The following is a 144179-nucleotide window of genomic DNA, read 5'->3' on the forward strand; positions in this document are numbered from 1 at the left end:
AAAGTTATCTTTTGGTTGTGGAAAAAAGAGTGGAGGAATAATTGAAATATTGAAAATATATGAAGTTATATGAAGTTGTAATGTAAGATGTAAGCAATTGTAAATAATTTATATATTGTAAATACTGTAAATACTGTATATAATCTGTTATATTCAATAAAGAACCCCCTACTGTTTCTGAGGTGATCACTAGATGGCACCGGAAGGGTTTTTACTGGTGATAAGTGAATTTAAGATGGAGGTCGTGAGTGGAGATAAGCTGGAGAAGGAGAAAAAAGAAACTGTAATTCAGAAGGAAAAATATGTTTTGGAAGTGAATATTGTGGCATCGGGGGTCTCCATGTTTTTTATAACTTGTGTGTTGCTTAACTCCAGGTTCCCTTAATTTTGACCTGTTAATAACAGCCTGCATTTAAATTGGAACCTGTGCACTGAGAGAGAGCCTTACAAGACTATCTGCAAATATATAGAGCTGAATATATTTTTCTGTATTATTCTGTATTATAGAGCTAAATTGTTGCTTAGATATCTGCTGTCTTACTGTTCTGCAAATATACAGAGATCAGTATATATTTTTCTGGTTTTATAAATTTGCACTGTGATTCCTCACATCTCTGTTGAAACTGCCCCCCCCCCCACACATTTTCTGCCTTGTCTTCAGCTGATATAACCGGTTTTTATAGCTTGTGTGTTGCTTAACTCCAGGTTCCCTTAATTTTGACCTGTTAATAACAGCCTGCATTTAAATTGGAACCTGTGCACTGAGAGAGAGCCTTACAAGACTATCTGCAAATATATAGAGCTGAGTATATTTTTCTGTATTATTCTGTATTATAGAGCTAAATTGTTGCTTAGATATCTGTTGTCTTACTGTTCTGCAAATATATAGAGATCAGTATATATTTTTTTGGTTTTATAAATTTGCACTGTGATTCATCACATCTCTGTTGAAACTGTCTTCCCCACCCCCCTCCATGTTCTTGGTTGCAGTTTAAATTTGGTGGCTTTTGCAGTGTCAGCCCCACTGTAGATTTAATCTAGGACACTCCCTCAGTCCCATCTCTTTACCGCATTCTACCTAATAAACCCTTTCTGCACTTGCTTTTAGTCCTTTTTAATTTAATTACATTTTTTCAAACTGTGTGTGGACTAATATTGTTACATACTCAAGTGTGCCAGCTTGCACTGCATGTGAATTGTTTTTACTACTGTTTTTGCTACTTTTCTGAAAAAAAAATTGTAAGCTTGTTTCCTACCTTTCCTGTAATTAGTGTTCCAGATACAGATTTGCTGTATCCAGGACTGTTTGTAAGCTTCTGAGCCCCCCAAGCCTTTCTGTGTTGGAGGGAAGCCTTCTAGCTTATCAGTGGGAGTGGTAAGCATTAGGTAACCTGTCTACCACATAAGGAGTGGTTCTGGCCCAAAATTTGTAGTTATTGGCCATTTGGGCAGTCTTCCATCTCTCCCAACTTTCTGATTTGAAAGCCTGCATTTGTACTTGTTTCTATCGTGTAACTCCTGGGCCCATCTCATTTGCTCACTCAAAAAAAAAAATGTATCTGCTTTTACTGTATTTGTGTTTCTTCCTACTTTATTTTGTTTTTGCGTCATCTTAATAGTACTCAATTGTATTTATTACTGCTTGGTGTAACTCATTCTAAGCCTTTTAGTTTAAGCACTTGGGCTTCAAACCAGTTGTTTTACATTAAGAAGGTTTGTGGTTTGCACTGTAGTGGCAGAACAGGTAGCTTATATCCTTCTAAATTGGGAACTGCTGATTGAGAGCTCAGTGTCTGTTATTCTAAAAGTGTATTAATTCTGGTTTAAGCACTTGGGCTTCAGGCCAGTTATTTTACATTAAGTGGGTTCGTGGTCTGCACTCTTGTGGGAGGAGAGGCTGGACTCTGCCCTTCTGAGCTGGGAATTTCTGATTAAATGCTTATAGTGCCTGCATATTTGAACTGCTTCTTACTGAAATTGGTACACCTTGTTTGCTGTAGCATAGACTAGATCCAGGCCTGCTGAATCTAGCTTTGTTTGTATAACTTGAGCACTAATCCAGGCATTCTTTAAAGTATTCAATTGTATTTATTACTGCTTGGTAGTAACTTAATTAAAGTGTAGCTATCATTCTAAGTCTATTGGATTAAGCACTTGGGCTTCAGACCAGTTGTTTTACATTAGGAAGGTTTGTGGCCTGCACTGTGGTGGCAGGACAGGTAGTTTACATTCTTCTAAGTTGGGAACTGCTGATTGAGGGCTCAGTGTCTGTTATTCTAAAAGTATATTAGTTCTGGTTTAAGCACTTGGGCTTCAGGCCAGTTATTTTACATTAAGAAGGTTTGTGGTCTGCACTCTTGTGGGAGGAGATGCTGGACTCTGCCCTTCTGAGCTGTGAATTTCTGGTTAAAAGCTTATAGTGCCTGCATATTTGAACTGTTTCTTATTGAAATTGGTACACCTTGTTTGCTGTAGCATAGACTAGATCCAGGCCTGCTGAATCTAGCTTTGTTTGTATGCTTGTTGTTTGTTTGCTTGTTATTTCTCTGAAACGCTAATTCCACCTAAAACATGGCTTTTCAGTGCTTCTGTGGATCCCTAGTGATATCTGCATTGCTTACTGTACTTATTTCCTTGTTTCACTTGAAAGAAAGTTACTGTTTGTCGTTTTAGGTTACCTGTAACACATTGCATTTAAGTTACCTGGCACTTGCTCACTAAAGCAATTATATAAGTCAGCACTAAAAAATTAAAAGCACTACACCCTCACAAACTCCCCTTGAGTACCTTGTTCCCCATTGGCCCTTTTTTCAATTATAAAGGAATTCCCAATACTATTCTGGCATGTCCAAAGGTCAGTTGTCAATCTCCTCTCCAGTCCAGCTGGTGAATCTGGGAATCTTGAGGCAATGTTACAACTGCCTCATGTACACAGACAACCCACTCCTTCTCCCAACAAATTCCAACACATGTGAGAGATGCAACCATATAGCCAAACTGGAGGCTAAGCTCTCTCAACTCAGTACTGGCGTAACCAGTCAGGAGGAGAAGGAAACCACATTAACTACAATTCCAGTCTCACATAGACCTACCACGACAGCAAACCAAACACATAAATGCACAAAAACATACTCAGAGGCTCTAAATAAAAATCTGCCTAAGCAGCAGAGACCTCCAAAGTAGACACTCAAGCAACCGCTACCCCAAAACAAAACACGTGCAACACATAGCTCACAAAGCCAGTGTGCCGAACAGTCACAGCCCTTAAGGCTAAACAACACACTTGATAAACTTGTAATAGGTAACTCTATCGTCAGGCACACTGACGTCCCGCTCACCAGGCTGAACAAGGAGAAGGTCACAGTGAGCTGCCTGTCAGGTGCTAGGATCCGCCACATAACACAAGCACTCAGGTCACTCCAAGACAAGTACAAATATGACTCGGTCATTGTCCATGCTGGTGTAAATTACCTGAGACGTACCACCCTGGTCTACATGAAAAGAGACACAGAGGAGCTCTCTAAGCATGTAGCCCAGGCTGGTATGACCCTGACCTTGAGTAGCATCTTACCCTCACCAAGAATGATGCCACAATATGAAGACAAAATGATCAATTTCAACAATTGGCTTAAGTATTGGTGTCATTCAAAGGGGATCGAATGCCTGTCAGTCTGGGATGACATGCTCAACAAGCCACGATGCTTCGCTAGGGACAGCTTGCACCTGTCACCCCTGGGCTTTCGGATATTGGCAAAGGATCTTGCTTCCCCCATAGTGCCTTTTTTAGGCAAGGCTCAAAAGACAAACCCACCTCCATAGGTATCACAAGGGATAAGAAACTAAGAGTAATGCTACTCAATGCCAGAAGTCTAAACCTCAAGATGCACGCACTCGAAACTCTCCTTAGCATGGAGAAAATCGATATCTGTGCAGTAACAGAAACCTGGTTCAAGGCTCCCGAGAGCACCCCAGCACTACCAGGTTATTCCTCATACCATGCTTTTCGGCCCCAAAACTTGGACCGAACCACAAAAGGAGGTGGAGTATCAATATTCGTCAAAGATACCCACACCTCCAGGTTGGTGGCACAGCATGAAGCATCAGAGAGTATCCATGTGCAACTAACAGTGGGTAAAACTGCCTTCCAGTTTATAGCTTGCTACAGACCACCCTCCCAAACCCAGGAACCCCACTCGGCCTTCCTGAGAACACTGGAAAATATGAAGGTCTCTCCAAACACCATTATATTGGGCGACTTCAACTACCCAAACATAGACTGGGAGCATTACTCTAGCTCCAAAACCCTAGCCCAAAGGTTCCTAGAATTTATAAACTCAAATGCTATGGAACAACTTGTTACCACTCCCACAAGAGGGGAAAATATACTGGACCTGATCATCACCAACATGGGGACTCTATGCTCCAGACCAGAAGTGTATCCCTCACTGGTAAGATCAGACCATAAACTAATCTCACTGGATATTCACATCCCGACCCCACCCTCTGCCCAGAAAACCACAGTGAAAAACTTCTCTAAAGCAAATTTCACACTCCTCAAAACCGAGGTGGAATCCTTCAAAGCCCCCGAGCCTGTGGAAAATACATCCCAGACCACAGAATCCTTTATAAACGCATTCTATGAACACCTTCAGGAATGCGTGGATCATGCAATCCCAAATAAAACCAAGACCCAATCCTCCAAAGGCAGATGTCCTGTCTGGTGGACCCCAGCCATAAACAAACTATACAATAGAAGGAGGAAGCTACTACATGATAGAGCAACATCCCAAAAAGGGAAGGCATCTCTGATCAGTATTAGCAAAAAACTACGGGCACTCATAAAATCGTCTAAGGCCAGCTTCAAGAGAAAAATTGCACAGGACACTAAGGATAATCACAAGGCTTTCTTTAGTTATGTTAGGAACCTGGGTGGGAATTCCCAGATATGCTCAGAATTACTCCAAAATGACAAAAAATACATCGAACCCACAGACATTGCCAACATCCTAGCTGACAGGTTCAACGCAAACTTCTCCCCCCCCTCCCCACCAAGAGGGCAAATATCTATCCCAGCAGAGTGCTGCCCCTCTGACATCTCAGATGCTCAGGTAAGAGCCGCCCTCTCCAAAGCAAATAACACAGCATCAATGGGACCAGACGGTGTCCCAGGCTGCATCCTACATGAACTCCAAGAAGAGCTAAACCCAAACATAAAACTACTGTTCAATCTCAGCCTTACTACAGGATATGTACCCAAAGAGTGGCGTACAGCAACAGTGGTCTCTCACCACAAAGGTGGTGCCTCAACGGATCCTGGAACCTATCACCCCATAAGCCTGACTAGCTTGGTCTGCAAAGCTATGGAAAAGATCATCATGGACCTCATAAATAAAGATATTGGGGACCTACAGACACTGGATCCTACCCAGTTTGGCTTTGTTAAGGGCAGATCCTGCCTCTTAAACCTGGTGGATTTCTTTGAAACAGTCACCAAGGCCATTGACAAGGGGAAGGTGGTCCACAAAGCCTACCTGGACCTCACAAAAGCCTTCGATACAATACCCCACTCAGGCATTATAGATAAGCTCACCAGCTTAAATGTAAACCCCTATGTCACTAGATGGGTTGCAAACTGGCTCAAGGACAGAACACACATGGTTAGAATTGCTGGAGCCATGTCAGACTCCAAACCAGTTGCAAGTGGTGTCCCACAAGGCTCAGTCCTGGGACCTCTCTTGTTCGGTTTATATTTCTCGGAGGTACAGGCCAACACGGAAGGACTGTGGCTGACCAAGTTCACAGATGACTGCAAACTGGGCGCCATAATCGACTCTCCAGCTGACACAAGCATCCTCCAAAAGGGCCTCATAGAAACAGACAACTGGTGCCAGAGCCATGGCCTCAAGCTAAATGCCAAAAGTGTATAGTCATCCCCTTTGGCAAAACAAAGTGCCCACAAATTACCACATAGGTGGTAATCCATTAAGTACAGAAGAAGTAATTAGTGACCTGGGGACCCAAGTTGATAGCAATCTCTCATTTGACAACCACGTGGCCAAAGTGCTTAGAAAAACATTTTATATAGCCCACCTAATCATGAAGGGATTCACATCTAGATCAGGGGAGGTCATCGTGCCTCTTTACTCATCCCTCATCAGGCCCATAATTGAGTACAATGCCCCTTTGGGATGTACCTTACCAGACACCTGCAGCAACTGGAAAGACCCCAAAAGTACCTCACCAAGAGGATCAAAGGGCTTAAACAGATGCCATATGCTGCCCGGTTAAAGAAACTCCAGCTCTACTCAGTGGCATACTGCCTGCTCAGAGGCGATCTGTGCCTGACGTATAAAGCCATGTCCAACCCGGAATTAATGGACATGCTGCACCTCTGAAAATCCAAATCCCATCGAGCTACGCGCTCGAGAGACTTGAACCTCAGCACTGAAATAAATAGGACATGCTGGAGGGACAGATTCATAACCCAGAGGCTCCCTTCACTCTGGAATAAAATCCCAGTTCAGGTTAGGCAGAGTCCCTCATTGACTCTCTTCAAGAGGAATCTTGATGAGTGGATGGGAGATCATAGGTTTACCCCGGGTATCACTTTTGTGTCACTGTTAGACAGAGGCACAGTATACTAATCTCGAAAAAGGGCAGAGCAAAATTAATTTAAAATGGGTGGCGAAAGCCAAACACACTCTGGCTAGGCTTATAAATGCCCTAGGGCAGATAGCCTAGTATGAACCTATGAACCTATGAACCATGACTGTTTATAAAAATGATGGAAGACACAGAACCAAAAGAATTAGAGGCCATGAGTGGAGTGTGGAAATGGACAAAATATTTGGAAATGAGGAGATGATATAAAGACTAAGGGATGCTGCAAATGATGGAGTGGCTACTGAGAGGGCATGTCTGGCCAGTGGGATATTTGAATGTAAGTGCATGCTATATGCTGGGCGTCAGGAAGATGGAACAGAGAGCAATAAACAGAAAAAGACTGACAAAAGTGTTTCCAGAGCAAAGACTTATGCAGCATCAGTAGCAGGTTCCATTTAAAGACTGCAGAATGAAAAGTTTGTGCAGGTATAGAGGAGACATATTGGAGCTGTTGTTAGCAGGAGGAAAAAGCCTGTTGTGCAGGTGAAAACAACGTATGAACTGCAAATAAACATATACTATGTTATAGACAACATTGTTATGCCCTTAGGATTCCGTTTGTCTGAAATTAGGGCATTAATAGCGAGAGGAACTGAACCTTTCTGTGAAATAACTTTTTGGACTTTTGCATTAGCAGGTAAATATTTTAATGAATGAGAAGAAAAGTAACATATCTCCTTGGAAGGACACTTGTTTATCAACATTTAAATATACAGTTAAAAAGAAAACTGTTGTTGCAATTTAGAACAATTAAGCTAGAAGAAAATGAATTAAATGTTTTAACTAAGTTTATATAAGGATGTGCATGATATTAAAATGTTGTAGATAATAGAAAATGATGGACTGGAGGATGGGAAGTTTATGAAACTTTAAAAACTGAAAAGAAAAGTTACAGCATGCCCCTAATATGATAGCAATACATGGGAAAAAGGGAGTGTTAGGTATTGGGGCAACTAAAATCATGTATTTTTTTTCTTGTGGGGATGAATTACATTTAATCCAGGACTGCATAAAAAGGTGTAAGTAGTGTGAATAGGTTTTGTACATTCTAGAAAAACATGTAAACTATATTGTAGGAAATGTAGAAGTGAGGAGCATTTTTGTTTTCGTGGTCCAGGAATGAATGAAGACAGACTAAGTAGCGAAAATGAGGGGAAAAAAACAAGTTTTTATGCAAGGAAGAGTGAAAGTGAGTGATAAAGGGGAGTGGAGTGTGGAAATGAACAACATATTTGGAAATGAGGAAATTATATAAAGATGCTGCAAATGATGGAGTGGCTACCGAAAGGGCATGTCTGGCCAGTGGGATATTTGAATGTAAGTGCATGCTATATGCCGGGCATCAGGAAGATGGAACAGAGAGCAATAAACAGAAAAAGACTGACAACAGTGTTTCCAGAGCAAAGACTTATGCAGCATCGGTAGCAGGTTCCATTTAAAGACTGCAGAATGAAAATGTTGTGCAGGTCTAGAGGAGACATATTGGAGCTGTTGTTAGCTGGAGGAAAAAGCCTGTTGTGCAGGTGAAAACAACGTATGAACTGCAAATAAACATATACTGTGTTATAGACAACGTTGTTATGCCCTTAGGATTCCTTTTGTCTGAAATTAGGGCATTAATAACGAGAGGAACTGAACCTTTCTGTGAAATAACTTTTTTGACTTTTGCATTAGCAGGTAAATATTTTAATGAATGAGAAGAAAAGTAACATATCTCCTTGGAAGGACACTTGTTTATCAACATTTAAATATACAGTTAAAAAGAAAACTGTTGTTGCAATTTAGAACAATTAAGCTAGAAGAAAATGAATTAAATGTTTTAACTAAGTTTATGTAAGGATGTGCATGATATTAAAATGTTGTGGATAATAGAAAATGATGGACTGGAGGATGGGAAGTTTATGAAACTTTAAAAACTGAAAATAAAAGTTACAGCATGCCCCTAATATGATAGCAATACATGGGAAAAAGGGAGTGTTAGGTATTGGGGCAACTAAAATCATGTATTTATTTTCTTGTGGGGATGAATTACATTTAATCCAGGACTGCATAAAAAGGTGTAAGTAGTGTGAATAGGTTTTGTACATTCTAGAAAAACATGTAAACTATATTGTAGGAAATGTAGAAGTGAGGAGCATTTTTGTTTTCGTGGTCCAGGAATGAATGAAGACAGACTAAGTAGCGAAAATGAGGGGAACAAAACAAGTTTTTATGCAAGGAAGAGTGAAAGTGAGTGATAAAGGGGAGTGGAGTGTGGAAATGAACAACATATTTGGAAATGAGGAAATGATATAAAGATGCTGCAAATGATGGAGTGGCTACCGAAAGGGCATGTCTGGCCAGTGGGATATTTGAATGTAAGTGCATGCTATATGCCGGGCATCAGGAAGATGGAACAGAGAGCAATAAACAGAAAAAGACTGACAACAGTGTTTCCAGAGCAAAGACTTATGCAGCATCAGTAGCAGGTTCCATTTAAAGACTGCAGAATGAAAATGTTGTGCAGGTCTAGAGGAGACATATTGGAGCTGTTGTTAGCTGGAGGAAAAAGCCTGTTGTGCAGGTGAAAACAACGTATGAACTGCAAATAAACATATACTGTGTTATAGACAACGTTGTTATGCCCTTAGGATTCCTTTTGTCTGAAATTAGGGCATTAATAACGAGAGGAACTGAACCTTTCTGTGAAATAACTTTTTTGACTTTTGCATTAGCAGGTAAATATTTTAATGAATGAGAAGAAAAGTAACATATCTTCTTGGAAGGACACTTGTTTATCAACATTTAAATATACAGTTAAAAAGAAAACTGTTGTTGCAATTTAGAACAATTAAGCTAGAAGAAAATGAATTAAATGTTTTAACTAAGTTTATGTAAGGATGTGCATGATATTAAAATGTTGTGGATAATAGAAAATGATGGACTGGAGGATGGGAAGTTTATGAAACTTTAAAAACTGAAAATAAAAGTTACAGCATGCCCCTAATATGATAGCAATACATGGGAAAAAGGGAGTGTTAGGTATTGGGGCAACCAAAATCATGTATTTTTTTCTTGTGGGGATGAATTACATTTAATCCAGGATTGTATAAAAAGGTGTGAGTAGTGTGAATAGGTTTTGTACATTCTAGAAAAACATGTAAACTATATTGTAGGAAATGTAGAAGTGAGGAGCATTTTTGTTTTCGTGGTCCAGAAATGAATGAAGACAGACTAAGTGGTGAAAATGAGCGGGAAATAACAAGTTTTTATGCAAGGAAGAGTGAAAGTGATGAAGGGATGAGGGTGGGGATGAGGAAGAGGAAATACAAGATAAAAATGTAGAAAAAGATATGCTAGATGAAGCCCACAAACTAATAAATGAAAAAGAAACAAGGATAGAAAACAGGTTTGGGTATTAGAAACAGAGGAGGAAGAAGAGGTAGATATACTCTCTGAGTTAGAAAAAAAAAGCAGAAGGTTGTACTGGAGGAAGGGTGCGAAGGAGAAAAAGGAAGACAAAAGATGAACTAAAAAATAAAAATATAAAAAAAAAAAAAAAAAAGGGACAAGGTTAATGAAAGTTTTGCACCATTAAATGTCAATAGCATGAAAAGTGATGTTAAGAAGAATGAAAAACAGACATAAAGGTTATTTGTTTACGTGACATAAGATGTACAGATAAAAGGAAAATTATGGAATTAGAAATGATGCAGAAAATAAAAGTGGTGCAGACTACAGGGAATGATACCTGTTCAGCTACTGCAGTATTACTGAACATGAAGAGAGGTGTGGACTATAGGGAATGATACATGCTCAGCTATTGCAATATTACTGAACATGAAGAGAGGTGTGGGCTATAGGGAATGATACATGCTCAGCTATTGCAGTATTACTGAACATGAAGAGAGGTGTGGACTATAGGGAATGATACATGCTCAGCTACTGCAGTATTACTGAACATGAAGGTAGGTGTGGACTATAGGGAATGATACATGCTCAGCTACTGCATTATTACTGAACATGAAGAGAGGTGTGGGCTATAGGGAATGATACACACTCAGCTACTGCAGTATTACAGAACATGAAGGGAGGTGTGGGCTATGGGGAATGATACATGCTCAGCTATTGCAGTATTACTGAACATGAAGAGAGGTGTGGACTATAGGGAATGATACATGCTCAGCTATTGCAGTATTACTGAACATGAAGAGACATGTGGGCTATAGGGAATGATACCTGCTCAGCTATTGCAGTATTACTGAACATGAAGAGAGGTGTGGACTATAGGGAATGATACATGCTCAGCTATTGCAGTATTACTAAACATGAAGAGAGGTGTGGACTATAGGGAATGATACATGCTCAGCTACTGCAGTATTACCGAACATGAAGAGAGGTGTGGGCTATAGGGAATGATAAATGTTCAGCTATTCCAGTATTACTGAAAATGAAGAGAGGTGCAGGCTATAGGGAATGATACATGCTCAGCTACTGCAGTTTTACTGAACATGAAGGGAGGTGTGGACTATAGGGAATGACACATGCTCAGCTATTGCAGTATTACTAAACATGAAGAGCGGTGTGGGCTATAGGGAATGATAAATGTTCAGCTATTGCAGTATTAATGAACATGAAGAGAGGTGTGGACTATTGCAGTATTACTGAACATGAAGAGAGGTGTGGGCTATTGCAGTATTAATGAACATGAAGAGAGGTGTGGACTATTGCAGTATTACCGAACATGAAGAGAGGTGTGGACTATAGGGAATGATACATGCTCAGCTATTGCAGTATTAATGAACATGAAGAGAGGTGTGGACTATTGCAGTATTAATGAACATGAAGAGAGGTGTGGACTATTGCAGTATTACTGAACATGAAGAGAGGTGTGGACTATTGCAGTATTAATGAACATGAAGAGAGGTGTGGACTATTGCAGTATTAATGAACATGAAGAGAGGTGTGGACTATTGCAGTATTACTGAACATGAAGAGAGGTGTGAACTATAGGGAATGATACATAATCAGCTATTGCAGTATTACTGAACATGAAGAGAGGTGTGGGCTATAGGGAATGATAAATGCTCAGCTATTGCGGTATTACTGAACATGAAGAGAGGTGTGGGCTATAGGGAATGATACATGCGCAGCTATTGCAGTATTACTGAACATGAAGAGAGGTGTGGACTACTGCAGTATTAATGAACATGAAGAGAGATGTAGGCTATAGGGAATGATACATAATCAGCTATTGCAGTATTGCTGAACATGAAGAGAGGTGTGGGCTATAGGGAATGATACATGCTCAGCTATTGCAGTATTACTGAACATGAAGAGAGGTGTGGGCTATAGGGAATGATACATGCTCAGCTATTGCAGTATTACTGAATATGAAGAGAGGTGTGGGCTATAGGGAATGATAAATGTTCAGCTATTGCAGTATTACTGAACATGAAGAGAGGTGTGGGCTATTGCAGTATTAATGAACATGAAGAGAGGTGTGGACTATTGCAGTATTACTGAACATGAAGAGAGGTGTGGACTATTGCAGTATTACTGAACATGAAGAGAGGTGTGGGCTATTGCAGTATTAATGAACATGAAGAGAGGTGTGGACTATTGCAGTATTAATGAACATGAAGAGAGGTGTGGACTATTGCAGTATTACGATACCTCAGTGCCCCATCTTGCACTCCCTTTACCTCTCTACTCTACTGCTCTATGCTGATTACCTGTAATAACATGTAAGCTAACTTCAACTTAGAATCTAAAGAGATAAAAAAAAAAAATCTCTATGCTGTTTCTGATATATATATATATATATATATATATATATATATATATATATATATTTTTTTTTTTTTTTTCCTCTTTATTCTCGCATATGTTGTTTGTTCTCAGTATTTTATCTTAGCTTAATCCTACTATAAGAATCTATACTAGTCTCTGTCATGTACAATATGAATAATGTATTATATAACTCATGTTACTGTTGTATATATTGTATTATTTGTTACTGCCTATGCTTGGAGCTTTTCTCCCCGGGCCTCTACTGAAAATGGACATATACCCAGTTAGACTAGCCCGGTAAGCAAATGTAAAATAAATAAATGAAGAGAGGTGTGGCTATTGCAGTATTACTGAACATTAAGAGAAGTGTGGGCTATGGGGAATGATACATGCTCAGCTATTGCAGTATTACTGAACATGAAGAGAGGTATGGACTATAGGGAATGATACACGCTCAGCTATTGCAGTATTACTGAACATGAAGAGAGGTGTGGGCTATAGGGAATGATACATGCTCAGCTATTGCAGTATTACTGAACATGAAGAGAGGTGTGGGCTATAGGGAATGATAAATGCTCAGCTATTGCGGTATTACTGAACATGAAGAGAGGTGTGGGCTATAGGGAATGATACATGCGCAGCTATTGCAGTATTACTGAACATGAAGAGAGGTGTGGACTACTGCAGTATTAATGAACATGAAGAGAGATGTAGGCTATAGGGAATGATACATAATCAGCTATTGCAATATTGCTGAACATGAAGAGAGGTATGGGCAATAGAGAATGATACATGCGCAGCTATTGCAGTATTACTGAACATGAAGAGAGGTGTGGGCTATAGGGAATGATACATGCTCAGCTATTGCAGTATTACTGAACATGAAGAGAGGTGTGGGCTATAGGGAATGATAAATGCTCACCTATTGCGGTATTACTGAACATGAAGAGAGGTGTGGGCTATAGGGAATGATACATGCTCAGCTATTGCAGTATTACTGAACATGAAGAGAGGTATGGACTATAGGGAATGATACATGCTCAGCTATTGCAGTATTACTGAACATGAAGAGAGGTGTGGGCTATAGGGAATGATACATGCTCAGCTATTGCAGTATTACTGAACATGAAGAGAGGTGTGGGCTATAGGGAATGATAAATGCTCAGCTATTGCAGTATTACTGAACATGAAGAGAGGTGTGGGCTATAGGGAATGATACATGTTCAGCTATTGCAGTATTACTGAACATGAAGAGAGGTGTGGACTATAGGGAATGATACATGTTCAGCTATTGCAGTATTACTGAACATGAAGAGAGGTGTGGACTATAACGAATGATACACGTTCAGCTATTGCAGTATTACTGAACATGAGGAGAGGTGAGGGCTATAAGGAATGATACATGTTCAGCTATTGCAGTATTACTGAACATGAAGAGAGGTGTGGACTATAGGGAATGATACATAATCAGCTATTGCAGTATTACTGAACATGAAGAGAGGTGTGGGCTATAGGGAATGATACATGCTCAGCTATTGCAGTATTACTGAACATGAAGAGAGGTGTGGGCTATAGGGAATGATACATGTTCAGCTATTGCAGTATTACTGAACATGAAGAGAGGTGTGGGCTATAACGAATGACACATGTTTAGTTATTGCAGTATTACTGAACATGAAGGGAGGTGTGGACTATAGGGAATGATACATGCTCAGCTACTGCAGTATTACCGAACATGAAGAGAGGTGTGGACTATAGGGAATGATACATGCTCAGCTATTGCAGTATTAATGAACATGAAGAGAGGTGTGGACTATTGCAGTATTAATGAACATGAAGAGAGGTGTGGACTATTGCAGTATTACTGAACATGAAGAGAGGTGGCATTAATGAACATGAAGAGAGGTGTGGACTATTGCAGTATTAATGAACATGAAGAGAGGTGTGGACTATTGCAGTATTACTGAACATGAAGAGAGGTGTGGGCTATTGCAGTATTAATGAACATGAAGAGAGGTGTGGACTATTGCAGTATTAATGAACATGAAGAGAGGTGTGGACTATTGCAGTATTACGATACCTCAGTGCCCCATCTTGCACTCCCTTTACCTCTCTACTCTATTGCTCTATGCTGATTACCTGTAATAACATGTAAGCTAACTTCAACTTAGAATCTAAAGAGATAAAAAAAAAAAATCTCTATGCTGTTTCTTATATATTTTTTCCCTCTTTATTCTCACATATGTTGTTTGTTCTCAGTATTTTATCTTAGCTTAATCCTACTATAAGAATCTATACTAGCCTCTGTCATGTACAATCTGAATAATGTATTATAACTCATGTTACTATTGTATATATTGTATTATTTGTTACTGCCTATGCTTGGAGCTTTTCTCCCCGGGCCTCTACTGAAAATGGACATATATCCAGTTAGACTAACCCGGTAAGCAAATGTAAAATAAATAAATGAAGAGAGGTGTGGCTATTGCAGTATTACTGAGCATTAAGAGAAGTGTGGGCTATGGGGAATGATACATGCTCAGCTACTGCAGTATTACTGAACACGAAGAGAGGTGTAGGCTATAGGGAATGATAAATGTTCAGCTATTGCAGTATTACTGACATGAGGAGAGGTGTGGGCTATAGGGAATGATACATGTTTAGCTATTGCAGTATTATGAACATGAAGAGAGGTGTGGACTATAGGGAATTATACACGTTTAGCTATTGCAGTATTATGAACATGAAGAGAGGTGTGGGCTATAACGAATGATACATGTTTAGCTATTGCAGTGTTACTGAACATGAAGAGCTGTGTGGGCTATAGGGAATGATACATGCTCAGTTATTGCAGTATTACTGCAATACTGCAATAATACTGCAATAGCAGTATTACTTAACATGAAGGGAGGTGTGGACTATTGCAGTATTACTGAACATGAAGAGAGGTATGGACTATAGGGAATGATACATTTTAATTTATTTTATTTATTTATTTATTTATTTATTTAACATTTGTTGACCGGGAATGTCCGACTAGGTTCCACAGAGCCTGTTTTCAGCAGAGGCCCGGGGAGAAACGCTCCAGATGCATGTCTTTGGAATGTGGGAGGAAACTGGAGTACCCAGAGGAAACCCACACACAGGCTCCACAGAAGGCACCCCAGCCGAGAATAGAACCGGAGAACCTCTTGCTGTGAGGCGGCAACATTAACCGCTGCACCACTGTGCCGCCAACGCCATGCTCAGCTATTGCAGTATTACTGAACATGAAGAAAGGTATGGACTATAGGGAATGATACATGCTCAGCTATTGCAGTATTACTGAACATGAGGAGAGGTGTGAGCAATAGGGAATGATACATAATCAGCTATTCCAGTATTAGTGAACATGAAGAGAGGTGTGGACTATAGGGAATGATACATGTTCACCTATTGCAGTATTACTGAACATGAAGAGAGGTATGGTCTGTAGGGAATGTTAAACGTTCAGCTACTGCAGTATTACTGTATATGAAGAGAGGTGTGAGCTATAGGGAATGATACATGTTCAGCTGTTCTAGTATTACTGAACATGACGGCAGGTGCGGGTTATAGGGAATGATACACATTCAGCTATTGCAGTATTACTGAACTTGTAGAGAGCTTTGGCTATAGGCAATGTTACATGTTCAGCTATTGCAGTATTACTGAACATGAAGAGAGGTGTGGACTATATGGAATTATACATTGTCAGCTACTGCAGTATTACTGAAGATGAAGAGAGATGTGGGCTATAGGGAATGATAATCGTTCAGCTATTGCAGTATTACTGAACATGAAGAGAGGTGTGGACTATAGGGAATGATACACATTCAGCTATTGCAGTATTACTGAACATGAAGAGAGGTGTGGACCATAGGGAATGATAAATAATAAGCTACTGCAGTATTACTGAACAGGAAGAGAGGTGTGGGCTATAGGGAATCATAAATGTTCAGCTATTGCAGTATTAATGAACATGAAGGGAGGTGTGGACTATAGGGAATGATGCATGTTTAGGTATTGCAGTATTATTGAACATTATGAGAGGTGCGGACTATAGGGAATGATACATGTTTAGCTATTGCAGTATTAATGAACATGAAGGGAGGTGTGGACTATAGGGAATGATACACATTCAGCTATTACATTATTACTGAACATGAGGAGAGGTGTGGGCTATAGGGAATGACACATGCTCAGCTATTGCAGTATTACTGAACATGAAGAGAGGTGTGGAATAGGGAATGATACATCCTCAGCTATTGCAGTATTACTGAACATGAAGAGAGGTGTGGACTGTAGTGAATGATACACGTTCAGCTATTGCAGTATTACTGAACACGTGGAGAGGTGTGGGCTATAGGGAATGATACACGTTCACCTATTGCAGTGTTACTGAACTTGAAGAGAGGTATGGTCTATAGGGAATGTTACATGTTCAGCTATTGCAGTATTACTGAACACGAAGAAAGGTGTGGGCTATAGTGAATAATACATGTCCAGCTGTTCTAGTATTACTGAACATGAAGGGAGGTGTGGGCTATAGGTAATGATACACATTCAGCTATTGCAGTATTACTGTACATGAAGAGAGGTGTGGGCTGTAGGGAATGATACATAATCAGCTATTGCAGTGTTACTGAACAGGAAGAGAGGTGTGGGCTATAGGGAATGATAAATGTTAAGCTATTGCAGTATTACTAAACATGAAGGGAGATGTGGACTATTGCAGTATTACTGAACATGAAGAGATGTGTTGACTATAGGGAATGATACACATTCAGCTATTGCAGTGTTACTGAACATGAACAGAGGTGTGGACTATAGGGAATGATACATGCTCAGCTATTGCAGTATTACTGAACATAAATAGGAGGTGTGGACTATAGGGAATGATACATGTTCAGCTACTGCAGTATTACAGAACATCAAGACAGGAGTGGGCTACAGGGAATGGTACACATTCAGCTATTGCACTATTATTGAACATGAAGAGTGGTGTGGGCTATATGGAATGATACATGTTCAGCTATTGCAGTATTACTGAACATGAAGAGAGGTGTGGGTTATAGGGAATGATACATGTTCAGCTATTGCAGTATTACTGAACATGAAGAGAGGTGTGGACTATAGGGAATGATACATGCTCAGCTACTGCAGTATTACTGAACATGAAGAGAGGTGTGGGCTATAGGGAATGATAAATGTTCAGCTATTGCAGTATCACTGAACATGAAGAGAGGTGTGGACTATAGGGAATGATACATTCTCAGGTATTGCAGTATTACTGAACATGAAGAGAGGGGTGGACTATAGGGAATGATACATGTTCAGGTATTGCAGTATTACTGAACATGAAGAGAGGTGTGGACTATAGGGAATGATACACGTTTAGCTATTGCAGTATTATTGAACATTATGAGAGGTGTGGACTATAGGGAATGATACATGCTCAGCTATTGCAATGTTACTGAACTTGAAGAGAGGTATGGTCTATAGGGAATGTTACATGTTCAGCTATTGCAGTATTACTGAACATGAAGAAAGGTGTGGGCTATAGTGAATAATACATGTTCAGCTGTTCTAGTATTACTGAACATGAAGACAGGTGTGGGCTATAGGGAATGATACACATTCAGCTATTGCAGTATTACTAAACATGAAGAGAGCTTTGGCTATAGGGAATGATACATGCTCAGCTATTGCAGTATTACTGAACATGAGGAGAGGTGAGGGCTATAGGCAATGATACACATTCAGCTATTGCAGAATTACTGAACATGAATAGAGGTGTGGGGTATAGGGAATGATACATTGTCAGCTATTTCAGTATTACTGAACATGAAGAGAGGTGTGGACTTTAGGCAATGACATGTTCAGCTACTGCAGTATTACTAAACATGAAGAGAGGTGTGGGGTATAGGGAATGATACACATTCAGCTATTGCAGTATTACTAAACATGAAGAGAGCTTTGGCTATAGGGAATGATACATGCTCAGCTACTGCAGTATTACTGAACATGAAGAGAGGTGTGGGCTATAGGTAATGATACACATTCAGCTATTGCAGAATTACTGTACATGAAGAGAGGTGTGGGATATAGGGAATGATACACATTCAGCTATTGCAGTATTACTAAACATGAAGAGAGCTTTGGCTATAGGGAATGATACACATTCAGCTATTGCAGAATTACTGTACATGAAGAGAGGTGTGGGATATAGGGAATGATACATTGTCAGCTATTTCAGTATTACTGAACATGAATAGAGGTGTGGGGTATAGGGAATGATACATTGTCAGCTATTTCAGTATTACTGAACATGAAGAGAGGTGTGGACTTTAGGCAATGACATGTTCAGCTACTGCAGTATACTGAAGATGACGAGAGGTGTGGGCTATAGGGAATGATAAATGTTCAGCTATTGCAGTATAACTGAACATGAAGGGAGGTGTGGACTATTGCAGTATTACTGAACATGAAGTGAGGTGTGGACTATTGCAGTATTACTGAACATGAAGATAGGTGTGGACTGTAGGGAATGATACACATTCAGCTACTGCAGTATTACTGAACATGAAAAGAGGTGTGGACTATAGGGAATGATACACATTCAGCTATTGCAGTATTACTGAACATGAAGAGAGGTGTGGGCTGTAGGGAATGATACATAATCAGCTACTGCAGTGTTACTGAACAGGAAGAGAGTTGTGGGCTATAGGGAATGATAAATGTTAAGCTATTGCAGTATTACTTAACATGAAGGGAGGTGTGGACTATTGCAGTATTACTGAACATGAAGAGATGTGTTGACTATAGGGAATGATACACATTCAGCTATTGCAGTGTTACTGAACATGAACAGAGGTGTGGACTATAGGGAATGATACATGCTCAGCTATTGCAGTATTACTGAACATAAATAGAAGGTGTGGACTATAGAGAAAGATACATGTTCAGCTACTGCAGTATTACTGAACATCAAGAGAGGAGTGGGCTACAGGGAATGATACACATTCAGCTATTGCAGTATTACTGAACATGAAGACTGGTGTGATTTATATGGAATGATACATGTTCAGCTATTACAGTATTACTGAACATGAAGAGAGGTTTGGGTTATTGGGAATGATACATGTTCAGCTATTGCAGTATTACTGAACATGAAGAGAGGTGTGAGCTATAGGGAATGATAAATGTTCAGCTATTGCAGTATCACTGAACATGAAGAGAGGGGTGGACTATAGGGAATGATACATGTTCAGGTATTGCAGTATTACTGAACATGAAGAGAGGGGTGGACTATAGGGAATGATACATGTTCAGGTATTGCAGTATTACTGAACATGAAGAGAGGGGTGGACTATAGGGAATTATACACGTTTAGCTATTGCAGTATTATTGAACATTATGAGAGGTGCGGACTATAGGGAATGATACATGCTCAGCTATTGCAGTGTTACTGAACTTGAAGAGAGGTATGGTCTATAGGGAATGTTACATGTTCAGCTATTGCAGTATTACTGAACATGAAGAAAGGTGTGGGCTATAGTGAATAATACATGTTCAGCTGTTCAAGTATTACTGAACATGAAGACAGTTGTGGGCTATAGGGAATGATACACATTCAGCTATTGCAGTATTACTAAACATGAAGAGAGCTTTGGCTATAGGGAATGATACATGTTCAGCTATTGCAGTATTACTGAACATGAAGAGAGGTGTGGTCTATAGGCAATGATTCATGAACATGAAGAGAGGTGTGGACTATAGGGAATGATACACGTTCAGCTATTGCAGTATTTCTGAACATGAAGAGAGGTGTGGACTATAGGGAATGACACATGCTCAGCTATTGCAGTACTACTGAAGATGTAGAGAGGTGTGGGCTATAGGGAATGATAAATGTTCAACTAGTGCAGTATCACTGAACATGAAGAGAGGTGTGGACTATAGGGAATGATACATCCTCAGGTATTGCAGTATTACTGAACATGAAGAGTGGTGTGGTATATAATCAGAAGTATAAAAATATATTTAGAAGTGGAATGAAGAATAAAAAAGAAATAAGATGAAATATAAAGATCTTTAACAGAATTATGAGACAGAAATAAAAAATGAAGTGATAAAGTAAGGGGACTAGAAAAACAGTTGTGTGAAAAGGATAGGAAAAAGTAAAAATAATGTTACATAGGGGAAGATTTTTTTCTCTGAAAGGAAAGAAAGGTGAGGTTTCCCCTAAGTTAGGAAAATAAATAAAACTGAGAGATAAAAGGATGAATTCTATCATCAATGGCAAAGAAATACAACATTTAAACAAGGAGATATTATGGAAGTGGTAGAAACTTTTCTAGAGAACATGTATTAAAAAGAATAAATGGATGTGCAAGAAGAATGGAAAGTGAAAAAAACTGAAAAAGGATATTTTTTTTAGAATATGATATAACAATTGAAGCAACAGAGAAAGTATTAAAATGGTAAGCATGAATCAGTGCCTGGATTAGACAGTATAAGTTATGAGAATTATAAGGAAATGAATAAAGATGAAAAAGACATTTTAAATGAAATGATGACGGAAGGTAGAATGGAAGAAGACATATATAGTAGAGTGATAAAATTTATATGGAAAAAATATATAAAAAAATGGAGGCCCATAACACTAGGGAATACTGACTACAAATGTTTATGAAAATACTACAAAAAAGAATGGAAAAGGTATTGGATGAGGTAATAGGAGAATGGATGTATGATATAAAAGGAATAAAGGTGAAAGAAGGTTAACTATAGTAAAAGAAGGAGTAAAGATGATATTGAAAGAAAATAAAAAATTATGACTGATAAGATGGGATGTAGCTAAAGCATTTGATAAAGTGAGCCACGAATCAATATGGCAGATTTTAGAGGCTAATGACATAGGAAAAAAATATTAATGTAAGAAAGAAATGTTATGAAAATTCGTGGTACACATTATAATAAATGGATAAAATGGAAACATAATTATTTAGAGAGCAGTAAAACAGGGAAGCCCAAAGAGTGTGTGCAAATTTGTATTAGTAATGAAAGTAGTAGTACATGCATGTACGAAATGAGGGAAGCAAAACAACAAGGGATGGATAAAGGAGGCTGTAATAAAGATCAAAAAAGCTGTAAACTATTAAAAAGCTGGCCTGCAGTTAAACAAATTGAAATGTAAGGGATATGGTGAGACAATAAAAAAATAAACGGAATATATTTTATAAGTAAAGATCTTGGGAGTGACATTTGTAGGGTATGAAAGTACAATGAATCAATATTGAGAGATACTGGAACAAACAAAAAATTGTTAGCTCAGTGGGAAAGTTCTTATCATTTCAGAAACAGACATATATGCTGAATACTTGTGTATTAGGAAAAATAGCATAGTTATGAGGAATATATATATGTTTCCCACTCAAATGGAAAAAGGTGGTATTATTAGCTATTTATTAGTTTCATTTGGGGTTCAAGGCTGAATCTGGTGTGAACAGGGGTAAGTTATAATGAAAAAGATGAAGGTAGTTTGAATTTAAAAAATTCCAGTGGCACACTTAGCATCCATTCATTAATTCTAGGTAATGATAAAGTTAAAAGAAAGACAGACAAAAATGGTAAGAAGCCAGATGAAAAACGAAAAATGTTTGGTAAGAAAAAGGATTTTTTTGTGGAGAATTTTATTAGGCAAGTTATCAGTGAAAGTGAATAAGAATATAACATGATGGAGGCAAAAAATGTGTTGACTGTAGTGAAGAAGAAGAAACAGCAAAACATTGTTTTGAGATTTCAAAAAGAATAGAGAATTTTGGAAAAAAGTTTAAAAATGATTATAGGTGGGAAGGGTTTACATCTATGAATATGATATTATATGACAGGTATGTTAAAGTAAGGAAATGTTATATTGATAAACAGGATAAAGTATTGTTTGTGACAATATGGGTGCTATGGAAAAAGATGTGCGGATTTCTTATGTAACAAGAAAATGGAAGAAGATGATGTATGAGCTGAAATAAAAACAAAACTGTTTGTGGGAGAAAGGGCATGGCATGGAAGGTGAATATAAAAGAAAAAATAATGAAAGAAATAGAACTGTTTAGTTAAGGTATTTTGTGTTGATAACTTTTCCTTTTGAGTTGATAACTTTTGAATAATTTTAAGTATGAATCTAAAAAGAAAATATGTGTAAATAATTGATTTAATTTTTTATATGATATAAAATTAATGTAACTATTAATAAAACACCACTATTCCTTTTGATAAGTACAGTGGGATCTTTTACATCCACTTCAGCTACCACCAACTCAGATAGGGCCTTGGTTTAATGTCTCATCTAACAGAGAGCATACTCTGTAGTGTATCATGCCCCCCCCCCCCCAGCAATGCTGCACTTCAGTGTTAGTACTGGAAAATTAATCTAACTACCTATTATGGGAATAAAATCACAGCCGTCTGCATCAAATGCATGTGTGCTAACTATTGAGCTACTGAGACTGCTGCTACTTGGGTATTATTATTAACTGCTTTTGGCGATCTGTTTAATTTAAGTTGTCCTTAACTTCAATTGAAAAACAAAAATAAATAAACATTTTATTCATACCTTCTCATCCTTTTTAGGTAGGGGCAAACTTTGCAGATGTACTGAGCAACTGCAGACTGATTGACACCCGCAAGTGTGGCATGTTTCTCTCCCCCTTCTAGCCTCAATTCCCCTGCCTCCCCCTTAGATCCTCAACTTTTACCTTTCTGTACCACACTAACAAATCCCATTATCTGACCAACCTTTTAAACTTACACAACAGATTCAAAATCACCTAGCTTAGGCATTCTGACAAATGTTGCCCTCCACCCAGGGCACATAAGCTCAAGTCAAAGCACATCCTCAGACCTCTGAACATAACCTGCTGACCCACTAATATAAGATTTTCCACTTCTGTCTTACTCTAATACTCCTCACCATCCAATAGTCTACATTTTAAAATAGTCACTCTTCCCAACTCACATACCAGTAGTCTGAGAACATGAAAACGTATGTCTCTGTCAAGACTACACGTTTTCTCTCTTATACCTCACTTACTGCTTGCATTACTATTCTCTCACCATCCTATTTCTCTCCCTCTAGCAACAAAGGCATCACATTTAACACCTGTCAGGTTCAGAAGTGTACACACATTCCAAAGTCAGGCTCTCTGTCATGTGCACTGCTTAATATAAAAACATTAAAAAAAAGATTGACATCATAAACTCCTTTCTGGGTTCCCATTCCCCTGATATCCTTGCAATAACTTAGTCTTGTTTAAAGAATAGTCATCCTCATATAAATCAGTTCTTCCTTGGGTATACTTATTCATTTGATGCCTGACCATGCACCATACTGTTGGTGGTGTTATGCTGTTGCATAAAGGCTCCATTAACATCTTAGTTATTTGCTAATTGAAGGCATTTACTCTGATCTCATCTGGCTATTAACTAAACTTCCATTCAAGTCCTCACAGTACCTATACCTGGCCATTGACTATCTGCCACCTCCTGCTTCATTCCACAAATATAAATACATAATCTTCTATATACATTCTCATATCAGACCAAATAAATGTGTCAACATTCTGGGTGATTATCATAAACCTTTGGGGCCCAATAAAGCATGATGTAACTGAATTTCTTGCAGATCTCAGCCTACTCCAACTAGTAGACATCCCAACTCATCCAAATCTCAAATCTAATCACCATTCACTTCTTGACATCATTATTACAACCTATCCAGGTATTGTTATCAGTAAACTAACAAACCTAGTACATCAAGGCTACTGAAACTGAATGGCTCACCAAACAGCTTAAATCCCTAATGAAACCATGTGATAAAGCCTCAGAAGTGTGAAAACATGACCCCACTCCCACCATCCTTGACCATTACAAAATTCTGAGGAACATGACCAAACAGGCTATCTGTAGACTTAAAATTAAAAAAACTAAAATCTAATCAAAGCTCCCTTCTTTACTTCCCTAAACATTTCTGGCAGGAAGTCAACAAAATAAGGACATCATCTCCAAATCAATTATCCAGTTTAGGGTACATACCCTACGCATCTGGTAATCTTACACCTTCTGATTTCCTCAGAGAATTCTCAAGCTTTGCCACATCCTCACCTACACATCATGCAGTCACATAACAAAGACATCCTAACCTTCTCTGAATTCATTTCACATTTTTAATTCTCGAAAATTGCCTCTAATCAAATTGTAACCCTACATGAACAGATTTGTATGGACTCTCCATCTGGACCTGTGAATATCTGCCCTTGGTTATTGTCCCTCTGTAGAGATTTCATAACCACCCCTCTTAAGCACATTTACAGCCTTTGCCTCACCACTAATACTATGCCAAATATTTGAAAATCATCATTTGTTAGACCAGTACCAAATAAAGCAAAGTATTCTTCTTGAAGTCACTTCTACCCCATATCCCTCCTTCCCACCCTTGGTAAAATTCTTGAAAAAGTCATATGCAACCAACTTATGACTTACCTACAAAAATATCACCACCCTTTAGCCATCAAACAGCATGGATTCTAGGTTGGTAGGAGCACAATAACTGTTCTATGGATCCTGCCTGATAACATCTTATCTAATATGGATAAAATATGTCTTACTGGAGCTGTCTTCATTGACTTACCCATGTCTTTGAAATGGTCAAACATCTAATTTTATTTCTCCATCTGCAACGCATTGGGGTCAGCCCTAATGGCTCTGCATAGTTCAAAGACTTTTGTATCTAACCATTCATTCCAGGCAAATATAGAACCTAGTCTTTCCAACAGTTCCCTCATTCGTTCTGGAGTCCCACAGGGCACCATTCTAGTACCTGTTTTCTTCTCAATGTCCACTAAAAAAACTTGCACTAGACCTGTCCCATTTACCTTTACTTCTTTATACAGATGATATGGTCATCTACAGGTCTGATCTCTCACTTTACACAACTGAAAATCAACTTCAAAAGGACTTTCTTCAGCTACAGACTGGCTAACCTCCTAGAAAATATTGCTCAGTGGTACCCATAAATGATTATCCATATCCTTTCAATCCTTTAATATCTTTGTCTGTGATAATCTCACTGAAACCAGAATTTCCTATAGATATTTGTGGATCTGGTTAGACCACTCGCTAAACTTCTGTGAGAACATAGAAATGTTGAGAGCCAAGTTCAACAGTCTACCTCTCCGGGCTAACAAAATATCTCAGTTTCTCTCACATTCCAGCAAGGAAGACATTCTCCTTGATCAGTTTGAGTATAGTCTTCCCTTGTTTGTCTCTGTCAAAAAAACATTGCAACCCTTTAGATACTATCCATAAAGTATATTGGTTCATACCATGGAATGAACACCACTGTCATACTCCTTCAAAGGTTAATTGGTTTTTAGTACAGGCCAGGTTGAATTGTTATCATCTTAGTTCCTTACTCTTCAAAATATGCAAACTTGACACCTGCTCTCCCATCCCTTCCAAAGTTTTTAATGCCACTCAAACCGGTCACCTGAGATGGCAAGCCAGATCCAGTCCTTCCCTACAAGTGACTTCTCTCAGACATCGCTCTACTATCCATTGCTTCTCTGTACTGGCCCCAAAACTATGGTAGTCACTTCCTCTGGAATTAATTGACCACACAAAGTGCTCCCCTGGTAGGCCACAATTCAAACAATACTTACTAAAACAGTTTGATACAACTGTTCATCTAAAGGACATGTCACATAATCTGATATCTTCAATTGTGCTCTACCTTTACTTACCACATACACAGTCCACCTGATGAAGTCCCTCATCCTAAACCTTGATTTAGCTTACCACACCATTACTGCTCTAAACCCTTACACATAATCTAGTCCCCTCTTTCATCTTACTGGGCTCTTATCAAATTTCTTAACCTAGTTACAGTAGAGAGTTGATTATCCGAATACAGCATTCCAAAGTTTTCGGGTAGGAAAAATCATAAAGTCTGAATATGTAAACATTATATGTATTCACTTGTGAGTGTTTTTTAAGCTTATAGCCCACTTGTGTGTGAAAAATATTCTTTATTGTCCACTGGAATTGCTGAATGGTTGAAAAGTGTATCCCCTGTGCGCAGAAAATACAAGATATTAGAAGTTTATTATCCGGTTCAATGTATATAATTGGTCTGCTAAATCTTCTATGTATATATTGTTTGTCAGACTTTGTATGCTTGCTTATGAATGTAAACCATTGTTATTTGTATACTGCACATTGTGTTACATTATGATATAACCTGGACTGTGCCTGTAATTGGCCATTGCATGATTAGTGTTCTGTCCTGGTAAACAAATTTAAAATAAGTAAATGTAAATAAATATCCATTGTTTAATCCTGACTTCCCCCTTCGTGTGAAGTTCCATGTGCTCCCCATTTTGCATGATCTGTCTCATTGACTGGGTATATTAAGTCATTTGTACTCTATTTACCCCTATCATTGTGGCCCATCTCATTGCTGAAATTGGTCAATAGACTGGCCAACTTACCCAGGTGACACTGATAGATAAAATAAGATATCTATCCATTCGTGCATAATATAAAGCCAACATCTCAAATAATATGCAAGTGAGATTGTCAAATAAAACCACAATGCTGGCACCTTTGTGTACCCTGCCTTATCTTATCTCATGATATTTGAGAAATGGATCATATGTTTTTACCATGTGTTGCCATTAGAATATTAGGTGGATAAAAATGTATCCAGCAATGATTTAGATGTGCTCTGTTTCTGATACTTTTTGCATTCTTATGTGCAGGCTTGAGTCCATCTGCACTCCACCTGCCTCATGTAGTCAATCAATAACAATATTGTTATACATGTCAGTCAGTCAATAACAGTATTGTTATACATGGTACATGTTGATTATACTTGGAAGCTTTGTTATGATGAGGTTCGTCTGTAGTCTTATGCTTATAATGAAATTCTTATGTATGTACTGTGCTGTTGTAAGTAAGCAAATCTCTTGCTGTCACACAGATGGTGCATGCACCACAGAACTGCATGAATAATCTAATAATAACTTTGAGAGCTTTTAGACACTTTGTACTCATAAACATATGGCTGTCAGAAATGAAATGCAACTCTAATTGACCCAATGCTTTAAAAGGTGTTAGACACTTTGCACAGCAATACAAATGACAATCAGAAGCAAGGTGCATTTCTTATCAACCAACAATTTTAAATATTGCCACACATTTTTTTACTTGGTAGTACATCAGGAAAGAGAATTAGGATTATTTTGCTGATCATACCCATTAGTTATGTGTTCTTGCAATGGATTAAAGAAATGTGTCTATTGAGATTCACTGTGAAGTTCTATTTCTGCACTGCACTCTTGAATGTGTCATTCTTTGGATGTGATGTTAAACTGAAGTCCTAGCTGTAATACTTGGTGGTAGCTCAGGTGGATGGAAAAGGTCCAACAGCGCCTATTGTAAAGAGTAGGGATCCTTTATTTATATACAAAATGGCTCATATTTACAAAATATTTACATATTTACAAATATTTACAAGTGTACCATATATGCAAATCTGTTTACACAAAAATAAAGAGTATAGGTTTGTTATTTATGTATAAAAATAGCTCTTGTTTACAAAATATTTACATATTTACAAATATTTACATATGGACAAATATAGAAATATACAAATCTGTTTACACATATTCATAAGTTCCTTTGCAATCATGCAAAATTTTCATCCATATTATACCCCATTCCTTTTTCCATTACCACCATCTGATTTTACTTAACATTATTGCTAAAATCCATTTACCATTAAAGATTATTTAATTTATTATTTCATTCCATATAAGCCACATAACATAAAATAACATTTTTATCTATTATTTTAACATATTCTTTAGTTCTGTTATTAATATCCATATTTAATCATACCCTTGTTTATTTTATCCACTTCTTTTATATATATTCAAACAAAAATCTTCTTTACATAGTTTTCCATATAGCATTTTTACTCTTTTACATTTCAAAAACATATGTTTCATAGTTTCTTCTTCTCAACAATGTAAACATATTCTATCACTTTTCTTTTTATATGGCATAGTTCCTTTTACTGGCGGTTTAATTATTACCAGTCTCCACAAAAAATCTTCACATTCTACTTCCTGATTACATCATTTGTATCTTACTTTTATAGCTTTATTTATTTTTTATTTATTGGCATTTGATTACTGGGATAGTCGACTGGGCTGTAAGAGACTTTTTTCAGTGGAGCCCCAGGGAGAAATGCTCCCAAGTACATGTAGCAATCTTAAACAATTAAAATACATTTTACAGCCAAGTTATTCAGAGGTCCAAAATACATATGTTTGTGTGTATGTGTGTGTGTGTGTGTGTGTGTGTGTGTGTGTGTGTGTGTGTGTGTGTGTGTGTGTGTGTGTGTGTGTGTGTGTATATATATATATATATAGATATATATATATATATATATATATATATATATATATATATATATATATATATATATATAGTCTATATTAAATAAGCGAATGCTTATTCATCGACCCTAGTTCAGCGAATGCTGAAAATGCTGAATACTTGGAACAGCAATTTTTTTTCCCAGGGAAAAAAAAAATCACTGTTCCACAAAATAAATAAATAAATAAATAAATAAACTTAAAACAGTATTTAATGTGGGAGGCTGTGCCCCCCACAACCCCCTACTTAAATATACCAACTCCGAGATCGCACCACAGTGGAGGAAACGGCAAACTCCCGAAACTGGCCCAGTGATTTTTTTCCCTGAGAAAAAATTTGCTGTTCTGGGTGTTTGGGATTTTCAGCGTTTGCTGAAATAGGGTCGATGAATCAGCGTTCGCTTTTTTAAGTGTTTGCTGATTCAATATAGACCCTATATATATATATATATATATATATATATATATATATATATATATATATATGTATATATATATAGGTCTACTTCTGTTTGTCAAAAACCCCACTTCCGCGAAAGTGCACTTCAATGGAAGTGCACTTTCGCGAAAGCTGATTCACTGAATTGGCAAAATAAAAAAATTAAAGATTGTAAAAACAGTTTTGCAGGGGGCCAAGCCCCCCTGCACCCTCCATCCGCCACACCCCCACTACTTAAATATGCTAATTCTGAGATCACACTGCAGTGGGAATAGTTTAAAATCTTTATTTTATTTTATTTTGCTGATTTGGTCAATCATCAGCTTTTGCAAAAGTGCACTTTTGTTGAAGTGCACTTTCACAGAATTGGGGTCGTCCTTTTCTTTTTCGAGATTATGTAATTTTGATAAAGAAAAGTAGACCTATATATATATATATATATATATATATATATATATATATATATATATACACACAAACACACATACATATATGCAACATATATATATATATATATATATATATATATATATATATATATATACATGCAAAACTTACAAAAAAACCCCACAAAAAAACTAATAAAATTGTAAAGGTAAGTTAACTTAAGAGGTTCACTATACAAGCGATTGTGTATACATACATTCATACATATATACAAAACTTACTCAGCAAAGTTGAGTAATAATACATTTTGTGATGGGATAATAATAGTTGGTTGGGAAGTAGAGATAAAAGGGAATTTGTTGAAGAAGACATAAAAAGGAATATGTCTTTCCAGATGGTAAAGTGCAGATAAAGTGGTGTATATGATAGTCTGAGATATATAACAATTAGCAGCAAGTGAGTAGTAAGTAAGGGTGGATAAGGGGTAATGTGGAAGAAGAGGTTAAGACTTAAAAGGAGGAGGTGTAGAGCAGTTACAGCTCCAAATGGAAGAGAGATAGTTATGTAAGTTTTAAAAGGAGAGATATGTGAGTTGGAGATAATAGTTACAGAAAGAGAGTTCCAAAGTCTAGCTACAGCATAGGAGTTGGCCAGCAGATCATTTTGGTTTATGAATCTGTAGAAAATGTTGATTTTCAGATCTTAGGGATCTGTTGGGTAGGTAGTTGCTAAATATGGTGGTGAGGGCAGGACATACTGATTTTTGTGTACTACTTTGTGTGCTAAAATTAATTGGATGCAGGAGATAGTATGGTAGTTTGAGCCAATTTAGAGAGAGTAATGCAGTACAGTCATGGGCAGAGTAAGAGGCATTAGTAGCAAATCTAACAATTTTATTGTAGCAAATTTCTAATTTTGATTTTAGGATAGAGAGTAAGTTGGTGAGTAGAGAGTAAGTCGGTGAGTAATGTAGCACCATAGGTTAGAGAAGACAGAAGATAAGTGATGACTAAGGTCTTTTTGATAGTTGGGCTAAGAAAGTATTTGTGCTTATACAGCAAGTCCGGTTTTTGGTGAGTATTTTTAATGTTGTGTTGAATATGTAGATCAAATTTTAGTTTTTCATCTATAATAATCCCTATTAATTAAGTATGGGAAACTAATTCAATTGGTGTTTTGTTGTAAGAGAGTATAGTAAGCTGGTCTTTGTTTAAGAGGGTATGTTTTTTTTAAATTTTTTCATTTGTTAGATTTTTTTCATAGTTTTAAATAATAATGTTTTATCATTACATTCTTATACCATACTTTTTTTTCTATACCCTGAATTTTAATTTTCCACAAAAATATTTTTTCTTGGTAACATTTTATTTCTTCATGTATACACTCCTTTTCTCTTTGACTCTTTTTTACCATATCCCCAATTTATCATACTTATATTTATATTTATACAGTTTTACTAGTAAGCTCTCATCTTTTTAATTTATTCACTTTAACACTTTGTACAAATTTAATGAAGCAATGTATACCACTGGGTTAATTAACCCTATACCTCCTTCTTTATTTACCTACAAAACCTCCTCTTTTTACTGGATTTAATCTAGAACCCTATAGGAACGAAAAAAAAATATCTGCAATAATTCATTTTCAAACACTGTTGGCAACATAAATATACTTGCTAAGTGTGTTATTTTTCCCATCAGTACTGAATTTATCAAATATGCCATTTTCTCCATGATAATTTATATGTTCTCCAGAAAATACATGTTTGTTTTATTTCTCCTGTTGTTTTTCTCCATTGAATTCTACTTACATCTTTATTTCCAAAATTTATACCTAACACGGAAATGTCATTCATTGCAAAATATATAACCCTAATATTTATTACATTTATTTATTTATTAGGGAGTTATGGTAGTAAGGAAGGAAATAATAGAGATGATAGTGACAGAGAAAGACATAGGCTCATGTGGGATGATTACAGAGGCAAATCCTTGTGCTATTAAGCTACCTTTTGAATGTTTTCTTGAACTTGTGGATGTGGGAAATGTTTCTAAGGGTCATGAGGAGCTTGTTCCATGCAAGAGCAGGGAAGTAGCTATAGAGATTATGTCCAACAGATTTTTTACATCACCTAAACCTTTACTTTTCTCTTTATTTAAAGCCATCCCTATCATCCCTGGGCACTATTACTTCTTTTATCCAAATTTTGTTTATTGCAATTATACTTCATCTGCATATGTTAACAAAACTGGAATTTCACATACTATCACATTCATAACTAATGCAAAGAGTATACAACTCACTGGACATCCCTGCCTCACACTACTCTTCACACGTACCTCTTGGCTTAACCAACTATTTACAAGTATTTTTACTTTACTATTACTGTACACTGACATAATATTATATTCTCTCATTATTACACATACGATTTCATGTCCACCTGTGTAAAATCCCTTATTAAGATCTTCTATCATGATTTTCACTTATTTTCTGTTCATAATAATTCTTGACAACCCTTTTCCTTTATACTAGATATGCTATCTTCCATAATATTTTCCTTTTTAGTTTCAAATCTCTTTTGTATTATTTTCATAAAGATCTTATAATCATTATTATTCAGTACTATTGGTGTCCAGTTTTTAATTGCCTTCTATCTTCCTTCTTCCATATGAATTTAAGTATTCCACTACATAATTCTTTATACATAAAATCCTTCATTTAACCATTCATTCAAAATATTTAAAAATATATATTTTTTTGCCAGTCCCTTAGATTTTTAGACATTTCACACCCTATTCCATTTGGGCCTGCAGCTAAATCTATATTTACTTGTCCTACTACTTTATCTAGATCATTTAAAGAAATATCCTTTTCCAATGCTTTATTCTCTTTTTCTTTCATCTTTTTTACTTTCCATGTTTTTTTCTACTTTCTGTTTTTCATTAAACATTTTTGTACATATTGTGTATTAATAATCTTTTCCTGAGTTCTTTCTATTTCTCATTTATATTGTTTTATTTCTCTAATTACACTACCGTCTTACTTTACTAATCTGCTTAAGTAACTCAATATGTATTCTCTTTTTCCTTGTAAAAGATATCTTTGCTTATATAGCATTTCTTGTATTTTTTCTTGATATCTTTCATATAATTCTTTTTCTCTGTCAAAGTATTTTCTATCATTATGCTCTAATTCATTCAATGCATCATTATATGTTCTTTTTATATTTTTTCTTTCTCTACTTTTCTCACATCATCTTGCCACTGTAAAAAATATTTTTTTATATTTTTCATAAATATTATCCACCAGTTTGTATAAAATATTCTCATAGCAATATGATCTTTCTATAACTGTATTACTAATGTCTTTCCTTCCTCGTTTCATGCTTTCCTTTTTCTTCCTTTATCTATTTTTATATATCCTTTGTTTTCCTTTATCTCTAGCCATATTGCAACTTCCTCCCCTTCTCATATAACTAAAACTTCTGCTACTATAAAATAATCTGTTTCAGTTGGGACTATATTATTTCATCAAAGAATCATTTCAATGAAGCTGACTTCATTGACCCCAAATCAGACAACTGAATTTCCACAAATGTTCTCTACTACAAAAGACTTCATCAGGGAAAGGAAGCCAGTTGGCCAACAGCTATACTGCATTTTGCATTCCAACATGGTGTTGACCAGGTGATTACTTTCCCTGGTGAATTTTTTTTTGATGGGTTTGTTCACAGAAATTCGGTTCGCTGATTTGAGGTCGATGAGGTCAGCTTCGTAGAAATGACTTTTAGATGAAGTAATATAGAACCATTTCAGTTCTTTACATACCTGTTTTGTAAGTCCATGACTTTTTGTCCCAAAGTTTTATTTTACCACATCTTATAACATCTAACATTTTTTTATACCATTTCCTTTCTCTTTATGCTTGCTTCTTAAATCACAATTAAAGTCTCCTGCTATTATAATATTCATATTTAAAACTACATAGTCTGAAATCTAATGAAAGCTTTCCATTTCTTACATTAGTATAAGCATATAATGTTATAATTCTATATACTTGTTCTTTCCATTATAAATATACACTGGTTAATCTTCCCATTTTTGCTAAAGTTACATCTAATATCTTTACTGTATTTCTGCAGAATATGGCTATTCCAGAGCATCTCTCATTTCCAAACTCCAGATTATCTTTCCTCCCCATAGTTCTTTTTTGTTAAAAATCTTGTGTTTTCTAATATAATTACATCTACATCACATGTATTACATGACTCCAAAATTCCTATTCTTCTTACTGTATTCTTAATACTGCTCACATTTACAAAAAACTCTCTAAAATTTTCATTTTCATTTTTCCTTAGATTCATGGTTTCATAAGTTTACAGTTAATTACTAGGTTAGCTTTCTTAATTGGCAATTCCAAGCCTCACCAATTTCCTTCCCAAAGGTGAGAATCAAACACCTCACCTTGTGTCTGTGAGTCAAACAACTTTACCAGTATATCAAGCCCCATTCTTTAGCTGTATATCTTTATTTTCATCCATTTCCTTTCTTATTTCTTCTGTACTTATCCCTTTAAACTTTCTTTTTCTGACTTTTACCATTTTACCAATAGAATATTTTTCCCTTTTAGTACCTCCCAGTTTGCCTTCTTCATCACTTATTTCATAACCTTCTTCTATGACCTCTCTATTATTTTTCTCATATCTAATTTTTCTTTATACTACTACTAAAATGTCTTCTCTTCATTCATTTTCTTCTCTTGGTTTTTCTTCTTCCTTACTCTTATTTTCATTTTTGCAATCCATTCATAAATGTCTAATTTTGTCACATTTATATCATTTCAATTCACATTTTTTCATCATGTCCTATTTTCCACAAATATAGCATTTTCATTTGTTGCAGTTAATTATCATATGGCTTTTTCCACAAAAAAATGTTTTGGGTTGTCCCCAGTATATATAGTATAACACCCCTATTCCCCTCCACATTTATCAAGCTTGGTATATGTATACATTTTTCTTTCTAGCTTTTTATATAATATTACAATCCCTCCCATCAGTTCATAAACCCCTTTTGCAATAAACTTTTGCAATGTCCAGTACTCCTTTAAGAAAAGCTTTCAATGTCTCTCTTTCTACCTATGTTCAAAATTGTAGATCTCACTACTATTCTTCAGGGTTTTTTCTGCATCTTCCTTTTGTATTTTCTCCATAATGTTCCCCCAGGAAACATATCCTTCATTTTTGATTCACTTGGCACCACCATTTCTTTAAGTAAATCATCCTGCAATTATATATCTATCATTTGCTGACTTATCTCCATCAAGCAGGTTTCTTTGAAATATTTTCTCAGAGTACTGAACACATTTTCCAGTCTTGATATTTGATTTCTACTTCATTTCTTTCACCACTCCATCATCTCCTTTTCTCTCCATCTGCCTCCCTGTTGTGGGTCCCACTCACAAAAATTATGAGTAGGGGTTCTTTATTGTTTTTACAAATATATACATCTTATGTACAATTTCTAATGCGTATTTACATTATTTATAATATTTATAACACGATTCTTACACTTATATTACGTTTTCAATTTTTTAATCCCTTCCACTCTTTTCTCTACAACCAAAGTCTTATTTTCTTAAAAATCTCTGGTAATAACCACTTTCCATGGTATTTTACTTTCATTCCATATAATCCATATTATCCATATTATTCAAAAAAATTTAGCATCAAGTTTGTCTATGTCCTTTTGTTTTACATTTTTATGAGGTCTATATTCAATCATGTCCATATTAATACATTCAACGTTCTCTAATTCTTTTAAGTATACTTTGTCATGTATTTCCTTCCACAGTTTAAATGTCCTTTTACACTTTATAAAAACATATTCAGTTGTCTCTAATTTACCATGATGTAAACAAATCTTTTATTGTCTTATATGGCATGTTTGCTTTGCCAGGTACTTACTTATTGATAAACTTCACAAAAAATATGTACATGTTTTTGAACCTATTAATTCTCATTTTTACTGCTTTGATCTTCTCTTCACTTATGTTCCAAGGATAAACATAATAACAATTTTCCTTTATATTTTCATACAACACCCTTCTATTTTTTCTGTCTTTCCTATATCAATTTTCCATAGTAGTATTTTCTCTTGATATAATTTTGTGTCCATACAATAAACGGGTCTATATTAAATATGTGAACACTTAAAAAAGTGAATGCTTATTCATCGACTCTAGTTCAGCGAATGCTGAAAATGCCGAACACTCTGAACAGCGATTTTTTTCCCCAGGGAAATAAATTGCTGTTCCACAAAAAAAAAAAAAAAAAACTTAAAACAGTATTTAATGTGGGGGGGCTTTGCCCCCCCCAATGTGGGGGCTGTGCCCCCACACCCCTCTATTTAAATATACCAACTCTGAGATCACACCACAGTGGAGGAAATGGCAAACTCCCGAAACTGGCCCAGTGATTTTCCGGGTGTTCTGGATGTTTGGGATTTTCAGCATTCTCTGAAATATGATAGATGAATCAGCATTCGCTTTTTTAAGCATTCACTGATTTAATATAGACCCCAATAAACTTGTTCACTTCTTTTTAAATATTTCAGCCTTTCCCAAATTGTTTTATATTTCCTTCCTATGATTTTTGTTAGTAACTTTTTATCTTTCCTATTTACTAAGATGTTATACAAGTTTAATGAAAAAACATGTAGAATTGGGTGTAACAAGCTCAAACCTCCTTCTTTGTTACTAACATAAAGATTGCCTTTTTCACTGGGTTTAATCTTGACCCCCAAATGAATGTAAAAATTACATTTGTTAAATCCTTTTTTAATGCTAATGGACTTGTACATACATTAGCTAAATGTATAATTTTGCCTAATATTATGGAGTTATTTATATATGCCTTTTTCCCTGTATGACAGCATAAATGCTCTCCAAAATATGCAAAGACCTTGTATTCTATTACATCTCCCCATTGTTGTTCTCTTTCTTGTTCATTTCCAAACTTTATTCCTAAGATTTCAACCTCTTCTTCATTACATTTAATGTCTTGTATTTCTCCCAAAAAACCTAACCCTTTACTTTTTTCTTTATTAAGAGTCAATCCTAACATATTCAGTTCTTTATTGAGTATTTCTATGGCTGTTTTCATCCATTCTGTATTCTTAACTGCTAACACTAAATCATCTGCATATGCAAACATAACTGGACTCATAATTCCTTTTGGTGTCTGGTATGTAGCTTTTTCCAATATCCCAGTGACCACTACATTTATAATTAATGCAAATAAGATGCTGCTGGTTGGACATCCTTGTTTGATACCACTTCTTAGTCTTATAGTTTCACTTATCCAGCCATTGATTACCAATCTTACTTTGTTTTCCATATAAATTGACTTCAGAATATTTATTACTTTATTACTTATGTTATATTCCTCTAAAATTGTCCACAATGCTTTGTGTTAAATTTTGTTTACATCTCCTATTCTTCTTTTTCTTCTTTCGACTTTTCCCGGTTATGGGTCACTACAGCAGATCACCTGTCTGCTCATGATTGGCAGTGGAGTTTTTTACAGTATTGAGTCGCCAGCCCAGCGGCCAACCTTTCACAGAAGGCACATACATGTAGACACTCACATCTAGGGCCAATTTAGAGTGCCCAATCCACCTACAGCATGTCTTTGGGATGTGGGAGAAAACCAGAGCACTCAGAGGAAACCCACGCGACCACATGCAGACTCCACACAGAAGGCACCCCAGCCAAGGATTGAACCAGAGAACCTCTTGTTGTGAGGCAACAATGCTAACCGCTGCACCACCATGGCCACCCTATTTCTGTTTTTCTGTTTATGTCATCTACCAATTCTCTCATTAATATTAACAGTTCTCAATGTCATTTACTTCTAGCTCCAACGATTGTTTCAGATAATAATTTATTAACTTTGTTTGCTATTCTTGTCTCTATTATTTTCATGAAAATCTTATACTCTTTATTATTTAGTACTAATGGTCTCCAATTTCTTATTTTTTTCTCCCTTTTTCCATTTGAATTTCATTACCCCAAGCATATCTTTTCATCATGTATACCTTTTTCAAACCATTCATTCATTACTTCTAAGAAATATTCTTTTTGCCATTTTTTGCATGTTTTTGTACATTAAGTATTTAATTCCATTTATCCCTGTAGCTGATTCTACATTTACTGTCTTAAGTACTTTTCTATTTCTATTATTGTAATATTTTCCTCCATCCTTTTATTGTCTTCTTTAGTTAACTTGTTTAATTCCCATCTATCTTTTAATGTAATGTCACTTATTGAGAATGTCTCTACTATATATTATTTGATTGCTTTCATAATTTCTTCTTGTGTATTTGCAATGTTGTTTTTCCATCTTTTAATTATCTCATTATTCTTGTATTTTCTTTGACCATTTTAATTAAGTATGGTGCTACTTCTTATTTCTTTCCTTACAAAAAGTAACCTTGTTTAAACAATCTTCTTTATTTTTTTTCTTGATTCATTTCATACAGCTTTCTTTCTTTTTTTATAAACTCTTCACCTGCTATGTTTTTGAACATTTGGTTACTAATTTCCTTATATAAATCAAAATCCTGTACTGTTTCCAATTTTTGCCATTTTAATACCTCTTTTCTATATTTTTCTTCCAAATTGATCCACCAACTTGTCCAGTCTTTATAAAATTCTCTCATACTTATGTGATCTTACCATAATTGTAGTATTATGTCCTTTGCCTGTTCATTCAATCTTGACTTATTCATTCTTTGTATTCTTTTGTTTATCTTTATATAATTCCTTTTTCTTGTATCTTTATCCATATGGCTAAATGGTTCTTAAACTGCTTTGTTTGTATGTCCAGTTCTTATTTTCCCATAAGTACATTTTATTATATTTAATCGTATCTAGAATTACTTTAGCATCTGTTCCTTCTTCATGTCTGTGTTTTAAATCACAGTTAAAGTCCCTCATTATGATTACTTGTATGTTTAAATTTACATGATCCATTATTTTTCTAAACATTATTTCTCTTTCTTTCTGTAAGGTATATGCATAAAGTGTAATTACTCTATAAACTTGATTTATTACCTTATATCTAATATTGCTATTCTTCCATTGAATGATATTGTATAATCTAAAATATATATCCATTTTTTACACAGGATGACTATACCAGAACATTTTTCACTACCTAAATTACAAATTAATTTGCATTCCCATAAACCATTTATTTGTTCTATTTCTTCATCTATTGTTATTCTAATATCTATAAGTGCTATGCTATCCATATCTAATGTCATACACCATTATAATACTCCTAATTTATGATGAATATTCTTCATTATGTTGATGTTAATGGCTAAGACTCTCACTATAATGAATTAATTTTTATCTTCATCCTTTTCCTTTTTTTTTTGTTTTCCCCTATAGTTACATGTTTGAACTTAGATTTCCTATATTTTACTTTTTTACCTATGGAACCTGTTTTGTTTCTTGATTTTACCCATTTATTTTCTCCTTCATCACTTGACTTACTTATTTCTCCTTCCTCATTGCCTTCCTTATGTTTTATTTAATTCATACTCTTTTTCACATCCATTGCTACTTTAAATTCATTTACATGTTCATTTTGTAATTATTCTATATAGTGTCTAATACAATTTCTTCCTCCTCTTTTCCTGTACTAATGTTGTTTCTTGTGTATGTTTTTCTAGCTCTGTACAATCCATCCAAGAATGACCCAACTTTTCACATTTTATACATTTCTGTTCACATTTCTTTGTTTCATGTCCCATTTTTCCACATATAACACATTTTCTTTTATCGCAGTTATTAATTAAATGATCATCCTTACTACATTAAAAAATGTTTTAGACTCTCCCCAATATCTCATTATACCTTTGTTTTCTTCATTGTTAATTATATTAGGTAAATGCACAATTTCTTCATCTTGCACCACATTCCAAAACCCCATTCCATAAGCCTCTATTATCATATATTTTTGTGAAATGCAAAACATCTCTACATATAATCGTTAAATACTCTTTCAAATCAACTCTTTCAATTTCAGTTCTAAATTGCACAAACACTTTCTTTTTGGCTTCTGTTAAAAGCCTGTATTGCATATGAGTTCCATGGATTAATGTATTTTTCTGTTCTTTTATTATATTGCTCTATACATTTTTCCAAATGTTGAGCTCCTTCAAAGAAAATATCACATAATGTATTCTTATTAATACAAATAAAGGCTCTTACCTCCCTGGGTTCTATCCCCAGGGGTGCAATGACAGTGTCCCATACCTCATACTTGTCCAATTCCTTCTCCATCTTGTTGCTTATCCTTACACAAAATTTTCTTCTAATTTCTTTCTTTTCCGTCTTTTCTTTCACCCTCTCTCACTGTTTGTGTACAATCTCTTTTCTTTCTTCTCTTGTGTATTTTCATTCTCTTGAATTATTTCCATTATCTTGTCCCATGATGCTGCCTTTTCCCTTTCCAGCTCATTTTGATCTAGTAATTCTTTTAAGTAGACATCCTGCAACCCTCCCAATTGGAGGGTTATGATAGCACATTCTGTTGTAGAACTATCTGTTGTAAACACATCTTGTTGAAAAATATTGTTGGAATCTAGCATTGTGCCATCCTCTGCCCGTTTTTCCCCTCCTTTTGCCTTGTTTACATTATCACTGCCATTCTCCTTCTTCCTGGCCTCTTCTGACTCCTTTTCTTTCATGTTAACTTCAACAGCTGTTTGATTAACAGCATTTTCCTTCTCCATAGCAACTACCACAGTTTCCTTCTCCTCCATGCTTCCTGCTTCTCTGAGCTGCCTTTGCACTCAGAACAGAAGACAGGAAGTGCCACGCTGAATTGTGCCCCTGTACAATTGCTCGTGCGACAAGTAGGGGAGGTTTCCTGATGCCCTGCACAAATTCTTCCTAGTAATATAAATACCACCTCAGGTCTCCCATGAAAAGAGGCCACTAGCCTAGTGAGACTAACCCTGTCAACAAACAATAGGTAAAATAAAATTGATTTTATTTGTATTTACACTAAACATTATTAATGTTCAAAGAAGACAGTCATTCTGTCAATATCTTCTTATCAGTCATAAATTAAAGCTAGGAATATAAGTACTTTTACATTTAATCTCTGCCTAGTGGGTTAGCTATGTTTCTAACATTGTGCTCCTACAATATGGTCATGCCAAAATGTACTAGCTTGAAATCAGGCACTCATATTTTGGACATGCCTTGTTGCCTTTTAACAATTTATTAGTTGTTAGCACTGTTTTGTATTAATATTTGACAATTCATCAAATATTGATACACAACAGTGCTAACAATTACTAAAACTTTTATTTTATGAAATAGCCACAGTTACACTAAAGTATTTGAAGTAATTAACTTTTTAGGACTTGTGAGTGTGTGTGTGTGTGTGTGTGTGTGTGTGTGTGTGTGTGTGTGTGTGTGTGTGTGTGTTTATTTCTTGTGGTGGCAACTGACTGCTCAAGTCTGGTATTCTGATGCATATCAGGACAGGTTTAGGCAGCCTTGAAAGTGTTAATAGGATAAACTAGGTATAAGAAAATGGATGAGTAGATTTATTTAGGATGGTTTGTAGAACAGTTTTAACTACAACATACTGCAATCAATGCTTTATTGTTATCGCCACCAAACAACTAAGCAACTTCAGTTTATGAAGTTATGAACATTTTGAGTTGCATAGTGGTCCTGGACTTGTTGATAAGAACAGTAACAGTTGATTTTTTGGTAGGAAAGGTGTGTTAATGAAAAGGAAGTATAGTTTAATAGGCCAAAGCAAAAAGCTACATATGATGGGCATTTTACTGACTAGAATGTGACTCCTACCAGTTCCTTATATACTGTGCAACTTTGAGTAATTCTAATAACTAGACCCATGAGCTCACATCTTCCTTTTAAAATGGAGATTGTGCTCATGTGATTATACCCAGTACATATATAAACAGATACACAAGCAAATAAATAAATACAAGTTATGATAGAAATGACACTATTACCCATACTCTGGCAGTGCAGTACATCTGTCCAAAGTGTTTGGTGAAGGTTCAGTCATAGTCTTATGTAGGGAAGCTAACCTAAAGGGGTGGGAAGGGTAAATACTTCTGCAGTGATCCTTGGTCTCATGATGCAATGGAAGGCACAATTAATTCATTAGTGTATCATCACAAGCAAGTGGATACAATGTCAAAATTCCTTCCATGATAAGCATATTCATATCTTCATTTGGATTACCACATCATTTATACTGATCTGTGAAATTTCTTATGCTGTACATGTTACATGTCCGTACATAATGTTAACATAATCCAAAACCAACTGTTTATAGCGATGAGGATAACATGGCTACATAGTTTTATTTTTTGAATTTTTCCACATTATCTTGACCAATAGTAGTTTTTTTTTCCTTTGCTGTACAAATGATTACAGATGATTAAGAAAAGTACAAGTACTGTTAATCCCTTTTATTTTTGCTAATGCTAAGTTACTGTATGTCAAATTACAAGATGCTGAAAAAATTATAATCAAAAGATATACAAACTGCTCCTCAGTTACTGCCCCAAACTATTATAATAGCTGATTGATGCATTCCTTAATCATTCAGCAGTGATAATACTTCTAAGTAGGACACTTTTAAAATATGTCAGCCCAGATGTATGTAAAGTCAAATTGTTTAGAAGAATTATAAAGGTATAGATATATACTTGGAAGTTTATAAGCACCTTCTTCAGGATGATGCTTACTTTTGGTTCATAAAATGACCTGGGAAATAAATGACTCTTTGAGCTTGGGTTAAAAGTGCAGGGTGCATGTTCTTCTAAATTCTGATGCAATGTGCTGATCCACACAAAGACAGCTTGTGTTTCTGTAAGACTGCTGCAGCATATTTACTTTTTAAGATGCACAATTCTAGGAGCTACTTCTGCATTAGGGAATAAAGAAGATAAATTAATGCCAAGCCAAAATATGAATCAAAGATTAGATTTGCCTAAATGTATTCTCAGCCATTTGTACTTATCCCAGAAATTAGGACATGTAGTGTAATCCAGGCAAATATATTTGGGAAGTGATTCTGATAATGGCAAAGGAAATAATGTTGCATGTTTATACACTGGCAACAATTGCCTGATGCATTAATGACCTTGAAGAAGGCCAGCGATGCCCAAGTTCAATCAGTGAATACATCAGTATATACAGTCCAAGAATGGCCATTGAGATGAGTGAAGCACTGCACCATAGCTTGAATGTTAGACTAATGTCCTGGGAGTTGATCTCAATTACATGAGTTAGGAAATGTTATTGAGATGCATGGATTAGCATATACTATTTATAGCTTAGAGCTTCTTGTTTTGATGGGTGGTATGTGGTATTTCAGTGGGCATCTTTTCCTTCTCAACTTACTTGTGCATTTCTTTTAACTGAGTACCATTTAGCCATGGTAAATCATGGATCAAGCAGTATTATAAGTTCACTAAGTCTTGCAAAACTTGGGCATTGTAGTCTCACTCTAAACAACATGAACAATTCTCCGATCCGGTTTTGCAACATGAAATTTTATTTATTATTTTATTTACATTTGTTTACATTTGTTTACCGGGTAAACAATAAGTTTTAAAAGAGATTGTAGATTTTTTATGGCCAATTGTTTACAAAAATGAGGATATAGGCCATTTATTTCCTGATTATGTTTCTTTTTCGTATGGCAGGTATGCTAACCTAAAGGAAATTTTGAAACCCAAGTACTTGTCTTTTGATGTTGTTAGTTCCAATTCTGTTATTCCATATTATTGCATGTCTAAGTGTGGAAAATGTAAAATTTGTGTCAAAGTCAGAAATGTATCTGGCTGCAATATTAATGGGGTCAAATACATTGCTAGAAACAACTTTAATTGCAAGTCATGTGGTGTAGTGTACATTGTTGGTTGTGGATGTGTTCCACCAAAATATTACATAGGCCAAACCAAACGTCAACTGAAAATACGCATTTTGGAACACATGGGTGATGTCCGGAATGCTAGAATTGATAGCCCGATTTCTGAACATTTCCATGCAGTTCACAATGGTTTGATGGATTCTCTATTTTTTTGTGCTTTAGCTAAACCTAACTTGCATAATGTTGGCAATTTTTTGCAGAGTTTGTTAAATTTGGAGAGCAGATTTATTTTGAAGTTTGGTACTCTTAAGCCAAGGGGTTTGAATTTGGAAATGAATCTTAATATTTAGGTATCATTGTTATTCATTATATATGATTGTTTTTTAACATTTATGTAGTGAATAGTTTGGTATTTATACATTTTTTTATATTCATATATATATGCATTGCACCCTTAATTCTGTGGAGCTTATTCAATTAATTGTTTGTTATTGATTAATTGATTAATTTATTGCTGTGATGCACAGTATATAAGATGCAGCTTCTGTCTTTGTGATTATTCCTTTGAAGGCATTCTGCCGAGGTACCGGAATAAACTGTTGCAGCATCCCAGTTCCTGTGGTTTGTTTTTGATTTAGTATAAGTAAGTTTGGAAGTTCTATCTAGTTAAGCTGATGGAGGGCAATAAAGTGATGTGTTTTTTGAGGGTGGTTAGATGCAAACCTGGCGATCTTATTGTAGCAGTTTTCAAGGTTATTTATTTCTGTTTTGTGAAGGTTGGTAAATATCTGTGAACAATAAAATAGTGAAGAAAGCAGGTGAGCTCTAGCTAACGCCAGTCTGGCAGGATTGGTAAGATAGGGTTTGGCTCTGTATAGAGTACTGATTTTGATATGTACTTTTTTAATTGTCAGAGCTATGTGTTTATCAAACGTCAAAGCACTGTCAATAGTGACCCCAAGTAGTTTTGTGTGTTTGACAGGTTCTATTTTAGTACCATTGCAAGAAAGGATAGTAAGAGGAGGTTGATTGTTAAGAGTTGAAACATTTGAAAATACGATAAGTTTAGTTTTATTGGGATTTAATATTAGTTGATGGGCTGCAAGGTAGTTTTCTATGTTGTGAAGGGCGGTCTGAGTTTGCTCTTGAAGCAGGTTAATATTGGGAGCAGAGCAGATAAGGGTGGCATTATTTGCATATTGTATGATATTGGCTAGGCTAGAGGCTGAGTGGAGGTCATTAGTAAAAATAGTAAAGAGCAGAGGCTCAAGTATTGAGCCGTAGGGGCCTCCTACTGACACAGGAAGTTGAAGAGAGAGTTTGTTATCCCATAAGGTAGCCTGCTAATGATTTGAGATGTAGCTATGAAACCAGTTTAGTGCTTCATGGCAGAGATTATAAGAGGCCAGTTTATTTAATAAGATCTGATGAGATATGGTGTCAAAGGCTTTTGACATATCAAGGAAGGTTGCAGAAACAAAATGGCTATTGTTTTTCAGTTGATGGATAAAGTTGGTAAAAGTTATGAGGGCTGTATTAGTACTGTGCTTTGGCCGAAAGCCATGTTGTGTATACCCTTCTCTAGCATCTTAGCTAGGGGTGAGAGAATAGCTATTGGTCTATAGTTAGAAATATCTTTGGAAGGTCCTCCTTTATGAAGTGGGATGATAGAGAATATTTTCCAGTGGGGTACAAATTGTTCAGATATAGAACAATTGATTAAAATGGATATAGAGTAGGCGATGGAAGGGGCAGCTAGTTTCAAAAAGTCTCCAGGTAGCTGATCAGCAGCAAGAGTGCATGGTTTAACCTTTGTAAGTAGGTTTTGTATGAAGCTTGTTTGGATGAGCTCAAATACAAGATGGGGGGTTGCTGGTTAGATGAGGTGGATATAGAAAGAGGAGAGCTAGTAGCATTGTTTAGAAGAGAGGTTATTGAAGTAATGAAGTGGGTATTGAATTTAGTGATGATACATTCTGTAGTACTAGTTGTAGATGGGACTGGCATAATGGGCTTTCCTGGTTTAAGAAGGTGGTTAACTGATTGCCAAAATTTTGGGGGTTTGTTTGGTATTTTAGTTGACAAAATTGAAAGTATTTTTTTTTAATTAGTTTGATTTGTCTCTTGGCCTGATTTCGGAGTTGTCGGTAAGATGCTAGATGTGCATTGCTTCTGTTAGAGCGATAACACGACCGTGCTCTGTCTCTTTCCTTGAGTAATTGAAGTGTTTCTTTTGCTAACCAGGGGAGTAATTTGTTTTTTGAATGAATTTTCCTAAGTGGGGCAAGTGCATTCAATGTATGAAGAAAAATATTGTTAAAGTATTGTACTACAAGGACTACTTGTAAGGTTTTTAGAGTTGCCCAGTTATGCTGGTGTAAGATAGTATTGAAAATGGATGGGGAATATTGTTTTTTGTTCCGAATATAGCTGAATGTAATATCACTACAGTTATTTGAATTTTTTCTAATTAGATAAGTTGGGAAATGGTCACTTAAAGTATCATGTAGACAGCCAGCTTCATATTTAATATTAGATTTAATTGTTAGTACCCAATCAAGGGTGGATTGTCTATTTGTGTGCTTGTCAATGCATGTTGGGTGGAAAATATTTTGATGAAAGTTATATAGGTTCATAAAGTTAATTGGTGCTTTAGAGGAGCAAGTGAGCCAGTTGAAGTTAAAGTCACCAAGTATTATTGTTTCCTGACTGAAGTTAGAGGAGGCACTGCTAAGCTGAATCTCACAAAGCAGTAGAGATTTTGCATATGTGTGCATAGTTCACTGCTAAAATGAGGATACCAGCTACAAAATCAGATTAATTTGGTCTTTACTCTCATTCGATTTAAAATCAAAACATTTGTGAAGGGACATTATTTTATGTGTTAATAACAGACTCTGCTACTACATAGTAGTCTTTCAGAAATGTACAGTACTCTGTATATGCAGGTATGTCGGTTTACTATCAAAAGACTGAAATTCACATGGTCGACAGTCATAACATGCAAAGTCATTACACCGAACGTTCAAAATACTGAAAATAAATGTCAAAGTTTAAATGATCGCAAAACACCTGCAGCACTGACAGTAGTGTTTTTGCAGGGGAGGCAAGGCCCCCTGCACCCCCAAGTGGGGGGCTGTGCCCCCCCGCTATTATATATTACAACTCTGAGATCAAACTACAGTGCTGACAAGGGTATATCCTTGCCCTGTTGTCAACATTATGTCGACAGGTAATTTGCATGCACTTCCTGTCGACCAAATGAACCACTTAATATTAATGCGTTGATCATATGGGTCGATCAAATGAACATTAGATCATATGAATTTTAACCATTTGATAGTAAACCCAGATATGACTCTCATTTTGCTGGCCTGTACTTCTTATCAATATATTCTGCAGTCAGGTGGGCTCATTTGGCAGAGAGGGATGAAGCCCTGACTGTGACTCTGATGACGGAGGAGTGACCCGGACAATGGAAAATCTGACATGGGTGAATGGGAGTGGCTAGCTGGGAGGAATGAGATAATTGCACCCCATACTCTGCTGACACCCAGTGGTGGCTGGTTATGTGGCACAAATGCCAAGAGCATTTAAGCCATGACTGGGTATACATGTCAAACAGGGCACACTGTAACTGGAATCAGGCATATGTGGTACTGCACATTTACAGAAGGCTATTTTTCTGGACAAGAATCATTTGGTTCTCATGCAGGATCACAGTTAGGGCAATAAAGAAGAGGTTGTCTGCATGATAGCCTCTCAGATTGGTTTTCAAACTGCAGGGAATGAATTTGCAAGTTGTGTCATGAGCGGTCTGATGGTTTGCAAGCAGTGGGGAGAAATACTACCAAATTATCTATTATATAGTCAACCTTAGAGAGCTAAATCAAGGTATCCTTATGAATCACTGCAAACAATACAGTGGAACATTACTGGACCAGCAATGAGTCAGAAGGACTGAGGCGTTCTCTCTCTCTATATAGATATATATATATATATATATATATATATATATATATATATATATATATATAAAACTTTTTTAAACCTTCTTTAAATTTCTCTAAGCAGCTGCAGTCCCTGGTGTTGTGAACTCCCATTGTCTGTACATCGCTACTACATAGTGGGTCCGGTTTTTCTCCTTCCCCATACTTGAGAGCATGGACACTCCAAAACTTGGAAACTTCAGAAAACTTGACTGCTAGTTTATCATTTCCACAGCCTCTCCGCTTCTATCCAGTGTCTGTACATTGCAACTACATAGTGGGTACGGTTTGTCCCCCTCCCCATACTTGAGAGCACAGACACTCCAAAACTTAGAAACTTCAGATAACTTGACTGCTAGTTGATCACCTCCACAGCCTGTCTGCTTCTATCCAGGTGCTTACAACTGTTATTTTCAGCTACACACCACAGAATTTTGTCCTGTAATCCTTCAGTAGCACTAGCTATTGCTTTAAGCAAATGAGTATTTGTAGTGCCATTGGTTGAGCTCTGCATCGGTACTGGCAGCTGCACTGTATCCCCCCATGATTTCCATGTTATTCTTACCTTTTTTCTCTCCTCCCCTACCATAGTGCATGTAAACTTATTTTAACTCCCCCTCCCCATTTTGTTACACTCCTTCCTTGTTAAATGTCTATCTAGTAGAGTATCTCCCTAGTCTAAATTCTCCTGATTTCTGCCTGCTTCTTTTGACTTTTGTATTTCTCCTAATTTCTGCCTGTTCCTTTTGACTGTAGGACTCACTCATATTTTATTTACCTATCCTTCTGTTCCCAGGTCTCTGATTGCTTTTGTAGACTTTTTTATTGCTTTGTCTGGATACTCTGCCCTTCCTCTCTCCTGCCTTCCATCTATGTTCTTTACCCTTTAATAACTTCCAGTTTATCTACTTTCTGTATTTCCCACCACTGGTTATTCTTTCCCTAGCCTACTCTCCTTCTATACCCTATCCTGCTGTGCTTTTATAACTTCCTATACCTAAGCTTTTCTCCCTCTGCCTTATATCCATACTCTTTTGCCTCTCTGTATCCTGACTTACCTCCATAGCTCACTGATTGTTTTCTTAGGGAATCTTGTCACTTCTTGTAGTCACTCACTGTGGGTGTCAACCTGCTACGCTCGGGCTCAATTCGCTCTCCTCCCATCCCCCATATCATTTCTTTTATACCTAACCACTTGTCACCTCCTCCCCTTCCAGTTCCTCCCCAACACTGTACCTCACTTCCTGCCTCTATCAGAAAATCCCTCCCACCTCCCTCTCTCCTATTACAAATCGAATCAGACACACCTACAAATATCACCCTTGTATATATCCCACCTTTTCTTAAACTAATTAAAATGTACTGCACACATCCAACCCAACTAGTAAAAGCATCCATCTACACACTAATAGTCTTCAACCTACTCCGTTTTTCCAATCTGTCCTCCTGTCACACTCAACTTCATAACCATACCCCATCCCCATGGCAAACAGAATCCACAGCTAATCTCATTACACTAAAAAACTTCCCTATATCACCATCCAACCTTACCACACCCCAACCTTTCCCTTACTCATGCAACAAACCAACCATAAAAACTAACCCTCTCTCTTTACAAAAAACAAACTAAAATAATTCACAAATTTGCCAAACTCTTTCTACACCTACTCCAAAAACTCACTTGCAGTGGAGATGTCCACCCTAATCTAGGACCCAAAACACTAGTCAACCCTAACTCAAATCAGCTAAATCCCCTCTACCATAGACCATCCTCATCCCTCTGCTTCCTAAACATCAATGCTAGAAGCATACTTAAGAAAATCCAGGACTAGCATGCCCTATTGGCACTAATCAAACCAGATATTGTTGTGTTAACTGAAACATAGCTCAAACCAAAACACCATGACAATGACATTACCACCCCTGGCTACAATATTATCTGCAAAGACAAGAGTAGAGAAAAAGGGAGGTGGTGTTACAATAATATTCCAAAACCACCTCACCATAGAACAAATAGATTACAACACCCAAGATGTCAAAGATGTGGAACTAATCCTTGCCAGATTAAAAATAAACTCCAATAAACACATAGTTATTGCAGGTGACTACATCCCACCAGGCAATAATATCACTCACATGGAAAACCTGCTTAATTGGATGCCCAACTCCATTCCACATGAAACCATACTCTTAGGAGACTTTAATATTGACTGGCTCAACTGCTCCAGCCATAATCCCACTGCCTTTATAAACCTCCACAGGTTTACCCAAACTATAACCACCCCCACTAGAATTGACAAAACATCCAATCACCAGTCCATCTTGGACTGGATCCTGGTATCTGACCCCAAGCTTACACAGCAATCTGGCTGTCTTCCAGATAACCTAAGTGACCATCATCCTTCCTACCTAATTAGGAACAAATCCCAAACCATCAGCCAACCTATCCTCAGAGTAGTTCGTAACAAAAACACCTTCATACCTACTAACATCATCAATGCACTAAAACACTGCAACTGGACTCCCCTAAAGCAATTATCTCTAGACAAAGCAGTTGAATACTTCAGCACAACCTTCATAAAAATCCTGGACCAATATGCACCCTCCTGAACCATTAGAATAAAAACTAATTATGCCCCATGGCTAACAAATCCCACTAAAACTATAATGAAAGAAAGGGACAACACCTGGTCTCAATATAAAAAAAAAAACAAAACCACTACCTTAAGACAAAATTACCTACAGCTCTGGAACAAAGCCAAAAAAATATCAAATCTAACTACTATCAAAACCTACAAGAAAAATATGCTCATAACCCCAAAAAATTCTGTAACACAATAAATTGTATACTGCACCCAGGAAAGTCCACTCCACCAACCCCAGTGCTACCAAATAATCATGAAAACATACCCACACAATTTAATAGATTCTTCACTGAAACAGTCCAGACCCTTGCCAATGCCCAAAATAATAGTACTACCCACCCCACACCAATAACTACCACAACCCACCCCAATATACAAAACAATACTCACAGTTTTCAACTTCACCCAGTGTCCACCAAGGCAATTTCTAAACTCCTTAAGAAACTTAAACCAACCACTCTAGCAGCTGATAAGCTACCAGCAGACTTCCTTCAAATATCAGCTGAAGTTATAGCCTATCCAGTCTCCATTCTCATTAATAGATCTCTGTTATAATGCAAAGTACCAGCATCTTGGAAAACCTCCCATATCATCTCACTGCACAAAGTAGGTAACTCCTTAGAACTTACCAACTATCGCCCTATAGCTATCTTACCACCATTATCAAAAATATTAGAAAGAGTAGTTCATACTCAACTTATGCAATTCTTCCAGAATAACAACCTACTCTCCATATCCTAGCATGGCTTTAGACCTTCCCACAGCACCACAACACCATTATTATCATTTACCAACATAGTTAACCACCACAGAAACAAGGGTCTATTTACTTCATATTCTTAGGCTTATCAAAAGTCTTTGACATGGTTAACCACAGCATGCTTCTTGCAACTCTATCTACCCTAAATATAAGTCCCTCCTCTGTATCATGGTTTAACAGCTATTTGTCAGATTGACAGCATGCTGTCCTACAGCAAGACCAATTGTCCCCCCTGCTACCAGTAACTATAGGTGTCCCTCAAGGGTCTGTCCTCGGCCCTCTGTTGTTTTCCCTATTTACTAACCAGATATCTTCATCCTTGTCAACTGCCTCAGTAGTACAATATGCTGATGACACCACCCTTATATGTGCGGCCCCCACCTTAAGTGAACTACAAACCCTAACCCAAAACACCTTCACCCTAGCCGAAACCTGGTTCACTAACATCAAACTTCTTCTTAACCCCAAAAAAACAAACTAATTCTCTTTGGCCAAGGTAGATCTCCTTCCCTGAGCAACAACTTCATCATCCACTCCAAAGAAAACATTCAAATTAGTCCAACCACACATGCCAAACTGCTAGGCATAGAGATAGACAATAACCTGAAATTCGACATCCACATAGCACAAACCATCAAGAAAGTTAATAAAAAGCTAGGCCTCCTCTACAGGAACCAAACAGTTTATGACTAAACATACCAAAGTCACCATCGCTAGAACTCATCTCCTTTCCACCCTCCTCTGCCTCTCCCATCTTGATTAATCTACGTCAAACCAAACTGAATAAAATGGAATCTTGCTATAATAAGATTGCCAAGTTTGCATCTAATGCTTCTTACAGGTCCCACCAGTGTCTATCCCTAAAACAGCTTAACTGGCTTGAGTTGCCTCATATACTAATGCTCAATCAACTCTCTATAGCTCACAGGCTCTACTACCTCCCAGAGTTAACCCCAGCACTTCAGCATTTAATACAGACCCGCATTCCCACTAGAGCCCTACAATCTAACAGTTGGAACCTAATAACTGTTATCCAACATAAAAACAACGGTGGCAAATCCAGTGGAGGCTGGTGACTTCAAATCAAAGGGGGGCTGCAGGAGACAGCTGAATGGGTGGGGTCAATGGGAAGGGGTGTGGCCAACTAGAAAGGGGGGGAGGCTATGCTCAAAACCACAAAAACTAACTTTAATTAAATATGCTGCCCTGGGTGCCAAACCCTCATTATGAGAGTCCAGTCAAGACAAATGAAGTGTAAAAGAATAAAATTATTTCAATGCATTGGCTGCATGACAGCTTACTTAATATCTAGATGGAAACAAAAAGGTTGTGAGGCATGAAAAAATAAATTACTTTTTAAATACATTACTGGAATGCCAGTCAAAATCAAGTATAAGAAAAACAAGCAGCACTCAACTCAAACCACTTCTCTTTGCACTGCAGTTATAATTATAATTTATATACAGCTTTATTAAAGTACCAAGTAACATGCTTAAAGTAGCAATCTCTGTGATGCCCCCACTTGTAAAAATGTTTCTTATCCAAAAAAGACCTGCTGCATGACAACTATCTACTTGTTTCATGGGGAAAACATGATCAAAGTAAAACATGAAAAGCAAACAAGAAACAAGCTCAAGATACTTTGCTTAAAGGATTACTGTACAGGTTATGGACCACACATGAATGGCATTCTATTTAGTTTACGGGTAAAGCCCTCAGAGATCACTGGAAGTCTCCAACAAGTGTAATGAACTTCTTAAAATAATGTAATTTTGTCCTTTATTACAAATACTGTCATATGTATTTCAATACCCAAGGCTTATACATTATCTAGTTAAGTATTCTCTACATGGCAACAACAGAAAGGCTTTCAATGTTGGCAATTCTTTAACAGTATGCTTAATAAAGCTTACTTGCATGTTATGATCTCAGACAAGCTTACCTGATGGTCATTAAAGCATTGCTGCTTAAACACAGAGCAACAGGCACTTTCTGAGTAATAAGCATAAATCAACAGTACAAAAATATGACAGAAACCAGACCATTCTGCAAAATCAAGAACAGATGAAAAGCCACTGTAGTACTTGTGTCTACCTTGGATGGGGGGATACCCTGCACAGTTACACTGCATAACTGCTCCTTGCCTTGCTTGGACACATCCAGAGTCACTACATGGGGGAGTGGGGTGCAACAAGTATGTCACAATTTGAAATGTCTCTGGCTGATTGTGATGGCCCTGACACATTTGTCATACCTCTCAACCTCAGAACAAGAAATCTGGACAAATCATACAAAGAAGTGGGACAAAGGCCCAAAAATAAGGACAATTTTTAAATATTGCTCTTATAAACTTAGAAAGATACTAGAATAGTAGGTATTGCATTAGTATAAATTTTCTGAAGGATATGAAATCTGAAACTCAAATGTCTGTCATTATTTTCTAACTTCAGTCTTTAATGATTTGCCACTAATTTGCCAAAAAAACACAATTTTATTTAAAATGGACCAAAAATGTGATGCAAAAATATAAAATAGCCACACAATACAGCTGGGAAACTGTCAAAGAAGGGACACTTTTTTAATATTAGTACTGCTAACTTGAGCAGCTAACAAAATAAAAGAATCTACATGCATTTCTGAAATAAAAGTAATCTATAACTCTGATTATTACAGTTATTTCTTAACTGTAAACCCTCCATGTTTTCTTCCAAAATTGCTAATTTGTGGAGGGATTATTAGGAGAAGAGCAACATTTTGAGACAAATTCGGGGACAGTTGAGAGGTTTGGCTATGCCTAATTCTATAAAGCAATTTATTTGCATGTACCTCTCAACCTGTTAATGCAATAAATCTGGACAAGGCCAAATATATTGGGGGAACATATAAACAGTACTAAAAATTGTTCTTGTATAAACTGAGACAGTTGATAGAATAACAGGTCTTACTTTAGCATGCATTTTTCTGAAGGTTATGAAGTCTGAAACTCAGTGTGTCATTATTTAGTGACTTAATTCCTAAATGATTTTCCAGAAAACCACAAATTTTATGAGGAACAAAACAAAAATAAGAAGCAAAAATTTATTCATTCTGTGAAATCTGGACAGTTGGGAGGTATAGTTCAGTCGGGGCTGTCTTTGAGTTTGCCGCCCTTCCCCCTCACAAAATGATGGTCGAATGGAGCCCTCCCCCCTGCAGCCATTCCAATGATCCATTACTTGGCTATTTTACTGCATTTACCATAAACACTAATGTGCATACTGCTTTACTTCTATGATGATTTGGATTTCATTTGAAAGTTTTATTTTGCATTTTACAGCACAAACACTAAGACATCTGCTAAACAAAGCAATGCAGTCTCACAATGAAAACAGGCTTAGCATTAAAACTTCTCTGCCCTTGAATCTCACATTCAATGAAACAGCATTGAAACCCACATTCAAAGAAAATACATTTTGCCAGTGGCAGATAAAGATTAACTTTGGGCTGTTTTCAAATCATAGGCCCCTTGCACATGAAACATACATGTGCTCTTTGATACACCTTCCTGATTGTTCTAAATTATATTCCTTGTACGATACAGTACAGTACAGTTGCTAGAGGGCATTTTAAATTTATTGTTTTGAACATTTTCCAGTAAACAATGAAACAAAATCCATGCACCAATGACAAAACTACCCAATTCAGAACATTCCCATCATAAACGTCTACTCAACCTTCTACAGTCCACCAGTATCAGTAAATATGCACAATCTCTGAAGTAGTAAAAGTCATCTAAATAATTCCACATTAAAGAAATCTGTAACAAGGAAGAGGTTGCTGCTAGCAAACAACTTTATATGTCATTGTTTATTCATCTACAAATAAAATGCCTGTTGCCCTTGAGGAATAAATTGCCTATGTTGCATGCATTAAAAAATGATAAGCTAGTAATATTGCAATAGGGACTGTATGGTAAACTGATAACAGGTTTATAGTTACTACTCTAGGTATCTTTGCCAAAAAGGACTGCAGCATCCACCCACTTTACAACACAGTACAGTATCAGCAATGCATCTATCTACTGTGGGAGTAGAACTCACAGTCTTCTGCATCAAAAGCAAGTGCACTACCTGTTGTGCTATTAACAATGCAAGTAGACTCAGAATAGGCAGCACTAAAGTTTTGTTCCCCTGCAGCTCTCAGCTCCTTGTAAAATCTGCTCGACATGCAGTTGCATCTCTGAACTTTGCAGTACAAGAAATCTGGAAAAAGCCGAAATTTATTGGGGGGGGGACAAAAACCCAAAAACCAGGGACACATTTTAAACATTGCTTGTATAATGTTGGAAAGTTGCTAGAATAAAATGCTGTGTTACCACCATGCATTTCACTGCCATGTCTTTAACCCAGGGGACCCTGTGCAAAACAGTCAGAGAAACATACCACTATGCCAAATCAGCTGTTTTGTGAAAGAGAGGAAGACAAACTTTAATGGCACAAAACACCTGAACAAAGACAATAATGGGGGAATATAGCCCCCAAACATATTCAGTGAATTCAGTTCTCACAATAGCTCTCAAGCTCTTAGCAAAAAACATGTGGACAAAGCCAGTAATGGGGGGGATACAGCCCCCAAACATTCAATGAATTCAGTTCTCACCATAGATAACTCTCAACCTTAGCACAAAATACCTGGACAAAGACAATAATGGGGGAATACAGTACCAAAAATAGGGACAAATTTCAAATATCCATGTTATAAACTTAGACAACTGCTAGAATAAACAGTTTTTTGTTACCATGTACTTTCTGAAGAATATGAAGTCTGAAATTCAAATGCCTGTTATTTTTAAACATTTAACCAGGAAACTAGTCTGATTTGGAACAAAAGACAATTTTCAGCAGAGAGAAATGCCAGACACATCTTTGTAAGATGGGAGAACCTGCAGACTCCACACAGAAGGTACCCCAGCTAAGAATCAAACTAGAGAACCTGCAGCTGTTAGGCAGCAATGCTACCAGTGCACCACTGCACTACAGACTTTGCAAGGAAAAATGTAGATACAGAAACCACAGATTTTATGAGGAACAGAACAAATATGAGGCAAAAATCTGCAAATTGTTTTAGAAATGGTGGTGGATAGGGAATTCAGGTCCTTGCCACCTGCATCCAAGGTGCAGGGTTCAAGCCTGAGTATCTCCACCCACCACCGTTTGTTCTCTCTAGCCACCAGTATATAGCAACTGGGGCATTTTACACACCCCCTTCCTTTCTCCAGCAGTATAATTCATGTTACGAAACCTTCACCTACCTGCTGTAAAAATGTCCTACCTGTTTCACGAACGAAGCCCACAAGCCAGCCAGCGACCAAACACCTACCCGAAGCCTTTGTCCAGCAGTAATCCACGAACGAAGCCCGCGCAGCAGTGAAAGTCCCACGAGAGCAGCTCACCCCTCAGTGGTTCTGCCTGCAGCTGAAGCAGTCCTGAGCTCCTCTGTTCTGTGCGGTTGTCACCGCACAGATTCCTGGGTATCTCACAGCACAGATTGCTGCGTACCTCTTTGTCTGTATCTGGACTGCTGATTAAAGCAGTCTGAGTTCTCTAACGTGTCCGCACATGGGCAGAGGAGTCGGGACTCGTGATTTTTTTTCTTCTGTTTTTGTTTTCTTGTTTTACAAATTTTTCTTTTGTTTTTTCTTGGTGGGAGGGCTGCAGTCAAGCAGTCCGATAGCACGAGCCGCCCCTGGGTAAATCACTCTTTGCCAGAACCATTGCCAAAACCTGGAACACACTACCAATCCATATAACTTCTAGCGCCTCCTTCAATCATTTCAAAAAACTCCTTAAAACCCATTACCTAACTAACTGGCTATGCTCATGTTACACTCCAGGTTAAATCTAATTGTGTCACATGTTCGGATAAGTATAAATAGATTTGCCCAAAAAGCTTGTAAACCCAGATACTGGTTAAAAAAAAAAAATATATATATATATATATATATATATATATATTTTTTTTTTTTTAAGTTTTTGATTATGTACCTCAATGACTGTCTACTGTACTAACTAAAACTGGTAACTTCTAACCTATTATGTATTAAAATCAATTGTATGTTCTATATTTTGTTCTCTCATGTACTGCATTCTATTGTACTGTGGAGCTTTTCTCCCCGGGCCTCCGCTGAAAATGGACCTGTGTCCAGTCGGACTTTCCCGGTCAAATGTAAATAAATATATATATATATATATATATATATATATATATATATATATATTATATAACTGACCTTCATTTTTCCTTCAAAGAAGGAATGTATGACTGGCACTGTTCCACACATAATACTTAGTACAATGTGGTAGTATAGCATATGTTTGAGCAGAGGGTGGCTAGGGATATGGCAGATGTAAGGGTTAGAGAAATATACAAAAGCATTCAGGTAAATATAGGGAATCATTTTGCAGTGCACATTCAGCATAAGAAAATGGAGAACAGTTCCTCTATTGGTGTTGGTCAGCCAGAAAATAATTATTTGTCCATGTTTTATCCCTTTACTCTTGAATGTAACATCTACTGAAAGGACCAGTAAGTGTGCTATGTGTCCAGAATTTTCCATGAACAGCATGCTAATGTTTGTCGAGAGAACTCATGGTACCTCAGCTAGAGAAAATAGGATCTAACTCATTCTTTTATTATACAATGATAAACATTAAGATTGGACATCCTCATTTTGGGAATCTTGGATCTTGGAGCTGTGTTGGGATGGGATTAAAGAGGGTGAATGCATATGTTAACATCATCACCAGGGATGAGGATTGGGTTCATAATTAAAAAATGCTGTCATTGCCAAGATGCCAGTGAGAATGCAAATCACAGTCCTGCCTGCTTGTCTGATGGCCCCTTAGAGGCTTGATGACCATCAGGCATGAGATGGGGTAAAATGACACAATAATCATAAAACATGAAGGAAAAAAACTTTCCACGTATGTATATATAGGAACCATCATTCTTCCAGGAAATCAAGGTCATGGATTGAAAGTGGGATAATAATATACTGGATTTTCATGTATATAAATAAAAAAATATATAATATTGTATGACACAAATTATATAAATCATCTGTTGAGAACATTTATAGCCATTACTTAATGCTACTTCTATGTTTGTTAAACAATTCGCAGCAGTTTTTGTTTTGCTGCTCACAATATTAGATGCATTTTGTGGCTTAATGTGTTGCAGTTTAAGTGGTCAGTTTTAGAAGTGAAATGCTTTCAGATCAGTGTTCTAGACTGTTCTAGAGCTACCATGTAGTGTAAATGTTGTATATACCTAATCATGACTGGATATTTGTGGAATGCATGAAGCAAAATGTATAAGCTTAAGTAAAATCATTGGTTTCTGATAGTTATATGTCACCAAAACAGTTATGAAACTGTTTTTTTCTAAATCTTGTATCAGGAGACTAAAATATTTTAACATTATATAATGCATTATTTTTTTATTAAAACTGAAGCTTGTAGATTTGTTTTGTGATCACTGATGTGCATCTATCAAACATGAGATAAATGTATTGGTTTGTTAAATTTGATATTGAGTTACTATTTGAAACCACTGAAGCATTTTGTGTGAAATTATTTTGGATTAAAACAATCAGAGATTAGAAAGAGATTTATGACTACTAGCTTTTGTGAAAATATAGACTCAAATAGTTTAAGATGAAGGTTCATTTATCATAATCTAAGTACATTACCTCATTCAGTTTTCACATTCTTCTGCAATGGACATTTAAGCTGAATTTCACCAAGGTTTTATTATCGTAATCTGGAGAAATTAATTCAGATTCACAGAACTGTCAGTGGGCATTAGTACTGTTAAAATGATCTTATACATACTAAGTCAGAATAGGTTTTACTTTGTAATGTTTAAATTTTCACTGTCTATCAACCTAACTATACAAGACAGGTACTACCTTTACTTAAAAGCATGTTGACAGACATTCAGTAAAACATAAGCATTTCCTTCAAGATATAGCGTCACTTGGGGACTGCATTTCACATGATATTTTGTGCTTATGCATCATTTGTAGACAGCGTTAATATTAAAATTAGTACAGCTGTCATGATCTCACCACAGAGATTGTAGATGAGTATTTCAGTGCTTACTGACTGTTCATACTATTACCTCTCTCCTCATATCGAAGGCAAATTATGCAGCATTTCTATGAATATTTACATCACAGGTCATTCATTTTCAGATATGGGTTGTCTGGCTTATGTATAGCTGTCTATGTAACTATTACACTGATGCTTATTTTGTCTTCTCTATGCACACACTCTCTCTCTCTCACACACACACACACACACACACACACACACACACACACACACACACACACACACACACACACACACACTCATGTGCACATGCACGTCACACACACACACACACACACACACACACACACACACACACACACACACACACACACACGTGTGTGTGCACATGCATGCAAATGCATGTGACATACAAACACACACACACAGATAAATGGATAGGTAGATAGAGAGCTAGAAAGAAAGAGATAGATACATACATACATAGATACATACATACATAGATACATACATACATAGATACATACATACATAGAAACTAGCAAATGGTCTTAGAATCACAACAAGAGGCTTTTGAGATAAAATGTTGAAAGGAAAAAAGGGAAAGAAGAGAGGTGATCAGGATGGGGCAGACAAAAAAGTGGACAAATAGCAGGCAGATGCCCTAAATTATGTTTTCACATCTGTCTTCATATTGGAAACAGGAAAGGTAAAACCCAGGGAGGGATCAAGATGGGAAGGTGGGGTTATAAATGCCTGGAAGTTGGACGAAGAATTTCTTAAGTAATGGAAAGTAAGGTATGGAAATCAAATGGGATACCCTCTTGAATTCTCAGTAATCTGGATACACTTTTACTGGAATATCTAAAAGAGTTTTTAAAAGTCTCTGAACAATGGTAGAAGCTGCACTGGTGTTCTATAACAAGAATAGCAAAACAACTCATAGGTTCATAGGTAGGTACTAGGCTATTAGCCCTAGGGCCTATATAAGCCTAGCCAAAAAGGTACCCTGGCTTTCGTCACCCAAGAAAAGTATTTTCCTGTGCCCCTGTTGAGCAGAGCCACAGAAGTTATTCCTGGGGTGAATTTCCTATTTCCCATCCAATCATCAATATTTTTCTTGAAGAGTGCTAATCAGGAGCTCTGTTTGACATAGATAGGTAGTCTGTTCCAGAGTATGGGAAGTCTCTGGGACAGGAATCTATCCCTCCAGCATGTTCTGTTTATTGTGGTGACAAGGTTTAGGTCCCTAGAGAGTGTAGCTCAGAGGGATTGGGATTTCTTTAAGTGGAGCATGTCCAACAGCTCTGGGTTTGACATAGCTTTGTATGTTAGGCAGAGATCACCTCTGAGTAGGCGATATGCGACGGAGTAAAGCTGGAGTTTTTTGAGACGGTCTGCGTAGGGCATCTGTTTGAGGCCAGTAATCCTCTTTGTGAGGTATTTCTGTGGCCTTTCCGGTTGTTGTAGATGCCTTGTGAGGTACATACCAAAAGGGGCATTGTACTCTATAATGGGTCTAATGAGTGATGAGTAGAGGGGAACAATGACCTCTTTTTTTCTGGATGAGAAACCTTTTGTGATGAGGTGAGCCACGTAGAAGGATTTCCTGACCACTGTGGCGATGTGATTATCAGAGAAGAGATTACTGTCCACCTGTGTCACAAGGTCTCTTATCATACTTTCAGTGTTAAGTAGACTACCACTTATGTGGTAGTTCATGGGTACAGAGTTTTTACTAAAGGGGATGACAATACACCTTTTGGCATTGAGCTTCAGGCCATGGCTTTGACACCAGGCATCTGTCTCAGTGAGGCCCTTCTGTAGTATGTCCACATCATTAGGAGTTTCTATTATGGCTCCTAGTTTGCAGTTATCTGCAAATTTTGTTAGCCAAAGACCTTCTGTGTTAGCCTGTACTTCAGAGAAGTAGATACTAAACAGGAGAGGACCCAGGACTGAACCCTGTGGTACTGCACGTGTCACTGGTCTGAAGTCAGATTTGGAGTCTGCTACTTTCACAGTGTGGGTTCTGTCCATGAGCCAGTTGGCAACCCATCTTGTGACATAGGGATTTATACCTAGTTTAGTGACCTTATCTATAATTTCAGAGTGGGGGATGGTGTCAAACGCCTTGGAGAGATCTAGATAAGCTGTGTGAACCACCTTACCCTCATCTATGGCTTTGGTGACTACTTCAAAGAAGTCAATCAGGTTTAGGAGACATGATCTGCCTTTTACAAACTGGAACTGGGTAGGGTCCAGAGTTTGGAGATTACCAATGTCTTTGTTTATGAGTTCTATGATGATACGTTCCATGGCCTTCCAGACCAGGCTCATCAGACTAAAGGGGCAGTAGTTCCCAGGGTCTGTCGTGGCTCCCCCTTTGTGAAGTGGGATAACCGTTGCAGTGCTCCATTCAGTGGGCACAATGCCTGAGGTGAGGAAGTGGATAATTTCTAGTAGGCCTGGTATCAGTAATAAGAAAAGTGACTGGAAAGTGCTGATGCAGAGACAAGTAGATCTCCTTGAATAAAACAAACTCCAGGACACAGTCCAGCACAAGTGTATCACCAGATCTTATCTCTTGGACCAGATCTAGTTTTATGAGTAGCTTGCCATTCTGTTAAATAGAAGAAATTAGATCACTAAAGCAAAATGTCAGCTTACTACCTCTCACAGGACTGCAGAACAAGCTGTAACTCTTGGGTGGCTAGAGACTGATAACATGGTAAGATTAGTGGCTAGAGGAAGGTCATAGAGAGTGGTCAGAAGATAGGACAGCAACCAAAAGAGTGCCACTGAGAGTGGTCATGAGCCAACAGGCCTTTGGTGCATTTGGCTCATATATTACAAACTGACCATTGAGAACAGGATCAGCTTTTTCACAGACAACAAAGATCAGGGTGAGTGAGTTAGTGATATAACCTTTGAAGAGATTTAAGGAAGTAGGAAGACATGATTGACAGATACTGGATAATGTCCAATACAGATATAAGCACCAGATATAGATTTAGGGAAGCAACAGAAAAAAAAACCATCAACAAAAGAGTAACCATAACGGTATTAGCTGGTCGCCAACCTCAGAGTGGAAAAAAAAATGATAAGATGAACCTACAACTAGGATGCACCCTTATTAGAAAATGGTTCTACGGATAAGGAAGTCACTTTCCAAAGGGACTTGGACACAGGTATATCTACAGCTGGAGTACTGGATTAGTTCTGGAGCCCCAACAGATATAAGGACATTGCTGCAGTATGAACTGTTCACAGAAAGACAAGCTGGGTGATCACAGGAATGGCCAAGAAAGGCATTGGAGGCAGTTCAAAGGTCTTTGTTTTTTTTTCACCTGAAAGAATGAAATAGCAGAGAGGAGATGATCTGGGTGCACAATTAATTAATTAAATGAACATTCTGAGATAATAGAACACAGCAGGACTGGGAAGGACATTGGCTACAGATTGTGGGGACTATATTTATTCTGTGTCTAAGAAAGTTCTTCTTTACAGAAAGAGTGACTTATTTATGGTATGGGCTATCAAAATGGGTGGCAAGGGATAGTATAACTGAATCTCAGTCCAAGATGCATCAGAGAGTAAAGGGAAAAAATAGGGAAGAGTCTGATGCAAAGTAATGACTGCAGAAAGCAGGTAAATAGACCATTAGTCTTTGTATGTGAGCTGATACATGTGTCTACATGTATATCTATTTGTTATTTTCCTTGTTTAAATTGGTATACCAGGGTGGAACAAAATATATGTACTATATACATAGGCCAATAGTCTATGGCTTTACTGCCTAAATCAGTGCTGAAACTTTTTTTTTTGCTAAATGCTATACAAGGAAACTAAAACATTCTGGTACATGTATATTTAACTAATTATATAAACATATATAAGTCTATACTTCTATACATGCAATCACGACTAATTATTTGACTGCACTTTCACCATATGGATAATATGGGGAACAGGAACTTTATCCCTGGTTTAGCACCTATGTCTCTAATGGAAACAGGCAGCCTGTAAATGTTTCATCCCCCAAGCTCCTTCTTACACTTATCCAGGGTTTTAGTATGTTTCATAAATCTGAGATGAATGGCTAGGCTTAAAAAGACTCCTGTGGTCGTTACCGTGTAAGCACCTATGAACCTATAAGATCATTAACGTACAATTGAGGGTTGCTGTATGTATGTATTTATATAACTAATTATACCACCACATATGTATATATATATATATATATATATATAGATAGATAGATAGATATAGATATATATATGAAACATGGCACTTGGGACCTGTGACTGAGATGGAATTATTTAGAAAACCTTCCTCACATTCATTTGCACAGGATATGAACTCCTGTTTTTAAAGATACCACTGAAACCCTTTTCATGCCATTGCAGCATCTGAAAGTTCACAGACTGTGTAGGCTTCTTTATGTATGATTTTTTTCCCACTATACTTAAAGGAGATATTAATTTACTCCATCCTTAAGAAATCTACCTTAGATATTCACAATAGAAAAATGAGGTGCTTATGTTCAGCTGTATTCTTATTTTGTATCTCTTGACTACCTTGATCCTTTGCAATCTGGGCTCTGATGTGGGCATAAGGCAAAAACAGGTCAAGTTGGGATGTGGATGAATTACTTTCTTGAAGTAAAACATCAGATACCTCTTTCTATCTTGGTCCTAACAGAGCTCTCAGTGATATTTGACACCAGGCACCATAGGACCCCATTGGGAAGTGTTCCATCAAACTGTGGTTTATTATCTATAGTTCTGAATAGTTTGCCTTCTGGTCTACTCTCAGTGGAATATTTTTGGGGTAAATTTCTCTAGTAGCTACCCACTGCAGTGTGGAGTGCTTCAGAATTCAGGATTTCATTTTCACTCTAGTTATGTTCAAAGAGTGCATGCTACTTATAAGGGATGTCATGCATGGTAGAGGTATATAACGGCATTGTTATGCAGAAGGATGTACCTTTCCTTTACTCAGGACCAGACATCTAGCTTTACTGTCTTATTAGACTACCTTGTATAATGAAGTGAATGAATAAAAGACAGCTTATATTTATGCCAGTGAAGGCTGAGGCTGGTATGTGCTGTGGTATGATTTTCATAGGTTTGGCATTTGTACTTCTTAGTTTTTATACTGACAACTGTTTGCAGTATATTTATGTCACATTATAAGACTCACCAATATTTGTATTAAAATTACTGCTTTGCAGTACTTTTGGAACAATGTATTTCTTGTCACATTGTTAATTTTTCTATATTTGTGAAGGTGGAATATAACTTTTATGATTTTTACATTGCCATCCCTAGAAATGCCCTTCTATGAGCTACTGGCACTCTTCTCCTTCCACTTTAGTAATTGACTTAGTAAATGATTTTAAATTTACTGTGGATACAGCTTTTGATTAACTTTATTCTTAAGTCTTGGTTGTGGATGCGGCCTATGTCCTTGCACAAATCCCCTCTGCTAGAGTAGTCTTCTGACTCTTGTCAAAAGCCCCCCCCTCCTCCATATCCTCCATCTAGTATATTACCAGTCCTCAGAATGTTCTGCCCTCATCTCGCTTCCAATTCATTTTTTAGGCTTTGAGTGGAGAGTCCAAAGGGTAGTGTCTAGGGGTTTATGTCTCAAGCTGTCTAGTTTCTGTACGTCTTTGGCCTGCCTTTTATCCTTCTCATCCTTTTGTTCATTATCCTCCTTTAAGCAAGTCTCCCATCAACCTTCTCACACTCTATCTTGGCATCTGTCCACTTCCCTGCCTCCCTCTGAGCAGGGAAACCCCTCTTTTTTCTCTTATAAAGACTGGCAGAAGGTAAAAATTCAGTTCGACAGGTTTCACCAGTCTTCTGTAATGTCACTCTCATCTTTGATCAGCATGACCAAGTCTGCCCTTCTGTTTATTCTTCTGTTATCTAGTAAATACGTCTTTGTTCCTCACCTTCATCCTATTTGCCAAATCCCTTTAATCTTTTGCCTTTGTGGTCCTTACCTCTTTTTCCACTTTTTTACTTCCTTCCTTCAGTTTTTCCATCTCTGTTTCTCTATGCTTTCCCTTTCAACTCATGAATGCCTTGGATTTTGTCCTGATCATTAGGCGTACCTTACTGAATAGCCATGTTTGCATCCTCTTTTGGCCTGTTTAATAATCCTCATACTCCTGTGCTTATTCTTCAATTCTGTATTCCCGATCCATTTCTATAACCTGTTCATGCCAACAATTTTTCTCCAGTCCCCTTCCTCAGCTTATCATAATTTATTCTCCAAGAATTCCTCATCTTCATCTTTGTTCTCCAGCTCCAGTTCTAAAGTACGCAGCAGCACATCACTGTTGGATAATGGCACTTTAGCTAGATATCCCTGACCCCATCCACCATGGTTAGGGCTACACTCAGAATTCTGTTTTCTACTACAGTCCCATGCTGTTCACTGAACCACTCAAAGCACAAGACCTCAGTCATCTTCCATTTCCTTTCTGCCTTGGAATTTAGATTGTCCCAGTGTGCACCTGACAGATTCAGATCTCCATGAGTGTAACCATCTTCATCCCACCACACTCTTTTATTCTCACCTTTCCCTCATCCTCCTCACCTGATATGTCTTTTGGCTGATACACTGTATTGATCCACCAGCATTTTATTATATTTTAACTGCCAGGGTACTTAACTCTGTGTGTTGGCATTCGCCATTTGCTTGCCCCTTTAATGAAGTGGCATTCTTCATCTCCTTCAATATCACATTTGTTTCCCTTCTTTATACAGATCACTACTCCATCTAACAATATCAACTGTTCCCTCTTGCATCACAGCCTGCAGAAACCTTATCTTTTTGTCAAGGCTTATTATACTTCATAGTCATGCTCTGTGTTCCCTTTGTTTTGTTTCTGTGCTATTTTCTGCATCCTTTTGTTTCCTTCTGTCTGCTGCTTGACCACTTATTTCAGTATTATACATGTGTCATACTCCATCTTCCCTTCCAACTTAGAAGGTATGGTAATTGAGATGCACCTTTCCAGCCCAGAACAGAACACTACTGTCCTACGTGAAGATGGAGTCTGTCTTAGGCAAACAGCTAGTCTCGTCTCTCCAATCTTCCTTTTATTCCTCAGCCATTTTCTCTTGTTGACTGCTGAAGTCAGTCACTATGCACTTTAAAATTCTCCATTCTCAGTGTGCTGGCTGCTGACATGGGTAAGATTTTGAAATGTTAAAAACAATTCCATATCCCAGTTTGCCTTTGTCACCTTCTTGGATCTGCTTGTTATCACCTCAACTGTCTCTTCTGGCATGTCATTAGTTGCTTCTTTCACCTTGGATCCACCCTCTGTATATCTTGGTGACTACTTTTAATATCCTTTCCATGTCTTCTTAAATATGATCTCTGAGAGTTTGATCATAATATGGACTCTGCTATCCCCCTTATCAAGAGTTTTAATCCCCTTAGTACTCAATCAGCAAATGCCTTTTTTCTGCTCCCATGCTGGTTCTCACTCCTTCACTTAATTATTTATTTGTCTTTATTTACTGGGAAAGTCTGACTGGGTACATCCATTTTCAGTTGAGGCCTAGGGAGAAAAGCTCCATTTGCTTACATTGCGTTATACTAAGTTCCAGTCAAACACAGCAACCTTTCTATTTACATTTATACACAAATAGTAGATACATTTATACATTATAAGATTTTACAGAGGTGGAAATTACTAAAGAGAAATGTACAACTTAGTGGATCGTACCAGCAGCAGTTATGTATAAAAATTGTTTTGTCATTTCAGTAAGAGGTTGGGAGTATTCTGTTTGAGGAGAGTATTTGGACAGTATCATACAGTGAACACATAGTCTTAACCTTGTGATGAGCATGTGTAGGACCAGGACTGGTTAAGATGTTGTTTAAACAGTGGTTTAAAACTACTGAGTTTGTCTGAGAGCTTTATTTACATGGGGATACTATTCCAGAGTTCAGTAATGCATTAGGAGTAGAGTAAGTAAAAAGAATTTGTTACTAGAAAAGAGATCTCTTACTCAACAGGAGGGTAGTAATAAGTTTTGTGGTTCAGGACATTTTCTGAATGATGAATGAGTTTGTGTGCTGTAGTTAGTTGTGAATATGTTAGACAGTTGTGCAGTTCAAGCTAGTTTAATTGCTTTATGCTAAGACAATGGTGGCTCCTATGAGGGAGACTGGTGGCAAATTTAGCTATTTAATTGTACCAGGAGGCAAGTTTCTTTCTTTGAGTACTGTTTAAGTTTGTTAGGATAGGAGCAATGCATAACAGAGTTGGCAGTACGAAGGTGGTGGCTAGAGTTTTTCTTGCAGTATCTGTAAGGAATCCATTGATCCTCTAAAGGGAGCCTAGTTTCTGGTGTTTAGATTTAATGGTGTGCAGTATACGATGGTCATATTTGAGATTGTCATCTCTTATTACGCCTAGAAGTTTACCGTGAGTTACAGTTTCAATGACAGTATTATTTGCTGACTTTATGGTAAAAGATTGCTTTTGATTTTGGCAAGTTTTTGAGGTGAAAAGTATTCATTTAGTTTTCTTGGGGTTGAGTATGAGGTTTAATCCTTTTAGCTTCCTTTCCCATATCCCTAGTCCTACTACCTACATATTTTTAACTTCTGTACACCATACCTTTCAATTGTACATGTCACTAGCATAGTTAATTGAATATGCTTTGTACTTTCACTTATACATTTTGAATTTGTATATAATTCTGTCTTAGTTAAATTAATTTGTTTTGTGCCTTGACTTGTATTTCATACATTTTACAGTCTCTATAATTCTCTTATAGTTAATTCAATAGGTTTTGTATATACACATGGTCAGAATGTATTTTACATGTGTAAAATTCTAGCATAGTTAAATAGTTTGGCTTTTAACATATTTTTTTCTACTGTATTGCTAATTTATATACACATATCATGCCACTCTTTTGTGTCAATTTTGTTGCTTTTATGAGACCAATCTGTGATTGAAAAATGTCTCTTATGGTTAAATACATTACTACAGTAAATTAATTCAGATAAATAAATACTTAAAAAATATGTAAGCAAATAAACAAAACTTTTAGTTTCACTATCCTCTTCTCAACTCACAGTCTGTGTGGTGCATAGCTCATAACTTTGTTTTCAATATTTTAGAATATTGTGGGTGAGTTCTGTATTAAGCTATGTTTTGCTTGATTTCTTTCAACATCATCATGAATGCAGTAGCATTCCTTTTTAAAATTCAGATAGAAATGTATTTTACTGCCTCAAAACAACTGTGTAACTTTTCAAAGCAGAGAGAATGTCACAGCAAAGTAGAATGTCAAATAAATTATTCTAGTCTTCATAGGCGCCGGAAGCTGTTGAAAACTGTGGAAGGGGGGGCAGAGAGTGAGAAGGGCACTTAGTGATCTAAAAAGGGCAATTTTTTTATAACTATTTACTACCACAACATAGGTTCTCTTGGAGAACACTTTAAGCTTAGCTGATTCCCTTTTGGTGCTTGAATTAACATTTTCTGATTGGTCTTACCTATCCCATGGCTGATAATTGTACATTATCCCTCGTGAGATTAACTGTGATCATATCATAGATAATTTGAGGGGACCCATGTAAGGGATGCAGCATCTAGGAACTGCCTCTATCCATTAGTGGCATGAGGGGCAATCCTGGAGTACATTTTCTATTACCCATCCTTAGATCCAAGTTGAATTTGAATATGGACAGATGAGCTTTGTTTTATTTTTATGGATAGTCTGTTCTGGAACAGTGGTAGCCTCTGTGATATATATCCATCTCTCCACAACATTCAGTTTAGATACCTGGACTGAGTATTTCTGATGCCATTTGACTTGCTGATGTTCAATAAGGTCCATCTGTATTAGGTTGGAGGATGCCTTGTATGCATACCTCTCAATGTCTTAGAGCATAAAATCTGGACAAAGCCTAAAATGATGGGGGGACAAACAGGGACAGATTTTAAATATTGCTCTTACAAACATAGAAAGTTGATAGAATAATAGGTTTTTCATTAGCATTAATTTTCTGAAGGATGTGGAGTCTTAAACTCAAATGTTTGTCATTATTTAAAGACTTCAATCCTCAGCTATTTGCCAGACAAGTACAGATTTTAGGAGGAACACACCAAAAATATGAGGCAAAAATCTGGACATTAAGTAAAAATCTATGCAGTTGAGAGGTACGATTCTTAAAGCCACCCACCCATTCCAGGTTTTCAGACTTAATGATCATTTTTTTTTTTGCCATCTGTAGAAAAGTTAAGTTTTTGTTCCTCTATGTCATCCTCCACAAAGACAGAAGGACCCATTCTAGAAAATGAACCACAGAGGTTGTCAATGATAAATCCATTTCTTCATATATTTCAACTGTTGACTCTTAGCTTCCTACACTATATCCATTCTGTTAGACATGCTGCCACCAATTTTAGTTCCCAGGCATACATAATGGGATTTGTTTTATGACTAATGTGCCTTCAGCATTCAACATCTCACCCTCAATTAAAATAAGGATCTAAGTAAAGTTGAAGGGTTTAGGACAGATATTTAATTACATGCCAGCTAAACTACTACTAAGTGCATTAGTTACATAATGATTAACACACTACCCTTTGCCCTTTGAGACGTTCTAATCTTGGACACAAACATGTAGCCATCTGAGCTGGTAGGAGACATGCAAACACTTTCTTAAGATAGCTAGGGGTGTGAAGGAACATGCATGACCCTCTTTCCCTATCCCTCTCTGAACTAAGCTGAAAAAAAACATGACATATAAGAGGTACTGACTCTAATACTGCATTACCCATGGAACTGTATGTATGCGGGATGTGGGGCAGACCTGGTAGAGACAAACCCAAAAAGTACACCAAGGAGGGGTGGGGCATGGTTCTCCATTACTAAAATGCACAGTCGGAAGCAATCGTTTCTACTTAGCTTGCAAGATTTGCAACAGAAGATTGGATTAAAACCTAAAGTTCAAGTCAATGTACAAAATGATGGAAGAGTGAATGTCTTACTCCGTATAACTACTACAGTGTAAACAAGGTTTACTTCCAGAACATGGAGATTAGGGATTTACAGTTACAGTATGGCTCAGCAAATGTCTCTGTGTTGGAAATAAACCTGCCCCCCCCCCCCCCCAGCTCCACCTAAATCACTTGATGAACTGTGTAATCATTTAAATGAAATAGGAAATTTTGTACTGTAAAAACTCATTTCAATACCAGGCATTTCTTTGACAATAAATGAATAAACACGTACACAATTGCAATCAAAATGTTAACCAGACCAAAGAAAGCACAACTCCAGCCTATCTTTGTTATTTATCTATCATCATGTTTCTGGGCTGCCTCTCTCTCACTTTCAGTCAGTCAATATTTAGCAGCCTGTTTTCAAATGTTTTCGCACAGCTCTTCTCTGTCTTACCTACAAAATTCTAAAAATCATGACATTACGTATGTACTGCAGCTGCATCTTTACTTCAGGCATCTGAAATAGCAAATTGTTTGCCTTGATACTAAGTGAACTTCCTAACACAACTTTAATAAACCAAGCCCAAACTCGATGGACATAAAAATTGTAAACACTCCTTGTGAGGTTATAATTTGTATTATATTCACTGGCAAATATATCTGTCCTAACCAACCAGCCTTAAACTAATTGCAATGCTTGTATATAGAGTATCCCCCTTTGTCCTGCTGACCATTAGAATGATAATGTACGAAGTTTTCTTCTAGTGTACCACATGAATTTTACAATGTACACCTCCCAAACCTTATAAAATACAGTAGACAAAGAGAAAGACTTGCCTCCTAGTTCCCAGTGTGAGGAAAATGGAACACTTCTTACCATGGGTGACTCGGACTCTGACAGCAGGCTTTGGGAAATACATTTTCCATGCTCTTTTGTGTTTTAAAATTCACTTTAGCGTGTGACACACGCATGAGTCCTCCTTAAAGAAAAACAGGTCTTGCAGCTGTAAAAGTGGGAGGGCACCTCCTCCCCCTTGCTCTGTGGTTCCGGTGCCTATGCTAGTCTTCCTTTAGTTAATGTAATATTTAATGTAGATAAAATACCCATGTCCATTTTTGTAAGTGCAGTAAGACACTTGAGGTGTGCAGGGTTCTGAGCTTGCTGCATGCCCAGGAGTTGTAAGTCACTCAGCCTTTGAGTTCCTGCTTCACAATGCCCCAAGTGTGAGGTAATATCTGCAACATATACACCCTTTCATGCCTTATTGTTTGCATAGATATGGAATATGTGAGAGTTTGGAGTAAAAGACATGAAATAGCTGCTACTGTATTAGGATATGCATTTTCAGGGAAAACTGAATTTCCTAATCCACATTGCCATCAGATATTTCATGTAAGACATGAAATGGATCCCGGGAATTCCATTAATTTGTCTTTTTTGCATGAATTACCTGTATATTTTTTGTATTACACAGGACTTTTTATACAATATCTACAGATGTTTATTAACAGGCTGTTTCTTAGGTAGCTTTCTGTTCTAGTTCTAATACAACTTTTTAAACCTTTCTATGTATTAGTTAAGTCTTTGATATTATTTTAGTAAAGTTATTCATGTGTTAGTTTCTGTAAGTAATGCATGTGGCAGTCTCAGTGTCATGCACACCCCAAGCCTGAAATGGCTCAATGTGTTCCAGCAGGCTGTTTACATTCCATTCTGGAATTTTAGTTTACTGGCTCTGGCTGAGACCCTGGAGAGGTGGAGCTATGCTCTAGAGAGAAGAGGAATGAAGGTCAGCAGGACTAAGACAGAATATGTGTGTGAATGAGAGGAAGGATAGAGGAATAGTGAGGATGCAGGGAGTAGAGGTGGCGAAGGTGGATGAGTTTAAATACTTGGGATCAACAGTTCAGAGTAATGGGGGGTGTGGAAGAGAGGTGAAGAAGAGAGTACAGGCAGGATGGAGTGGGTGGAGAAGATTGTCAGGAGTGATTTGTGACAGATGAGTATCAGTAAGAGTGAAAGGGGAGGTCTACAAGAGGGTAGTGAGACCAGCTATGTTATATGGGTTGGAGACAGTGGCATTGACAAAAAGGCAGGAGTCAGAGCTTGACGTAGCAGAGTTGAAGATGTTAAGATTTGCACTGGGTGTGATGAGAATGGACAGGATTAGGAATAAGTATATTAGAGGGTCAGCCCAGGTTGGAAGGTTGAAAAACCAGAGAGGCAAGATTACATTGGTTTGGACATGTGCTGAGGAGGGATGCAGAGTATATTGGGAAAAAGATGCTAAGGATGAAGCTGCCAGGTAACAGGAAAAGAGGAAGGCCTAAGATAAGGTTTATGGATGTGGTGAGAGAGGACATGCAGGTGGTTGGTGTGACAGAGCAAGATGCAGAGGACAGGAAGAAATGGAAACAGTTGATCCGCTGTGGCGACCTCTAACGGGAGCAGCTGAAAGAAGAAACAGCAGCTCTGGCTGTTTTTTTACACTTAGGTTAGACCTGATCAGTAAGGCCCAATTCCAAGGCTTAGTGGGATAAAGCACTAACTACAGCCCATGTGACATGATATCAAGCAGTGGCTCATGGAGAGGAGTAGTCAAGCAGAGAAGGGTGGACATTAGGGCCATTAGTGGAATACCCATTCTAGGGGAAGGGTGTGGTGGTATCTAGTCACTGGATACAGTGTTCAAACAAAGAATGGCTGCCTGCTGGCTCCAGTGATGCAACAAATACTTGGGATATAGGCTTGATATATCAAGCCAGTCGCTCCTTGTTAGCAAGTGTGGATGTGAATGCACAAGGGAAGATGTAGTAGGCCTCATCAGCCATTGCAGAACAGAGTTAACATTTAAAGAGAAAACACCCTGACACCAGGGCTTCAGGTAAACACTTTCAGGTTAAGGGAAGTGGCAGAAGTGGGGGATGAGGTAAGGAGTAAATTAATGGGGACAATGCATGTCCATTGACAGCCCCTTGGACTGCTACTCCAGATGGCCTGTGAGAAGGAGGGTGGGGTTGATCTAAACTGATGGTCCACAGATGTCCATGGTGTCAAGCAACATTCAAATCTGCTGGATAATGGCTTTTTTAATTGTCTCTTAACTGAATAAATGGCTGCATTGCCACTGGTAGGAAATGAACTGGGATAAGACATATGTAAGGGGTGCTGGCGGATGGCATGTGAAGAAACAAAAAACATTAAATAAAGGATTTGGACACCCTGGGTTGATTTGTGTGAGATAATTAACTTTCTTAGGGCTTATTTATTTAATTCCTTGTAATGCGCCTACTTTCATTTTTATTCTTGCTCTTGCTGTGACTGTGTATTAGACCGATGTTTTTGATGTATTTGAGAGTTGTTGACACATATAATGGAATATGTGGAAGTGTCTCTTTAGCAGAGTTGCATTATAGCTAAGGGAGGTGCATGTTAAAGGAAATGAGTTCTCATTTGAAAATTATAGTAAACTGGTAACCACACTCACAGTATCTGTGTCATTTGTGAGCAAACCTGATGAAAATTATAAATGATACATGGCATTAGAGACGACATTTATGCATTACAGAGTCACTTAGAAGTGTCGAAATGTAATTTGCATTTCAAAATTCATGCATTTTCAAAAAGTAAATTATATTTTTTTCGTTCACACATTAAGTTAGAAACCCTTAGAGTATTTTATTTCCTTATGGGAAAAACATAGTCTAGCTGCAGCAATCATCATTAGTTCTCGCACTACATGTCTGAAAATTGCCTTTTTTCTCAAGGCGAGTGGAATATCTAAGAAGTTAGAGAAGCTACATCTCTACATATCACAAGGGAAGCACCTTGAAGATTTTTTTTATTTTTCTTTTGTCTTTTATGAAATGCAGTAATACAAAAAAGGAGTAATAAAACAGAAAATCAAGAATTGCTTTGATCCTTGGAAAAAAAAAAAAACTTAGAATTTATTCTTCCCAAAGAAGCAAGGCTCAATGGAAACTATAGATACATATGTCACAGAGTTGATGCTTTAAGCCACAAAGTGTGAATTGAGTTGAATGGTACTGAGTTTTCGGTAGTATAAGTTCACTTAACTGTGGTTCGGTGAACTATAATTTCGATAATAAGAAGCAGAGTCATATATATTTGTGTGTATGTGTATATATATATATATATATATATATATATATATATATATATATATATATAAAGATCATTCTGATTTATACCAATCACAAAACAATTTGGTAATGTGACTGTGAAGCTTCATCTATGACCTCTGAAGGGATCTTTTTGATAGATACACCAAAATGTTTTAAGGAGAGCATAACCAATATATTGCTTATTATAAAGTATAACCAGACTGAGGCTTATTAAGATTTCATGGGTGCCACAGTCATGTACACAGCTGAAATATGGCACAAATTCAGATAACTATTTAGAAAGGACATACCTTTGATAAAGAAAGGGTTTCAGAAAGTAAAATCCACTACTTCAGGTAACTACTAAAGCCATTGTGAGAGGTGTTTGTTGGGAAGGTTGAGTGAGTTTTCAGTACATCCGACATCACAGTAACAAGAAAAGTCCAGACTCATAGTTTGCAGAAGACTGTATAAAAAGAGCCAGAGTGTAAAAAGCTACCAAGATTTCAAGCCTGGTTTATTAAAATGATGCATCTCAAATGAAAAGGACACATATGGACTGTAGATACAAGATGAAAAAAAGCATCATAAGCCAAACAGGCAGATCGACTTCTTTTAAATAAGCATCTGGTACACTGTATGCGACAAGAAATTGATCTTTTCTATCTATAACCAACTCACACCAGTATAAAGCAAACATTTTTGTTTAAATCTTCCTTTGATAGATACGCGGGATAATGCATTTCCTCAAAAGTTTCCGTTGCTAGGAAAGGTGAAGTTTGCATTTCTTTTAGTAGCTCTAGGTTATACCTGCCATGCATGGTCAGTAAGGCTGGTGGTGACTACTTATTGGATGGGGCTAAAGTAAACTTAATAATTACCCTGTGGTTTCCATTATTAATCAGGCAGATGAGAAATAGGGTGGTAGACTGAGATGGAGTAATAACTGTTATGTCTACAGAGCTTTCATTGAATTATAGTGGTGATACACTACACAATTCTTAGTTGGATTATTTTATATGAATTCTACAGGTAACATGAATATGCATCACTCAGTGGTCTGACTGAAGGTTTTGAAAAGCATGCAGCTTTTACATTCAATAACCATACTCTAGAACTATGGGGATCAGTTTATGCTGATCTGCTCTTTCAGAAAAAATACTTCTGTGTATAGGGCCAAAGAATGAATTTAAGGACAGAGATTCTACTGAATCATATAAACTGCATATTAGGTTGTCAGACATTTATGTAGAAATAGGAAAATGTCAGTGGGTGTGCATACTGGACACACTCAGGCTTTAGAATCGGCCACTGCACAACAGTGCTGAATCCATATCAGGAATATGTAATCAAAGCAACCTGTACCTTGGGCAGTTGCCTAAGTTAATAGTGATAAGGATTAGAGAGGGGTTAAAGGGATGATGCCTCAAAATACCATGGCCAGTATGATAGTAAATGGAATGGTTAGCAAAGGATGCAGGCGTGACTCCTAGTTGAAGTACACACTTCTTTAATGCTGCCTTCCTGGCTATTTTCATGCTATTGCATCATAAAGTTTCTTAAAGACATGGCGACTGAACTGTAGCTGAGGCTGCTTGTTTGTTGTTGGTACGTACGCTCTCCTTCTCTTTGTGTGACTACCTGCACATAGTTTTGTATGCAATCTATTATGAAAATGGGATATGGGCAAACAATTGTCTGGGGACCAGCCCACAAATGCAAATAGTGAAAAAAAAATATGCAGTTACACTTCCTCTGGTTTGTCTGTGTATAGTACAGACACTCACACATACACCCACCCACCCATCACACACATGCGTGCACACACACTTATATACACATAACTTATTTATTATTTTAGTGTATTGTTTTTCCTGCTACCTGAGGTGCTACACAAACTGTATATATAGTTATCAGTGTAATTATTTATGTATTTATTTACTTAGTTATTTACTTATTTTCATATTTCTTGACTTTGGTCTCTATTCAAATTCATCTATTTTCTATCCCTGATACCATGACAAGTGTCTGAAGCTGTAGCTAAAATACTCTTTAGTGTTTTAATACCTTAAGTGATTTACTAGGCATTTTGGGTCATAATATTTGGCAGCTCCAAAAGGGACATGCCTGATTTCTTTGACTGAAGCACGTCTGCCTTGCATAAACTATTTTCCATTTATTCATAATGCAGTTGGTCCTTATCATTTGGACATAAAAACAAAAAATATATAATTCATAATATTGAAGACAACCTCACTGACATCTAAAGTTTAAACGAGTGGTTCCTGCTACTTCATCTGTCTAGTACCAATGAAATAATTGTTTTAAAGTGCATTGGTATTGGTTTCAAGTGCTAGACAGAGTAGTTTTTGCATTCAACAATCTCTCCTAGTTACACATTAATGTGTGCATCGTGGTGGTGGTGGCTTAAATAAAAAGATGTATTAAGTGATTGCATTTGGGTGCTGTTCTTTTCCGCTGTTACAGTGGATACATGCACCCATATATATATATATATATATATATATATATATATATATATATATATATATATATATAATATACAGGCCCATAATTGAGTACAATGCCCCTTTTGGGATGTACCTTACCAGACACCTGCAGCAACTGGAAAGACCCCAAAAGTACCTCACCAAGAGGATCAAAGGGCTCAAACAGATGACATATGCTGCCTGGTTAAAGAAACTCCAGCTCTACTCAGTGGCATACCGCCTGCTCAGAGGCGATCTGTGCCTGACATATAAAGCCATGTCCAACCCGGATTTAATGGACATGCTGCACCTCAGAAAATCCAAATCTCATCGAGCTACGCACTCGAGAGACTTGAACCTCAGCACTGAAATAAATAGGACATGCTGGAGAGAAAGATTCATAACCCAGAGGCTCCCTTCACTCTGGAATAAAATCCCAGTCCAGGTTAGGCAGAGTCCCTCATTGACTCTCTTCAAGAGGAATCCTGATGAGTGGATGGGAGATCATAGGTTTACCCCGGGTATCACTTCTGTGTCACTGTTAGACAGAGGCACAGTATACTAACCTCAAAAAAGGGCATAGCAAAATTAATTTAAAATGGGTGGCGAAAGCCAAGCACTCTGGCTAGGCTTATAAATACCTAGGGCAGATAGCCTAGTATGACCCTATGAACCTATCAACATATATATATATATATATATATATATATATATATATATATATATATATATACCGCTATGTGCACCTATATATATATATATATATATATATATATATATATATATATATATATATATATATATATAGGTTCATAGGTTCATAGCTTTATACTAGGCTATCTGCCCTAAGGCATTTATAAGCCTAGCCCAAAGTTTTGTGGCTTACGTGATGCCAGTGGCATTGCTCTCCTCCCTGGCAAGCAGGTGTCAGGCATTTGGGTAATAAGGGGGGGAGGTTCATAGTATTCCAGCAGGTACTCCTGATGAGCAATGTGTAGTAAGTGTAAACAGATCTTGCACTCCCTGTTACACCAGACATGAACCTTGTCAATGTCTGACACTGCTGAGGACAACTCAGGGAGAAACATTGGTAATCAAGGCACATGGTCACATATCGAGAACACCATGTGATGCCACATGGCATGCATCAAGGCACATGGTCACATATCGAGAACACCATGTGATGCCACATGGCATGCATCAAGGCACATGGTCATATATCGAGAACACCATGTGATGCCACATGGCATGCATCAATAGGCAGCAGGGTAGCAAGATGTCCATCAACAGTAGCATGATGCAATGACAGTAGTGCAATACAAAATAATATTAGTGTGGCCAGGCTCCTCAGGCATGCACATTCTAGATGATCTCCCAGTCCACAAACAGGCATGATGGGTCTTGGGGTAGCTTGATGCCCATGGTCATAAGCATGGTGCGAAGTAACATTGATGTAGTCAGGCTCCACAGACCAGCATACCTATGGAATGCCCAGGATGTGAACAAGCAGGAATGGACCCCACTGAGATGAAAAGGAGTGATAACTCATTGTCTTATTGGTACATTTAGTAGAAAACCACACTAATATTACAAGCCTTATTTTAGTGAGATAAAAAATGTAGTTGCCATTTTGTGGAAAACTGCATTATAACAAGCAATGCAGAGAATTAGAATATTTCTTTATTTATTCATTCTTTGATGACTGGGTTAGTTCTATTAGGTTACTTACCAGTTTTCATGGGGACCCAATGTGGTAATTATATTGACTAGGAGAAATTTGGTCAGGGCATCAGGGAAATTTGCCTTCTCTTTTTGATAAGTGCCATGGAATCTTTTACAGTCACCTGGGCTATCACCAACTCATATGGGGCTTGATTTATCATCTCATCTGAAAAATGGCATGCTGCAGTGTCAGTAAAGGAAAATTAATCCAATCACCTGGGGTGGGACCAGATCTCACAAACTTCTGACCTTCCAACACAAAAGGCACGCATGCTACCTATTGATTATCAAAGTGTATAGCTGAAAGGGCAAGCTGACAACAGACAGAACAACTGATAATGGATCTCAAGACTACAGCCATCACAGAATGGAGCATGTCAGCAGCATACTGTGTATATAGCAGTGGAGTATGTGGGGTTAAACTGCACAGAGCATAAAAATGGACTGAGACTGGGGGGTTCAACCTGACAGGGCATAGAGGACAAGCAACAGAGGCAACAAAGTATGCAGTCCTGTTGGAAGCTCAGCCTAACATGGGACAGGGAACTGATAAGACATGTTGCTGTTTTGTGGGGGTGTAATGTAATGTGACATGATAGGGCACAGGTAACTGAAAGCACAGACTGTAGTCTTATCGAGGGCTTCAATACGATAGTGTACAAGGAACAGGAAGGACAGATGACAGTCTTGTTCAGGCAGGGATCAACATGATAGGGCACTGGTAACACAGGCAAGCTCGATCTCAGTCCTGCCAAGTTGGTGGTGGCACACTATGGCATATGTGGACAGACATCACAATATCCTACAAGGGGTGGTGGGTATCCAGGCACAGACTGTGCTATCTGTACAGGTCAGATGAATAGCAACCATAGCTAACATACTCACAAGTTTCAGACTAGGGCACAGTGCAGAAAAATTACCCTACAGCAGAGCACAGGGTTGTGGTTACCATAAGAGTGGTGGGGTGGTATGAATGCGATTATTGGGTGGAATGAACTATCATGCATACACACATTAATCCACATATGTAACCCACAGGTGTATGTCTTAGCATGGAACCAAAGAAATGACAATGACTGGAGAAATCTGCCACCCAGGAGATGAAATTACTGCACATACATTGGTAGGCATACTCTTGAAAAGGGGAAACTGAAAGGGCCTTCTGGAATCAGTTGTGGCAGAGATTGGTGCAGGATATGAATGCAGTAGTCATCTATAATAGGAAAGACAATGGGTGCATCATATGACCACTGATATGTTACTGCATGCCTGCACTAGGACACAGTAAATCTCCAGAGACAGGTTGACCACTGGTGGTGGGCCACCAGGACACCAACATCTCATAGAGATGGAGGAGATCCTGGTATAACACCACTGGGAAAATTGAGTACCTTCATGCCTGGTGGTGACCTGGATGTTAGAGCTGGGCTGTTGATGACTGTCTTAGCAACTGTAGGGAATGCCTCAGGAGGAGAGTAATGGTATGTAACATTGACTTACACCTGCGAATGGTCAGTCATACAGACAGGCATATATGCCTTTATATCATACAGGGACATCATGGCTGCCACAAAAACAAACTTCACCAAAAGTATGCATGTGCCCATATATTACGCATATGATTGGCATGTAACAATCTGTGGTTGGGGAGGTATAAATATATTGCAGCATTGCTACAGGTATGCTACCTGCAGACAGTCACAACCTCCACTGGGAGAAGACCCAACACAACTGGTCAGAACATGTTTGTTGTCAGTGGATCACAGGTGGTTGACAATAATGATGCCTTATATATGGCATAGACTGATGACACAAAGACGCTGAAAGCAATGGTAACAGGCAGGATCAGCCTTCAGCATAACTTGTGTTCACAGAAGGCCATCCCATTCATGTCATCCATGTCCCTACTACACTTGTCACTACCACAGATAACATCAAAGGACTATAATGTCTTTGAGGTATATGAACTCAGCATAAGAAGAAGTCATGTGGGTGGCCATCGCCACCATGAATCCAGGATTTTCCAAACCTGGGTATCACCTTTGGTATCAATCACAGGTCAGTGATCTAGACACAGACATCTGCTTACTCACACTATTTCAGAGTTGTTGAGTTTTTGTGTGGCCTGCATGAAAACCTCCACCCACTGCAGGGACTACAGGACATTCTATAATGCATACAAAGTGACAAAGCATACAGAGACCAGGAGCAGACATGCCTGGTGAGGCAATAATGGTCCATTTAGGAAATACTTGTCCATCCATGTGGATGTTTGCAATTGGCCACCATAGCTATTCTAGGGGACAAAAGCACTTTGCTTGACTACAAACCATACTTATGCACATGTTCCACACCATAGTCATCACTGTCCACACTAATCACGGTTGCCTCCATCCCTGGATGTGGACACTCTCATGGATATTACTTTTGCTGCTCTGGCTTGACCTGGCACATCCCCCTAAGCAAAACAAGCAGCTTCTCAAAATTTCATACCACCACACTGTCCTGTAGCCTTGCTGTAAGTGACATCTACCTGTGCCCACTTGGGGGATCTGGATAGCAAGAGCCCGATGGAATGTCACAGAGGAGTCATGGCAAGGTCCCCACATAAGCACCTATGTGGTACACCATTCCTTTGACAGGATGCCTCCAGCTGTGACTCTGCAGGGCCATATGGATGGCAGACCCAGCACCCATGAAAGCTCTGCTAAATCAGGAGGATATAATCCCTCACTCCACCCAACATCCTACCCATGTATGTGGTTACTACATGCACAGTCTGTGACGCTTCTAACTAAGCTACCATTACTGACCCCTGCCACTTTACCTCCCCCTACCTGCTTGGCTGGCTTACTACATGCTTCAGTTTTGTTCAGTGTTAATGTAGCTACAGCCAAATACTTGTGGACCAGATGCTGTCTCTTTGCCAACATCACAATATACTGTGAATGCTTCCACCTGTCATCCGGTACTGCCAAAGCTGATTCCTCCAATGATTCCTTACCCAGCTACTCAATTGCTACTGCTACACATAAGTCATGCAGTGTTACTGTGTCCCCATGATGTAAAAGGTTTTGTAGCACCATGATATGAAGAATGGGGTACACCAAAAATATCTTGCTGAAGTTCTCCAGAACATACTGCAGTGCAGTATGTGATACATCTAAGCAGAGGAAGTGGGCCTTCAGAAGCGCAAACTCACTTTCAATGATGTTACATATCTGCAGCAGTGTGGTGATAACCACCTCCACTCCCATCTCGGGGCTGCAGATGGAATGTCATCATCCATGGTTTTAAGACATATCGCGTATCACCTCTGGCATACAACAGTGAACAGCATTATGAGTGGTCTGCCATATACATTCATGGGACCAGATTGTTGTGGACTGTATGAGTGGTAATATGTCTACTTACCAAGTAGATGACTGTGGGGAAAATCATCTTTTATAAAAGGCTGGTATAGTTTTCATGTGTGCTAGATGTAGGAATCCTGGGAACTACAGGAACTGGTTGGATGGTGCACTGACACATCATATATATATATATATATATATATATATATATATATATAGAGAGAGAGAGAGAGAGAGGTAATGGTAAGCTGTGCTCTCAAAAAACAATCAAATATCATATAAAAAAACCAAAGGAAGCAACAGGCCACGGCTGTAGAAAAATAAAAGCAATTTATTCCACACAAGACAAAGGTGAGCACTTTTGTGGACTAAGCCACTTCATCCGACAGCAAATTAAATAATGTGTGGAAAACATTTTCCTGCCGATAATTTGCTGTGGAATACTAGCAAAGCCCAAAAGAAAAGCCAGCTCATTGGCATGCATTGGTTTCCATCTCCATCCTGACGTGTTTAAAAGTATTGATAAATGAATGGTTCTGTTTAAATGTTAAATTTAATCTGGTATTATATCCCATTTCCTTATGCAAATAATTTGTGAATGTTTTCGCAGGCTTACATGGATCAAGAGTACAGTGGTCACCTGAATTGTGATCAAATGATTTGAGTGGCTAATCCATAGTCTCGTAACTTTAGTGCCTCAACCCCCCCCCCCCCCCCATGGCATAATCAGGCTCTGTCTGACATATAGATGTAATAACATGATTTCCTAGTTATTATTTTATGGGGAAAACACTTTTATTAAACAGTTGACCTTAAAAGACTATTTTGTAAGAATGTGTCTTTAGTACTAGTATTGCTTTAGGAAAGATCATTTGATGACATATAAGGAAGTAGCAACACTAATAATGTAGACAGAGCGGAATGCCTGAAAATAGTAATGAGTGCACATTACATTTACAGGTAAAGGTAGAAGGTAAATCCAATGAAATATCTCCAGATCAGTGCATTTTAAGACAACTGAAAAAAATACATAACTTTTTGTTCTGTTAGAAAATGTCCAAAACATGTTTGTTAAGTAGATTAGACAGAGCAGAAACATACAGTCATCTTTGTAATGATCTGAGACACATCTAATAATGTATTGCTTCTTTCATTAATCAAACTATTTTTTCTCCCGCCTGTTTAAAAACACTGTTAAAAATTTGACTTAGAGCCCTGATCAGCAGTGTGAATGAGGCAGAAAATATTGCTCTGATCTCTGGAAAACTGTGCACTCGGTGGAACTATTTTCTGCTCAGCCTCGGGCAAGGCACAGCTTTAATTCATTGTAAAAGCATGCTGCAGCCAGGGACTTGACATTTTCCCTGGCACCTGTGTCTACAAGATATCTAAAGATGTTGTGTGCAAAGTGTAATTGATTTAACTGCTGAAAAAAATTGATATTTAACAGCAGTCAATTTAGCGTATATAGATAAACCAAGTGAGAGTAATTAAATGGATGGTTCTAATTAAAAGTGAAATGAAAGCATGTTTGCATGGTCTGCTTTTCAGGTCTTTGAATGCATATTTAGGTAAAGTGCATAAAGAATATAATGCCTTTAAGTATGATAATATATTTAGGAAACATCACACTGTGGCACATTGTTATTTCTGCATTACCAGGATTAACTGCTCAAGGAGGCTTGAAATGTGTTAATATCTTTGTGTATTACCTTACAATTTGTTATGGTCTCCTAGATGTGTACACTCTGCATGAAGAGCACACACATAGTTTTATATACCATCTCTTGTAATTCATTGCTAGGTGACCTACATATGCAACTGTCAGCCAAGTCTACATAGGAAATCATTTAAGACAAATTAAGGGGGCATAACCTCCAAGCCGGCTTACTTTTTTCTTGATTCCGTGTTTGCTTCCTCATCTGGTTGTCTCCTCACATCTGAATGAATACACCTGCATGCAGCTCCAGTTTTCCTTCTCCTTGAGCTAATTGCATTTTTCATTAGGCATGGGGCACACCAATCACATCCTAAATAAATGACAGTAAAAATACATTAACACTCATAGTATGACAAGTAACAACCCATACCCTGTAGGGCTTGCTCTATTAGAAATCAGCTATTAGTGACATAGTTTATAGGTGATACAAGATTGAATAAACAGATGCCAGGATGTCAATATACCTTTCTTAATCATTAGAATACTGAGCACGGCTGAGTTCATCTCATGCTAGCACAGACTAACAATGCACTTTTGGCCTAAAGGGCGCTGGCCTCCTATGCAGACAATGCAGGTGTCCTGGGACATAATGAAGGACTTCAGATAGAGGCTAGCTGCATCACAATGGGGCAGCATTAACACTGACCATTTACTCTCAAAAAAAATCCAGTACTATGACTTATTCTTCAATAGCACAATAACTCATTGTGTCAGAGATAACAGAATTAAAATTAACATATGTAAAAAAGTTAAACATCATTTTTCTGTATCATTAAACTAACATCTGAGACACTGGTTCTTTCCAACATCACAGTTAATGTGATTTACACCTATTAAGCCAGCCAGTTATAATTTGTCATTCCTATCAAGTACCAGCTGTATTTAGTGAGATATGATATAAAAAGTCTACTCTTCAATTTTTCCCTAGGATCTAGACAAACATTCAACTTAAGCACTCAAAGTATTCACTTCTCAGCCCGGCACTTGCTCAAAACACATAGCAAGCACTAATAAACCTTAGCACTAGACCTCCCTATACTGTAGAGAAGGACAGGGCTCTCTATTCAACCTTACCAGCCAATCAGTACAACAGTTCACTGTACCTATCCAGGCATGTCCAAAGGGCAGTTTCAGGTGTACTCTCTGGTCCAACTGGTGAATCTGGGCATTTTGAGGCAATGTTACAGCTGCCTCCTGTACGCAGACAACCCTTTCCTCCTACCATCAAACACTAATACATGCGAAAGATGCAATTATACAGCCTAACTGGAGGCTAAGCTCTCTCAACCCAAGACTGGACCAGGCATTCAAGAGGAGAAGGGAATTACTTGCATTACACCACCAGTCTCACATAGACCTATGAAACCAGCCCCAGCAAAAAACACACATAAATGCACAAAAACATATTCGGAGGATCTAAATAAAAATCTGCAAAAGCAACAGAGACCTCCAAAGCAGACATCCAAGCAACCTCCACCCCCCCCCAACACAAACCATGAAACACATACTTCACAAAACCAGTGCACCATGCAATCACAGCCCTTAAGGCAAAATAACATACCTAATACACTAGTAATAGGTGACTCTATAGTCAGGCACACTGACGTCCCTCTCACTAGGCTGAACAAGGAGAAGGTTACTGTTAGCTGCCTGTCGGTTGCCAGGATCCACCACATAACCCAAGCACTCAGGTCACTCCAGAACAAGTACAAATACGACTCTGTCATTGTCCATGTTGGTGTGAATGACCTGAACCATACCTCCCTGGACTACATGAAAAGAGACATGGAGAAGCTCTCTGATCACATAGCCCAGGCAGGTATGACCCTGATCCTGAATAGCATTCTGCCCTCACCAAGAATTATACCACGGTATAAAGAAAAAATTATCAATTTCAACAATTGGCTAAGCTTCTGGTGTCATTCAAAGGGGATCCAGTGTCTGTCAGCCTGGGATGACATGCTTGACAAGCCACGCTGCTTCTCTAGAGACGGCTTGCACCTGTAACCCTTAGGCTTTTGGATACTGGCCAAGGCTCTTGCCACTCCCATAGTGCCTTTTTTAGGCAAGGCTTAAAAGACAAACCCACCGCTGTAAATAGCACAAGTAACAAAAAACTGAGAGTAATGCTACTCAATGCCAGAAGTCTAAACCTCAAAATGCACGCACTCAAGGCACTCCTCAGTATGGAGAAAACTGATATATGTGCAGTAACCAAAACCTGGTTTAAGGCTCCAGAGAGCACCCCAGCACTACCAGGCTACAACCCATGCCATACATTTTGGCCACAAAACCCGAACTGAAATACAAAAGGTGGGGGCTTATCCATATTCATCAAGGATACCCACACCTCGAGGTTAGTGGCACTGCATGATGCTTCAGAGATCATCCATGTGCAACTAGCAACGGGCAAAACTGCTATCCAAATTGTAGCTTGCTACAGATCACCCACCATGCCCCAGGACCCCCATTCCGCATTTCTCGAAACACTGGGAAACATAAAGGTCCTACCAAACACCCTGATATTGGGTGATTTCAATTACCCAAACATTAACTGGGAGAACTACTCAAGTACTAACTGCCTTGCCCAACATTTCCTAGAATTTATAAACTCTAACACCCTGGATCAACTGGTCAACACCCCCACCAGAGGTGACAACATATTGGACCTGGTCATCACCAACATGAGCGACCGGTGTTCCACACTGGAGGTCAACCCCTAGGTGGTTAGATCTGACCATAAACTAATCACTCTGGATATCCACATTCCACCCACACCCCCGGTCAAAGAAACCACCATGAAAAACTTTTTAAAAGCAAACATCACGTTACTTAAGACCAAGGTGGAAAGTTTCAAAGCCCCCATGCTAAAGGATAACACTGTACAAGCTGCAAAATCCTTTACAAATGCACTCTACAGGCACCTACAAGAATGCATGGATCATGCTATCCCAAGCAAAACCAAGACTCACTCTTTCAAGAAAAGGAAACCAGTCTGGTAGACCCCTGCCATAAACAAGCTATACAATAGAAGGAGGAAACTAGTGCAGAAGAGTAAAATCCCAAGAAGGAAAGACATCCCTGATCAGTATCAACAAGAAACTACGATTCCTCATAAAATCAACCAAGGCTAGCTTTGAAAGAAAAATTGCCAAGGGCTCCAAAGATAACCACAAGGCATTCTTTAGCTATGTCAAGAATTTAAGTGGCAGTTCGCAGATCTGCTTGGAGTGCAGAATGGCACAAAATACTCTGAAATAACCGATATCGCCAACATCCCGGCAGACAGGTTCAGTGCAAACTTCACCCCCCCCTCACCCCTAAAAGGGCCCATAACCATACCAGAAGAATGTACTGCCCCTGAAATCACCGACAGGTTAAAACAGCCCCCTCCAAAGCCAAAACCACAGCATCAATGGGACCAGATGGTGTCCCAGGCTGCGTCCTACATGAGCTCAAAGATTTACTAACCCCTCACCTAAACACACTGTTCAAACTCAGCCTCTCCACAGGCTACATGCCCATGGAGTGGCACACAGCAATGGTTGTTCCGCTCCACAAAGATGGAGCCACAGCAGACCCTGGGAACTATCACCCTATAAGCCTGACTAGCTTGGTCTGCAAGGCTATGGAGCGCATCATGGATCTTATTAACAGAGACATTGGGAACCTCCAAACACTGGACCCTACCCAGTTTGGCTTTGTTAAGGGCAGATCTTGCCTCTTAAACCTGGTGGACTTTTTTGAGACACAAGGCTATAGACGAGGGAAAGGTGGTCCACACAGCCTACCTAGACCGCACAAAAGCCTTCGGCACCATTCTCCATTCAGGTATAATAGACAAGCTCACCAGCCTAAACATAAACCCCTACATCACAAGATGGGTTGCCAACTGGCTCACGGACAGAACCCACATGGTAAGTGTTGCAGGAGCTAGGTCTGTCTGTAAACCAGTTACAACTGGCATTCCCCAGGGCTCAGTCCTAAGACCCCTCCTGTTCAGCATATACTTCTCAGAAGTACAGACAAGCACAGGAGGACTATGGCTGACCAAGTTTCACAGACAACTGTAAACTAGGGGCTATAATTGACTCTCCAGCTGACACAGACATCCTCCAAAAAGGTCTCACTGAGACAGATCCCTGGTGTCAAAACTATGGCCTCAAGCTAAATGCCAAAAACTGCATAGTCATCCCCGTTGGAAAAAACATAGTACCAACAAACTACCATATAGGTGGTAGCCCCCTAAATACAGAAGACTTAATAAGGGATCTGGGGACCCAAGTAGATAGTAACCTCTCCTTTGATAATCACATTGACAAAGTGGTTAGCAAATCCTTCTATGTGGCCCACCTAATCACAAAAAAGGGTTTGCATCCAGATCAAAGGAGCTCATTGTGCCCCTCTACACATCACTCATCAGACCCATCATAGAGTACAATGCCCCATTTGAGATGCACCTTACAAGACACCTGCAATAGCTGGAAAGACCACAGAAGTACCTCACCGAGAGGATCATTTGCCTCAAACAGATGGCCTATGCAGCTTGACTAAAGAAACTCCAGCTGTACTCGGTTGCATACTGCCTACTCAGAGGTGATCTCTGCCTGACATACAAGGCCATGTCCAATCCAGAATTGATGGACATGCTCCACCTAAAGAAAACTATATCCCCTCGAGCCACACGCTTGACAGATCTAAACCTCACCAGAACTATAAATAGGACATGCTGGAGGGATAGATTCCTGTCCCAGAGACTTCCCATGCTCTGGAACAGGTCTCCAATCTACATTAGGCAGAGCTTCTTGCTAACTCTCTTCAAGAGAAACCTTGACAAGTGGATGGGAAACAGAAAGTATACCCCAGGGATCACTTCAATGGCTCTGCTGAACAGAGGCACAGGGAACTAATCTAAGGGGGCGGCAAAAGCTGACACTTTCCAGCTAGGCTTATAAATGCCTTCGGGCAGATAGCCTAGTACCTACCTATGAACCTATAAATATGTTGATATGAAACCTATTAAGACCATTCTGTTGAGGTCCTGTGACTGAACAGGCAACCCAGTGAAAATATTTTTCTTTTTTTTACTGGAAGGGAGAATCTGCATTTTCGTAATTTACATGATTTACTCTGATGTTGCCAAATCCCAGGCTAAGTTGTATTAATTGTGTTAGATTGCCAGTTGGATTGTCTGAGTTTGGCCAAACAAGTTTCAACACATTATTCATCACTTTAGTCTGCTAAATGTTGATTAGAAATGAAGTTCTCATTATCAAGGGTATATAATGCAAAGACTAGTTTTCATTTAAGGTATTCAGGAAACAAAGGATTCCTAACCCATACTGGACTAGATGTGGCAGCTATCATTTTCTAGCTGAATAGCTACAGAAAGTAGATTCAGATTTCCTTAGGTTAGAATATAAAGTATGACTTTTGTGCCATAACTTCAAAGAACTACCCTGTCTGACTTAATGACATACATGGAAATGACATATTTGATGAATATATATAGCTTGGTCAACCTATTCTGCTATCTTCCTAACTAAATCCTAAGCTGAAAATTTCATATCACACTTCCTCATATACATCATTAGATTTGTGTTATGCCAGCCCCATGTATTCTTGAATTCCACTATTGTCTTTAATTTCACAACTTCTTCAAGAACTCTTCAATAAAGTAATTTTAAGTAAGTTCACATAGGATAGTCTACTGGATTGAAGAACTTTTTGCACCAGTACAGAATGAGTCTCCATTTCTATTTTTAATGTCATGACAAGAAAGTGAAGTTTCACTTCTGAGCTTGTCATCTTTTGGATTAGATGGTAAACCATGATCCCATCTGCTTGATTTGGTGGTAGTTCAGGTGGATATAAAATATCCAACAGCACCTATCATAAACAGCAGGGGATCTTTATTTATAAACAAACAAACAAAAAAAGAACAAATATTTACAAAATATTTACAAATGTAAAAATATATAGATGTACAATAATTTTTAGACAAATTCATAATGTTCCTTATAATTATACTAAATTTTCATCCATATTAGACCCTCACTCCTTTTTCCATAGCCACCATCTGATTTTACTTAACATTGTTGCTAAAATCCATTTACCATTAAACATAATTTCATTTGCTTTTTCATTCCATATAACCTGTATGGCACAAAATAAATTTTGTATCTATTCTTTTAACATATTCATTACTTGTGTTCATATTATATCCATATTCAATCATATCCATGTTGATTTTTTCATTTATTTTATATCATTAAAAAACATTTTTACATAGTTTCCCCATAACTATTTTACACTTTTAGATTTCAAAAACACATGTTCAGTAGTTCCTTCTTCTTGTCACTGTAAACATATTCTATCACATTCCTTTTTATATGGAATATTTCACGTTACTGGTAATTTATCTATTGCAAGTTTCAAAAAAAATCTTGACATTCTTCTTTATTATTATTATGCAATTTGCTGTTTATTTTTATAACTTGAACTTTTTTCATCTGTTAGATTTTCTCATGGTTTTGCATAACAATGCCTTATCAATGCATTCTTATACCATCATTTTCTTTCTTTTTCTATATCATCAATTTTTATTTTCCACACAAATATTTTTCTTGGTTACATTTTATTTCTTCAGTTATACACTCTTTTTCTTTTACTGTTTTTTACCATACCACAACATTTATCATACTTATATTTATAGAGTTTTACTACTAATCTCTCATCTTTTTCATTTATCCACTTTAACACTTTGTAGAAATTTAGTGAAGCAGAATATGCAACTGAGTTAATTTACATTTCTCCTTCCTCTTTATTTACATACAAAACTCCTCTTTTTACTGAATTTAATCTAGAACAACTATAAACAGTGTGTGTGTGTGTGTGTGTGTGTGTGTGTGTGTGTGTGTGTGTGTGTGTGTGTGTATGCAATAATACCTTTAAAATACTGTTGGCATCATAAATGCACTTGCTAAGTATGCTATTTTTCCCATCAGTACTGAATTTATTAACTAAGCCTTTTTTCTGAATAATTTATATGGTGTGTAGAAAAGACAGGCTTGTTTTATTTCTTCTATTGTTTTTTCCCATTGAATTCTATTTATGTCTTTATTCCCAAATTTAATTCCTAACACTGAAATGTTATTCATTTTAAAATATATATCAATGTTTAATACATCACCTAAACCTTTACTTTTCTCTTTATTTAAAGCCTCCCTTTCACCTCTAGGCATTAATTTGTACAAATTATTGCTACTTTTATCCAAATTTTGTTTTTTGAAATTATTATAATGTCATCTACATTTGTTATAACAGAACTGGAATTCTTAACCCTTCAGGTATTATATACCTCACCTCCTTCATTTTGTAATTTATTTCACATACTATCACATTCATAACTAATGCAAAGAGTATACAACACATTTAGACATCCTGGTCTTATACCATTCTTCATATGCACCTCTTGGCTTAACCAGCTATGAACAAGTATTTTTACTTTACTATTATTCTATACTGTCATAAATAATTTCCTAACTTTCTCACTTATATTATATTATTTCATTATTACCCATAAGATTTCATGTCCAATTGTATCAAATGCCTTATTAAGTCTCCTATCATGATTCCCCTTCTTCTTTTCTATTTATAATATCATCCAGAATTTCTCTATCAATAATTCGACAAACCCCTCCCCTTTATACTCTATATACCATATTCCATAATATTTCAATTTTAGTTTTAAATCTTTTTTGTATTATTTTCATAAAAATATAATCATTATTATTCAATACTATCAGTCTTCAGTTTTTTAATTGTCTTCTATCTTCATTCTTCCATATTAATCTAAGTATTCTACTGCATTACTCTCCATATATAAAACCTTCATTTAATCCTTCATTCAAAATCTATAAAACATATATTTTTTGCCAAACCTTTAAATTGTTATACATTTCCCACCCTATTCCATCTAGTTCTGGAGCTAAATCTTTAATTACTTGTCCTAATACTTTATCTAGCTCATATAAAGAAATCTCATTTTCCAACCCCTTATTATCTTTTTCTGTTAACTTTTTTACATTCCATGTTTTTTTCAGTACCTTCTTTTTTCATTAAACATTTCTTGTACATATTGTGCTACATTACTCATCTTTTCCTGAGTTCTTTCTATTTCTCCTTTTACATTTCTTCTCTCATTATACTACCATCTTCCTTTACTAATCTGCTTAAGTAACTCAACACTTCTCTTTTTCCTTGTAAAAATATATTTGCTTAAATAACAATTCTTGTATGTTTTTCTTGATTTCTTTCATATAATTCTTTTTTTCTTTGTCTAAATACTTTCTATCAATATGTTCTATATCTTCCAATGTATTACGTGTTCTTTTATATTTTTCTCTCTACTTTTCTCACATCATATTTTTTCACTTTTTTATATTTTTCCTTAAATATCATGCATTTAGACCAATTTTTATAAAATGTTCTCATAGTAATATGATTTTTCCATAACTGTATTACTAATCTCTTTCCTTCTTCATTCCATGCTTTCTTATTTAACCTTTTTATTACTTTGCTTATTTTATATATTCCTGGTTTTCCTGGATCTCTAGCCATATTGCAAAATGATCAAAAAATCCTGTTTTGAGGAGTGTGTCCAAGATGGTGAACAGTTAACAGCACTGATCATTTGCTCTGCTTCTTTTTTAATACTTTTGACAGGATTTTTTTTCATCATAATACAATGAATTTTACTTAATAATCCATGGATATACAATTAAACATTTTTTAACAAGTACATCTAAGAAAAATAATTTTTTTGTCATTTTTTATCATTTGTTTGTCAAAGAAGTATCAATAGGTTTTACTTTATTCGGAATGAGTCACTCTAAATTTACCTCGTAGGACACTTCAATGAAAAAGGACTTACAATCTATTCTCAGCAGCATTCATGACCTATCTCTAAAAATGGATATACTAGGTAACAAAATGGACAATATGAAAGAAAAGTATAAAAAACAAATAGATTTATTGAGTGATGTTGCCAAACAGCAGTCTCTTCAAATTTCTGGTATAGTAGAAGCTTTAGTGATTTAGATGGCAGAATGGCTGAGAATGAAAATCATATGCAGTTTATTCTCAAACAAAATACCTGTTCTTTTGGAGAAGATAGTAGACTTGGAGAATAGATCGAGAAAAAACAATATCAGGATTTATATTATTCCAGAAAAGGAAGAAGGTGATAATATGGTTCAGTTTTTAATCACTTGGCTACCAAAGGCTTTGAACTTACCTGAAGTTTTTTCTTTTGTATTGAGCAATCACAAAGATCCCTTTCTAACTTTTCCTTAAAGAAAAATTCTCCATCTCCAAGCTCAGTAATAGTTAGATTTCTTTCCAGTCAAGATAAATACGTAGTGTTCAAAACTGCTTGGGCAAATGTTACCATCAACATAAAAAGAAACAGCATTAGATTTGATAATGGTTATTCTTTGTCATGGCAAAAGGAAAAGCTTGTATACCTGAAACATAACATCAAAGTCCAGCAAATTCTTCCAGCTAAAATAGATTTTTTTTGTCAGATCAACACTCTACATGATGCACTGGAAAATATTCAGAAAAATAAATGTGTTTATAAAGTGGAAGAAATGAACTGGAATTTGTCTTCACTGAAAAGAAATGCCACCAGAAATGGATGGCCAACTATGGGCATAAAAACAATAAAAAACTGAGGGACAAGTGAATGACTTTAATATTTTAAAAGGGTTTACTATCAAAATAGTGATGTTGAGATGTTCACAGATGAAAATCCGAAACACAGATGTTCGAATGTTTATCTGCTTTAACATCTCAATGTTTAAATATTTATAGTAGCGAATGCACTGTGCATTTCCTAATATAAATTTGAAGAAATGTACAGAGATCATGGTACAGTGCGGTTTGGGAAGTTCATCCCTTACCTCACTGCAGTGCGATCTCTGAGTTGGAATATATAGTTAGCGGGGGGTGCAGGGGGCCTTGTCCCCCTGCAAAAACATGATGTCAGCTATAGGAGTTTTGTTTGCATTAGCTCCTATACTGAAATAATGTGATGTGTTCAGAAACAACGTTGAATTAGCTGAATTTGATCAGCGGATTCGACATTGTCTCTTGTTCGTTTTCTTAATTTTCGCAGTTTAATTTTGATATGTTGAACAAAAATTGTTTTGACATTTGACATATTGATAGTAAACCTTTTAAAAGTATAATATGCTCTTATTTTTTGGCTATGATAATATAATACTTAGTATTCATATAGGGGTTATATAACTTAAGGTAATGTTCTTCACTTATCCACTTGTGTTAGTTATTTTGTTTCTTTGATCTAATTTGGAGTAAGCAGAAAGGGTGATGCTATGTTGGAAGTTGTTGTAGAATGCAGTGTCTTGATTCTATTGTGTTCTTGCTTATCTCTCTAGTATCTAGATCTATTATGTTTTATATGTTTTGCATATCTTTTTATATTGTTGGTTTTATGTAATGTACTAATTTTTATATACAAATTTGTGTAATATTGGAGAATTATGAGCAGTTTGGATGATAGATTAGTGTGTGTGTGTATATATATATGTTGTTGTATCTTTCGGCTTTTCCCGTTTAGGGGTCGCCACAGTGGAACTCCGGTCCGCTAATGATTGGCAGTAGATTTTAAATGCTGAGTTGCCCCTGACGCACAACCTTCAACGAAGGTATGCCCATTCATGCATGTCTCCACACAGAAGATGCTCTAGCTGTACTGTGAGGCGACAATGCTACCGCAGCACCACCACCGCAGTATATGTATATATATATATATATATATATATATATATATATATATATATATATATATATGTGTGTGTGTGTGTGTGTGTGTGTGTGTGTGTGTGTGTGTGTGTGTGTATGCAATAATACCTTTAAAATACTGTTGGCATCATAAATGCACTTGCTAAGTATGCTATTTTTCCCATCAGTACTGAATTTATTAACTAAGCCTTTTTTCTGAATAATTTATATGGTGTGTAGAAAAGACAGGCTTGTTTTATTTCTTCTATTGTTTTTTCCCATTGAATTCTATTTATGTCTTTATTCCCAAATTTAATTCCTAACACTGAAATGTTATTCATTTTAAAATATATATCAATGTTTAATACATCACCTAAACCTTTACTTTTCTCTTTATTTAAAGCCTCCCTTTCACCTCTAGGCATTAATTTGTACAAATTATTGCTACTTTTATCCAAATTTTGTTTTTTGAAATTATTATAATGTCATCTACATTTGTTATAACAGAACTGGAATTCTTAACCCTTCAGGTATTATATACCTCACCTCCTTCATTTTGTAATTTATTTCACATACTATCACATTCATAACTAATGCAAAGAGTATACAACACATTTAGACATCCTGGTCTTATACCATTCTTCATATGCACCTCTTGGCTTAACCAGCTATGAACAAGTATTTTTACTTTACTATTATTCTATACTGTCATAAATAATTTCCTAACTTTCTCACTTATATTATTTCATTATTACCCATAAGATTTCATGTCCAATTGTATCAAATGCCTTATTAAGTCTCCTATCATGATTCCCCTTCTTCTTTTCTATTTATAATATCATCCAGAATTTCTCTATCAATAATTCGACAAACCCCTCCCCTTTATACTCTATATACCATATTCCATAATATTTCAATTTTAGTTTTAAATCTTTTTTGTATTATTTTCATAAAAATATAATCATTATTATTCAATACTATCAGTCTTCAGTTTTTTAATTGTCTTCTATCTTCATTCTTCCATATTAATCTAAGTATTCTACTGCATTACTCTCCATATATAAAACCTTCATTTAATCCTTCATTCAAAATCTATAAAACATATATTTTTTGCCAAACCTTTAAATTGTTATACATTTCCCACCCTATTCCATCTAGTTCTGGAGCTAAATCTTTAATTACTTGTCCTAATACTTTATCTAGCTCATATAAAGAAATCTCATTTTCAAAATCTTATTATCTTTTTCTGTTAACTTTTTACTTTCCATGTTTTTTCAGTACCTTCTTTTTCCATTAAACATTTCTTGTACATATTGTGCTACATTACTCATCTTTTCCTGAGTTCTTTCTATTTCTCCTTTTACATTTTTTCTTTCATTATACTACCATCTTCCTCTACTAATCTGCTTAACTAACTCAGTACTTTTCTTTTTCCTTGTAAAATATCTTTGCTTAAATAACAATTCTTGTATGTTTTTCTTGATTTCTTTCATATAATTCTTTTTTTCTTTGTCTAAATACTTTCTATCAATATGTTCTATATCTTCCAATGTATTACGTGTTCTTTTATATTTTCTCTCTACTTTTCTCACATCATATTTTTTCACTTTTTATATTTTTCCTTAAATATCATGCATTTAGACCAATTTTTATAAAATGTTCTCATAGTAATATGATTTTTCCATAACTGTATTACTAATCTCTTTCCTTCTTCATTCCATGCTTTCTTATTTAACCTTTTTATTACTTTGCTTATTTTATATATTCCTTGTTTTCCTGGAACTCTAGCCATATTGCAAAATGATCAAAAAATCCTGTTTTGAGGAGTGTGTCCAAGATGGTGAACAGTTAACAGCACTGATCTTTTGCTCTGCTTCTTTTTTAATACTTTTGACAGGATTTTTTTTCATCATAATACAATGAATTTTACTTAATAATCCATGGATATACAATTAAACATTTTTTAACAAGTACATCTAAGAAAAATAATTTTTTGTCATTTTTTATCATTTGTTTGTCAAAGAAGTATCAATAGGTTTTACTTTATTTGGAATGAGTCACTCTAAATTTACTTCTTAGGACACTTCAATGAAAAAGAACTTACAATCTATTCTCAGCAGCATTCATGACATATCTCTAAAAATGGATATACTAGGTAACAAAATGGACAATATGAAAGAAAAGTATAAAAAACAAATAGATTTATTGAGTGATGTTGCCAAACAGCAGTCTTTTCAAATTTCTGGTATAGTAGAAGCTTTAGTGATTTAGATGGCAGAATGGCTGAGAATGAAAATCATATGCAGTTTATTCTCAAACAAAATACCTGTTCTTTTGGAGAAGATAGTAGACTTGGAGAATAGATTGAGAAAAACAATATCAGGATTTATATTATTCCAGAAAAGGAAGAAGGTGATAATATGGTTCAGTTTTTAATCACTTGGCTACCAAAGGCTTTGAACTTACCTGAAGTTTTTTCTTTTGTATTGAGCAATCACAAAGATCCATTTCTAACTTTTCCTTAAAGAAAAATTCTCCATCTCCAAGCTCAGTAATAGTTAGATTTCTTTCCAGTCAAGATAAATACGTAGCATTCAAAACTGCTTGGGCAAATGTTACCATCAACATAAAAAGAAACAGCATTAGATTTGATAATGGTTATTCTTTGTCATGGCAAAAGGAAAAGCTTGTATACCTGAAACATAACATCAAAGTCCAGCAAATTCTTCCAGCTAAAATAATTTTTTTTTGTCAGATCAACACTCTACATGATGCACTGGAAAATATTCAGAAAAATAAATGTGTTTATAAAGTGGAAGAAATGAACTGGAATTTGTCTTCACTGAAAAGAAATGCCACCAGAAATGGATGGCCAACTATGGGCACAAAACCAATAAAAAACTGAGGGACAAGTGAATGACTTTAATATTTTAAAAGGGTTTACTATCAAAATAGTGATGTTGAGATGTTCACAGATGAAAATCCGAAACACAGATGTTCGAATGTTTATCTGCTTTAACATCTCAGTGTTCAAATATTTATAGTAGCAAATGCACTGTGCATTTCCTAATATAAATTTGAAGAAATGTACAGAGATCATGGTACAGTGCGGTTTGGGAAGTTCATCCCTTACCTCACTGCAGTGCGATCTCTGAGTTGGAATATATAGTTAGTGGGGGGTGCAGGGGGCCTTGTCCCCCTGCAAAAACATGATGTCAGCTATAGGAGTTTTGTTTGCATTAGCTCCTATACTGAAATAATGTGTTGTGTTCAGAAACAATGTCGAATCAGCTGAATTTGATCAGCGGATTCGACATTGTCTCTTGTTCGTTTTTTTAATTTTTGCAGTTTACTTTTGATATGTTGAACAAAAATTGTTTTGACATTTGACATATTGATAGTAAACCTTTTAAAAGTATAATATGCTCTTATTTTTTGGCTATGATAATATAATACTTAGTATTCATATAGGGGTTATATAACTTAAGGTAATGTTCTTCACTTATCCACTTGTGTTAGTTATTTTGTTTCTTTGATCTAATTTGGAGTAAGCAGAAAGGGTGATGCTATGTTGGAAGTTGTTGTAGAATGCAGTGTCTTGATTCTATTGTGTTCTTGCTTATCTCTCTAGTATCTAGATCTATTATGTTTTATATGTTTTGCATATCTTTTTATATTGTTGGTTTTATGTAATGTACTAATTTTTATATACAAATTTGTGTAATATTGGAGAATTATGAGCAGTTTGGATGATAGATTAGTGTGTGTGTGTATATATATATGTTGTTGTATCTTTCGGCTTTTCCCGTTTAGGGGTCGCCACAGTGGAACTCCGGTCCGCTAATGATTGGCAGTAGATTTTTAAATGCTGAGTTGCCGGCCCTGACGCACAACCTTCAACGAAGGTATGCCCATTCATGCATGTCTCCACACAGAAGATGCTCTAGCTGTACTGTGAGGCGACAATGCTACCGCAGCACCACCACCTAGTATATGTATATATATATATATATATATATATATATATATATATATATATATATATATATGTGTGTGTGTGTGTGTGTGTGTGTGTGTGTGTATATATATATATATATATATATATATATATATATATATATATGTGTGTGTGTGTGTGTGTGTGTGTGTGTGTGTGTGTGTGTTTATATATCTATATATATATATATATATATATATATATATATAAAAATAAATAAACATTATGTGATTTTGGGTTTTGTGATATCCAAACTGCTTGCTTTAATTGGTCTGTGGCTTTACTTGCACTTGGGTTGCTTGTTTCAACTGAGATCTTTTTTGTTTTATTTATTTTTTTGTTTTTATTGTGTTTGCTATTTGGTTTGGGGTTGGGGTCATTGGGTGCATAGGTGTGTGTGCTGGTGCTGTGGTTAGTTTGTCTGGGATTTAGTAGACATATGGCGAACTGTGTTCATTTTAGTCTTAAGAAAATTTTTAAAAAAATTCTTGCCTCCTTAGCATAATCTCTTGCCTCTTTGTGAGGATGGATTCTTGGGGTGGTATGGTTTCCCCATGTGAATCTTCCTGGTGTTCTTTATTTAACTTCAACATAGTTGTGAGCCTTTTATACATAGTGCTATTCCGTACTGATTGTTTACATGGATACGTAAGCTAAGACAATCTTTGACATTAAATTCACAGATGTTCATGTATTAGCATGCTGGAATTGCTTGAGATGAAAGTCTCTTATATTTCACTTAGTAAATGTTAAAGAATCTAAGTAATTATGTTTATTTTAAGTTCTTTGCTGCATTGTTCAAGCAGTCACACTATTAAGTATAATGTTAGCGTGGTTCTTTGGACAAATATTTCAATTAAAGCATTTAAATACATTTATTTGGAGTTTTTCTTTAAGGTAATAGATGTTTACACCTTTATTATAGCTAAATATTGAACTTAGTTCTTTTGATAATTCTTGTTGCATTTAAATGAATGCAGAGGTTTCTATGTTAATAAATTTATCAAGGAAGAAAGTCAGTTTATTTTAGATGGACAATAAATGAACTAAGGCAGACATTTTTAGTAAAATACAGTTCTACACAGTTTACATATTTATTTTTCAGATATATAGCATTTTAATGAACTGTTTGAAAGAAGTTTTTATTAGTTATTGGTATAAAGTTTGATTTTCTTGGGATCTACTGTTTAGAGTTATAATTCTAAGAATGTGAGTTATTCAATCTGTACTTAATATATGCAGCTAAATGAAAAGTTTAGTTCTTAGTGTTTTATCTTGATACAGAAGCTTTCTAATAATTATATAAATAATAACATATTCATATTGTTAAGTGGATTATAATAGTATTTATTTAAGCATAAGAGGTTTAGAAAAGAAAAAAAAGAAAAAAAGAAATATAATAAGAATAAGGTATTTAAGGTGGTATGGTGGTAGTTTTCTTATTAAATTATTTCTGTTTTCCTTAGAATAAAAACATTAGAAATCTCTTCTCTCTCTCTCTCTCTCTCTCTCTATATATATATATATATCGGGTCTATATCATAAGAGCGAAAGTTCACAAGAACGAATGCTCTCATGATCGAAAATGCCGGACATCAAAATGCTATTTCTGGGGTCGCAGTACAGTGAGGATAGGAATATTTGCCCTTTCCTCAGTGTAGTGTGACCTCCAGAGTTGGAATATATATTTAGCTGGGGTGTGGGGGGCACAGCCCCCCACAATATCAAGTTCGATGTTTGTGCTTTTTCAATGTTTAAGTGTTCATTCTTGTGAACTTTCACTCTTCTGATATAGACCCATATATATCTACATGTGTATACATATAAAAATCACATACTTACGTATACGTATAGTTATATGCATTTCTTGTTTTTAAATATTAATGACTTGCATTCCTGTAGATAAATTGATTAGCTAAATTGCTTTGTGTGTTTTTCTGTCTCCTTTCAGTGTGACACATGGTTATTTATGGAATTCTTTGGAATGTTATATTAACTACATTATAATATTATTTATAAGAAGCACAATCAGTCTTACATAGTAAATTAACATATATTTAAGTTTAAATAAAATCTATAATAAGTACACACGTCTATGAGAAAACAAAACAATGATCTTATATAGAGGTGTTTCCATAAATTCCTTTATTTATATGTCAGAATTTATAAATTCTACCCTTAATTTTAAACAGTGTTCTATTATTTCTACTTTAATCATATTAATTTAGAAAGATGAAACGTTTTTAGGTTCTTGCTTAATATATTTGAGTTTTTCTTTATAATATTCTATAAAAATATTAATTTATTCTGTTAAAGTTTATAAATTTATAAGTATTAACTATACTTTATAATATTATAATGCTTATTATAAATTATGAGTGCTTTTTAGTTTTTATTTCATAATTTTAAAATCACTGCTTTTAAGAATCAGATGCATTTGATTGATATGCAGTTTTGCTAACAGTGATGTTTGAGAGTAGTTTTTATGATTGTTTCATCAAATTAGGAATATTTTATTCCATAATAGGGTATTCAATTTTAAATATTTCACAGCACTTAATTATTTTGGTGGTTTTGTCATAACAGAAAGTTCTAAACTTCTGTTTTTATTATTTATATCAGCATCTCATTTATTATTTTTGTTGTATTTTATAGTACATATGTTGTACTACAAATGCTTATATTTAAATATTAACATTTTAAATAATCCTTTAAAAGGGGTAGTTTATTTAAGTACTTAAGATTACATAATGCTCATATAGTTTACTTATTTTATAAGAAACTCTTCTACTTGATAATGATAATAAAAGACTGAAGAATAGAAACACTCTTTCTATGCAAAAATCCATCTGTGTTGCCAAAAGTAATTGATACTTATTTGGATAAAAATAGCATATGTCTTTAAAGAATGGTTTCTGGATGAGATACTTAAATTCTTAGAAACTAATAATAGAATTTATAGTTTTGTAAGCTGTTCTTGGATTACAGGAGTTGGAGCTAAAGTTGCAAAAAATATTTAGACATTATAACCTCTTATATGAGAGGAGAGATTATTGTAGCTGGTGATTTCAATTGCATTCTATCAGAAAATGATTCTACTTCTAGTATGAAACCTAGAATATTGTCATCTGCCAAACATTTATTATGGAACTCAAACTAATATAGATATGTTTTTTATTTCTAATAGTTTATTCTCAAACATTAGAAAAGTAGCAATAGTATTGTGTCCTCTATCTGCCCATAATGGAGTTTCTTTTAATCTTATATTAAAATCTAATAAGCTAATACACTGTAATATACTCCCAGCATATGCATTTAGAATAAAAGGCTTTAAAGAATGGTTTCTGGATGAGATACTTAAATTCTTAGAAATATTAATAATGGAGAAGTTTCTAATGTCATTTTGTGGGACTCATTAAAAGCTTACCTCAGTGGTAGAGTTAGTAACTGGTACTTACACAAAAGAAAGGAATGGAATAATGATATTTACATTTTACAGTCCAAAAGAGATAAATTAAAGTTATCTTTAAAACCAAGTATTTGTTTTCATACAGAATTGAAAACATTGAATTCAAAATATGTTGAAATCGTAAATCATAAGGTGTCCATTAATTAATTTAATTGAAACTGCAATCATATTCATTGAATCCTATGGATTTAAATAAATTAGCTATTAGGGCAAAGAAAATGAGGAAATTAAATCATATTAAAGAAACCACCTGTCAGTTTGGATGAAGGAATAAAAAATGACAGATTTAAAATATATTCTAGAGTGCATTAGGAAACACTATGTGGTAATAAATAAATTAATTAACGATAATCTAGTAGAAGTATTCTTAAAAATAATATTCATCATAGATTAACTGAAGAGCAAATTAGAATTGACAGACCATTTTCCCTAAAAGAAATTAAAGTTCAAATTCAAAAATTAAAGAATAATAAAGCACCAGTTATGGATGATATTATATCTGAATTATATAAACTAATGTTTGACAATGTAGTTAACTTATTATTAAAAGCTTTTAAGAAAATCTAATCTAAAGTTAATGTTTTCCCATCCCAGGGATTCTCTCTTATATCACCTATATTAAAGCAATATAAAGAACCATCACTACATTTTTCTTATCATCCTATTTTGCTCTTAAATGTTGGTTATAGAATTTTTATGTCTATTTTAGTTAACAGAATTAATTTAATTCTGCCAAACATAATTAACAATGATCAAACAGGGTTTATATTAAGCAGACAGGTTCAAGATAATATAATTAGACTTACGACTTTAATTGATTTTGCTAATAAATTTAAAAAAAGAACTTTTGATTATCAGTTTAAATTTTGATAAAGCTTTTGATTCAGTGAATTGGCCTTATTTATATAAAGTTTGTGAAGAACATAACTTGTCATTTGAGTTCATAAATTTAATCACTCTGCTTTATAGCAATTCTTACTCTGTTGTCAAAATAGTATCTTTACTTTCTAGCTCTTTTAGAATTCAGAAAGGTATTAAACAAGGTTGTTCTTTTGTCTCCCATTATTTGACTTGGTTAGAGTTTTTTGCAAATTATATTAGGGTAAGTGATAATATTATTGGCATTTCACTAGCTGATAAATTTACTTCAAAAATATAGCTCTTTGCAGATGATATTTTACTTGAAATTGGCAATATTAAGGCCTCATTAATTCACATTGTTGATACCATGAAACAGTTTGAAACAAATTCCAGTCTAATTTTCATAGCATCATAGGATCATAGGAAGTTACTAGGTTATTGACCCTGAGGCCCTTATAAGCCAAGCCAAGAATTTAGCCCATGTTCCAAAAAGTCAGCACCCTATGCCACTGTCCAGCAGGGACACAGGTGGAATCCCAGGGGTGTATTTTCTGTTCCCCATCCAGTTATCTAGGTTGCGCTTAAAAAGGTTTAATAAGGTACTCGGCTTTACATGGAGAGGGAGTCTATTCCACAAAAGGGGGTGTCTCTGTGACACAAATCTGTCAATCAACATGTCCTATTGATGTCATAGAGCAGATTGAGGTCACGCATGTGGTTACTCGAGTGGAGTTTGACTTGCGGATATGCAGCAGTCCCATCAGGGTGGGGTCTGAGATAGCTTTGTATGGCAGACAGAGGTCATCTCTGAGGAGTCTGTAGGAGACTGAGTAGAGGAACATGACTTTTAGCCTATCTGAGTATAGTAGATGTTTGAGGCCCTGGATTCTCTGGGTGAGGAACCTCTGTGGTCTCTCTAGCTGCTGCATGTGCTTTATGAGGTACATGCCAAAAGGGGCATTGTACTTAATAATGGGTCTTAGAAGGGAAGAATACAGGGATGTTATGATCACCTTGTCCCTGGATAAGATACCCTTAATAATGATGTGGGCTATGTAGAAAGCTTTCCCTACAATGGAGGCAATATGGTAGTCAAATATCAGTTTGCTATAAACCTGGGTGCCCAAGTCCCTCATGACTGATTGCATGCTTAGAACCTTATTATCAATGTAATAATTTGTGGGGACGTTACTCTCCCCAAAAGGGATGATGCATTTTTTGGCATTCAGTATGAGGCCTTGTTTCTGGCACCAGTCATTTGTTTGGGTGAGAGTGGAGGGTGTCCACATCACTAAGGGAATTGATGACAGCACCCAGCTTGCAGTTTGCATATTTGGCCAGCCATAGCCCACTAGATTTGGCCTGCACCTCAGAGAGACGTATATCCCAAACAGCAGAGGCCCCAAGACTGATCCCTGGGGTACACCACTTGTTACTGGTCTACTACTTTGAGGTGGCTTCCCCTGTTTTGACTAGGTGGGTTCTATCAGTGAGCCAGTTTGTTACCCATCTGGTAACATATGAATTGATGCCTAGTTGAGAGAGTTTATCTATAATACCTGCATGAGGAATAGTGTTGAAGGCTTTGGCCAGGGCAATGTAGGCAATGTGCACAATCTTCCCATTGTCTATGGCCTTGGTTACTGTCTCAAAGAAGTTGACCAAATTTAACAGACATAACCTCCCCTTGACAAAATCAAACTGTGTGGGATCAAGTGTCTGGAGGTTGGCAATGTCCTTGTTAATGAGGTCAGTTATAATCTTCTCCATGGCCTTGCAGATCAGGCTAGTTAGGCTGATGGGTCTATAATTTCCTGGATCAATGGACACTCCACCTTTGTGCAGAGGGATGATTTTAATTATCATAAAACTAACATTTTATTAATTAATAAGAAACTGAATAAGTCAATTAAAAATGCAGTGATTTTGACTGGGATAATACACAGATTAAATACTTTGGTATTATAGTAATATTAAATTGTAAAGACTTGATGCTAGTTAATTTTCAAAATATTCTTAAAATAATTATTGAAGTAATCACTAATTGGAATAATTTTTTCTTCACTCTGGAAGATCGTCTAACATTACTTAAGATGGTAATTCCACCAAAATATTTTTATTCAGTCATTAATTTTAATCCCATCCAAATCATTTTTAATGAAAATAAATACTATTCTTCTTAAATTCATTTGGTATCTGAATAAATGAAGGATTTATTTTGAGTGGCATAGGAAAAGTTGGGAATATGGAGGTATAGGTTTTCCAAATATTGAATTATATTCTACTTCAACTATCATTAAAATAATTGTGTTATGGCTGAATAATTCATATTAGTCAAAATGGAAGTTAATTCATGAAAACATTTTACTCGTTAATAATAATTACCTTACTTTGTTTCATATGTAAATTATATGAAATAAGTTTTATTGGGTTGTAAAAGATTATTATATAAATAGTACTAGTAACTTATTCTATCCCTTATATTAATTACATTTTCCTCTCTTTTAAGAAATTTATTTAATCTCATCCTATCATTAAATTTTTTCTTTTCTTTGTTTCCTACTGCATATACTAATGAATCTTTCAAAACTCATAATTTTAATAAAATTAGATTTGAAAAATTATATTTTTTTACCATCAGTTTCTAAATGGAAATAAACCTTACTCTTCTGAATATAATCTTGGAAAATATAGTTTAGATGTAAGTAATTGGTTATTTTTGCAAATTTGTAGGGAATTTATAACCCTTAAAATAGATGTTATAAATGATACTCATAGGAAATATTTTCCTATAATTTTATATTTCTAATTAGTGCTAATAATAATTTAGTCACTAATATATCATATGTATCTAACATTTGTAGAATTTTTAGATCTTGGTTTTTATATTCTACTATTTCATATTGGAATTATTCTTCACAATTTAATAATGGAATCTTCTCAGATGAATATAAAAATAGTATCACAATCTACAGGGAGAGCTACATATTCATTATACTGGACAATTTTCACATGGAAATATTTGCATACAGCCTATATCACACCCCATAAAATTGCCTTAATGTACAAATCAACAAATATTAAATGTGATATAGTTATAGAAGCTGATTGGTTATACATGCAAATATATTAATAATTTCACTAAAAATTTATGGTCAGATAGATGTAATTTATAAATCTTTAATTTTATGTAATGCTCCAATTCCTGCAGTTATTCTTAGGATGTAAGTGCTTCTTTTTGGTCTATTTTAGCCATAGTTAGAAAAGTCATTACTAAAATTTGTAAAATGAAAATGACTCCTTCATTTGATTTTATCATTTTAGCAGAAATTGTAAAAATGAACTAATGACTATTAAGGTGAAAACTTCTTATGTTATACATGCTCATAAATTGTGGCTAAAACTTAAGAATCTTCTTGATAAATATTGACTATTCAACAATTTAATTATCTTATATATTTTTTCTTATGAACCTCTGTAAATAGTTATTATGTTTTCTGTTATTAAAACCTCAATAAAATGTTTCTTTAAAAAGTTTCATCTACCACCCCTTCTCCTATAACTAATCCTTCTGATACTATAAAATAATCTAGTGTAATCTATATGTACCTCTTTTATAAGTCTATGAATTTTTGTCCCAAAGTTTTACCACATCTTATAACATTGAACATTTTTCTCATATCATTCCCTTATATTTTCTTGTCTTTTAAATCACAATTAAAGTATCCTGTTGTTATATTATTCATATTTATCACTACATAGTCTAAAATCTAATAAAATAAGCTTTCTCTTTCTTTACAATTAGTATAAGCACATATTATAATTCAATATTCTCATTCTTTCCATTTTACATCTACAATGGTTAATCTTCCAATATTTGCTAATGTTACATCTACTATTTTACTGTATTTCTACAGAATATGGCTATTCTAGAACATCTTTCATTTCCCTATTTCTGGGTTATCTTTCCTCCCCATAGTTTATCTATTTGTAATTTTTAATTTGCTAAAAATAATTTAATTACATCTATATCACATGTATTACACCACTCAAAACTCCATATTCATCTTACTATATTCTTAATACTAATCACATTACAGAAAGCACTCTCAATTTTTCATTTTCCCTTTTCATTAGATTCATGGTTTCATAGGTCCATGGCTAATTACTAGGCTAGTTGCCTTAATGGGCCATTCTAAGCCTAGTCCATTTCCCTCCCAAAAATGAGAATCAAATACTGTACCTTATGCCTGTGAGTCAAACACCTTAACCATTATATCAACCCCTAATCATTAGCTGTATATAGTCTTTTTCATCTATTTTATTTCTTTGTTTTCTTTTGTACTTGTCCCTTTAAATTTTCTTTTTCTGTCTTTTTGTCCTTTTATCAACAATTTTTTTACTGTCTTCCAATTTGTCTTCTTCATCACTTATTTCAGAGCCTTCTTCTGCGTCCTTTTTATTATTTTCCTCATGTAATTTTTCTTCTATTTCTACTACTTTTAAAATTTATTCTCTTTGTTTATTTTCTTCTTTCTTTTTCTTTTTACTTACTCTTATTTTAATTTTTACAACCCATCCATAAATGTCCAATTTTGTTATATTTACAACATTTCAATTACATTTTTTGCATCATGTCCAATATCCCCACAAATATTCAATTTTCTTTTGTTGCAGTTAGTTATAAAATGTCCTTCTTTTATCAGAGTTACTTATCAATGTCTTACTTTTCTGCACAAACAAAACAAAACAAAAACATGTTTGGGTTGTCCCAAGTATTTTATGGCACCCCTTTCCCCTCCACATTTATCATGCTTGGTATATGCATATTTTATCTCTGTCTATTTTGAATGCAGTATTGCAATCATATCCACCAGTCCATAAATCTGTTTTATCAAAAACATTTGCAATGTCCAGTACTTCTCTACATAGTGTTTTCAAATGTCCTTTTAAAGTTTCTCTTTCAACATCTGTTCTGAATTGTACATGAATTTTCTTTTTTTATTTCTCTGTTAAATGCTTTTATCACATAAATATTCCATAAGTTTACAGTCTTTCTTTTTTATATTCTCCAAGAAAATGTTCCATTGAAAAAACAGTCTCAAATATAAGGCCACAAATGTCTCTTTGTTCATAAGAATAAATGTTCTTACCTCATGTGCTTTTACACCCACACGAGCTATTAAATTGCCCCACACCTCATACCTGATCATCTCTATGTCTTCTTTAATTTGAATCCTTACCACATACTTCTATTTTTCATTTTTTCTGCCTTTTTCTTTTCTACTACTCCCCTTTTGCCATCTTTTACTTTATCTGCATATATTTTCTTTTCCATCTCACTATTATTCTTTAGTATTATCTATGCATTGTCCTTTTGTATTTTCCCCACAATTTCTCCCCAGGAAGTGTCTCCATCATTTTTTGTCTCACTCTGCATCACCATTTCCTTAAGTAAATCACCCTGCAACCCTCCCAACTGGAGGGCTGTAATTATACATCCATCATTTTAAAGGTTTATCTTCATCAAACAAATTACTTTGAAACATCTCCTACAAATCCTGCACACATTCTCTAGTTCCATTATTGACTTTCTCCTCCATTTTTCTCACCACTCAATTATCCCCTTCTGTCTCCATCTACCTCCCTGCTTCTCTGGGCCATCTCAGGGCCTGGAATGGAAACTGGAAGTGCTCATACAAAAAGGTTCCCACTCACAACAATGATGAGTAGGGGTTCTTTATTGTATTTACAAACATATACATTTTATGTACAACTTTTCAACATGCATTTACATATTTACAATATTTAGAATATTTAGAATATGATTCTAACATTTATGTTAAACTTTCAATTTTTTCATACCCCAACTCTTTTCTTCACAACCAAAGTCATACTTTCTTCAAAATCTCTGATAAGCCCTTTCCATTGTATTTTATTTCATTAATTATTTCATTCCACATTATCCATATTATGCAAAATAATTTTGCAACCAGTTTGTTAATGTCCTTTTGTTTTACATTTTTGTAATGTCCATGTTCAGTCATGTCCATATTAATAAATTCAATGTTCTCCAATTCTTTTAAGTATCCTTTGTCATGTATTTCCTTCCACAGTTTGTGTCCTTTTACACTTTATAAAAACATGTTCAGTTGTCTCTAATTCACCACAACGTAAACAGAGTCTATATTTTATTGTCTTATATGGCATGTTTGCCTTGACCAGTAACTTGATTATTGATAATCACCACAAAAAGCTGTACATTTCATATATTTCTGTACCTATTAAGTCTCAATTTTATTGCTTTGATCTTCTTTTCTCTTATATGTTTCAAAGGATTAACATAATAATTTTTCCATCATATTTTTATACCACCTTCTTCTATTTTTTCTATCTTTCCTATATCAATTTTCCATAACAATATTTCTCTGAATATAATTTCATGTCTATACAACAAACTGTTTTGCTTCTTTTTAAATATTCCAGATTTTCCCAAATTACTTTATGTTCCCCTTCTATGATTTTTGTTAGTAATTTTTCTTTATCTTTCCTGTTTACTAAGATTTTACATAAGTTTAATGACAAAACATATACAATTGGGTGTTACAAGCTCTACCCTCCTTGCTTGCTATTTACATGAAGAATGCCTCTTTTTTACTAGGTTTAGACTTGACCCTCAAATGAACATAACATTTACATTCATTAAATCCTTTTCTAATGCTAATGGAATTGTACATGCATTAGCGAATATTCTGGAGTTACTTTAATACGCCTTTTTTCTGTATGACAGCCTAAATGTTCTCCAAAATATGCAAATACTTTGTATTCTAATCATAGCTCTCCATTGCTGTACTCTTAATTGCTCATTTCCAAACTTTATTCCTAAGACTTCTATATCTTCTTCATTAAATTTAATGCCCTGTATTCCTCCCCCCAAAACTAGACCTTTACTTTTTTTCTTTATTAAGAGTCAATCCTAACATTTTCAGTTCCTTGTTGAGCATTTCAATGGCTGTTTTCATCCATTCTCTATTCCCAACTGGTAACAATCATCTGCATATGTAAACATAACTGGAGTCATAATTCCTTCTGGTGACTGATATCTAGCTTTTTCCAATATTGAATAAATTTCAGTGACCACTGCATTCATAATTAATGCAAATAATATGCTGCTGGTTGGACATCCTTGTTTGATACCATTTCTTAGTCTTATAGTTTCACTTATCCATCCAATGACTACCAATCTTACTTTTTCTTTGAAAACTGACTTCCAATGTTCCACAATGCTTTGTGTTTAATTTTATCAAAAGCTTTATTTACATCCCCTATTAATATTTTTAATTTTATTTATTATTTATTTATTTATTTAAATTTGTTGACCGGGAGTTTCCGACTGGACGTGGGCCCATTTTCAGTGGAGGCCCGGGGAGAAAAGCTCCACAGTAAAATAAACAGACAGTAGTTACATTGGATTACATAGCGATTAACAATTTAACATAGAAATTGCTTACAACATATTTACAGATGAAGAACATAGTACATCAGTAGACAACTAGAATCTTTATATGTGAAGTACATAACAGGCATTAACAAATGTAACAATGAAAAGTTCCTGCTGTATGATAATGATAAGTACTAGGCTTATGAGCATCTGAGCTTGCTATCATCAAGGTAGTTAGTGGAGGTGAAAGAAAGGTAGTAGTTGGATGGGGTGGATGATAATAGAGTGGGAGTTGCAAGGGCATAGCCAGCATGTTTTCAGGTGCGCTTTTAATAAAGTTTTGAAGTTGGTGCATGATGGTACGGAGGTAATTGTGGGTGGGAGTGAGTTCCATAATTTGGCTATGGCGCAAGAGAATAGTGCTTCACCAGCAGAGTTATTGGCTTTAGTGATCTGCAAGTGATTTTTGTTGCTGGATCTTAGTGGTCTGGTGGTGCGATAGGGTTGGAGTAGATTCTGGAGGGATGGGACATTTAGTGGATGGTTTACTAGTTTGTGGGTGAGTGAGAGTTGATACCACTGAAGGAGGTGAGGGAGTTCAAGCCAGCCCAGTCCAGCAAGTGAGAGACAGTGGTGACTATGGTAGGATGCCCCTGTGGCGAATTTGGCAATTTTGTTGTAGCAGGTCTCTAGCTTGTTTAGATCACATTGCCTTAGGTTGGTATATACTGGAGAGGCATAAAGTAGGGTGGAGATAAGGTGGGAATTTGCTATTGAAATCTTTGCTGCTTTGGTGAGAAATTGTTTATTTCTGTATAATGCTCCTAGTTTTTTGTGGACTTTTTTTATGGTCATGGATATGTGAATGTCAAATTTTAGTTTATTTTCTATTTCCACTCCTAGCAATTTGGTGTGTTCTGTTGGGTATATAGTGGTGTTGCCTTTTGCTGTGATGTTAAAGTGAGAGTTGTTTTGAGAATGTTTGGTGGGTTGGAAGATGAGTAGTTTAGTTTTGTTTGGGTTGAGTATTAATTTGGCATCGGATAACCATGTTTCAACAGAGGAAAAGGCTTCCTGTGTGACTTTTTGCAGTTTGGGTAGGGACTGGGCTGAGCAGATGATGGTTGAGTCATCTGCGTATTGGATGAGTGTGCCATGTTTGGTGGCAGCGGCTAGATTATTGGTGTAAACAGAGAAAAGTAGGGGTCCAAGGATGGATCCTTGGGGAACCCCTATGGAGACAGTTGGGGAGATATGTCATTCTGCCATACAATGGATTGTTGGCGGTCAGACAGGTAACTCTGAAACCAGTTGGTGACTGATTGTGAGAAGGATAGGTTATTGAGGACAGAGATGAGTTGTTTGTGTGGGACCATGTCAAATGCTTTAGATAGGTCTAGGAAAGTAGCAGAGGAGAGATAGCCATTGTTTTTATGCTGAAGGATAGTGTTAGTAAAGGAGAGTAAGGCAGTGGTGGTGCTATGGTTTGGTCGGAAACCATACTGAGTACTGGAAAGGAGGTTGTTAGTAAAGAGGTAGTATGAGACCTGAGAGTGTATGCACCTCTCTAGTATTTTGGAGAGTTGAGAGAGAATAGCTATGGGGCGATAATTGGTTAGTTCTGCAGAGGGTCTGCCTTTGTGGAGGGGAATTATATGTGAGACTTTCCACAATGTGGGAATGTAACTTTCTGACAGAGATCGGTTAATCAAGATGGATACTGGGTAGGCCAGAGCATCAGCTGCGATTTGTAGGTATTCACTTGGGAGGTTGTCTGCTGCTAATTTGGTGGGTTTAAGTTTAGTTAAGAGTTTTTTATGTTGGAGGTAGGTACAGGAGAAAAAGAGAAGGCAGTGGGGAGATTACTAGTTGAAGGTGTGGGTTGGAGGGGAGGGGGGTTGTGTTGTTTAGCTAGTGATAGTATGGTTTGGGTGAGGTGTGTGTTGAATGAGGTAGCAATATTTTCTGAGGAGTGAGGGATGTTAGGAGGAGGGGTACTGACTTTACCTGGGTGGAGGATGGAGTTTATGGAGGACCAGAATTGTTTGGGGCTGTGTTGTGAGGAGTCTAGGGCAGACTGGTAGTATTGGAATTTGTCCTGTTTTATTAGCTTTTTGACTCTATTGCGTAGTTCTAGGAATTTCTGTCTAGCTGTGGGGGTTTTGGTTTTGCACCAGTGCTGCCAGGCTTTATCCCTGTTTTTCATTTCTGACTTAGTGGTTTTCTGTAGCCATGGGGAGGGTTGTGCTTTGGTTCTGGAAAGTCTTATGGGGCATGGTAATTAAGGATGTTTAGGAAGGTAGTATTAAAAAATTCAACTGCGTCATCTAGACTGAGGTACTTTAGAGCATGCCAGTTACATTCTTTGAGGGATGAGATGAATGTAAGTGGGTTAAAGTTTATTTTTTTACGTATTTGACGATAGATGACAGGTTTAGCTTGGTACAGGTATTTTTTGAGTAGGAATGTTGGGGAGTGATCACTGAGGCTATCTGATAAGCAGCCTGTTATATATGACTGAGGGTTCTTACTGACTAGTATCCAATCCAGGGTAGTGTGCTTGCTGGAGTTTTTATTTATCCTTGTTGGTGACTGGACTAGTTGGGTGAAGCCATGAAGGTGTACATGATGGGTTGGATTGTTGCCAGAACAGGATGGTCAGTCAATATTGAAATCACCTAAGATGATAGTTTCTTGGGGGAGATGGTGGGTAGACCAGCTGAGGAGGTTTTCTAGTGGAGGGATGTTTTGGCTAGGTGGGAAGTAGCGTCCAATTATGTTGATGGTTTTGTTTTGGTTAATTTTGAGGTTGGTATATATTATTTTTTCATTGCCTATTTGTGGAGCTGATGATTTTAAGATCTGGATGTTTAGATGCTGTTTAAATATTATAGCTACACCACCTCCTTTTTTGTTTATCCAGTCTACTCTTAGTATGCCGTAACCTGTAGGGAGTATTTGCTCACTGGTAATGTGAGGTTTTAGCCAGGTTTCTGTCAGGATGACAATATCTGGGGAGTATAAGTCAATGGTGGCATGGAGTTCATGGACTTTGTTTTTCTTCTGTTTTGTTCTTTTTGTTTTGTTTTTTTTTTTTGTTCAAAGAATTTTGTTCTTCTGTTTCTTATGCCATCTACCAATCTTCTTATTAGTATTAATAATTCTCAACTTCCTTTATTTCTAGTTCCAAAGATTGTTTTAGATAATTTTATTAACTTTGCTATTCTTTTTTCAATTATTTTCATGAAAATCTTATAATCCATATTATTTAATACTAAAGGTCTCCAATTTCTTATATCCATTTTTTCTTTCTTCCATATGAATTTCATTACCCCAGGCATAGCCTTTCATCATTTATACCTTTTTCTAACCATTTATTACTTTTAAGAAATATTCTTTTTGCCATTCTTGCATGTTTTTATACATTAAGTATTCAATTCTATCTATGCATGTAGCTGATTCTGCATATACTATCTTAAGTAAGTTTTTTAATTATATTATTGTAATATTTTCCTCCATCCTTTTATCATCTTCTTCAATTAACTTGTTTAATTCCCATTTACATTTTAATATGTCACTTATTGAGAATGTCTCTACTATATATTTAATTGTTTTCATAATTTCTTCTTGTGTATTTATTATGTCACCTTTTCCATCTTTTAATTCTCCCATTATTTTTGTATTTTTTTAATAATTTTGCTTAAAAATGTTGGTTCTTCTTATTTTTCCGATGCAAAAATACCTTTGTTTAAACAATCTTCTTTTAAAATGTTCTTGAATATTTCATAAGCTTTCTTTCTTTTTCTATAAACTCTTCATTATTATTTGCTATGATTTTGAATATTTGGTTAATAATTTCCTTATATACATTGAAATCCTATAGCCTCATTTCTATGTTTTTTGTTCTACTTGATCTACCAACTCGTCCACGCTTCATAACATGTTCTCATACTTGTGATCATACCATAGTTGAAGTATTATGTCATTTGCCTGTTCATTCAATTCTGACTCATTTATTCTTTTTATTAATTTTCCTATTTTTATGTAATTCATTATATTTATATCTCTCTCCATACAGCTAAATGATCTGAAAATCCTGTGATTTTACACGCTTGATTTAGTATAGTCAAACTGTCTGAAACCATAAAATAGTTCATTTCAGTTCATAAATTGCTTCTTTTGTATGTTCAATTCTTATTTTCCCATAAATACATTTTATTTAATCATATCATATCTAGAATTACTTTATCATCTGCTCCTTCTTTGCATCTGTGTCTTAGATCACTATTAAAGTCCCCCATCACAATTACTTGCATGTTTAAATTTACATGATCCATTATATTTTTAAACACAATTTCTTGGTTTCTGTAAAGTATATGTATAAAGTGTAATTACTGTATAAACTTGATTCTTATACTTTATGTCTAGAATCACTATTCTCCAAATAAGTTTTATTGGGGTCTATATTAAAAGCTCAAAAGGACTAAAGATTGAGTCTATGTGCATCGACACAGAAAGGTCGATGTACATAAATACACAAACACTAAAACAGTGAAATCCGAAACTCTGAATGAGTTCAGTCATTAGAATTCACCACACAGGTAAGAAAAAAAAATAACACTAAATAATTAATTTAACATGCTTTTGCAGAGGGGAAAGCCCTGCTGCACCTCCCACAGCCCCCCTACCTAAATATACCAACTCCGAGACTGCACTACAGTGGGGAAAAGGATATATTTCCTTATCCCCACCATTGCACTGATGACCAGGAAATGTGTTCAGCATTTCAAATTTTACTGTTTTAGTGTTTTGCTGTTTATGTACATCAACTCGATCTTTAGTCCTTTCAGGCTTTTAATATAGACCCATATTATTGCAGAATATAAAATATCTATCCATTCTTTACATTGGATGACTATACCAGAGCATTTTTCACTACCTAGATTCCAATACCTTCCCATAAACCATTTATTTGTTTTCTTTCTTCATCTATTGTTATTCTAATGTCTATAAGTGCTGTGATATCCATATCTAATACCATATACCATTCAAATACTCCCAGCCTATGATGAATATTCTTCATGCTGTTGACATTAACAGCTAAGATGCTCACTATAGTGAATGAATTTTATCGTCACCTTTTTTTTGCTTTCTCTTATGGTTACATTTTTGAACTTGTGTTTTCTGTCTTTTACTCTTCTACCTATAGAACCTCTTTTACCTCTTATTTTACCCATTTACTTTCTTCTTCATTACTTGAATTACTTCTTTTTCTTCATTTGTTTTCTTATCTTTTGCATCATTCATACTCTCTCTCTCCCTCTTGCATCCATATTTACTTTGATATCATTCATTTGTTCATTTTACACTTCCTCTATAGTGTCTGATGTAATTTTCTCCTTCTCTTGTTCCTGCACTAATGTAGGTTCTGGTGTATGTTTTCTGTACAATCCATCCAAGAATGACCTATTTTTTTCACATTTTATGCATTTCTGTTCACATTTATTTGCTTCATGACCATTTTTCCATAAATAAAACATTTTATTTTATCACAATTACTAATTAAATAATCATCCTTGCCACATAAAAACATATTGGGTTGTCCCCAGTATCTCACTCTACCTTTGTTTCATTCAATATTAATTATATTTGGTAAATGTACAATTTTTTGATCTTGCATTTTCAACAATACACCATATTTCCAACCCCCAGTCCATAAGCCTCTATTATCATATATTTTTGTTACATGTATAACATCTCTACAAATCATAATCCAACCAAATGGTGTTGAAGTGCTAAAGTATAACCAAATAACAAGTAGTAGCACAACGTTGCGAGTCCACAGATACTATTTATTGATATGAAATACACAAATAGTTAAGCGCTTTCATCAAACAGTATGACTTCGTCACAACAATTAAAATATGAACTTTCAGGCTTAAATAACCCACAGTTTGAATTCATTGGTCTAGAAATTAGCAAATCATATTTCAAACATGCCAAAACTCATGAATAATAAAATAAATAAATAAAACCAGCATTGAACATGTATACCATTCAATGTACATATAAAAATAAAAATTATAATGCAAAAGTGCAGGAATATGAACTGTTTACATTTTAAAAAAGACTTTCTTACATATTAAGAATTACTTCACTGACTGACAGCCAGTGTATTATATTGAATCTGCCTTCTCTTTCAAGACAGGCATAATTGAAAGATATTCATTAATGCCCGGGGGGTGGTCAGCAGTTAATCGGAGTTGCCACATCAATTCCTTCTTATGCAACCTATTTTGCCAATCACCCCCCCTCACATCTACTGTGACAAAATCCAAAATACCAAACTTAAACCCACTAAAGTTTCTACACAAACCATTGTGTTTATATAATGCATTAGTATTTTTTCCACATTTAATATCATATAAATGCTCATATATCCTGTTCTTCAACATCCTTTCCATCTTTCCGACATAGAATGAAGAACAGGAATTACATTTAGCAAGATATACCAGTTTACTGGAGCAACAGTTCCCATTTTTCAAATAAATATGACACTTGTTGGAATTGTTAATAGTGATGTCACGTTCAAGCATTATATATGAACAATAATGACATCTACCACAAGGCTTACTACCATATGAGTTTCTCTGTTTTTCATTAGGGTTTCTAGATACCTCCACCAAGGATTTTATGTTACTACCTACTTTGGTGGAGAAAATAGGCTTGTCCCTGAGAACCCGGATTATTTCAGGATTGGTTCTGAAAATATTCCAATTCTTTGACAAAGTTGTTTTAACTTTAGAATAAAGGGGACTCAACTGTACTACACATGCCTGTTGAAAATTAATACCAACCCTGGTATTACCAAAATCAATAGTATCACCTGATTTATGATTAATGCTACCCAGTAATGGTTTGTACACGGTACCCCATTTTTGACCAACCTCCTCGAGTATTGAATCAATGAAGTACCCCGGGTAGCCTCTTTCTAAGAACATCTTTCTTAAATTCTGAAATTCCAGTATCACATCCTCTTTTACAGTGGTCATCCTGGCTATCCTCACTGCCTGCCCCTTTACAATACTTCTTTTCTGGTGAATAGGGTGGTGACTGGTATAATGCAAATATGCATTGCAAAATGTATTTTTTATGTAGATTTTGGAGTGGAACCTGTTTTGTTTTTTGAAAATCTGCACATCAAGGAAGTTGATTTCCTGCTGGTGGTATTGAAAAGTAAATTTTAAATACCTAGTAGTCTGATTTATATATTCCAAAAAACCTAGGGATTCCTGCTACATCCCCTTTCCACACAATAAATATATTGTCCAAAAATCTACCATAGTATGCAATGCAGGATGAAAATTCCATATCAGGTTGAAAAATATATTTTTGTTCCCACCCTAGAAGCACCAAGTTAGCATACAAAGGGGCACAGGCAGCACCCATAGCAACTCCCTGCAGTTGTTTAAAGTATTCACCACCAAAAAATATAAAATTATTCTCAAGAATCAGGCTCATTAACTCACATAAAAGTGATACCTCATCAGGTTTTAAAACGGAGTAGGAAAAGAGAACTTCCTCGAAAAAATCTAGCCCTTCCAGTTTTGGAATACAAGAAAAAAGATCCTGTACATCAATTGTAAGAAACCAACTATCAGCTATCCAAATATCTTGCTTAAGATGACCCAAGAAGTCCCAAGAATCCTTTAACAAGTGTGGAAATTTGCTGACAATATGTTTCAGTTTTACATCCACATAAGCCGCTAGGTTATGCGTCTTAGAACCTGTGGATGTAACTATGGGTCTGAACGGTGGTTTCCTAAAATCTTTGTGGACCTTTGGTATCCCAAAGATGGTTTGTATCCTAGGAAATGTATTTGATAAAAAGTTGTATTCTTCCTTAGAAATCCTCTGATCTATCAGATATTCATATAAGTAACTATCCAATCTCCGATAGGAAATATTGATTTAATTTTTAGAACATAAAGAATATCTGTCCTCCTGGAATAGAATATTCTGCATATCATTGTTATATTCCTCTACACCATAAATAACCACCCCACCCCCTTTATCCAGGGTCATAATTCTTATATCCCTGTTATTTCTGATACTGTCAAGGATGTTTTTTTCTTGAGTGTTCAAGTTGTTAAAAACCTTCCTTTTTTCACCCCAGGTCTTGTATAAATCTTCCCTAACTAACTTCTCATATGCCACTATAAGTGGATGCAATGGGGGGTTGAACATGCTACTTTTCTTTAATACCTTGTTGGATTCACCCTTGTTTGTTTTGTCTGACAGTATAAGATTCAAGTTTAGTTTCCTAAGATACAACTGCAGGTCAATCATAACTGAAGCTATATCCGGCACATGAGTTGGTACAAACTTAAATCCCTTCAAAAATAGGGAAAATAAATCCTTAGTAATAGGAAAGTTAGAATAGTTGTATATGTTGAAACCATCCAAACTATACTTAATGTTTTCAATACTCTGAATCTGTTCTATACTATCTGCCATTGGTTGTAAGTCTGATTCTGCTTCACAACCCTGCTGTAAGTCTTGTTTATCCCTTGTCTGCGTTTGGCTATTCTTTCTGAGTGTCGAGGCATGGGAAAATCCTGAATGTCATCCAAACACTCAAGATCATTGTCACAATGGTGGATATCATCCATATCAACCTCCATATTGAGGCTAGCTCTAAGCCTATTGTCTATCCCTCGAGGACCGTGTTCATCCTGATGCTGCATGTAAAAAAACAGTTTATCAGTTGGATAAACCCTGCCTTGCGTATATTGTTTGTTGTCCCTTTCCATTTTTTTAACTTTTTTCTTAAATATATTGTCACATTTTTGGTCCACCCTACTGATAATCTTGTAATACAAGTTTTCATACTGGGAAAACAGTAAATCAGTGTTAATATTTTCATTCAACATATTCACTTCTTCCCTTAATCCAATAATCATGGACTCATAAACAGCAACAGTTTTGACCAACAATTCCAAACCCCACTTATCAAACATATCAGAGAAACTCTTTACAGTCACATTATCATAATAAATTCCATAAGGAAACTTAAAAACCCTTAGTCCCTGTGGTACTAACTCGTGCTTAATACATTCATTTAGATAGCATATTTCCATTTCACACAGTTTAAATTTGAACAGCTTCTTTTCAAGAGCATAAATCATTTCCCTTAAAGACATGTATTCAACATACTTAAAATTTCTAGACTCAGAATTCAAATTATACAGTCTATTACCAGTTTCCTGGAAAGAAAAATGTCTTTGTATTAACTTTCCATATCTATCAGTTTTATTATTACTAATTGAATTATTATTACCAGTATTGTTATTTCCCCTAGAACCACTATTAACATGACATCTTTCCTCACCCAGTTCATGTTGCTTGTTTCCCAATTGACTGTGAAAGGGTTTATTTTTATATTTACATGAACAGTTTGTACAATAGGGTTCTTTATCTGTCCCACCTCTGCGTGGAGAAGATTGACAATGGCTATTAAAGCCACGAATAATGTTAATCTTGTCAATTATGCCTGTTTTGAAAGAGAAGGCAGATTCAGTATAATACACTGGCTGTCAGTCTGTGAAGTAATTCTTAATATGTAAGAAAGTCTTTTTTAAAATGTAAACAGTTCATATTCCTGTACTTTTGCATTATAATTTTTATTTTTATATGTACATTGAATGGTATACATGTTCAATGCTGGTTTTATTTATTTATTTGTTTTATTATTCATGAGTTTTGGCATGTTTGAAATATGATTTGTTAATTTCTAGACCAATGAATTCAAACTGTGGGTTATTTAAGCCTAAAAGTTCATATTTTAATTGTTGTGACGAAAGTCATACTGTTTGATGAAAGCGCTTAACTATTTGTGTATTTCGTATCAATAAATAGTATCTGTGGGCTTGCAACGTTGTGCTACTACTTGTTATTTTATCTCTACAAATCATCTTTAAATATTCTTTTAAATCGTCCCTTTCAAGGTCAGTTCTAAACTGCACAAACACTTTTTTTTTTTGGCTTCTCTTTTAAAAGCTGTTTTATGTATTAGTTCCAAGAATAAATGTATTTTCTTTTGTTATAGTGTTCTAGAATTGTTTCCATGTATTGGGCCTCTTCAAAAAAAAAAGTCACAAAATATATCCTTATTAATACAAATAAAGGATTTTACCTGTTTAGGTTCTATCCCTTGTGGTGCTATGACACTGTCCCATACCTCATACTTGTTTAATTTCTTTTCCGCCTTGTTGCTTATCTTCATACAAAATCTTCTTCTAATTTCTGCCTTTTCTCCTTCTCTTCTTTCCCCTTCTCTCACTGTGCATACAATCTTTTTTCTATTTTTTCCCATGCAAATCTTCATTCTCCTGAATCCTGTTCATTATGTCAACCCACAATGCTGCTTTTTCAGTCTCCTGCTCACTTTCTTCTATCAATTCTTTTAGGTAGACATCCTGCAACCCTCCCAATTTGAGGGTTGTAACAACACATTCTGTTATTGAAATATTCATTGAAACCAGATTCCATTGGAAGATATCCTCCAAATTCAGCATTTTTTAACAAGTGCATCTAAGAAAAATAATTTTCTGTCTGCTTTTTCTTTCTTATCACTCCGTTCACATCACCACTACTATTCACATTTTTCCTCCCATCTTCCAACTCCTCCCTACTATGCTAAGTTCCACAGCTGTTTGGTTAATAGCACTTATATTTTCCATAGCAATCACCATGCTCTCCTTCTATTCCATGCTTCTTGCTTCTCCAAGCCACCTTTGCACTCAGAATGGAAGACAGGAAACACTACACTGAATTGGGTCCTTGTACAATCACTTGTATGAACAGTAGGGTTTTTAATTGATATATACATTACATATTTATATATTTACATCTATTTACAAATCTCCATACATTATAAACTCAATTTAAGGATTCCCCCTCTCCTCTTTTATTCACAATCAAAACAGTATTTTCTCCAGAATCTTTGTCAAAGTCCAGTTTCCATTTTATTTAATTTTATTTAGTTTCTCATTCCATATAGTCCAATAAACATAAAATATTTTTCTGTCAATTTTCATCACTTTTTCCTGTGTTCTTGCACCATAATAACCAAATTCTATTATGTCCATATTTATTTGCTCAACTTTTAACACAATTTTCACCCTATTATGTTTACATATTTCTTTTCACAAATTATTAATTCTTTCACATTTCAAAAACACATGCTTAGTAGTCTGAAACTCTCCACATTTATTACTATATATTCTAACTTGCTTTTTCTTATATGGCTTATTTGCCTTAATTGGCAATTTTCTAATAGACAATCTCAATAAAAAAATCATTGCATTCTTTAATCTTTTTATAGTTACTATATCTCATCATGTTTTTTTTCTTATCTATTTCTAAATCTTTCCATGGATCAATGCAATAAAATGCTTTCCTAATATTTAAGTACCATTTGTTTCTATTTTTCTCACATATATTCTTTTCTTATTTTATTTTTTATTTATTTATTTTTTATTTATTTAACATTTGTTTACTGGGAAAGTCCAACTTGGAATGAAGCCAATTTTCAGTGGAGGCCCGAGGAGAAATGCTCCAGACAAATGTCTTTGTAACATGGGATGAAACTGGAACATCTGGAGGAAACCCACACAGATGCAGGAGGACATATAGATAGCACACCAGCCAAGAATTAAATCAGAGAATCTCTTGTTGTGTGGTGACAATACAACTGCTGCACCACTGCAGCATCCTTTTCTTATTTTCCATAACACAATTTTGTTTTGGTACTCCTTCATTTCTTCATTCATAATGCTTTTACTTCTTTTTTAACTTCCATTCCTTCCCACAGTTCTTTGCATTTTTAATATAGTATCATTTCTATCAAGCTTTTATTTTCCTTCATAAATCCTTTTAATACCTTATATAAATGTAAAGATGCTACATGTACTATTGGGTTTATTCAACCCAAGCATCCTTACTCTTCTTTCATATATAGAATCCCTCTCTTGAGCCCCATATAAAAGAAAATAGAATCATCAGTAGTTCCTTTTCATTCTTAACAGGACTCATATAGATGTTAGCAACATAAGCGATTTTCCCTATTACCATGGTGTTCAACAACTGTGCTTTTATCTATATGAATATCTATATGATTTCCAAAATATAGTCATATTCTTTGCTTCTTTGAGTACATTATCCCATTGTTGTCTGTATTCATTCCTTTCAAATATTATTCCTTATATAGCTATATATTTTTCATTAAATTCAGTACCTCCTATCATACATTGAAAACCAAATCCTTTACTTTTCTCTTTATTTATACTTAAACCATTTTTTTAATTTATATTTAATTTTTTTTACTTTTTCCAAACATAATTTATTTTAAAAATTATTACATTATCATCTACATAATTATATATTACTGACAATTGTGCTTCCTTCATTTTGTATCCACCACTACTTGACATTTTATTAATTTCCCTCACTATTACATTCATAACTAATGAGAAAATTACACTACTAGCTGGGCATCCCTGCTTTATTACACATTTTATTTTTACTTACATTATATGCCTGCAAAATTCCCCTAATGATTTATATTGAATATTATCATAAGCTTTACTAATATCCCCTATCATAACTTTCACTTCTACATTTTTATCTATGATACCATCAATTATTTCTCTTATTATCCATTATAACTCTTGACTTCCTTTTTCTTTTCTTCCAAATACATTTTGGTTATATATTCTATCCATTATCCCATTGTTGCCTGGGACGACATGATTGACTGACCACAATGCTTTGCCAGATATGGCTTGCACCTTTCACCCTTGGGATTCCGGATACTGGCTAAGGCTCTTGCCACCCCTATAGGGCCTTTTTTAGGCAAGGTTCAAATGACAAATTCACCACAATAACAGGTACAAGCAAGCAAAATCTGAGGGTAATGCTACTCAGTGCTAGAAGTCTAAACCTCAAAATGCACTCACTCAAGGCATTCCTTAAAATGGAGAACATCGACATCTGTGCAGTAACAGAGACCTGGTTCAAAGCTCCAGAGAGCCCCCCTGTATTACCAGGCTATAATTCATACCACACCATTCGGCCACCTAACCTGGAACGAAGAACTTCCAGGCTAGTTGCACAGCATAATGCATCCGAGATTATCCAAGTGCAACTAACTCTGGGCAAGACCGCAATCCAAATTATAGCTTGCTATAGACCTTCCATCATGCCACAGAATTCCCACTTCTCATTTCTTGATGCACTGGAAAGTATTAGGGTACAACCCAACACCCTAATAATGGGCAATTTCAACTACCCCACCATTAACTGGGAAAACTACTCATGTACCAACTCTTTTGCTCAACTTTTTCTGAAATTCATAAATTCCAATGCCTTGGATCAATGTATTCACACCCCCACCAGAGGCAGCAATATCCTAGACCTGGTCATTACCAACATGGGCAACTGGTGTTCCACACCAGAGGTCAATTCCTCGTTGGTCAGATCCAATCACAAGCTAATCACCCTAGACATCCACATCCCGCCCCCACCCCCAATTAGGGAAACCACTGTAAAAAAACTTCTCCAAAGTCAACTTCACACTTCTTAAGACAGAAGTGGCAAACTTCATGACACCCATGCAGACAGACAATAGAGGTAAGACTGCTGAATCCTACACAAATGCACTTTATAAGCACTTACACAAGTGCATGGATCATGCTATCCCTAATAGAACCAAGATGCTATCCTCCAAAAAAAGGAAGCCAATCTGGTGGTCTTCTGCCATAAACAAACTCTACAACAGAAGAAAGAAACTGTTGCAAAAAAAGAGTAAAATCCCATGACTGGAGGAACTCCCTGGTCAACCTCAGTAAGAAGCTGAGATCCCTCATAAAATTCTCCAAAGCTAGTTACGAAAACAAAATTGCCACTGTCTCTAAAGACAACCACAAAGCATTCTATAGCTATGTCAAGAATCTCAATGGCAACACTCAGATCTGCTCTGAGTTACAGCACAATGGCACTAAATATACAGAACCATCTGATATTGCCAACATCCTGGCAGATAGGTTTAGTGCTAACTTTACCCCCCACTCACCCCCTAGAGTGCCCATCTCTATACCGGAAGAATGCAAAGTTCCTGTAATCACGGCTGCACAAGTAAAAAACACACTCTCCAAAGCCAAGAACACAGCATCCATGGGACCTGACAATATCCCAGGCTGCGTTCTACACAAACTACAGAATGGACTGGCACCCTACCTAAGTACCTTGTTCAATCACAGCCTCACCACAGGCTTTGTGCCCACGGAATGGTGCACCACAATGGTTATCCCACTCCACAAAGGGGGAGCCATGATAGACTGGCTTTTGGCTTTTGGATTTTAACTATTGGCTTTTGGATTCAATAAAGCTACTGTCTCTGTGCTAACACAGCATTTTATTTTATTTTTTGGAGTTATTTGCCTGCTGCTATCTTGTGGGTAAAGGGGAAACTTGTCAGAGCAGCCTGAATGGTCACCACACACAATGACTTTATTGAAGAAATTAACACCTTGTGGTCCATGTTTCTTAGAAGGGCCTATTCCTCTGATCTTGTGGACGAATTAATCTCAGAGGTTACTATAAAAAAACTAAATGGCCATTTCCAACCTATTTTAAGTCACTGTGGCACCCCCTGAGCAGTTTGTAGCTCAGCCACATGAGATGATATGCAGTGAGGACAAGACCCAGAATCAACTGGAAAATGAAAAAGAAGGGGTAACATCTGAATTTTCAAAAACCTTGGTTTTGACCTTTAACCACGACACTGCCATGTTAAGGAACATTTTTGAAAGGAAATGGCCTATCCAATTAGAGGATTCAAACATAACACAGAAAATATGGGAAAAATCTAAGAATTGTATATAGAAAGGGACCAAATTTTAAGGATTTACTGAGAACAAAATGGAGAGGAGAAACAAAATGCAAACAAGGAATGGTTAAGTGTGGAGCCTGCACATTGTGTAATAAAATTCAAGTGTCGAACAGCTTTGCTGTTGGGAATAACACATATTATCTTAGGAACAGATATATTTGCACTTCTAAAGCAGTAGTATATCTGGCCTCATGCAAATCCTGCCCATGTTTCTATATAGGAAAGATGGAGAGAAGGCTCTCTGAGAATATACATAGGTTCATAGGTTCATAGGTTTATACTAGGCTATCTGCCCTAGGGCATTTATAAGCCTAGCCCAGAGTTTTTGTGGCTTACGCCACCCCTTTCTATTGAAGGATATTATGCCCATTATTTTGCTGTGCCTCTGTCAAGCAGTGACACTGATGTAATCCCTGGGGTATACCTGCGATCTCCCATCCATTGGTCAAGATTTCTCTTGAAACAGGCCAGCGAGGTGCTCTGCCTCACATGTACCGGGATTTTGTTCCACAGCATAGGGAGTCTCTGGGTGATGAATCTGTCCCTCCAGCACGTCCTATTACGACGTGTCAGGGGTTTTAAGTCTAGTGCTCCAGCACGCCCCATTTACCACACCGTGTCAAGGTTTAAGTCTCGTGCTCTTGTGGATCTAATGGATTTAGATTTTTTGAGGTGAAGCATGTTCATTAATTCCGGGTTGGACATGGCCTTGTATGTCAGGCACAGGTCACCTCTGAGCAGCCAGTGGCGACTGACGTGTTTTACTGAGTAGAGCTGGAGCTCCTTCAGTTGGGCAGCATAGGACATATTTTTGAGACCCTTCATCCTTTTAGTGAGGAACTTTTGGGGCCTTTCCAATTGCTGTAGGTGTCGGGTCAGATACATTCCAAATGGGGCGTTGTACTCAATCATCGGTCTGATGAGTAATGAGTACAGGGGAATGATGACCTCTCTTGACCTAGACGTGAAACCCTTCATGATCAGGTGGGCAATGTAGAAGGTTTTCCTAACAACTTTGTCAACGTGGGTGTCAAATGAGAGGTTGCTATCAACCTGGGTTCCCAGATCCCTGATAACCTCTTCTGTGCTTAGTGGATTGCCACCTATATGGTAGCTAGGGGTAACCTTGTTTTTCCCAAAGGGTATGACTATGCATTTTTTAGCGTTTAACTTTAGGCCATGGCTTTGGCACCAGTTATCTGTTTCTATGAGACCCTTCTGAAGGATATCTGTGTCTGATGTGGTTCAACTATGGCTTCAGTTTTGGCTCAGTTGCAGTCATCTGCAAACTTTGTCAGCCATAATCCTCCTGCTCTTGCCTGTACTCTGAAAAGTAGATGCCGAACAAGAGTGGACCCAGGACCGAGCCCTGTTGCACACCGCTTGTGACAGACTTGGAATCTGACATGGCGCCAGCAACTCTTACCCTGTGGGTTCTGTCACTTAGCCAGTTTGCAACCCATCTTGTGACGTATGGGTTCACATTTAAACTGGTGAGTTTTTCTATGTTGCCTGAGTGGGGTATCGTGTCGAAGGCCTTTGCCAGGTCAAGGTAGGCTGTGTGGACTGCCTTGCCCTCATCAATGGCCTTGGTGACTGTTTCGAAAAAGTCAACCAAGTTTAAAAGGCACGATCTGCCCTTGACAAAGCCAAATTGGGTTTGATCCAATGTCTGCAGGTCCCCTATGTCTTTATTTATGAGTTCCATAATGATCCTCTCCATAGCTTTGCAGACCGGGCTTGTCAAGCTGATGGGACTAGTTTCCCAGGGGGGTGGGGTGGAGGCCTTTTGTTTGTGTGGGGGACCACCAGTAGATGCGCCATTCCTTGGAGGTACGTATCCTGAGGTGAGGCTAAGATTAAATAGCTGCCCTAACTGCGGATTTAATTCCTCAATGAGCTCATGGAGCACACAACCGGGGACACCATCTGGTCCCATGGATGCTGTGTTTTAAGCCTTGGAGAGCTGTTCTTACTTGAGCATTTGAGATGTTTGGGAGGATACAATCCTCTGGTATAGATATTTCTCCTTTTGGGAATTTTGCACTGAACCTGTCAGCCAGTATGTTGGCAATGTCTGTAGGTTCAGTGAACTTTACATCATTTTGAACCAGTTCTGAACATATCTGGGAGTTTCCTCTCAGGTTTCTAACATAGCTAAAAAAGGCCTTGTGGTTGCCTTTTGAGTCCATGGCAATTTTTCTTTCAAAATTTGCTTTGGAGGATTTTATGAGAGATTTTAGTTTTTTACTTACGATGATCAAAGGTGTCTTCCCTTTTTGAGGATTTTTCTTATCTGTAGTAACTTTCTCCTTTTTGTTTGTAGAGCTGTTTATGGCTGGGGTCCACCAGACTGCGCGCTGCCTTTGGTACAAAGAGTCTTTGTTTTGTTTGGGATTGCCTGATCCATGCAGTCCTGGAGGTGCTGGTAGAAGGCATTTGTAAGTGATTCAGCGGCTTTAGTGATGGTTTCCGCTGGCTCATGGGCCTTGAAAGAGACCACACCAGTCCTAAGAAGTGTGAAGTCGGCTTTAGAGAAGTTCTTCACTGTGGTCTTTTTTATCTGGGGTGGGGGTGGGATGTGGGCTTCCAGTGAGATTAGTTTATGATCTGATCTCACCAATGAAGGGTATACCTCCAGTGTTGAACATTGTGACCCCATGTTTGTGATGATGAGATCCAGTATGTTTTCACCTCTTGTGGGCATGGTGACTAGTTGTTCCATGGCATTAGAGTTTATGAACTCTAGGAACCTTTGGGCTAAAGTGTTGGGGCTTGAGTAGTGATCCCAGTCTATGTTTGGATAGTTGAAATCACCTAGTATGATGGTGTTTGGGGTTACATTTATCCCCTCCAGAGTTTTCAGGAATGTTGTGTGAGGATCCTGAGTTTGAGAGGGTAGCCTGTAACATGCTACAAATTGTAGAGCAGTCTTGCCTACGGTTAATTGCACCTGGATGGTCTCCGATGCATCGTGCATTGCCACCAACCTGGAGGTGAGGGTATCTTTGATGAATATGGACACCCCTCCTCCTTTCTTGGTGTTGTCTGGATTTTGTGGCCGGAACGCATGATATGAGGTAAAACCTGATAGTGCCGGGGTGCTCTCAGGAGCCTTGAACCAGGTTTCAGTCACAGCACAGACATCGATGTTCTCCATACTGAGAAGGGCTTCAAGTGCGTGCATCTTGAAGTTGAGACTTCTGGCATTGAGCAGCATTACTCTTAGTTTTTTTCCTTTGTTTTGTTCTAGGGTGGTAGGTTTAGAATTTCAGCCTGGCCTAAAAAGGCACTAGGGGGGGGGCAAGAGCTTTGGCAATATCGAGAAGCCCAGTGACAGCAGGCAAGTCAGTCTTGTGAAGCAACGTGGCTTGTCCAGCATGTCATCCCAGGCAGACAGACATTGGATCCCCTTTGAATGACACCAGTGATTAAGCCAATTATTAAAGCTGATCATCTTTTCTCTGTATTGTGGCATCATTCTTGGTGAAGGTAGGATACTGCTCAAGGTCAGGGTCATACCTGCCTGGGCTACATAATCAGAGAGCTCCTCTATGTCCCTTTTCATGTAGTCCAGGGAGGTGCATCTCAGGTCGTTCACACCAGCATGGACAATGTCTGAGTCATACTTGTACCTGCTGTCGAGTGACCTGTGTGCTTGCATTATGTGGTGGATTCTAGCGCCCGACAGGCAGCTTACTGTGACCTTCTCCTTGCTCAATCTGGTGAGTGGGATGTCAGTGTGTCTGACTATGGAGTCACCTATGACAAGAGTATCTGGCATTGTGTTTGGCCTTAAGGGCTGTGACTGTTTGGCACACTGACTTTGTGGTCTATGTGTTGCATGTGTCTTGGTCTGTGGTGATAGTTGTTTGGGTGTCTGCTTCGGTGGCCTTTGGTAGATTTTTGGTCAGAGCCTCCGAGTATGTTTTTATGTGTTTGTGTGTGTGATATGAGGTTGTGCTAGTGCTATGTGAGACTGGGTTTGAGGTGTGTGTGGTTACCTTCTCCTCCTGTCTGGTCTTGCCAGTCCTATGATGAGAGAGCTCAGCCTCCAGTTTGGCTATATATTTGCATCTCTCGCATGTGTTTGTGTTTTGTGGGAGAAGGAGGGTTGTCTGTGTACATGAGGCAATTGTAACATTGCCTTAATTTTCCCAGATTCATCAGCTGAGCAGGAGATGACACTAGCAACTGACCCTGTGACATGCTAGAAGGAAAAGTTAAGAACTTTGTGTAGATGGGTTTGAGAAGAGTTCAAGGGTGTGGGATGATGAAAAGGGGTATTAGGCTGGTAGGGTGCTATGTATAATAAAAAGTGCTATATCAGAGTAAAGAGTACTTTGGGTGCAAGTGCTAGGCTATCCGGATAGAGAATAGTCACGTGTGAATCAAGTAGATCAAGACTTTATAGGTATAGGATAGGATAGTTAGATTATCAGTACAGCTTAGGAAGAGATGTTCTAAGGGAAAATTTGAAGAGTGGACTTTAGGTAGCCCGAATAGTTTAACCTTGATTAACCGCCGCTGCTCTTGTGTGCTCTTGTCTAACACTAACTAAAAATGCCAGCTAACAGGGGGGCTGGAAAAGACAGGAGCGCTGTCTGTGTTACTTTAGGTAACTCCGCGCTAAAGCGCGCTAAATAGCAGGGGGCTGGAAAAGACAGGAAATGACCCAAAATGGTCAATAAACTACAAGTTACTGCCTTAAACCACTCCTCTGAGGACAAACAGGCAGCTCAGTACTATTCACTCTCACTGGTGAGTAAAGAAACTTCCCCCTGACCAAACAAGGACAATGGAGAAACACAGGAACCAAGACAAAGCCCAGGGATCAGCAAAATCTGGTCTCTGGAGCACTAGCTAGGAAAGTATGGAAAATAAGGATATTTTTTTTGTTTTTTTTCAAGTTTTTTTTACAGAAAGGCAAAAAACACAATAAATGCTATACTTTTCGACTAATTGCTATCAAAAGCTAGTACACTTGAGTGTATTAGCCTGTAGTTTAACTTTTAGACAAAACTTAAACTAGCAAGTGCAGTAAACAGTTTGAGCTTATAAAAACAGTAAAAACAGTTCAAACTTTGATAAAATAAGCAAAAACAGTGGTGGAAAAAAAGAAAAAAGGTCGAAAAAGCCAAGAAAAATACTTAAAATCTGGAAAGGTAGTCTTTTCTGGTCTCTGCTCTGCTCTGCTGCTGCAGGACACCTGCTGAGAGCTGTGCTGTGAGTGAGTTTAGCTAGAAAAGCCCAAAGCTTTGCTTTATAGCAGGGGGCTGGAAAAGACAGGAAATGACCCAAAATGGCCAATAAACTACAAGTTACTGCCTTAAACCACTCCATACGAGCATGAGTATGCCATTAAAAAACATAACACAAATAATGCCCTAGCAAAGCATATCACCAACAATGAAGGGCATATTTTCCATTACATGGCCATAGATCATGTCATTATTGACAACAATAAACCATGGGCACTGATGTTAGAAACCAATGAACTTAAATGGCAGATTCGCCTACAGGCTGACAGCTGGCCAGGTATAAATGAGAGAAGCTCCATCTCCCCCACTTTGAAGTTAAAAGCACTGGAAAGCAAAAAAGTCCAACTGAACACATAATAATGGATATATATATATATATATATATATATATATATATATATATATATATATATATATATATATAATACATAGGTCATAATTAGATTATACAAAGTGTAAGAATAATTGAGAAAGTTAAAATATACTTTTGCTTATATAGCTTGTTTTTAAAGAGTAATTTAATTATGCATTAGTGCAAGCAACATTTTAGCAACCAGTTGTGCCTTTTTTTATGTTAAGTAAGTGTATAGATTCATTGTGTAGTGCTTCTCTTACAGCACTCGATTAGTTAAGGTGTGAGTTATTTTAAATTCAGCATCAATGTGTGGCAACCAATGAGAATGGATGGTAAAGCATAAAGGAAGTGACATTTGTGAAATTTGTTTGTCTGATGAAGTTTTACACATTGTGAAATGAAAGTGCTAAATAGTTTTTATTGTTTTATGTATTAAAGTGGTGCTTGCACCATTCGAGTATTTGTATACAGTCTACAGTCATTCTTCAAGCTGTTTCTACATTCGTTGACTGCCTTTGGGATTTTTTATTTAGTTTTGTGAGTTTTTGGCTTGTTTGCATAACTTTTAAACTATCAGGTATTAAAAATAATTAATTTCTGTCTTAATTTCATCCTTTTATAGGTCCAGTAGCTATTATCCCATACACTTTACTTTCCATTTATCATAATTTCTTTAGCCATTTTAACATCACAGTTGCTCTTATTTTTTCCTTAAATTACAATTAAAACTACCCACCACTATAATGTCCATATTTACAAAAACATATTCAAGAATATTTTTAAATATCATTTCTCTCTTTTTCTTTTTGTTACATATGCATATAAAGCTATAATTCTATACACATATTTTTCCCTCTCATGTCTATTATGGTAGTTCAGCCTAGTTCCATTATGGTTACATTTAATATTTTAATGCTTTCTTGCCATAATATACATATGCCTGAGCATGTTTCTTTCCCCATGTTCCAAACTACCACACCATTCCAAAGTTTTTCCGTTTGTGTTCTTTCTTCCTCTAGTAACAATCTGATATCTTATAAAACAATAATATGTGTATTGCAGTACACCATTGTAATATATGTATTCTCCTTTTAAGAGTTTTCATACTGTTCACATTTAAAGCTAATACTTTCAGCTTTTAAGAACAGTTAGTATAATAAAATGTTTATCCCTTTCCTTTCTTATTTTCTCTAAGCATTATGTTTTTGAATTTTCTTTTCCTTTCTTTTACTCTTTTCCCTTTTGAATTATTTTTCTTACTGTGCATCACTCAGCTTGTTCCTCACTTGTCTCCTCTGTTTCTTTTTCCTTGTTACTTTCTTTAACTTCATGTATAACCTCTTTATCAGTTACATCTTGTTGTGCCTTTTCTTGTATAACACATTCTACAGTCTCATTATCCTGTATAACTTCATTTTTTATTTTCTTGCTCATTCATTTTGAATAAACTTCTGGTAGTGATTCTACCAATTCCACTACATTTTCATCAGCTTTCACTTTATTTTCAGCCAAAGGTGTATCACCCATATGTTCTTCCTGTTCCTCCTGACTGTCTCCATGGCTGGACAGGAAACAGGAAGTCAGAATGTGTAACACACAAATCCTTCTCCCTACTACCAAGAATTGTTGTTTTTAATTGATATATACATTACATATTATTTACATATTTACATTATTTTCATCTATTTACAAATCTCAATACATTATAAGCTTCAATTTAAGCACCTCCACACTCTTTTATGCACAACCAAAACATTATTTTTTTCCAAAGTCCATTTTCCATTGTATTTAATTTCATTTAGTCTCTTGTACCATATAGTCCATGACGCATAAAATATTACTCTGTCCATTTTCTTTACTTCTTCCTGTTTATGTGCATCTTAATAACCAAATTCTATTATGTCTATATTTATTTGCTCAAATTTTAACAAACTTTTTACCCTATTATCTTTACATATTTCTTTTCACAAATTAATAGCTCTTTCACATTTCAAAAACAGATGCTCAGTAGTCTCAAACTCTCCACATTTATTACATATTATATCTTCCTTTTTTTGTGTATGGCATATTTGCCTTAACTGGCAATTTTCTAATAGACACTCTCCATAAAAAATCATTACATTCTTTAATCTTTTTATAGTTATATCTCATCATTATTCCTTTTTTCTAAACCTTTCCATGGAGCAATACAAGAAAATGCTTTCATAATACTTAATTGCCTTTCCTTTCTATTTTTCTCACATATAGTCTTTTTTTTATTTTCCATAACACAATTTTTGTTTTGATAGTCTTTCATTTCTTCATTCACAATGCTTTTACTTTATTTTTTAACTTCTATTCCTTCCCACAATTCTTTATATTTATAATATAGTATCATTTTTATCATGTTTTTATTTTCCTTCATAATTCCTTTTAATACCTTATATAAAATTAAAGATGCTGCATGTACTATTGCGCTTATTAAACCCAAACCTCATTGATCTGCTTTCATATACAGAATCTTTCTTTTGACTGAATTCAATCTAGAGCCCAAGATAAAAGAGAAGACAATCATTATTAATTCCTTTTCATACTTAATTGGAATCATATAGATGTTAGCAACATAAGCAATTTTTCCTATTACCACGGTGTTCAAGAAGTGTGTCTTTTTCTATATGAAAATATATATGATTTCTGAAAATTAGTCATATCCTTTACTTCTTTGAGTACATTATCCCATTGTTGTTGTCTGTATTCATTCCTTCCAAAGTGATTCCTAATATATCTATATATTTTTCATTTAACTCAACACCTCTTATTATACCTTCAAAACCAAATCCTTTACTTTTCTCCTTATTTATACTTAAACCATTTTTTTTAATTTATACTTAATTTTTCATTTACTTTTTTCCTTTCATACTTGATTTTTAACAACTAATACTATATCATCCACATAATCATACATTATTGGCAATTGTACTTCCTTCATCATTTTGTATCCACCACTACTTGACATTTTATTAATTTCCTTCACTATTACATTCATAACTAATGAGAAAATTACACTACTAGCTGGGTAGCCCTGCTTTATTCCACATTCTATTTGTATTCCTTCCTTAATCCAGCCATTTACATTTAGTTTCACATAATTCCTGTCATAAACAGATTTTATCATAATATCTTTTGCTTACATTATATGCCTGCAAAATTCCCCATAATGATTTATATTGAATATTATTATAGGCTTTACTTGTATCCCCCTATCATAACTTTTGCGACTACTTTTTTATGATATCATCAATTTTTTCTCTTATTATCCATAATAACTCTTGATTTCCTTTTTCTTTTCTCCAAATGCATTTTGGTCATATATTCTATCCATTTTTATGTAGTCTTTTTGTTATTATTCTCATAAAAATTTTATAATCTGTATTATTCAATGTTATAGGTCTCCAATTTTTTATCTCCTCTTTACTTTTTTAAATATAAATTGTATAACTCCTGTGCATATCTCTTGCTCTTTAATTCCAGTTTCTAACCATTCATTCATAATGTCTATAAGAATTATTTTTTCCCACTCTTTCATTTCTTTATAAATACAGTATTCAATTCTGTCCAGTTCTGTTACAGAATTCATGTTAATATCCTTTAGAATTTCATTCAATTATTTCATGGTTATTTTTTGTTCTAAATACTCATTTTCTTCCTTATTTAATTTTTCACCTTTATGAATTTGTTCTATGTGTTCTACTCTAACAAATACTTCCAATACATATTCTTTATTTATTTTGTATATTCTTTCTTGCTGTCTTATTTGCTTATCGTCCTTATTTTTTTAATTATCTTATTATTTTCTTCTATTATTTTACTCAAATATGGTGCTACATCTTCTTTCTTTCCTTGTAAACAATATTTTTGTTTATATAACAAGTTGTTAATTTTAATTTGATTCATTTTATATGTATATTTCTCTTTTTCATAAAAGGAATTTTTCTTCTCTAAGTCTCTACATGTTTCTTGACTTAATATTTTATATCTCTCTTTACATTTCTTCTTTTCTTCTTTGTACATTCTAAAAATATTTTTTTATATTTTTCTTAAAATTAAGCCACCAATTTAAATTCTTAAAATCTTTCCCAAAGTCATATGATTTTTTCCATAATTCCACAAGTTCTTTTTTCTTTTCTAAATCTAATTCATTTTCATTAATTGTCTTTATTCCTTTTCCTATTCTTATATATTCTTTATTTTCCTGTACTTTAACCCATATTGGCACATGATCTGAAAATCCAGCATACTTAATTCCTTTTTTTATAATTTTTAAACTATCAGATATTAAAAAATAATCAGTTTCTGTTCTAATTTCATTCTTTATAAGTCCATTAGTTATTCTCCCATACACTTAACTTTCCACTTCTCATAATTTCTTTTGCCATTTCAACATCATAATTGCTCTTATATTTTCCTTAAATTATAATTAAAATCACCAACCACTATAATGTCCATATTTACACCAACATATTCAAGAATATTTTTAAACATAATTTCTCTCTTTTTTTGTTACATATGCATATAAAGCTATAATTCTATACACATATTTTTCCATCTCCCATCTATTACCATAGTTCAGCCTAGTTCCACTATGGTTACATCTAAAAATTGAATTCTTTCTTATCATAATATACATATGCCTGAGCATGTTTCTTTCCTCATATCCAAACTATCACACCATTCCAAAGTTTTTCAGTTTGTGTTCATTCTTCCTCTGTTAATAATCTATCTTCTAAAACAATATGTGCATCTACTGCAGCACACCGTTGTAATATACCTAGTCTCCTGTTAAGATTTTTCATACTGTCCACATTTAAAGCTAATATTTTCAGCTTTTAAGAACAGTTAGTATAATACAATGGTTATCCATTTCCTTTATCTTCTCTAAGTTTATGTTTTTGAATTTTCTTTTTCTTTCTTTAACTCTTTTCCCTTTTGAATTATATTTATTTCTTATTGTGCACCAATCAGCTTCTTCCTCACTTGTCTTCTCTGTTTCTTTTTCCTTGCTACTTTCTTTAACTCCATGTATAACCTCTTTATCAGTTACATCTTTTTGTAAATTTTCTTATATAACTCATTCTATTATCTCTTTATCCTGTATAACTTCATTTTCATTTTTTTGCACATTCATTTCAAATTCTAGCCATGAATGACCAGTACTGCCACATTTTTTGCACTTTAAATCAGATTTTTTTGCATTATGCCCTGTTATACCACATAACATATTTTTATCACATTCATTGATTAAATGATAATTTTTTTCCACAAAAATAAGTTTTTGGTTGACCCATGTATTTCACAAAACCCCTATTACCACAAACATCAATAATACTAGGTATGTGCATACCATTATCATTTTCTATTTCCAGTATTAATCAATATTCCCATCCCCCTTCCATAGTCCTCTTTCATCATATATTTTTGTAGTGTCCATTGTTTTCTTTACATGTAGATAACAAATGTTCTTTCAGTCCTTTTGCTTCAACTTCAGTTCTAAACTGGATCATTATTTTTTCTGTCTGTAAAAAGCTTGCACAACATATTCTGGCCATGGATAAATATTTTTCTTTTGTTCATATACACCCAAACATTTTTCCATGGCCTACCCAGTCTCAAATATCAAGTCACAAAATGTGTCTTTATTAATTAAAATAAATGCTCTTGCTTTTTGATTTTATATCCAGAGGTGCTATAACAGAGTCCCAAACCTTATACCTGTCCAAACGTTCTTATTTTTTATAGCTCACACATACTGTATACTTTTTTTTTTGTTTGTTTGTTTTTTTTTTCTTCTTTCTTCTTTGCTCCTTCTCCCACAGTTTGTGCATAAGTTTTTGTCTCTTGAACTTTTTCTGGCACAGTCTCTTCTTCTCCTTTTTCTTCTATTTTTCTCCATGATGTCACTCCATGAAATTGCTGCTCCACTTTCTGGTTCACTTTGATTTACCATTTCTTCCAAGTAATCATCCCGCAACCCTTCTGATTAGAGGGTTGTAATTTTGCATGTCTCAGAGGTAACTGTCTCTCCTTCAAACAGTCTCCTCTGTAGGTTTTCCTCTGAAGCCATCTCTGTTACAGCTACAATCTCCTATTCTTCCAATATCACTGTTTTTTCTGCACCCACAGCATCAGAAAAAATAAACTTCTGGTAATAATTCTACCATTTCAACTGCATTTTCATCAATCTTCACTTCATTTTCAGCCAAAGCTGAATCAGCCATATTTTCTTCCTGTTACTAATACCTGAACAGGAAACAGGAAATCAGGAAGTCAGGATATGTAACACAGAAATCCTTCCCCGACTACCAAGAGTAGGGAAAGTTCCCTGATGCCCTGGCTAAATTTTCCCTAAGTAGAAATACTACCTTGGGTCTCCCATGAAAAGATGCCATTAGCCTGAAGGGACTAACCCAGTCAACAAATGATAAAGCGAAAGAAAAAGAAAAAGAAATAAAAGGGTCTTTATATTTATTCCATTTTCAAATTGTACTTCGAACCTATCACATTCAAATAGTACTTCCGTTTTCAATATGGTAAAACAATCATTTTAAAATCACATTATATATTATTTCTGCCAAAGTTTAAGATTACTTGTCTAGTCTGTCCTGTACTTTGAACCTTACAGGTGTCAATAAAATCTATATCAGAAGGTATTAAGAGACCCTTATGGAATTAGGTATAGAAGCATTTGTTAATTAGGGAATCAGATACCATGCACTCACATACACTCATTATGAATGTGATGTCCTTCCTCTGAGCCAGTGATCAAAGAATCTCAATTCACACCATGGACACTCATGAGGGATGTTCACTTGGAAGAAAGATAGATACACATAGTATTTCCAGATGCAGCTCTCTGCACCAAGCACACTTTCCCTTAAGAGCACACAGGGAACACACTCCTTCCTGGGGATAGGTTTTCCCTCTCTCTCTCCAGGCCCTAAATAAGACTCACCACTGACACAGCTGTAGTGTTGAGTCCGCAGCCAAGTGTTCCATGCCACATCCTCTACTACTCTGTCTGTGAAACCAGTGCTCTGTGTCCCTGCTCCAAGTAGCTGACACACACACACTGAGATTTGATTTTCACACACACACACCTGGGAAAGGCTGGCACACATTTACCAGCTATGCCACCTCTGCCCAGACTATTAGGTAGATACTGCCACCAGAATATTCAGCTACTCTAAGGCTCTTGCCAGGGTATCCATATATTTGGTAAAATTAATACTAATACAAATGGTAGTATTTGACCAATGCAGCAAGAATTTCAGAAGCGGCCACAGTGTCACCAAATAAATGCACTCTCAATGGTTAAAATATTTTCTAAAAGACCAGCCACAATGAAAAGTTTAAATATATTTAGTAATAAATAAAGGAACATGAAAATACTAAATATCTATTTACAATAAACACCAGAGTTTCAATCACAGGAAATATGAAAAATAACAGGGGTAGATTCACACAGATACAGAAAAACAGTAATTAACTAATCTCACTATATTTTCCTGACTGATCTAAAGAATTGCTATTCCCTGGTTACTTTCTAAAGCAAGGCAATATGAAGTGGGTGAGTGATCCCTCTTTGTCAGGTTTCTAAAATAGACTGCCTTGAGACTTGTCTCATCTAGTATTAAAACATAATTTCAGTGCTGGATTACAGAATGATGTCACATACATCTGGCCATCTGACTTCTGGTTCTCACACCACCCCCTTTACTAGAAACTGAACAAGAATAGCACATATGTGTCATTATACACACACACAAAGCTTTGCTAATATGTGTTATAGCATCTGGAAGCTATAAAAACATTTCAAAAGCTTCCACCCTTCCAGGGTAGCAATTTGTTTACTCCTATGGACAACATAGTAGGATTCCTAGTCCAGGTTTTCACAAACATTTTATCTCTGGCTGCAATCAGAACTGTAAGCTATAATCTTCATGGCCGAAACCAGGTAATTTAATTTCAGACTATTTTCAAAGTTATCTGGACTAAGATTATCCTCTTCTCTTCCAGTATTCTCTGTTACAATATATTCATTTCAACAGTTACAATACAGTCTGATATACAGGGCTATTTATTTTCTGTCCAGTAGGACCTACTGTTGGTACATTTTTAACACAAGCAGCTTCACAAATACATTTTAACACAAGCACCTGTACAAATCAGTTTGATATACAAATGACATATGATTCTTTACAAAACTCCAGCCAGCTGTGCTAGCATATGTTACACATCCATTACCCTACTTCTCCTGACACAGATGACAATACCTCACACCATCACAAGCAATAGCATGGAAGCTAATTACCCCTAACTGGAAAAAGGAAGAACCAAAGTTTAATGAGCTTCATAAACAAACATCTGATATTTATTAATAAGAAACTAATATAATTTCTCTGCAGTCAAATGGTAAAAAGCCTAACTTTAGATTCTGGATTAAGTTTAAGTTGTTGTTAAATAAATATATTTAAAACAGTATCAGCAAGATGGATTTATATTTATGATTTAAGGCCTGATTTATTTGTTTGAATATCTCTGTAAATACTGTATATAGCTATTGCTTACAGTTTACAAATTGTAAATACATACATGTTTTTCAAGGGAAAGAAAAGAATATTACAGGTGCCCTCAACCTTCATCTTTTTCTTACTTGTATCATGGACTGTTGAAGGCCTCAGCCCAGACACTGATCAACAAAAGTTCGAGCAGTCCATTTCCCTTCTCTGTCACATTAAAATGTGTTCTCATTTTTTGTAACCGATGGTCACTTTTGTATGCTGTGCATGCAGATCATGACTTCATATCTCTCGTAGCCTCCATCATTAATAGCTATAGATCTTGCAGTATTTCCTCATAGTATATCCCTCCATCTCTTTTCTTGCCACACTTGCTTCTTTTGGACCTTTTGCAGTATGATTTTTTTATACATTTCTTAACTGGGTAGGTTCACTGGACACAAGTGTTTCTTATCAGGAGTGACATGCTTGGAGCCGCACAGTAAGCAAAAGGAGGTGGAAGGAAGCCTGGGCTACAGGAAGCATCTCGTTAATATCCCTGCATCTTAATCCTCTGTGCTAACTGCCAGACTCTTCACTTTCCATGTAAGACATCTAAAACTGGATATATCATTCAATGTTGTGTTTGCCTATCAGTTAGCATAGAGAGTTTAGGTTTTGAGCTATTAATAAGTTGACTTTTGCAGGGTTTGATCCTCTCAGTCTCTATTTGCCTGCCATGTGACTATGAGAAAGTCACTTACTTAGACAGTGCTCCTGTGTTGTCCCTGAAGGAGTACTTTGTGTCCAGTAGTCTTGAATGGTTAACAAAAAAATAAACAATTGGTAGAAAATTTAATAGATTCAAGGTGCCCTGAGCATCCCATTTGCATTGACTGAATTCTTATCTTTTTTCTCTCGATCCAGTTCCATTCTTTGTAATTTGGTTGCGCTCTAACTTGCTTAGTTTTACTTCCTCTGAAGCTTGTTATATGTGGTAATGTAGATTCAGTGCTTTGCAATTGTTAGCACTGAATCACAGATGTAAAGTTTATGACCACCTACCTCATTTCTCCAGATCCCTTCCTAGGCTACTTACTTCATCCTATACCATAACCCTGTTTTGTCATAATCTATAAACATGTTGATATCTTTCTTGATGACCATATTTATGTCTGAAATGAAAACCTTAAACAGTATTGGGGCCAGGATCATTCCCTGCACCACACCACTGTAACCCCTTTTATCATGATATAATTTCTAAAATTGGATAATACAAAGCATACATCTCAATATCTTAATACAAGAATTCTTCACAAAGCCAAAGATAATTTGGAATAAAGGCCCAAAATAGGGAAATATTTTAAATATTGCTCTCAAACTTAGAAAGTTGATAAAATAAAAGGTTTTGTTTTACCATGCATTTTCTGAAGGATATGAAGTCTGAAACTCAGATGTATGTCATTATTTATTGAATTCACTCCTCGCTGATTTGCCAGAAAAAAACACAGATTTTATGACAAACAGGCTAAAAATATGAAGCAAAAATTAACATTCTGTGAAACTCTGTACAGCTGAGAAGTGTGGTGCAAAGAAATAATCTCCACTGTGAGTCTTGAAGCAGCCTTCTCATAAGAAGGAATAACACATGTATTTCATTTAAAAAAGCATATTTATTTATTTTCTAATGGATGAGCAGTTTTGTTTTAATAGGGTACCACCCACCACTATTATATGACTTCTCTCTTCCACCACAAGCTATTCCTTTACCTAGTATTTACTCCATGAGCTTTCTCAGTAGTCTTCTGTAGGTACTGTGGAATGCCACTAAAGTCTAACTAGACTATGTCTACTGAGATGGCTTGTAGGCACTTTAGCTCTGATCCAGTTGTAGAAATAGATTAGATGATTCTGAAAAGGCCATCTGGCTACAAGACCAAGTTGAGATAGTCTTGGAGCCTGTTGTGGTCTGTCATGTTTGACAGTTTCCATTAGAATCTTTCTGACCTGTTTTCAAGGGTCTATATTATATAATTGAAAGTATATAATTGAAAGCTGACAATGTGGAACGCTCTAAAGAGCGAAAATGCCAGAACTCGAAGTTCTGTTATTGAGATTGCAGTACAGTGAAGACTGGAATATTTGCCCTTTCCTCAATGTAGTGCAATCTTGGAGTTGGAATATATATTTAGCGGGAGGCATGGGGGCTGTTCCCCCCACAATCAGGAGTTTGAGTTCCGGCATTTTTGCTCATTGTCAACTTTCAATTATATAATATAGACCCCATTTTCAAGCATAGATATTAGGCCTACAGGTCTTTACTTAATAAGGCAGGTACTACTTTTTTCTTTAGGCATAGGGATTACAGTGGTTTCCTGCAATCCTGTGGTATTTCCTCACTGGCACATGAGCTACTGAATACCTCTATCAGTGGTTCTGTTAATACCTCTGCCAGATATCTGAAAATTTAGTATGGCAACCAATTTTACCTTTGCCTTGCTTACCATGGCAAGTTCATCAACAGATACTGTTGACCAAGTCATTCCTCATTCATCTCTTTGATCTTTCTATCTAAATATGGATGCAAACAAATTGCAAAGTGTTTCCATGTTTTCCTTATCCGTTGTTCTCTCTTCCACATGGATAAGTTTGGCTAGTTCCAGAATTATTGTTTTTGTCTCTCTCTCATACATAAAAATATTTTATCCCCTTGTCTTATCTTTATAGCCATTTTATGTTCCACACTGGTCTTCACTGCTCTGATCTTGCTAATTATCTTCTTCTCTGCTTCATGCACTGTTGTGTTACTTCCTTTTCTCTTTCTTTCCAATCCACATATGCCTTCTCTTTCTTTGCTGTTGCCTCCCTAGCCAATTTATTTAGCTGTAGGATACAATCTTTCCCTTTATTCTTTGTCCTCAACATCTACCACACTATCCCACTGTGCTGTCGACAAGTTGTTTCCCCACATCATTGGCTCCACTCATTGTCTGTTATTGATCTAATACTTTTGTCATATTTGTTAGGCGAGTGTAACCCACCTCACCATAATTCCATATGTGTTTGTCGTGTTACACAGACTAGTGTGTATGACCTCTGACTTCAACTACACTGGAGGATGGTCTTTATTCAGAGTGATGCATTAACATCTCCTTCCTTCCCCCATTTTGCTTGCTTAGTGTTGCATTTATGAAAATAATTTCTAGCATATTCATGAAAAAGATACTAAAACTATTTTCTATTCAGCTTGTCTATCCATTCTTTTCCCTCTACATTCTGGATCCTGGGATTTTACATTCTACTTCAGGTAGTTTCAATGTGCATATTGTGACTACCTTGCTTTTTTCCTTAGCACAACCTTACCTTTTCTTCTAGTTTATCACATTCCATCTTCAGTGTATTTGTTTACATCTAGACACTTTCACTAGTCTGTCCAAAGGAAACACAAACCAAGAAAAACAAATATAAACCAAGAAAATTTTTATATTTATTTGTAATATGGGAGTATACTTTTTCATATGTCTTGGCAATTTAAGTCGGGTATTATTTCCTTTAAATATGTGCATTAGTTAACAGGAAGTGATCTAATAGGATGTGATGCCAGGGTTTTTGCTTTTTGGGAGGGTATTTAAATCCTTTGAGTTGTATTATGTGTATTCTGATGAAGTTGGTTATTCCGACGAAAGTGCTTAATCTGTGGATTATCGTGTTTTGAGTGTGGTTTTATTGAGAACCCAATAAACTGTCGTTATGAGTACCTGCTGAGTGGTTGTCTGGATACCTTATATGTGTTTGACTTTCACTAGTCTGTATTGCCCACTGTTCGAACTGGCAATGTATGTAGTTTGGCAGTTTCTTCATTGTCCAGTTCAGTACATTCTGTTTCTTTATTGCTTTTCACTTATCTCCTTTTACCACATTGTACTGCCTCTTCTCCTGACAATTCTGTCATTGTGTACACATTATATTGCCTTATCTCATATTACATTACTCATTGACCCAAATCTTATAATGCCTGTTACATTTTTTTCATTTACTTGCAAGCATCTGCAGTTCCCAGACTTTTGACTATATTCTTAATTTTTAACAGCATTGGACTCTAGCCTGTAGTCCGTTTCACTAGTTTCTCCTGCCTGACCGTCCACCCCCTCCTTTTCTATTTGTCACTCGCTTACTACTTCTGAACCATGTCCTTATCCCACAGTAATTGACTTGTCATCCGTCCCATCTGGACTTACTAACAACCATTTCTTCTCCCCACCCTTCCCTGTATCTGTGGGTCTATCTGAAAACACCGAAAGTGCACAATGCCGATGACGAGAACACCAACACCGGAAGATCGACAATGGAGAAGACAGACAGTTGAGAATCCTGACGCTGAGAACACCAAGTTAAGGTAAGTGTGCGATAGGGATGGACGTTAGGGTCAGGGTGTGGGTAAGGTAAGTGTGTGATAGTGACAGACGTTAGGGTAGGGTGCAGGTCAGGTAAGTGTGCGATAGTGACGGACTTGAGGGTTAGGGGCGGATTAAGTGAGTTAGGGTTAGGGTGCGGGTAAGGTAAGTGTGCGATAGTGATGGACCTTAGGGGTAGGGTTTGGGTTAAGGTTAGTGCATAGATAGTTGTGTATGTAAGGTTTAGGGTAGGTTTGTAAGGTTTTTGGTGTGCTTGTGTTGTGTGTGTGTTTTTCGGGAAAGGTATTTGTTTTGTTGATTGTCGGGATTTTGGTTTGTTGGGCATGTGAAGTTTCGTGTTTTTGAACTTTCTTTTTTTGTCAGTTTTTTTGTGTCGGTTATTTCGTTGTCAGTGTTTTGGTATGTCAGTGTTATCAGGTAGACCTGTATCTGTTTGCTTCATTTATACTTGTCTCTACTATTACAT

The sequence above is a fragment of the Protopterus annectens genome, chromosome 4.part1, assembly GCF_019279795.1.
Source record: "Protopterus annectens isolate FY-2018-M chromosome 4.part1, PAN1.0, whole genome shotgun sequence".
Lineage (NCBI taxonomy): Eukaryota > Metazoa > Chordata > Ceratodontiformes > Protopteridae > Protopterus > Protopterus annectens.